Raw genomic sequence first — 144179 nt, 5'->3', positions numbered from 1 at the left:
TGCCTTGACTGCCTCCGAGGGCAGGTTAAGGCTCAGGACCTTGGCCGTCCTCCTCAGCAACATAGCAAATGAGGTTCCATCCTCCATAGCCATGCTAGGAGGAGACACCAAGCCAGTAACTGGGGAGCTGTCCAGTCCACTGGCTTCTGCCAATCCTTACACCAAGTGTCCTCATTCGGGTGTATGACTGGTCTTCATAAGGGTCCAATGGCCTTCCCAATCTTCTTCAAATCCCAGCCCATGAGAATAGGGCTTCTGCTCAGGCCTGGATGAAATGGCTCCAGTCGGCACCAGAATTGGCATCGGACGACGCCCTTTACTGCTCCGTGATGGGGATGAGATTGGGGAGGGTGCTGGGAGCATTAATGGCAGTGCGGGTTAAGGTCGAGGTGTCGAGATCAGCGCTAGTCCGAATCCATCAGTGAATCCATGGGGCCCGACTTGCACAGGTTCGAACCCACTGGCAGAAGACCAGTTGGGCCCCTTCCAAACCCACGGGGCCCAAAGGCGCTCCAGCAGGGACGGATCGCCCAGGTATGAGGTGTATGGCCTCTGAAAATTCTCAGAGCTGGTGGGGTCACTCCGTCTCCCGGAAGCTCAGGGAGGCACAGAGCCTTCCAAGGGGCAGGCGCAACTGTGGAGCCAGGCCTGGATTGTCGACGCTCCCTTGTCTCATCGGATGACCAAGGACGGGGGAAGTCCAAGACCTCTTCTTGTGGGACTTACTGGGGTAGGTCGATTTTGATGAAGATCAGTGCCTCCACAACTGATCCTGGAACCTTCCTCTCGACAGAGATCGAGACCATTGCAGAATCGCATGTCTCTAAGGCCTTGGGGTGCATGGGAACAACAAAAAGTTGGGGGGTGCCCAGGGCACAGAATGACTTTGCAACATAGCCCCCCCCCGTAAGGTGATGGATTACTAAACTACACCCTGGTAGTCCTAGTCGGCTAAGTGGAAAAACCTGGAAAGTCCATCTGCATTGGCATGGGCAACCCCAGGTCTGTGTTCCACTTTAAAGTCCATTCCCTGTAGGGAAATGGACAACCTTAACCGCTTGGGATTCTCCCCTCTCATCTGCATGAGCCGCCTGAGAGGCCTGTCTGTCGTCAGTTTGAACACTAAAGTGAGTCCCAAACAAATATGGTCTCAACTTTTTTAGTGACCACAGCAAAAGCCTCTATTTCAATTACACTCCGCCTCTGCTCTCTGGGAAGAAGCCTCCTGCTAATAAAGGCAACTGGCTGATCAAGGCCTCCTTCATTTAGCTGTGACAAAAGTGCCCCAATCCTTGCTCTGAAGCATCAGTCTGAACGACAAATTCTTTTGTGTAGTCGGGGGCCAGTAACCCTGGTGCTGAACACATAGCAGCTTTCAGAGTGTCAATAGCCTTCTGACACTCTGGGGTCCAAATCACCTTTTTGGGCCTCTTTTTTTTAGGTCAGCTCTGTTAGGGGCCCCACAATGGTCCCATAATTTTGAACACACCTTCTATAGTATCCTGTCAGCCCAAGGAATGCCCTGACCTGAGTCTGGGTAACAGGAGCTGTCCAATCCAAATTAGTGTGGATTTTAGCTTGGAGAGGCTGTACATGGCCCCCACATACCAGGTGGCCCATCTACACCACAGAACTCTACCCTATTTGGCACTTGCTTGCCTTAATAGTCAGGCCTGCTTTCTGCATGGCGTGAAGCACTTCCCTTCAGTGGTTTGTGATCCCCCCCCCCCCCCCCCCAGGTAGAACTGAATACAGCTATATCATCCAGGGAAGCTGCACTGATCTGTTCCAACCCAGACAAGACCCTGTTCACCAACCTTTGGAAGGTGGCAGGTGCATTGTTTAATCCAAAGGGCATTACTGTGAACTGATAATGTCCCTCTGTAGTGGAGAATGCTGACCTCTCCTTTGCTCCATCAGTGAACGTCTGTCTTTGTGACTGCATTCAAACCTCTGTAGTCCACACAGAACCTTAACTCCTTGGGTCCACCTGAGGGTTAGGTTTAGGTACCAGTACCACTGGACTGGCCCATGGACGGTTGAATTACCCCCAGATCCAGCATCTTAGCAACCTCCGGTTTAATGCTGGCTCTGACGTGGTCAGACGACCTGTACAGTTTATTTTTGACAGGTAGGCTGTCACCAGTGTCAATGTGGTGCACACACCACTCAGTGATGCCTGGGGTCAGAGAGAACAGGCCAGCAAACTGCTCCAGCACCTGCTTATAGTCTCTGTGCTGCTGATCTGTCAATTTGGGAGAGAGCACAACTCCCTCCACTGACCCATCTTGCAAATTAGTGGAGAGGTCGGGCACAGGCTCAGTTTCCTCCTCCACACCCTCATCAGTGACCAGTAACATGGTCATGTCTGTCCTGTCATGGTGTGATTTCAATCTATTCACATTCAGGACCCTGTGAGGGTTCCTGGGGGTCACTGTAGGCGATCTCTAATTCTAGGGATCAACCCTCTGTGCACAACGATAAATTTCGCTATGTTGCGATTAGGAAACTATTTGATCAATTATTCTTTCAAAAATTGTACCACGAAGTTTGACTTCAAGTTATGCTTTTTATTTCCCTCGTGGGTACATGAATTCATTCATTCATATTGCATTTTTATCCAACGTCGTTGCTTAATTAACATGTTCCAAATGACTCAAACTGATTTGAGATAAATATTCCCAATGCATTTCGTGCACATGAGTGCACTTCTTCAGGGGAATCTAGGGTTAACCAAAATAATTAAAATGAGTTCCACTCCATGTACATTATTTCATTATTATGCATTATGCCATCAATTTTCACATTGTCAACCAAATATACCAGCATGCCAATCTTAGGATATCTACCTCATTCAAAAAGAAAGCATTACGTAAATCAAATGTTAGAATAATATGTTTGTGTGTTGTGACTATATGTGTGACGGTTCAAAGAAAAACACATTGAGTATCTTATTTCGTATAACAAGCGTGCTGCTTATGTAAACTGTATCATGTGCTACAAAGTCAACGTGTCAATCTATGTTGTACATGGTGACTGTAAATAATAAAGTTTGTAGTGGCGTATTCCTGACTCCAATTGAATGACAGCTACATGATGATTCTTACAGAAACACATCATTTCATACTTCTATGCTTAAGCTACTAAATGACAGTGCGGTTTAACCGATCCGATTGCCAAGTATTATCGTTTCTATCGCATAGAATGACTTATTACTATTACGCTTTCAGTCAATATGGTTCTCGGCATTCTGGCTCTCATTGTCTTAAATCCTGATTAGATCTTGTTCAGACTTACCTCGCTCTCAGTTTGTCCTGATTTCAGCAGTGTTACTGACCATTCCTCATGTGTTATCGCGCATTCATCTAGCGTTTTAAAAGTAGTGTATAAACATAATGGGTGGACTAGCAGTCATGTGACTTCTTGAGTATGGGGGCCATCTTGGAAGTTGTTATTGTGTGATTTAGAACTGATGCGTGTATGTATCTAATATTCGAACCAAGTGCGATCAAATAATTACTTGTGTTTAAAACCTGGCTGAAGCTTACCTGACGCTCAGTTAGTTCTATTGTAATGATTTTTCAAACGATTAATCTGGTGTTATCCCGCGTTTATCAAATGGCTTAAAGCTGAATTCATGACATAGAAGACTGACTGAACATCATGTGATCGCCTGTTGGACCATCTTGAAATGAATGTTCTAAGTGTGTGAGCAGAGGAACTATTCCTCAAATATATCTGAAGATCATAAGAGATGTAACCAGTGTGTAACTTATGTCTGATTTGCGAGTAAAGTATAGCAATATCATGTATCACATCACAATAAATGTGATGGGTGCACCATAGGTAAATCAAGTGCACAGACAATCCACAATAAATGCGATAGGTGCATCATAGGTAAATCAAGTGCGCAGACAATCGACAAACCAAAATGATGTATCCCAATATAGTGGATTAAAATTAAAATAAGCGTCAACATAAATATGATCAATTATAAGTAGCATGTGAATTCTAAGCGGTCATTCAGTCCTTTTGGTTTCATCGAATCCATCCTGTATATCCAACTGTTCTCCCTCTGCAGAAGAATTTTATTATTGCCTTTATCTTCAGTTTTCTTTATAACCTCCGGAATAGTAAACTTGAGTTGTGCTATGTTGTGAGATCTTTCATTGAAATGGGTTGCAACAGTGGACTTGACGCTTTTGGTTCTTATATTGCTTTTATGTTTCAATATGCAAACTTTTATTTTTCTGCTGGTTTAACCCACATAAACTAAGCCACAAGGGCATTTGAGAAGGTAGATCATGTTTGAATTATCACAGGTGGCAGTTGCATGTAATTTGATTGGCGTGCATATTAACGGATGAGTGATGGTGTTTCCTTTGATTATGTTGTTGCAATTGCTGCAGATATGGCAGGGTATGGTTCCTTTATGTTGTATGTTCTCATATATGTCGGTTGGTTTGAGTATTTCTTGAATGTTTCTGCTCCTCGTGTGTGCGAATATTGGGGTGTTGATGAAAATCCCTTTAAAATCCGGCTCGTGTACTAATATTGGCCAGTGTTTATTGATGATCCGTTTGTATTGGTGGCTTAAAGTAGAGAATCTTGATATAACAACTGTTCTGGATTGTTCTGGTTTCCTTGTGTGTTGTAGTTAATCTGTACGGTTCTTTTGGGCACATTTGGTAACCGATTGTTCAAGTATCCTGTCCGGATATCCTCTTTCTTTGAATCGGGTCACCGTGGTTTCAATCTGAGTTTGTAGTTCGGTTTCATCTGATATTATTCTTTTAATTCTGTGAAGTTGAGATAGAGGTAAATGATTCTTCAATGGTAATTGCTGGAAGCTTTTGAAATGTAAAAGATTGTTGCGGTCTGTGGATTTTTTTAAAAAGTGTAGTTACAATCTTATCTTTTATTGAAATTAATACATCAAGATAGGAGATCGAGGTATTTCTTGTTTGGTTAGTGAATTGAATCCCATCATTGATGGTGTTTAAGGCTTCCAATGTTGTTTAGTTCTTCAAATTGACCTTGCCATAAAACGAAAATGTCGTCAATGAATCTGAGAAATAACAGGGCAGGTTTTTGGCAGCTTTCCAAGCTGAGGATATATTTGTTCTCAAATGCGTTCCTGATGGTGTTTGCATATACTGTGGCGGCACAATTGCCCATTGAAGTGCCAGTGAGTTGCAGATAATATTCCTCTTCCCAACGAAAATGATTTGATGATGTTAACATTTCTTCAACTGCTTCTATCCCTAAGTTGTGGGGAATGGAGGTATATAGTGATTTGATGTTGATGGTACATAGCCATACCTCTTTGTTATTAGGTAGCTCGATGTGTGTCAATTTGTTTAAGAAATCCGTGGTGTCTTTAACATAGGTTTTTGTAGATTGAACCAGTTCTTGCAAGTGTACATCAAGAAATATGCCTATTGATTTGTGGATGCTCCCTCTAGTTGTCACAATCGGTCTGAAGGGTGGATATTTAAGATCTTTATGGATTTTAGGAAGCATGTACAGGGTTGGTGTCCATGGATATGGTTGGGTTAAATATTTCTTGTTTTTTTCTGTGTTGATCCAGTCATTTAGTGCTTTGGTGAGAATGTTTTGAAGATCTTTTTGAAAGATTTCAGTTGGAATATAGCCTAAGGGGATATATGTCTCCCTATCGTTCACATGATCATTGACTTGAGTCTTATAGAAGTTGGTATCCATTAATACTAGTGCACCTCCTTTGTCGGCTATTTGACAAACTGTTGTGGTTGTTCGAGATTTTTTTTCAAGATATTGAGCTCTTGTTTAGATAGGTTTTGAAATTTTGGATCTTGATTTGAAGTTTAGTTTGTTGATATCATTCTTGATTACATTTTCAAAAGTTTCCAATGTTTTATGGCTTACTGGAGCTTGGTAGGAATTACTTGTTCTTAGGTTTTTAAGTTTGTTGTCTACTATTTTCTCCTGGGGTTGTATGACTTTAAAAAAAGAAAGTTGTAATCTCAAATTCCGCATTAATTTAAATGCGCTTACATCCAGCTCAAGCTTGTTTGTATGATGTGTCGGCACAAAGTATGTACCCTTTTGCAAGGTTTTGGTTTCCATTGGTGAACATTTATATGATGATATGTTGATGACCAACTGTTTTTCATTTAATTCTTCTTCCTGTTTTGTTTGGCTCACTGGGTAGGAACTTTCGAAGGAATGGTGGATTGTTCGGTGTCTTTTGCCCATCCTGGGTCTGCGCTGTCTTTTTGGCCTGATTCTAAAAAAGGCACTCTTGTTGTTTGGATGGAAGTTGAGACAGATGGTTCTTCCGTGGTGTTCTTTTGTTGAGATAGTCTTGATTCCCCTTCAGAGGAGAGAGTTTCTGTTTCTGTGTTGGTATTGTATGATTTGTTATATCTTCTTCTTGCATAGACCTCCGCCCATGTATAAACTTCCACCATCTTATAATCGATGGTGTCTCTTTTATATTTGCGGATCTTCCGTTCATTAATTTCTTTCGTGTATTTGTCAAGTTGTAGGTTTATTTCATCCAAGGTTTTCTTCCACTCCTCTTGTTCCATAATTCCTTGTAATTCCATTTTTGATTGCGCAATTTCTTCAAGTACTTTGGAAAGTTCTTCTATGATGAGAAGGATTAAATCCAGGGAGCACTTGTTTAGTACGGCATACCATCGTTCAACGGTTTCCTGGGGGTGCCAAGATCAACCAAATAGGTAACCTCGCCCATCTTTTCTAAGATTGGGTAGGGCCCACTCCACTTGTCATGGAGGGCCCTGGGAGCCACAGGCTCCAACACCCACACCAACGCCTGGAGTATACTCAGGCATAGTAGCCTTTTGATCATACCAGTGATTCATGAGCTCCTGGCTGGCCTCCAGTTTCCTGTTTGCCTTGTACATGTACTCCGTCATTCTAGATCTCGGGCCTAGCACGTAATCAAGCACATTGTCTTTAGCTTCTTTAAGAAGCTTCTCTAAAGACTCTTAGCAGGCTCAATGCCCCCCTCACAGAGTGTCCAAACACCAGCTCAAAAGGACTGAAACCAACACCTTTCTGTGGCACCTCTCTGTAGGCAAACAGTAAGCATGGGATGAGAACATCCCATCTTCTCCTGAGTTTCTCCGACAACCCATTTATCATGCCCTTCAGGGTTTTGTTGAATCTCTCAACAAGACCATTTCCTTATTGGTGATAAGGGGTGGTAAACTTGTATTTGACAGCACACTCATCCCACATAGCAGTCAGATAGCTGGACAGGAAGTTTGTGCCCCTATCTGACACCACCTCTTTTGGAAAACCCCCTCTGGTGAACACACCAAGCAGTGCTCTAGCCACTGCAGGAGCATCAATGGTTCTAAGAGGTATGGCTTCAGGGTGTCTAGTAGCATGGTCAACTATCACTAAGATATACCTATTCCCTTAAGCAATAGGTGGGTCCAGAGGACCAACAATGTCCATCCCCACCCTTTTAAAAGGAACCCCAACCACTGGCAGTGGTATTAGGGGAGCCTTTGTCTTGCCCCCTGCCTTGCCACTGGCCTGACGGGTGACACATGAGCTGCAAAACTAGTTTAACTTTTCAGACATAAGGGGCCAGTAGAAATGGTTCACCAACCGGTTCCATGTCTTTGTCCCAAATGTCCTGCCAAGGGGATATCGTGAGCCAAAGTCCGGATGAACTCTCTGTACTTCTGGGGCACCACCAACCTCCTGGTGGCCCCCTCTTTGAGGTTTCTGGCCTCAATATAAAGCAGTCCATCTTCCCAGTAGAGTGCGTGAAACCCACGGTCATCCCCCTCCTCTTGCTTAAAAGCAATCCGCCTGAAGCTCTCAAGGGTGGAACAGTCACGCTGTCCCTGACTGAACTCCTCTCTGGAGGGTCCACCTACTCCTGTCAGTTCTGCAAATCTGACAGCTCTGGCTGAGATGGAGTCCCTCCCTCAGAGGCCAGATCCTTCCCATCAGGGTTGGATTCTTCCTGCACCTCTGGAGTTCCCTGGGCTGGCTCACCAGGCCCAGTGCCATTGTCCTTGGATGCTTGGCCCCTTGTTCCAGGGTCCAAGTGTCCAGCCCCTCCCTTCTGGCTAGTCTGTGACCTAGTCACAGAACATACCCACTCGGGGAGCTCCAATATTTTCATATGGAGTCCTCTCGCCACCTCTAACCGCGCAGAGTCTTGAAGATCATTGCCCAGTAAACACTGGACTGGGAGCACCTTTGACACAGCTACCTTCATAGGGCCTGTCACACCTCCCCATTCCAAATCCACCACAGCCATGGGATGGAGTTTGGTAGTGCTGTCTGCATATGTCACCGGGTGAAACTCACCAGGTAACAACCTCTCTGGAGGCACCAGTTCATCCAGGACCATAGCTACACTAGCCCCAGTGTATCTGATAGCCTCAACCTCAGCCCCATTCACTTTAGGCCTCTGCCTGTACTTGTCCATGTTTGGAGGTAAGGCAGCAAGGGTGGCAATACTCATCCCATCCAGGGACACTAAGGTTGCTTCCACCACCTAAATGTTCTGTACACCACAGCCACCCCCTACACTGACACTGGCAATCCCTGTGGATGGCCCCTTAGAGGGGAGCTTCTTGGTGCAGACAGCATCTCCCTGCTTATGCCCTGGCTGATTACAGTCAATGCACTTACTCACCTTTGAGGGATCAAAGAACCTACAAGGCTTTCCCTGAAACCCCCTCCCTTTGAATTTGGGTTGGCTCGGGGCCAACCCAAATTCCCCTCCTTGTGCAGGTTTTTGTGGGTCTTTGGAGGACGACTTAGGTTTTTGATCTTCATTTCCCTGGACTTTCCACTGGGGAGGGACCTGTCCTCCTTTCTTCTGGTCACCCCCCTGGTGCTGAATGGAAACCCGTGTTCTCACACACTCATCAGCTGATTCCCCGTGCTCTCTGGGGTCTGTCAGCTTAGAGTCCACTAGATACTGGAGTAACTTCTTTTCTGCACAATGAGTCAAAATGTGTTCTTTCAAAAACAAATTATACATCCCTCATATGTGTCAACTTTGTTACCAACAATCCACCCTTCCAGTGCCTTTTCTGAAACGCCCACAAAGTCTACCCAAGACTTTGAACTCCATTTATGGGTGTCTCTAAACTTCACCCTGTACTGTTCTGGAGTCCGACCAAATCTCTTGACTAAGCATGCCTTCATCTGCTGGTATGATGCTGCATCCTCTCCCTTCAGGGTCAGGAGCCTATCCCTCCCAGCTACTGGAATCAACTCCCACAGGAGTGCACCTCAATACCTAGAGTGGACCCTACTAATTTTAAGGGCTAATTTTAAGGGCTGCTAGAAAGCTGCTAGAAACCGGTCAGTCATCCCCCTCCGTGTACTTGGGTACTATGCCCTTGGGAAGTTTAGGTTCAAATCTACCACCCCTGGACATCTCAGCATCTTCTTCACTTTTGCTGCCACCATTCCTTTTCTCCTCCTCCCTATCCCGTATCTCTTAGCCAATTCAAATTTCTCCTTCTTCAAGGCAATTATCTCTAATTGACCCTGAAGCCTGACGCGGTCTCTCTGCAAGGGACAGTAGTGGCACCTGAGTAAGGGACCCTTCCCCACTCCCACCACCACCTTGATTCATCAGGCTAACACTAGTCACAGTGGAAAAGGTCTCGTCTTCACCCCTCTCTCGGGTGAGGTTGGGGGGCGAACATCTTCCCACCCTCTTGGGTTCTCCTCTGCGTCCCTGGTTCAGGCCTTTAGGGACTCGGCCAACCCTGCCTTCCTCATCTTCTTGGCAGCACGCAGCCCCCTAAGCCTACACTGTTCCCTAAGATCAGCCATCTTAAACTGGGACAGTTTAGCCAGGTCCAGCTCCATAGTTCCCTAGTTTTAGGTCACAAAAAACTAGAACAATTTGGAAAGATCAAAACCGTGGATTAAAAACAGTTTAGTCCCAATTCCAAAAATCAAACTTAAAAGTTTTGTTCTAAGCCAATTTAGAGGATTTTCATAATCTTGAATAATTCACTGAAATGTGTACTTTTTAAACACTAGTCCTCATCCACACCGCTGTGCACCAGATGTTGCACAGTGGGTTATTGGTAGGGGCAAATGCAGGTCTGCCACTAGCAATAAGGCCACTAACCCATGATAGGAAGCAGCATAGGTCTTAGAAAATTATTCCTATGCTCAACCCTTGGAAACGTGGCTGTGAGCAGACAGGCTTAACTTCAAAGACAGGTATGTAAAGCATTTAAAAACCCCATTTCAGTAAATAATTAAGACACATCACAAAATAAAAATCCAACACCAATTTATAAAAATTAGTAATATTTTTATCTTTTAAAGGACACCAAAACGAAAAAATCCACTGTAGGGAACCAGAGATATGAATTTTTAAAGATTAGCCATTTTCTAGTGCTTAGAAACCAACAGTGCCCCTTTTAGTCATTTTATTTTCTCTGTCAGGGACACACCTTTATAAATTGTTCTGAAGAATTCTCACCACTGTGGTGGGCTGCCTTCATCAGCAAGCGGGGTCCAGTTAGAACACCTTCCTGGAGTTCGGCTTGCGGGTCCCAAAGTATCCAACACACAATCCAAGGTTCTGGAATCTCCAAGAGGGTCCTTGAAAGTGTGAAACTTCAATTTCGCAATCCACTTAAACAAAACCCTTACAAATCCACTGGTACTCCAGGCTTTGAATTCTTTGTGGGGCTGTCCAGGTGAGCTCTGTTAAAATGTAGATTGCAGGGAGTTCCACTTTTATCCGTTGGCAGCAAGGTAATCCACAGGGCTGCTGTTTCACTTGGTGCAGTCTTCAGAGGTCAGGCCTTAGAGTTCCTTGCACAGCAAAATCTGTTCAGCAGGGCACTTCTTTCTTCAGTAAGTTTCAAGCAGCAAATCGGGAGGGCTCTGCCCCTATCAGATACTTATTCAAAATTCTCTGGGTCAAGCACCTGGTCACTTCTGACCAATGAGAGCAGGGCAACTCCTCATAGTTCTGACCGCATCCTGTAGAGTGTGGCATTAGTTTGTCCCAGAGTGCATCATTCTTCCAAATCCATAATGGCTGATTTTCCAGCAAGGAGGTAAGAGCTGACTAAACACACTCCAAGGGATGGCTTATTTCCATGGACTCTCCCCCTACCATCTGCACATACCTTCCTTAAGCCTAGCCCGGTCTCTGGGTCCAGAGTGTCCGAGTGAAACTGAAACCCAGGCCTCCCCTCTGCCATTGAAGAGCATATCTTTAAAATACCAGCTAGAGTGGCTGATGGACAAAATATGTTGCTCAACTTCTCCACCCCACCAGTAGAAGACCTGATCAAAATTTGTAAAGTCAGGCTCCCCACGGGACACCAGCATCACCTAAACGGTTGGGGGACAGCTTGACGACACTAGAACCATACATTAGGCATCTGCTGGATGTCTCCTTTAGTTCCAGCAGTATGCCTATGGAATGGAAACAAGCTGTGGTGCTCCCCCTCCGTAAGAAGCCAAATATCAGCTTCGATAAGTTGGAGAATCTGCGTCACATCTCCCTTCTACCCTACTTCTCAAAAGTGGCGGAGAAGGTGGCCAATTTGCAGTTAATGCAATTTGTGGAGAATACGAGTCTTCTACACCCCACCCAGTTTGGATTCCAGCCTCGACACTCAACGGAGTCAGCTCTTCTCATGGCAACCGAAACCATCAGGCAGGGCGTCGACGAGGGCCATACTATGGCCCTGATCCTACTAGATCTGAGCGCTGCGTTCAACACTGTAGCTCATTCCATCTTGCTACAGCAGAGGTCTTCAATCTGTGGGGCGCGACCCACAGGGGGGTCGTGGAGTCCTTGAAAGGGGGTCGCAGATTCTGCAGAGTGCAGTTCAGGCGTTGGGCTGATCGAGGGTGCTCACGGCGGAGGCCTAATTCACACCGAGGTGTGAAAAACATCCAAGCCTCGTTAACTAATAAAAGGTCTTCTAAAGACCTGTCAAGTACTCGGGTGTGGCTGTGTGTGTGTCCCTGAAGCTGTTTCAGCCAGGCTCACATACACGAGCTGGGCAGGAGGGGGTGGGGGGCTGGGGGAGCAGGCTGTAGTGTGCATCCTGCAAAGCATTATCCTGATATTAAAGGTAAGCTTTAACCGTTTTGGATAATCTTTATTCTTCTGTGCTGAATTACTGAATTGTTCAATTAGTCACTCTTCCTCCACATAACCAGGGTTGGTCCCTCAATATAGCGGGGTAAGGCAGCAGACTACAGGCGCTATCTAATGATGGTGCCAAATAACCGCAAAAGTCCCCAAAAAATATGAACACATTTTCCTTGTATGAAAAGGTTTTCAGTGGCAAAACAGAATTTTTCCTCGATTGCTGAAAATTCTTGTATTGTAGCATATTTAAAGTTATAGTAATGTCAAAGGGTAACTAAAAAAAATCAATGAATGTTGGATCTGAAAAGGAACACGGATATTCTAAGTTAGTCTATTTTGCTGCACGTCTGGTAGATATTAGCAATAGTACGTAATTTCATAGAAAAAATGAATGGACTACACATTGAGAGGGGGGGGGCCTGGGGGAGCAGGCTGTAGTGTAGCCCTTTGAGTTCAATAGATGTTGCGCGCCTGGAGCTGCAGGTCCCGTGACACGTGACACCCGCCCAGCAGGGAGGCACAGAGATGCCCTCCCATGAGCGGTAAAGAAGGAAGAAGACGCAGAGAGATACTGACCCCCCCACCCCCCATGAGAGAGGCACAGAAAAGGTAGGTGGATGAATGATGGGTGGATGGATGTATGTAAGGATGAAGGATGGATGGATGTGTGAAAAGGTGGGTGGATGGATGAATGAAAGGGTGGATGGATGAAAGAGTGGATGGATGGATGAAAGGGTGAAAGGGTGGATGGATGGAAGGATGAAAGGGTAGATGGATGAAGGGTGTATGGATGGATAAAAGGTTGCATGGATGAATAATGGATGGATGTGTGAAAAGATGGGTGGATGAATGATGGGTGAAAGGATGGATGAAAGGGTGGATGGATGAAGGATGGATGGAAGGATGAAAGGGTGGATGGGAGATGGATAGATGGATGAAGGATAGATGTAAGGATGAAAGGGCGGACGGATGAAGGATGGATGAAAGGGTGGATGGATGGATGAAAGGGTGGATGGATGGAAGGATGAAGGGTAGATGGCTGAAGGATGTATGGATGGATAAAAGGTTGCATGGATTAATTATGGCTGGATGGATGTGTAAAAAGATTGGTGGATGAATGATGGATGGATGAATGGATGGATGAAAGGGTGGATGGATGAATGATGGATGTATGGGTGGAAGGATGAAAAGGTGGATGGATGAAGGATAGATGTATGGATGGAAGGATAGATGTATGGATGGAAGGATGGATGAAAGGGTGGACGGACGGACGTAAGGGTGGATGGATAAACGGTTGCATGGATGGATGGACGTAAGGGTGGATGGATAAACGGTTGCATGGATGGATGGACGTAAGGGTGGATGGATAAACGGTTGCATGGATGGATGGACGTAAGGGTGGATGGATGGACGTAAGGGTGGATGGATGGACGTAAGGGTGGATGGATGGATGGATAAACGGTTGCATGGATGGATGGACGTAAGGGTGGATGGATGGATAAACGGTTGCATGGATGGACGTAAGGGTGGATGGATGGATGGATAAACGGTTGCATGGATGGATGGACGTAAGGGTGGATGGATGGATAAACGGTTGCATGGATGGATGGACGTAAGGGTGGATGGATGGACGTAAGGGTGGATGGATGGATGGACGTAAGGGTGGATGGATAGATGGACGTACGGGTGGATGGATGGATGGACGTAAGGGTGGATGGATGGATGGATGGACGTAAGGGTGGATGGATGGATGGACGTAAGGGTGGATGGATGGATGGACGTAAGGGTGGATGGATGGATGGACGTAAGGGTGGGTGGATGGATGGATGGATGGACGTAAGGGTGGATGGATGGACGTAAGGGTGGATGGATGGACGTAAGGGTGGATGGATGGATAAACGGTTGCATGGATGGATGGATGGACGTAAGGGTGGATGGATGGATAAACGGTTGCATGGATGGATGGACGTAAGGGTGGATGGATGGACGTAAGGGTGGATGGATGGATGGACGTAAGGGTGGATGGATGGACGTAAGGGTGGATGGATGGACGTAAGGGTGGATGGATGGATGGATGGACGTAAGGGTGGATGGATGGATGGACGTAAGGGTGGATGGATGGATGGACGTAAGGGTGGATGGACGGATGGACGTAAGGGTGGATGGATGGATGGACGTAAGGGTGGATGGATGGATAAACGGTTGCATGGATGGATGGACGTAAGGGTGGATGGATGGATGGATAAACGGTTGCATGGATGAATGATGCATGGATGGATGTGTGAAAAGGTGGGGGATGAATGATGGGTGGATGGATGGATGAAAGGGTGGGTAGATGGATGTATGGATGAAAGGGTGTATGGATGAAGGATGGATGTATGGATGGGAGGATTAAAGGGTGGATGGATGTATGGATGGATAAAAGGTTGCATGGATGAAGGATGGATGGATGGATGCGTGAAAAGGTGGCTGGATGAAGGATGGGTGGATGGATGGAAAGGTGGATGGGTAAAGGATGGATGTATGGATGGAAGGATGAAAGGGTGGATGGATGGATGTGTGAAAGTGTGGGTGGATGAATGATGGACGGATGTGATGAGGTCTAACAGGCGCATTTATGGTTGTCAAAAGTTGATGATGAGGAGTACCAGTTTCTAGAAACTTTTGTTGGAAGGGGGTCCTTACGCCTAAAAAGGTTTTACAAGGGGGTCTCCGCATCACAAAGTTTGAAGACCTCTGTTCTACAGTGTCTGAACAAAGGAGGGGTGGGAGGTGCAGCCCTAAAATGGATCCAGTCGTTTCTATCTGGCCGTGGTTTCCAAGTCAGGCTAGGTGACTGCTACTCCGAGCGAGTTGCTCTAGACCAGGGGGTTCCGCAGGGCTCGTCCCTGAGCCCAACTCTTTTTAATCTTTATGTTGCCCCGGTTGCCACCATAGTGGAGAGTCACGGCTTGCGCATGGTATCGTACGCTGACGACACGCAGCTGGTCATCTCCCTATCACAAGCGCCCGGTCTTGCGGCAGACTTCTTCAGAGCATGCATGCAAGACCTAGCTGCCTGGATGTCTGCCAACTGTCTCAAGCTTAACGGAGGCAAGACTGAGGTGCTGGTGGTAGGGGGAGACCGAGCGGCCTGGACGTCAGAGTGGTGGCCACCCTGCCTAGGTCCCACAACAATCCCATGCCAGGAGGCGAGGAATCTCGGTGTTTGGTTCGACTCCAACCTTACTTTCGGACCTCAGGTCAACCGTGTGGTCGGCTCATGTTTTGGGACCCTCAAGACCCTCAGGAAGGTCTTGGAGTTCCTTCCCATCAAAGCCCGCCAAACACTCGTGCACGCACTAGTCACATCCAAAATGGACTACGGCAACCTGCTCTACTTGGGAACCCTCGAGAAGAACTTAAACCGCCTGCAGGTCTTACAAAACGCCGCAGCTCGGCTGGTCCTCAGACTGCCCAGAAGATCAGCATCAAAATCCGCCCAATAGTGGACCACCTTTCACCTTCTTCTGCTAGCACTAGTATCACAGAGCGGGGACACGCCGTCTGGCGTCACCATGCGCTCTACAAATCCCCCTATTATTATTATTATAGTTAACGACTCCACCTTCTGGCCTGGCATTCCTATAGACCAGCTAACTGCCCTCACAGCAGAGGGGTTCTTCATCACCTCTTCAAAGCCGCCTGGCTAAGCCACTTAACTCTGACCAATCAGGGCAGACCACTGGAAGGTTGAATTTGGACTTTCAAACAAGAAAGTCTTATAACTTCTTGTATGTACACTTTAGGAGAAATTCAACAATATCCTATTGTTGGATTTACTACTACCATTCTGGGAAGTCTTTGAATGCTCCGGCTAGTCCTCTCCTATCAATATTTATTAATCAAGAACTTCCTACCATGGTAACCTATGGGCCATGGGGTTTGCAATGGGGAAAATTACTTGTGCCACTTTTCTAGCACCAGGGCTTATAAAACCATATTTTATAAGTATTTCCCTAATTTCTACAGAACCCCCAGTGCAACTAGGGAGACTTCAGGGGGTCTGAATCTGCAGAAATATTGAAGATCCTCCATACCCACTCCTTGTAGCATCAAAGTCGAATTTGAGTAGCTCTTTAATACAATGTGGGGAGTGAAATGTAAAATTTAACTTTACCCAGGCATATAAAAAACTCATTTTATAAGGGCGTACCTTATAGATAACTGACCCCACACTCCTAGGTATCCCAGGGGTGACCCTGGTGGTCCCTAATATACAAAAACATGGTAGGTTTTTCATTTTTAAGGGCCCCTTCCCCCAAAGTCGAGTTTGGGCACAAATTAAGGTTTAAAAGCAGTCCTGGCACCCAGTGCTGCTTTTAAACTGACCTCGGGCTTCAGCACTGCACACATGCTGGTGCAGAAAATCTGCTGGCCTCCAAACTGCCATGTCCCGGGATACTGGAGACTTTTAGATAGTTTCAATCCCCTGCCCTATTACATACTATAGGCTTATGGGGTAGGTCATGCCAATTAAAGGTGTACCCCACCATACCATAGTGTACCCTAGTGTATGTTGGGTATCTTAACTGTATTCTAATGTGTTCTTTTTAGCTTGGCCAATGGCTCTGGGCCAGTTTAAACAGAGCCCAGGGTCAGTCAGTCAGTTACCACCCGTTCCAGTCAGCAAAAAGTTGGGGGGTGCCCAGGGCACATGATGACTTTGCAACAGTGTCAGATCCAGAATGTTGATCTGAGAGTAGAAATGAGTAGTCGTGATGTGCCAAGGGGTTTCAACTAGTTGGTGCAAGAATTGTTGGAATTGATTTTCTTCACCCTGCCAGATGCAGAGAATATCATCTATAAAACGCGCCCAGTATACAATGTGTGTGGTATAATCAGAAAAGCTTGGATCCCAGTTCCGGATGTTTTCCACGTGGCTCATAAAAATTAAAGCAATTGGATGTGCAACTTTAGCACCTATCGCAGTTCCTACGTTTTGTTTGTAGAACTTCTGATTAAAACAAAAAAATAATCCTACATTTCAAGAGGCCTACTTACGATCAGTTTGTAGGTAAGGACTGCACTCATGGCCTGCTCCCAGTAATTTTTTATCCTTGGGTAATCTGATATGCACATTTTGTAATATAACCTAGGCAGTCAAGAGAAAATACAATAAAATAAATTGGCACAAGAGAAGGAAGAAGCAAAAAAGTGGAGTTTTCAGTTGGTCAATTGTAGGTCTCTCTCCAGATATATAAACAAGCATTTAGAATGAAATGGTCTCGCCTTTGCAAAAGTTAGATCTATTGGCATTGTAAATTACAAACTTTTTATTTGTGTTGGTTTTGAAAACAGATAAATAAATGGCATTGTCATTTACAATGCCAATAGCTTAATCTGTCGCAAATGCGAGACCTATTGCATTTGCAATGCAATAGGTTGCAGCAGGCTGGCACACACACACTACACCTTTCACACATGCTGACTTGTGCTTACACACTGACACTCACACACTACTTGCACGCTGACACTCTCCCACACACAACATGCTGACATACACACACCATAACTTGCACACACACACTGACCCACATGAAAACACTCATAATTCCAAGCACACACAACTTGCACATTCGCACACACACCCACACCCCCCAAAACCTTTGCACACACTGACTCGTGCTTACACACACGCCAACACACACAACTTACGGACACATCACTAGGAGAGGGCAGAAGGCAATGGACCTTGGGCACGAGAGTGCGCCAACTATCAAGCGGCAGATGGCAGGCCCGATCCGGGCTCCCGCGCAGAGACGGTCCCAAGGGCAGTGAGACACCCCCGGGGCAGGCGCAGTGATACCTCTCGGGAGGGGGTGTCCGTCGGTTCCTCACCTCACACCTGTGAGGAGTCGAGGCTTTGGAGTGCCCTCCTGAGACAAGCTTAAAGCGGGAGCGGGCTCTTCAGAGACCTGCCGTTCTCAGACAAACCGTTTGCGCATATCGGAATATCTATGCGTGCATCAGAGTTGTTTGTGTGTTTATCTGTGTTTTTTGTGCAGCCGTATGTACCTGCATAGGTATGTCTGTCTTTTGGGAATGTATGTGTGCGTATCTATGAGGCTGTGGGTCTGTGTATATTGTGCATGTGTTTATGCAAGTCAGGGCTGCACTGAGCCCACTACTTAGCTCTGTACATAATACCACTTCTATTTATGGAGTCCTAATTTCAAGGGTGGGCGTTGGCTACGCAGTAGATATATAAAGCACAATGCACTATATAATTATCTTTTTACTAAACGTTCAGCCCCGATTGCTGTCATCCATGTTCACCCGAAGTCTGCCTCCTAAGCAGCAGGTACCGCTCTCCAAATCCCACTGAGAGCCCGCACAGCACGCGCCTGCCTGCCTAGCTGCCTTCACTGGTTCTGAGACACTTCATAGTTTAAGGGGCTGACCTACAGTGCTTTAATTTGAGCCCTTGTTTGCAGATATTCAGCATTGGCACTTTATTCTCTGACGGTGTGTGCAACACTGAGGTGGAAAGTTGCAGCATTTGGAGGACTCTTTTGATCTCCGGGAGAATGTTGTGAGTGAAGCACCTCGTAAGCAGTCGGAGGCGAGGGATCAAGGGGGAGGAAGAGGATCACAGGGGGTTAGAAGAGAAGGGGCATGGATCCGGACTGTTGCTGGCACCATTAGCCTCTGTTCCCCTGCCAGCTGCATGTGGCATCCAGAGGGGGCAGCAGCAGCAGCGGGAACTTGCAATGAGAGGCGCCCGCCCATGCCCAGCACAGCCTCGAAGCCTCGGTGGCGCAGCGGCGGCCTGCCACTGAGCTCCCCAGCCCCCTGGGGCACCTCCCGTCTAGGACCTCACCAGCTGAGCCCGGGAGACTCCCAAGTACCCCCTTTCTTGTATTTCTAACTCCCTGCCTTCCTGCATGAAAAGACCAGGGATTGAAGAGGTGCTGAGGAAACTCTCCTGGATGCCGCGGAGGAAGCAGCAGGCGCCTGGCGCGCTGCAGGTACGGTGCTGGCCTCTGCCCCCTGTACTATGCCCCCTCACCCCGAGTGACCCCTCGCATGTCACCTCTCAACTTCACACAGCGCTGCGATCAAACTTACCGAGGGGGAGCTGCCAGGGCCCCCCTTGGGTCTCGCACCTCATGCCAGCCTCCCCACGTGTGCGCCTGTGCCTTCCTCCGCCGCACCAAACCCCATCCCACACCCCTTTCCCTCCCCTTCCTTCCCGACCCGGAATCAGTCGCCCGCAGACGGTGCCAGCCTCAGAAAGTTCAGATGAGGGGCACAGGCGGGGCTGGAGCCTGGCACCTCACGTGAGGCTTGCGGCGGGGCTGGAGCCAGGCGCCTCGCGTAAGGCTTGCTGCTTCCTTTTGTGATGAAAGGCAGGCTCTTTAGACAGGCAGCAGGAGTCTGTAAGCCCCGTCCTTTTCAGACTGGGGGCGTGTTTTTCTTTCTCCCCTCTTCTCCATCGGCTGGAGGAGAGAAGAGAAAGAAACTAAAAAAACACGCCCCTCAATCCCAAAAGGACTGGGCTTACAGTGAAAGGAGAACGCCACAGAGACCTCTTCTCCAATGGCTGGCCATAGTTTAGGGGGCCAGGCAATGTAGAAGAGGGGCGGAGTTTACCCTCGCTGCTCTGAGACATTAAGTTTCGCTGTTGAGACTGCGCATGCGTGCAGCCTACGCCAGTCTCGACCTAAAAAGAGCTTTTCACTTTTCTTGAAGAGACCCAGCCACATTTGTTATTCTTTATGGAAACTTGACCTGACTTTATGGTTACGCTCCCACAAGACTACACGATTTTACAAGCTGATCGACAAAACAAAGTAGGCTATCGTCCTTGAAGACCTAAATGGTAAATGTTCCTCCATTCCCATCCTTGGGTGTGACAATCTCACATATGTATTTTCCCATACATTCATACTCTCAGGGGTAGTAATATATCGCCCCCAGGAGAACCTGCCCAGTTTTGTACAGGCACTGCCCGGTATAGTGGCAGAACAAAGTATGCATAAGGCAAACCACATAGTATTGGGACACCTCAATCTACACATTGAAGATAGTGCACCAATGCTGCCAACTTAATTTAGGACCTCAAGGCCTTTGAGCTCACCCAAAGAATGGCGCTGCCCACACAAAAAAGTACATCTTCTTGATAACATTTTTTCAAACTTGTCTGATTTAAGACTAGCAACTTCCTCTGTGCTGGTCGGCTCATTACATGATCCCTTTCCACCATGGTAAGGTAGAAACCAAACCAATGCATATTTGGCAACCCAGGCCCTATCAGAGTTGGGCGCAATTAGATGGAGATAACTGGGAATCCACCCTCTCTAGCTTTGTCCCCATCATTACAGAGAAATTGCTGAAATGCACTCCCCATTTGAAGAATGGATAGATAATTAGATATAGCAGTTAACCCCCAGAGGTTACAGAATAGCCGCATTCAAACGTATGCTCCATGGTTCGCAGATGAGCCTTTAGTTATAAAAAAGGAATGTAAAAGAAAAGCGAAAATGTGGAGAAAACATTGATACAGCCAGTAAAAAAAGTGTATAAGGATATTAAAAAATATCATTATGCTTTAGGGAAAGCTAGAGCCTCCTTCCTTAGCACGAAGATGGAAAATGCTTCCAACTAACGAAAAGAGATTTTTAAAATCGTCAACTCCAACATGAGACCCCTACATTTCAGCTTCATAATATGGCTGTATAGGAACTAATCCATATACTTTTCGAAGTGTATTTCAGATGTTTAAAACAGTGACCTATGTTTTTAACCTAAAGTAACATTGCAGGGATTCTACATCTCAGCTGACGTAGTAATTTTGCTGTGGACCTTCGATCAGCGTGTTTTTGGTTTTTTAAGAACTTTCGTGCTTAGTTATATGACAAGACCTAGCCATATACAAAAAAGCAATTGTATGGCCAAAGCGGAGTACTTTGCTTTTGTGATTTTGACCTCAGTCAATAGTACTAAAAGTATTTTCAAAATAGTAAAAGATATGGTCAACCCTGAATGTACTAAAAATTAGATCGAGCCCACACAAGAGTTACGTGATGACTTATCATCCTTCTTTCTGGAAAAGATCAGCAAGATCATTGTAGGGATAAGTGTTAAGGACTCATCCGGCACAGTGATGTGGGATGATAGACCAATACCAGTGACCACCGGGAGTAGGGATGGGGGCGGGGGGGACACTGCTACTGAAGAAGGAAGCTACCCTGGACCTCTTTGAATTGCCCTCGGAGGAGGAATTCACAAGGGTGGCCTTAGGAGTTTCATCTGGGTCGCCTCTGGATCCCCTCCCGCACAAAATATGGAGGGAACTAGGATCTGAATTCCTCCCTGTTCTCCGTAAGTGTGATCAATCCTTTGGTAGTGGGCTGGTTCCATCTAGTTGGAAGCAGGCGATAATCACTCCCCTCCTGAAAAGAAGTACTTTAGACCCTAAATGCCCCAAAAGCTACAGCCCCATATCTTTGCTCCCCAGCCAGTGAAGATAGTGGAGCACCTGGCGAGCAGGTCGCTTACCCAATTCCTCGAGGAAAACAACAAGTTGGAAGAAGAACAGTTTGGGTTCCGCCCAGGTCATGGGACGGAAACTGCATTGATAATCGCTCTGGATGATCTATGAATGCGTGCAGACGGGGGGCAATCGGCTATTCTAATCTTGCTGGACCGGTCTGCCGCATTCGATGCGGTTAACCATGCAAACCTCCTAGCAAGGCTTGGAGAATTGGGGGTGGGAGGGGTGGCTCTGTGATGGGTTCAGTCATATTTGACTAACAGACAACAGGCAGTGGCTCCCCCCCCCCCCCCTTTTCCAATCTGACTTTGCTGACATAGAGGACCCCTGCGGAACCCCATGCTCAATCAGCCCTATTTTATTTAATGCCTATATGAGACCGATGATAGGTATCATCAAGTCATTCAACATTAGGTTGGCAAACTATGCCGATGATACCCAGCTCATCCTGTCCCTGGAAGGTAAAAGTGTTGGTGTGCTGGATAATTTCCATGCCTGTATGCGGTAAATGGTCAATAGGTTGCGGGCTAGTTCTCTGCAATTTAACAATGATAAAACTGAAATCTTGCTTTGTGGGGTAGGTGGAGTATCATCAGTTCTTCCTACACATTTTTGGAGTGTGCCGACGGATGCCCCTTTGATACCAGTGAGGACTGTGTAAAAGCTGGGGGTCCGCTTTAATGACAAACTAAATCTTGAGTCTCATGTCAATAAGCTGGTGGGGAGCTGTTATACTCTTATCAGAGAACTGCGGAAGGTATTACCAGTGCTCCCAGCCCCGGCCAGAGCTTCAGTGGTCAATAGTGTCCTCATGTGCTGCTTGGACAATTGCAATGATCGGATGCTGGCGTCACCAAGATATTTGCTTGATAGGCTCCAGAGAATTCAGGCGGCAGTGGCAAAACTGGCACTCATGAAACCGCGTCGCTCATCTTCTTCTCTGGCTTTGGCTGAGTTGCACTGGCTTCCGGTGGCCCAAAGGGTAAAGTTTAAATCTCTGTGCATCGTGTTCAAGTCTTTACATGGAATGGGGCCCAAACCATTACAAAGCAGGTTTGGATGGTATGCTCCCCCATGCAGCCTCCGCTCCTCATCAGCCAATCTGGCAACTATACCCAAAATAAAGAAAGCAACCTTGGGGAAAAGAGCGTTTGGCGTAGCAGCTAAGCGCCTCTGGAACAGCCTTCCCTGTGAACTGCGTCAGGTCCAGGATCTGATGCTGTTTCGCACGAAAATCAAGACCTGGCTTTGCCCAAGAGTATACTCTTTCAGAATGACCTTTTAGCATTCACTGTTGTTAACATCTGTATATCACAGAGCCATGATGCCCGTTGGATTACAGCGCGCTTTATACATGTTCATACAATACATACATGCTCACAAACAGCAGCTGCATTCTCATGTTATATCTAGGTGCTAGTGTCCGACCAGAGGGAATAACCAGGAGCACAGTTGTTTGAACTTGTCTTTGGTATTCATGCTAAATCCCAGGAAAAGAACCGAACACTGAAACATTTGTAGGATTTGTGTGAAAATACGTGCTACAAAAGCAAGCTTGTTTCTTTCGTAACCTGTGCAAAAGAAATGCAGCCTACACACTCCCTTTTGTCAGGATAATAGCACGATAAAAATACTAAACTATATAAATGTAATCTGAAGATAATCAAACTCAAAACATAGCTTGTAAATAAGAGCTATTGAAAATTAATAATGGAATTGTCCATATGGAAAAATAATTAAATCATGGTGTTTCGGAGGAATCTATTGGGTCACTCGCCAATTCAAAGGCCAAGGATTCCATAAAGGAGTCTGACCCACACAAATGAAGATAAGTCAACAGCCCAAGTTACAAGCTCAAAAGAACATGCATGATTCTCAGTCTCTGCCGATGTCGAAAGTTACCAAGCAACCTGCATCCGTGTTAGTAAAGCCTGTATCCTGTGATACATGTGCAGATGCACGTTTTCTCGAAGGTTGGTAGTTTTAAAGTTTGCATTGTGGAGGAGTAGCAAACCTAAAGGACAGTCTTAAAAATAGGTCGCTAGGGGACTCCTTAGCAGTGGGTGTCTGCAGGTAAACCAGGGAGGCCAGAATGTTAAGTTCCAATCAAGGTTCAGCTCCTGCAGCAGAAATATGCCAAATATCGGAAGCATATGCTCATGGTAGTGTTAGAGCGGTTCCAATTCCAAAGGGTCTGTAAAAGGAACATCCATTGCAGAGAAGTAGAAACAGGATGAGACTGCCATAAATGAGGAATAACAGCAACAGGAATCCTCCGAATACACTGGAAAAAATTGAGTGAATAAAAGCCGGTATTACTCCAAAGATGGTTTGGAATGAACTAACAAGGCCGGAGCCAACAACCTTACAAAAATGTGAGCAAGGCTGGCCGTAATAGCGGCATTAAGAATTTGATGTACTAATTATCTGAGCTGCAGGGAAAGGTTTATATTTAACAATTACAGTATTTCACTAGAAGTTCTAAGTAACCACCTGCAATTCAAAGGTTTCCTTTTGGAATAATAAGGCTTTGAGTCTGCTCAGTTTGTTGCGATCTGCCTTCAAAGTTCGAATGGAAGGCCTTAACGAGCAATCTACAGTCTCAATGGGAGGGGGAAACAAGACATTGTTGCAACAAGTGACTAACTGGGAAACAGATAAAAAATGTACAGAACTCTAGCGCGCATTCAGCAACAATTTTGATCACTAAGCGTTAAATAGCTCCTGTTAGAAAGTACCATAATAAAGGAGAATGACAGGGACGGGAATTCCTTTTAAATAACAGGCCAACTTGGCAGCTTAAATATAATCGGCACCTTGAATTATAACATGTTTATAAGCAAGTGAATGTCCGACAGACTTGCATTCTTCCCCAGTAATAAAAACGTCCTTATTGGTACATTCACAATGATAGGTTAAAGGGGAGTAACCCTAATTCATGAATGAAGCTGCTTCCAAAGGATTCATATCTACCTACAGTAAAATGTTTCATGCAAGCTGTGAATTGAAATGTGAAACTAGCTGAGAAATAACACCATGTATTAACCACGCAGCCGAAGGAGTTTCAGTTGCAGTGAATGGAAGTTGTTCTAATTTCTCTAAATGCACCATTGTGTAGGTTGCGTCTTTCATGGCCATTTATTGTTTTCATGTTAAATTAAAAGGCAAAAATAAATTGCTGCAATTTAAGTAATGCCATGGAACTTGCCCATTTGTAAGTGTTTGAAGCGTCCATATAAACTGCCTACTAGATCTAAGCTGACTTTGCTCATGATACAGTACTGACATGTCACTATGCACAATATCAATAACAGACAATGTTGTTTAATTGTAAATACAAAATGACAACCTATTAATGCTATTATCCACAACAGCAAGCACTTTATCCAAATTATCTTGATCAATTTGTCTCAAATGTGCAGCAGCTTCCACCTGGGATACTTTCCAAATTTCTTTATATGTCGCATACGTAAATCTTTTAGAATGTAGGGATTTGGGACCTAAAAGAAAATGTTAAATGTATGTCTTCAGACAAGAGAGAAAGGTGTTGCTTCACTGTTGACCGTATGGAATGTTCGAACCATTGTTGACATAACCTTCCCACTGAATAGGTGATAATACCAGAATGTGTGGACTGACCATATCGGAGATCGGGTCTGTTTGATTTGAATCCGGGTGTGGAATTAAGAAAACGAGCGTTGCAACTATTAGTGTCTACTGGCCACAACAACCACCCGTCATAACTTAGAAATGAAGAATTAAATGTACAATTCTATACCATGCTATTTATCTATTCTTTCATGTAATTTATGAAACTTTGCCAGTTATCAAAGCAAGCAGTAGAGGGGATTGTCGGGTGTTCATTTCTTTAATTTTTGCCAATCCCAGACATGTAATCTGCTGGATCGTTTAATTCAAGAAAATCATTTGGGTAGAGATTGAACCGGCTCAAAATAATTTTTCAGTTCCCTGAACCTGCCAAGATTTAACTCCCCAAATCAACTTTAAAACAATGGTGTCTTTCCAGTAATGGTAGCCTTTAAGGGCTAACTGGTTGACAAATGAAGCTGTATATATGAGCTTAGTCTGGGTGAGCATATGTTTTTGATTGGGTAGGAACTAATTTGAAATAATATGAAGTAGGATCTGAAGTGTCATATCCTGTAAAATACTTAGATTTGTCTTTTTGCCTTTTGGAATTCCCTTGTGGGAGAGTTGGACAATGTACTTATTGTGTGTAATTAAACTGTGGATGCTGACCACTAACTCTGCGCAGAGAATGATGTCCATAATGGTAACAGAACCTATCTTCATAGGCAGCAGAACTTAAAATTAGGTTCTCTGATTCAAAAATAGTATATGTCGATATGAACTTTATCCCAAACAATTCCATCAGTCACTGGAAGAGCTGAAATGTTGACAAGGGACAAGTATCTTTTCAGTTTGTGAAGAACAATGAGGGGCCAACACCTGTCGACCAGTCTCATAGGAGAACGTTCTGGGAGGTAATGGCCATTGATTAACAGGAAACAAATTGGTACAAATCCAATCAACATGAACATAAAAACCAAGGAGCATATGATCCAGACATATATCCAAGACCGGACTAGATAAGTTTGTTTTAACCATGTGCAGTTAGTGGTTGCCAAACAGAAGAACTGTCTGAAGAAAAATCATCTTGATCTATGTACACCCTAGGGGTACTCAACTGGATAACTGTAGAGTGTGACTCTGCTGTAAGACCTCTAATTCGGAAGGACTCTTTAGCGGTGGACCCATCTAAACCACATCCGGCATAGATGTTATCGCAGAAGCAGGTACTGTCAAATTATCGATGGCAGATTGGCTGCTTCATCAGCCAGAAAATTCCCTACAGCATGTTTCCCACACGTTGATGACTCAATGTATGTATTACATGAGTTAGTGGCAACATATCCTTAAGATCTTCCAATTTAACCCAAAGCAGTTTGTGCTTGATTGTGCTACCCTTTGAATCTCTGAATCCATTTTGTCACCAAAAATGTAAATTATCATTAACGGTCTGTACACAGTAAAATGAATCACACACTTTGTGGTGAGTTCAATGCAATTTTAAGTGCAAGGAGCAAAGCCCTCAGTTCAGCTAACTACGCAGTACAGTCGCCTAAAGACTGTGTGTGAGTTGTTTGAGGGTGAAATACTAGCATAACACCAATAACGATGGCGTATGCGGCAGAATACTGCTGCTTAGAGCGTATAGCAGGTTGAGCTGAACCGTCAGTGTAAATAACATGCTTATACTGATGTAGATTATATTTTATAAAGAACATAGGTCCTTAGCATTTGAAAAATCAATAATAAATACTATATAGACCATAATGGGTAGCTATATTAGTCCTATGTCCAGCCGGACAAGGATTTTATTTTATAGTAGTTCATAGAAAATTTTTGGAATATCTCAACAGTGAATATAGTAGGGCACAATCCTGTACCATACTGGGGAAAAATAACGAGGGAACACATACAACATGAAAACAGTTTACAGGCAAAGAGCTGAGCAAACTTGGCCACTTTTAAATCAGTGTATCAAATTACAAGTATTGCCTAAGTGTTAAACACAACAAAATCATACACAATGGTAAGTTGTGAGAACACGAACAAAAGTCGACGTTTCGATCCCTTTCTCAGAATAAATTAGGATCCTCACCAGGACAGAAATATAACATTTGCCTGGTAATTGTCAATAAAGACCGCCCGTGATATGACCGTGCGCTCCGTTAAGTAGAGGATGGAGTATGCTGGGCATCCACTTGTCTGGGACCTTAGTGGTCTCAAGTGAAGTTAAGCCCAAACACTTTCGTGGCGTGCTGGGCGTTCCGGTCCAGCCGGAGAGTTTCCAAAATGAGGGGGGCGGTCTAGGAGGAGAACCGCTGCATGCGCTTCACTTGGAGACTGCAGGAATCCGCTTCCGTCTCTGTAGAGCATTAATTCCTGCGTGTGCCGTGCTGAATCGCGAGCGCACAGGACTAATATAGCTACCTATTATGGTCTATATAGTATTTCTTATTGATTTTTCAAATGCTAATTACCTTTGTTCTTTATAATATATGATTGACACCCGTGGTCCGTAGCCAATTAATCGGGTTCCCTTGTTTTTCTAAAAAATATACTGATGTAGTGGCACTACAGTAGAGGGCAATAGATAGACATGTTCATACTGAAAAAATGATTGTGCTTGCAAAGAAGGATCGAAGATAAAGTCTACATCTACCGCCGTTAAGGACTTGTATCCATCAAGGAAGGATGGCTTTATCTTTAGGAAAGCTAGCATTTGCGACAACCTCTAAGGCCGGCACAAGAGTAACAACAATAATGTGTTTCCCTGGTGCAAGGGGCCTTTCTCTAAGGATGGCCATCTACACAGCAGTTAGTATTTTTTCAGTGGAACAAAACTCATTTCTGCAGTGGAATATAAATGTGATTTATAAGCTATAAGAACTGTTTTACCCTCACTAAAGGTTACTTGTAAATCTGATTGCACCTAGTAACACTGGATGAATAGGTTTGTGGTATTAACACTTGTATGTATGCAAGTGCTGTGTTTCAAGAAAGTCTGATTGTTATGATCTCAGTCTTTCTGTGCGGTCTGATACCCCTGATGATATGGAAAAACCAGGATGTAATAATGCATAAAGGGATTTTATGTGTTGTGCATAATCAGTTATGTACGGCCTGCCAAAGATAAAAGTGTGTTGGGAGGTCGCAATTGGGCACATTTATTGAGAAAGCGAGGGGCAAAACTCTCTCTTTACTTCATGTGTAAGTTCCTACTATGAGGAAAGGACACTGAGACATTTTTGATTTTTTTTTAAAGTTCAGCAAATCTCAATATTATGCGATTCACTCTTGCCAAGTGGAGGTTTAATTCATCGTCCGTCAGGTAGAGATCATCCACATAGGACCGATCGTCAGGGTCTGTTTCATTAAGAATAAACACAATTTGTACTGAAAAAAGTCCTGGGCTATTTGTATAGACCATAGGAAGTCGAGCATAACACATTTGAAAGCCTAAAGCGCTAAATAAAGGCAGACCAGTCACGGCTCTCAGGAGCCAAATTGTGAATGAAAAAACCATTGGAAATATCCAAAGTGGTTTTCTATTTTTTAAGGACCAGGTTATTAATGAGGGACGTACTATGCGCATTTTGCACTTCAAATGTGCCTGCATGCCTTCAAATGTCTATAGTCTAAGACTGTGATAAGAATGGTCAGGTTTCGGAACAGGAAAAAGATTTATTTCAGAAACACAGGGTTCAAAAACTCCCTGATACTCCAGTTGGGAAAGAATTTCCTTAACAGGTGCCTTTGCATACCGTTTATTAGGATACTGTGGGCGCACTGGAGGTGTGGACCGTATAGGAATGACATGGTAAGGCATTTCTTCATCCAAACCAGTATGGTTACAATAAAGTGCAGGGGCCAATGCAAGGGCCCATTCAGATGTATAAGCTTGTTTGACTTTGTTTGGGACAAGGTGTGAATAAGAAAGGAGAATGTCATCGTCACCTTGGTGGAGAGGGGGGATGCAAGAACAAAAGTTGAGGGCCAGTTGACCTGCGCCAAAAGTACATCCTAAGACATCGTTAAGTTCTTCCAAAATATCTATTTAATGGTGCGTTTAACGTTCCCTTCAATTTGAATATCTAAATGATATAGCCTGTCTGGAGCGGCCACGCGAGTGTCTGCGGTTTCAACCGCAATAAATGTTTCAGTTGTTTTCGCTACCAGAAATTGGTGGAGTGTCTGGCATACTATGGTGACTTTTGCTGCGCTGTCGAGGAGTCAGTGCCAGAATCCTGTTCAGGAGGAGGGTTCTCACTGTCTGTGGCACATTTATCAGTTAAAGCTGCAACTTTCTTTATCTGAAACAGTAGTTTACATGGAGGACAAGCTTTGTCTCCCTTTTTGGTTTCATCTAATCTTCTTGTCTCCAGTCATATCGTCCTCCTCTCTCATACTTTTGATCAGACAATTCTTGCCCGATACTGGTCTGTGGTCTTTATTTTAGTGCAATAAAAAAAATCGTATCAGTTTTCAGAAGGCTTCCTGGGTGGAGAACCTCGACGTGGTCATCCTTTCTGTTGGCATTTAGATTTATCTCATGGGGTTTTTTTTTTAGCAAACTCGCGGGCTGGTCTGGCGTCCTTTTCAGAGTTAGACTTGCCAAGCGTCGGTACAGACGATCTGGTTCCCAAACTATTGCGTCCTGTAGACATATATACATTAGCAATGATAACTGGCAACTCACATTCGTGGTCGGCTACTGCCACCGTGGCAAGTCCCTGGTGGATAGCTAAAGACTCTGCTCCACCTTTAACATAAGAAAGAATAATTTTGTAGACAATGGGAAAATTACCCATAAGTTTTATACCCAAGTCGAGGGAAGGACCTGCCCCATGCCCATTCTGGTTCTGTTAAAGGATGTTCAATCGAATGGCAGTTGAAAGATTGCCATGACAAAGAGTGTACACTGTGGCAAAAATAGTCCCCCAGGTGTTTGTCAGCTAGATTGGGAACCAGTCCAGTGGGTAAGCACATAACTAAAATTCGGTGTTTGTCCTGTGGTCTCGTAAGGGAAAACGCAGCTTCAAGTTGATCGATTCTTTTTTGGAAAGGGGGGGGCGCAATCTAAAACTGAATTGCCTCACAATTAGTGGGCCCTCTGCCCTTAACTGAATTAACAATTACACGTCTTATTACAGGTGCTGCAGGCAGCTGGGCTTGTGCTTGCAGGCCAAGTCTAGCTGGACCAGCTAGTAATGTAGGGAATTAAATTGAGTTAGTCGTTGCTAAAAGACGGCAAGAACATTCTACAAAGCATGGGTTTATACTCGATTCAAATTACCTATGTCTGGAAATGGTGTATATCCAGCCAATGCCAGCCATGTGGCCCCCATCATTACTGAGAGGATCCATTCGAACTTGCCCAGGCACTTGGGGAAGGGTGCCATTAAACCAAGTCTGGTGTACCCAGACTTGCAAGAGGAATTTTAACAAGAGCTTATGGTAGATATGCTGCAGGTGCATGGGATGTTATCAATTCATGAAAAGTATGTGTTAGTGTCCACAACCGGAAATGCAGCCCACAAATAAAAATCTTCAAGTGGAATGTAGCATCCGCTTCACTACAAAAATTCCAAGAGTTCCCGCATTAGGGACTCCATATTGTTATAAATGGGCATATACTGCCAGTTGGCCACATTCGCAATAGGAAGCGCCATAAGTCATTTTATAACTGATTCAAAGTATAGCACAGACGGGATATAAAAGCTTTTAATATTCCAGCTTGAATAACCAACAGTACTAGGTGCTACCCGAAAACTGGAAAAACCCCAACACAGTTGTTTCCAATACAAAGGTACATGGGTATTGTGGACAAGCACAAGCACTACTTGGGGATCCTGCAAGTAAATACCTGACCAAAACGTTGGTGGTTCCATGTTGCAGGGATTCTGCTCCGGAACAGAACTGTGCTTGGAACCATAGAACATCGGCATGAAGGGACTGAGTCACCTTACTACCTCCGTATCCATGAGCCCGAGTCAGACTAGCTATAGTGTCTCATTTGCCCTCCTAACCTTTCCAGAGAAACAAGTGAGGTGACACCCCAGAACACAACACTCTCACTCTTCTCAGGGATCGTGGTAACGTGGCACACCCTTTTGCTCTGTCACTCTTACTTGCACACAGTAAGGTAAACGAAATATGAAGGAAGTTTTTAATATTTATTTAAACTGTCATGCTCTAAGATGCAGTATTTGTGGCATTACTAGAAAACAAATGGATAACAAAAATATTGCTAGCATGGTTAACAAACTGTATACAATAAAATGCCCTGTCATTTTATCAGACAGATAAGCCTAAATCCCCTCCTACCTACTGAAGCGATATGATTATAAATTGAAGATCTCTAGAATGAGTGGCGGACCCCGTACCTAAGCATACATCGATGGATGTTCTACCTCTAAGCTGACACAGTAATCTTGCCCCAGGACCTTCGCTCCGTGTGTGTATTTTAGAACCTGTGTCCATAGTTATGACAAGACGTGTAGAATGAGAACCTGTTTGGATCAATGAATGCTAATATATTAATGAATTACAGTTCTGTGGAACTAATGTAGATGGGGATTTTTATTCTTTTGTAATTACACTTCACCAATGTTTTATGCATGTACAGTATGAAATGTGTACTTTTATGGTTGAATCAAACCGAAATAAAGTCTCTTTAGAATTTGAATTTGACAAGAAGTGTGCTCACCTACAGGAGCTGCATTCTCATGTTCTGTCTAAGTGCTTATGTCCGACCAGAGAGACTGAGGGACAGTGCTAATTCAATCCATCAATCGGGGAATTGTGAAGCGCACTACTCACCTGTGAGGGTCTCAAGGCGTGGAGTTGGGCAGATCTGGGATAGTCGAAGAGCCAAGTCTTGAGGCTCTTCTTGAAGGTGTGCAGAGTGGGGGCGCGTCTGATGTTGATAGGGAGATCGTTCCAGGTCTTTGCTGTGATATAGGAGAAGGCTCTTCCATTCGTTCTTGCTCAGCAGATGCGTGGGGTTTCAACAATGTCGAGATCAGCAGATCGGAGGTTTCTTTTGGGTACGTTTGTTGAGATATTGGAGTCTGGAGTTGTAGAGGCATTTGTAGGCGTGGGTGAGTATCTTGAAGGTTACTCTCTTCTCGGCGGGGAGCCAGTGTAGATGTTGCAGGTATTGGGTGATGTGTTCATGTAGTGTTGCTGAGGACGAATCTGGCTTCTGTGATCTGTATGGTCTGAAGCTTTGCGAGCAGGCATTTGTTGATTCAGACGTAGAGGGTGTTTCCATAGTCCAGTCTGCTAGTTATGAGTGCGTTGGCTGAGGTCTTTCTGGATTCGGGGGGTGGGGGGGGAGGTCAGAGAATCCATTTGAAGGTCTTGTGAAGGATGCGGAGGGTGTTCAAACGGGTGGAGGCGACATCGTTGATCTGTCAGTTCATAGTGAGGGATGAGCCTAGTATGATGCCGAGGTTCTGGGTGTGGTCCGTAGGGTTGAAGGGGGCTGTCGAGGGCGATGGGCCACCAGGTGTTGTCCCATGCAGAGGGGAGGGGACGGGGACTGCACTTGGAGACTGCAGGAATCCCCTTCCGTCTTTGTAGGGCATTGATTCCTGCGTGTGCCGTGCGCTCGCGATTCAGCACGGCACATGCGGGAATTAATGCCCTACAGAGACGCAAGCGGATTCCTGCAGTCTCCAAGTGAAGTGCATGCAGCGGTTCTCATCGTAGACCGCCCCCCTCATTTTGGAAACTCCGGCTGGTCCGGAACGCCCAGCACGCCACGAAAGTGTTTGGGCTTAACTTCACTTGAGACCACTAAGGTCCCAGACAAGTGGATGCCCAGCGTACTCCATCCTCTACTTAACGGAGCGCACGGTCATATCACGGGCGGTCTTTATTGACAATTACCAGGCAAATGTTATTTCTGTCCTGATGATGATCCTAATTTATTCTGAGAAAGGGATCGAAACGTCAACTTTTTTTGTGTTCTCACAACTTACCATTGTGTATGATTTTGTTGTGTTTAACACTTTGACAATACTTGTAATTTGATACACTGATTTAAAAGTGGCCAAGGTTGCTCAGCTCTTTGCCTGTAAACTGTTTTCATGTTTTATGTGTTCCCTCGTTATTATTTTTCCCCAGTATGGTACAGGATTGTGCCCTACTATATTCACAGTTGTGATATTCCCAACATTTTCTATGAACTACTATAAAAGAAAATCCTTGTCCGGCTGGACATAGGACCAATATAGCTACCTATTATGGTCTATATAGTATTTATTATTGATTTTTCAAATGCTAAGGACCTTTGTTCTTTATAAAATATAATCAACATCAGTATAAGCATGTTATTTACACTGAGGAAACAGGATGGTAAAGTCTTGCAAGTAGTTCTGTAACTGAATATAGATAGTTATTATTTCTTTCCTAGGCCATATTTAGTGTTCTTCTGCAGCATTATTTCGCTCTTATGGCAGCTCAACAATCTGAGGTGGTCGCCCTGTAGAGTAGCCTCCAAAGACATTCATGCAAAAAAAAATTAAAGAAACGGCTCTTCCCCAAGTGGGGGACATTTGAAATACTAGCACGTGCGAGACATTCTTCATGTAAACGTGTTGTATTTCTGTTCTGGATAAGTCTTGATTTAATTGAGAGGAAATTTGTTGAAAATACTGATTGAGGTGTTGTTTGTTTTTCTGAATCACATTAAAGCTGACTTTATTTTCTTTTTTCTGTTTTCTTCTTATTTATAGATGGCGCCTGATGCAGCATAATGGGGCTATAGATAAACCACTTATGTACAATGACGCCTAGCAGAGGAATTTGCTCGTGAAGTGGCACTGAGGTTTCCCCCTGGCCGTCCCCCACCAATGGCCAGGGCTAGGTAAGTGAACGTTGAGAGGTAGATTTCGGGCGTGGTTAATCCAGCACATGAGTTGTCAATAAGTAAAGACTCCAGGAAGTGCATGCAACGTCTGCATGATTAGCTTCCTATACTGTTAAAGTTAAAACCTGGTCCAGCATATTTTCCTCATCAGGGTCATTGAACAGACCATTTAGACTTCTGAACATGACTGGAAAAAATGAAAACACTGGAGAAGGAGGAGCCAGTCTGATGTCTGTACACAGTTGCGGGGTATGAAGCGCTCACAGATCTCCTTACAAATTGAGCCACTGTTATATTATGAAACTGACTGTAAGGCTGGCCTCGAAGAGGGCATACTTACTATCTGGCTCTGTAGTGAGCATGTTACTAAAGCCCCTGCTAATATGTTGTTACCGATCATGGTTCTCCTAATGGGCTCTAGTAATATCCTTTTAATAACCTCTCTTATCAGGCGCTCTGATGGTGCCTCTCCTGATGTGCTTGGATAGTGACCTCCGAGACTGCTGAAAACCCCCAAGGTAGTAGGACTTTTTTTTAATCTATGTATGTCTTAATTAGTAAGAGAAAATGGGTTTACACATGATCCTCTACCTCCATCCCGTGCAACCACTTTCCAAGTCTTTTAAATTGGTCACTATAGGGCACGATCTGTTCGATTTTAATATGCTGATAGGCTTTGTAGTGGTAGCTATCAGTGACTCCTGTTTTCATAGATCCTTGATCTGTATTTTCTGAGATACGTGTGAAGAGGGGTCCATTACCAATTTAAAGTATGTCCCTTTAGTTCCTCAGTTCCTCAGTTCTTCAACAAAGTGATCGCAACGGCAGTGGAAGTGCACAACTGCTTCCACATAGAGATCCTTTTGGTCTGTGATTTCTCTCCTCAGGAAGTCTTGCACTCCATTCATTGAATTTTGTCCTCCATTAAGACCTGGGCATTTCCGTCAATGCGGGATGTCAGTGGTTCCAGCTTAAATGATTTCCTCCATTGGGGCTTCCTTTGACTTTTATCTGAGAACGTCCTCCCTGCTCTATCAGCCAGAGAACCGTCACTTCTTCCCCACCCTTTGGTGGGTAGAATTATGTGTCCGGCTTTGAAACCTTATTGTGCTGTCTGCCGGCCGTGGCTGGGGGTACTTGTCTCTGCTTCTATGCATATGTTTGATTAGGCAACACATGATTTCCATGTGGTATACAATTTGCTTTTGTTGCAGGCTGTTGGAAATGTCAAACATTTGTTTTCAAATCAGGCTAGGAAATCTATTGTGTTTATAGTAAACGAAGTCTGGATTTTACATCTTTAAAAAGAAACCGTATTGGCTTTTAGCTCGATCAGTCTGTGCTAGGGAACCTCATTTTTAGGAGTCTTGGCAGAGTGATGTCTTCATCACGTAGGTTCAGGGTAACTAATGCAAAAAAAGGCATGCATACATGTGTATTGCCGGGGCAGCTTTGTGAATACATCATCCCCTTGCTGTTCTCCACCAACCTATGTATTTGTTATTATTCCTGGATGTATGGAAAGTCATGGATCAGTCTCTTCACTCCGGTCCTTGGGGAGAGACTCACTGTTTTTATATTTATAAATTGTGTGCTGAGATGTTTTTTCTGTAGTAATGTTAATTTGGTGGATTGTTTACTGATCATTCTTTAGCAAAAAACCCTATGCATGGTAACCACGACAAATGCATGCTTTGTAGCTTACGGGGTCCCCCTTTCCTACTCTTACTAAGGTACAGACTAGCTCTACTGTTAATCTAGAAGCAAAACTTAGCTTACTGATACAACCATGAATGATGGGACTGTGTTCCAGTCAGTAGGTATCTGGGATACATTTGAGAGCATGGAAGCGTCCCGGGTAAATTGATGGCTCCACAGCTCAAAAGGAAAGACCTTCTATTTGAACCTATTCAAACCTGATGGTGGCTAGCAGCATGTCACACTGTCTGGAAACTACTTGGCTGGATTATGAAATGTTACTGTTTAGGTGGGATGTATGCTCATCTAAATTATTAACCATAAAGTTAGCAATGCTAAGTACCTATAACTCAATAATTGGGAAGCAGGTCTAGATTTATAAGAGAGCGATAATAAATTGGACCCAAAGGTGAGTATAGATATTTCTCTATTGTCTGGAAGTGATTCAGAAGCGGCAATATTTTGTTGATTCCCACCTGCATATGTATTGTGTTGTATTGCAATATATATAATATATATAATGCTTAATACCCCTACGTTGGGTGCTGAAACTCTCCTACGTGGGTAGTATGTTCATTGGAAGGGTTTGCCTTTGTTTTGATTCCGTGTGAGAGAGTTTCCATGTCATGTGTGAGGACCACCGATGTGTGGTTATCGTGTTATGGGTTGCAGTGCTTAGCAGTGTGATGGATGAGGAAGTGTGAGAGTCAGGTGTACAGTTTATGGATGTTAGAAAGCTTGCAACTTTGAGCAGGTCCGTGCATAGTATTTCTTATTTTCATTGACCTCTTTTACCTGGTTACTGTTATTGGTTGTCCATTCTGAGATAATAGTGTTAAATGTTTATGATCCTGAGTAGGCGTTGGTCGGAGGAAAACATGGATCAGAGATCTGCAGGAATGGACTTTGTTACTTTCATCCCATATCTAATTGTCGTCGTAACTAGTTGGGACCAGCAGTGGTGAACTAAAGTAAAGTCCTCCGTTGACCAGACAGATCTCTTCAGTTATACCATGCCTGTCCAGTTTGTGATGGATGCTTTATTGCTATGGACTGGCACGATACTGGGTGATGAACATCACCCATAGCAGTTGTGTTATGTGAGTGTTCATGTGTCATACACTGTAAAGGAATTATTATGCGGTCTGTATGAACTAAAATCGACCTTTGAGATGTATTGCATTAGTGTGTCCTGTATATTGTATTGTAATAGTATTCATATAGCACTTAATACATCTGGAGAAATGTAGGGCTTTACGTTGTGCTGCACACTGGGTTAGTAGTGTACGTTTTTTTGGAGCTTATTTTTGGATATGGGGTTAGGCTTGCACTCTTAAAGAAGCCATGCCACGTATTTACTCCAGTTTCTATGTGGTGATTACATTAATAGGAGTTAAGTGTGATCTTTAGTGGAAGAGGGCGATATGTGAATTCATGCATTGGTTAGCGGTGTTAATAAATGAGCTACAGGTATTGTTAGGTTGCAGAGGTAGGACTTTTAAAGGCGAAGTTGTAATCTTTGTAATGAGGTATGGGAAATTTGCAGAGATACAATAATGGGTATTAAGGTAACATGTATGTGACTTAGAGTATGCTGCGCTTGGAGAAAGGAGGCATACAGAGGGTGGAAAGGAAGTCAAAGAAAAAGGAGTGTCGCCAATTGGAAGTTTCAGGTCGAAGTGAGTTTTCATGCAGGGTTTATGGGAATATTACATAATAAAGTAATTATGGGTTTATTTCCCCATAAATCAGATGGAAGGAACGCAAAACAGGAATGTTGTATTTTAAATGTTTATACTTCAGATGCTCATTCCCCGTCCCTCTGATGATCAGGGTGAGATGAAAGATAAGAGTCTTTTTTAGTACATTTGTGTAAACTAATGCTTCTGTGGGTAGGCAACCCTAACCTGCCTCCAGTCTGAAGCATCCGCGACATAGGCACAAGGAAGTCTGAATCCAGGGTAAAATATTGATTTCATTTTAGAATTTCTAAGCCTAGAGATTTTGCGTGATAACTTTTCCCCCTCCAAACATGATGACTGTGACAAATTTTATGGTTCCTGGACTCCTAACAAACAGAGTTAAGCACTCTGGGGGCGGTAAAGGAAAAGTGTTTTTGTTTCAACTAGTCATTATGCAAAATGTGCAAAAATAGTAGCTAAAATGGTTTTCTGGAAAAGCTGTTTTGCAAGTCCTATTTCAGTCTGTTGCTGAGGCTTGTTAAAAGTTTAATAAGTAGTTTGCCTTCTCCAGATGACCATGGTCAGAGAGTCTCCACGGATGCTTTCTAAATTCCCATTTCACCATATCGAGTTCCTAAGGGATCCCACCTAATGCCATCTTTAAAATAATGTTCTTCTCTGGCATGAAATGTTAGAGCTATTGTGTCTCGCAGTTAGCAGATGACACTTAGTATTACTTCCATCATCTACATATTTAAACATTACTCTTTGATAAATATGCTAACTGCCTAACTTCAAAGACGAATAGAGCCAAACAAAGTATCTTCATTTGTAAAATTTAAAAAATAACAATAATATAAAATCTACAGGACACTCTACACCCAGAGTATGGAATATTTTGGATAGGTTACAGCATGATCGCTGCAGGTCAACGAACTGACAGAGGAATCTCGTTTATCCATGGAACATCAAATAAACAAAGAGGTAAACTATTCGATCACTGAGAACTGCTTTGCGACTACAACCCCCTACTGCAGGAAAATTGGAGGATGACCAGAGCTATGGTCACTGAAAGAATACACCTTTGTAACTTATTCTGTCTAAGAATACCTTAAAATAAGTGAACAGATTAAGGAAATATCAGAACTTGCAAAAACAGTGGACTTGACACCTAGACAAAATGATACAATGCCAGCCTGATTTTGTTTGCACTGGCCTTTTATTTTACAGTTGAGGTACAGTGCTTGGTCAACTTCCGGTGAATTTCTGTTGGATCTGAAATTCAAAAAATATCTGCAGATACTAATGGTCAGCCACATGCCCTGAAGGTTGTTTTCTTTTAGATAATATTGTTTCACATGACACGTTCAGGATTATATAGTCATGCTAGAAAAGAGGGTATATGTTTAACATGTATAAAATGAAGCCAGTAATGTACTAAGGCTTTTTAAAGTGCACTTCTGAGTAACATGAACATGCACTAAATGCTCCGTTTCGTGTCTTTTTTGCAACCTATACCATAAAGCCTTAGAAAACTGAATGATATAGGAATGACGTGTATAAAACGGTGAAGTATTAACATTTATTTTACACAATATTGACTTTGTATCCTTTTCTCTAAATAAAAAGTTGAATAAACATTGATGAACGTTTATCTCTGCAGGTTTCTACTTGAAACGAAACAGCTGCTTTTGGGGTTCAAGGATACAAAGTGTTGGAAGAGGAATGAATGTATTTGAAGAATATTACATTACATTTTAAAGGAGTAACTCCTCTTACTTTCAGGGCTGGCCACATGTGCTGAATTATGGGGAGCTGCTGTAGCTGTCGGGACAGCATTCCGGACCATCACCCCACCAAGTTCAAGGTAGCATGCACATCTTATTGTTTCTCCGACTCACTGTCCTCCCGTCACATGTGTATTAATTATCCAGTGTCATGTGTTCCTCACATAAACTATTCTATCCTCCTCAGTCCATTCATTCTACTGATGTGATGCTGCCCAATATCAAAGGACACCACTTCTGCCTTCTCCCTATCGACTTCCAGTCTTTCAGCTCAAGCTTATAGTTCTTTGTCTTTTTTGTGCCTTCCTTCCAGCACTGTGAGCAATGGCTACTTGTTTGAAGGCAGTATCTGCAGGTGCCCTCTTCTGAGTTCCACCATGAGCTTTGAGAGACACTCTCTTTCTGCTGAGATCTGTGTTGATGTCTTAAGCCTCATTTTGTCTTTTGAATTTGAAATGTTGCAGTCATGCTGAGCTGAGAGCTTTTATGTGGCTTTCTCCCATTTTTTAATTTGTGTCCCTTCTTTTTTTGTGTCTTTGGTTTCTTTAAAAATCACACTAACTGATTACTGGTTTTCCATAAACTCAGGCCTAATGTATGTTTTTTATGGCACTACAGGTTACGAACGTGGATGATGAAGGGACTGAACTGGGTTCAGGGGTCATGGAGCTCACCCAGACAGAGCTTGTCCTCCACACCCGCAAAAGGGACGCTGTTAGGTGGCCCTACCTCTGTTTGCGCCGCTATGGTTATGACTCAAACCTCTTCTCGTTCGAGAGTGGCCGCCGATGCCAAACTGGACAGGGTAAGTTGTAGGATGCTGCTGGTAAGCAGGACTAAGGGGAACATTTGTAAAACTCTGAAGGTATGTGTACAGGCTGAGCGCAATAATTAATCGGGTGCTGTGGTGCAGAAAGTAAATTAGATAACCAGATAGGATTTGAGTGGTTTGAGGATAGCGCCCAAAGCCAAGCTTTTTGGTTGCACATACATTATGACAGAATGTAGTGACATCCCAGTGAATGGACCTGGGTTGGATTGTAGTGGTTTAGGGACACAGTCTAGGGAGGGAGTCGAGTTGATGGTAAATAATACTATCGGTGTCTGAGTGCCGTTTGCCATAAGAAGTCTTCAGCACCTTTTGGAAGACATTGTGGACATCTACAGGGTTTCCTATCCTTGTTCATTGCCCTCATAGGGATGTAAAACCAAGGTCTAAGTTACAAATCCTAAAACAAAACTGTTGTTCTGGCTGAGGACCTTGCAAAAGACTGGCACTCAAAGGAAGAAAGTTCCTAATTAATATAAAGTCTGCACAACTCTGACGAGGGAAAGCGTGGAATTGCTACAGTTAATACTACAGGAAATCTTTGCTGTTTCCATCTGATCTGACACTGAGGACAGTTAACTGAAAAATACCAATATTGCTACTCTGTTGTCACAACAAATTGGTTTCCACAGTATGATGCCTTATTCTGCTACTTGAGCAAAACCTTCCCTAACAGCGTCACAATGCACGTTCCACTTGTGCGGCGTGTTCCCTAGATAACCACCTCATACCAGAAGCATAAGCCACAAACCCCAGTGAGGCCTTGTCCTTCAGCCCATCCTGACTACTACAGATCAGGCATACTGTTATTCTACCTCCCCTTTTTCCCTGCAACGGAAGAGTAGCTTATTGGGCCCATTTCCCAAAAACAACAAATTGTACTTCCCAAATATTACCATCCTATCGGTCTAGCAGATATCCCATAAGGACGTATCAATAAAATGTTGCTCTTTAAGAGGAAACGTGAACTGCAGAAACTCACATTATCCCAAACGTTAAGAACTTTTCCAAAAAGGTCCCTTCAAAATGAACCACTTAAACAGTCTGGCACGTTAATTTCTTCCAAACTCTTTACCATTGCTAGTGTCTTCTACTGCCTGTCTTTTTAAAGCTAAAGCCTTTGACACAGTGGACATATGATGATTTTGAGGTAAACTCCAATGAATGAACTCTGGTTTATTCTGGTTAATTGTCGCCTTTATAACTTTAGCACTTGTACCAACATCTGGCATGTTGACTTCTCCTGGCCCACATCCTGTTGAATATATTCATTTAATCATTTACAAATACACATGTTTGAATTATTCTCCATCATGAGGCTGTGAATCCTTGATAGGAGTTCCCACAAAAAAAGTAACAAAAGCCACTCATATAAAATTGTGTTACGTACAGCCTATCACTTATTGTATGATTAGGTCGAAAATAAACTAAGTGGAAATCTTTTCTACTTCACTCCTGCCTTGAGTGGCTCACATTTTGTTCTGCATGTACAGTAAAATAGGAGGAATACTTATCTGACAATCTACAAAACGGAAAACATAGAAGCGAAGATAAGGATCATTCTGTTGATTTTAATTCACCATGGGGGCTGTTCTTTCCTTTCCGATTCTCTCTCCACTTGTAGGTGCAGTATTCAGGGACGTGATCTCGGTCTCTGAGTGTTGGGCCAAGAGAAAGTGTATCCATATTTTTCCCTCTTGAACTACTTACACCATGTCTGACATTCCTGGTAAAATTAAGAAGTCCCTGTTTAATCCCTATCAAGCTATACAAGACTAAGAACGTGTTTGCTGATGGCCCCTATTCATGTACGGTGTATCTGCTGCATGAACCCAAATCACAATCCCAGGAATGTAACTATTTGCAAGTCCTCTGGGGAAACAAATAGCATCTTCAAACGGAATTGAACTCCATCCCCAGATGAGGGATGGTGCACGGTGCATCATCATAACCACCCTGCTAAGGCACCCAGTATAGGAAATGAATTAAGTTACTTATCTCAAGGGATACAAGGGTGAAAGCCCCAGAGCTCGGCAAGGTCTCCTCGTTGGCTTTTCTGCCGTCGCTGTTCACTAAACCTGCAGTCTAGGTGACAGTCAGCCTGTGTGACTGAAACTGTGCCAGCGGCCACATCGTCAACTGCCCCCCTACTAATGACCTATGCATCAGTTAAAACACCTGTCACTGATACTTTAATGATGCGTTCTCGTTAATGACCACATGCTATTCAACCAGCGACTCACCAGAGCAGTAATTATCCATGAAACACCTTGTTATCAGGAGGGTCGAAGAGATATGCTGTCAATAAGTGATGAACTGTCAAGATTCAGCTAATCACAGAATAGTCCTAAATGATTCTATCATTGATGGTGGAATCAGCTTTATTTATTTGAGCCTTATTTTACGAGTTTTCTGTTAACAATCCATGGGCCAGTAGTGACATGAACAGGTAATGTGCACTTAAGAAGGCTTACAGATTTACTGTTTATAGCATGTAAATAAAGTTCATGATTGACAGTTTGTTAAAAGTTAGCAGTACATTGTATAAGACAATTAAAACCAACAGACTATAGACACATTAGTTGAGACCAGCTGTGACCATAGTTTATTTGGCGCTACAAAATCAACCATTGCCTTCCGTCATTCCTAAATAGCTACAAATCCCTGTAAAAGGACAATGGGTTTTAACTTCGAAACAGCATACCTGCTTCATCCTAGTTTCTGGGCAAATCCTTTTTGACGTAATGATGAGTTAGGACAGAGTTGGTCCGGTGAGTCTGAACCTTAAATTTAAATTAGCATTTTATCTCCGAATACAAAGTTGTTCTACTAGCAAGGCTTTTATTTTGAGACTCTTTGAATGTGCACCTTGACTTCTGATGTCGTATGTACCTTTAGATTCCTGGATGCTTTGTAAACGGTTGATGCGTGACTTCTACTCTGCAAAATGGTTGATGGCCTTGGCTGCAAGGGGTAGTAGGTGGTATGTGTCAAATTAGGAATTCTGCATTTGTTGGTCTGGGATCTATGTATGAAATGAACCCAACAGTGAGGAACAAGTAACTCAAGTAGCCCAAGATCTTCATGTAGCTAGGGTGTAAGATTCAAGGCTTATAGAGGGAGGTGATGTGGACTAGAAACTCATGACTCTGTGTACAAATTCTAGGTTAATAAGTCGTTGGTCATCCAAAACTTTGTCTTTTGGAAAAATAAGTATTTTAATTCTAGTTGCTATCCTTCAGACATTCCTCGGGGACTCCACTTTCTACAATGATAGGTTTGTGATGAAAGCTTTTGTCACCCAATGTTATGTTGTGTGTTCTTGCATGTTACCACCCTGGAATCTTCATAAAGAAGTCTCACATTTGATTCTCTAGTTAACCCTGATGATGCACACTGTTAGGAGTTAACAGAGTTGTCTTGCAGCCTGCCTTATCTCCCCATGCGTGTTTGGCCCCTGAAATAATTTTGAGCTGGGTCGGCAGGTGAGTAAGTTAGAGGGGTGAACCTCTGGTTGGTACATGAAGTGGTGCACAGGGAGGGCACTGCTCATGCATGAGCTCCCATAGTCTTCTGAGCTCCCCTTGGGTGTAAATACCCTTCCACTTAAAGGGACCAAAGTGTGTGGCAGCAGAAATACTTGAGAAAGGAGAAGGTGGCGGGGAACATAAAGGGCATGAGGGCGGGAATCCCTTAGGGGACTAAATATGTGTCCAGTACCCATGCACGAGGATCCCTGAGCGCAATAGCAGCAATGTCTAGGGAATCTGTGGATACTGCTTTCATGACCACCACTTGCAGTAAGTTATTTCAGTGCCGGAGAGGTAGGAGCAGTGTCCTTAGGTTTCTCTACTCTGCTACCCCTTTCGGTAAACTTTCAGAACAGAAGGGAAGGCCAATCATAGCCAAGTCCTTGTTGGGTGTCAACCAGGGCATTCTTGGAGTCGGATACAAAGGGAACTCACCCGAAGTTATCAGGATGGACCTTCCCTGCTCTTTTCATGGTGAGGGTGAATGTTAGCTACTCGTCCGTTCTGCGCAGCTCCACTTCTCCAGGGCACTGGGCTGTGGATTCCTTTACTAGCTCGAGGTGTATTGTCTGGATACCTCCAGTACCCCTGTCCCAGTTCAGAAGGTAGGAACCTTTCTTCAGAGATGTGTCGAACATTAAGATTCAAAGTTTCATGTTTTTTCCCCTTATTTGGCAGCGAAGCTGGCTGTCAACGATATCAGACTTGGAACTCATTAAGACTTTCTCCTCTACACTGTTGTGCAGAGTCTGTAAACTGGTATGTAAAAATACCTGTATAATGACTTCCTATTTTGTATTTATCCTAAATGGCCTGTACAGTTGTGTTTCTTAGAACCGGTCTCTTTTTTGGGTAAGAGCAGATTTCAGGGAAGTGAGTGTCTTTCACGCAGGCTGCTCAGTTATGTCTCTTTTGACCTGTAGCTTTGGCAGGAAGGTGGATAAGACTGGGAGAGGGCTCCAACTGGTGGCCGGCCGACTTTGGACCCATACTCTCACCCAGAAACCGTGCCAGGAACCTTGGAATGATCATCAACCGCAAATTGGTCATGATTGGTCAACTCTGTGACTGCAACCCACTTCCATACTCTGAAGATGCTGAGGAAGATCATAAAATGACTCCCAAGCAACACTAGAAACTCACGCCCTAATCATGAAGCAAGTTGTACTACGGAAACACCTCTGCGCTGGACCACCACGCTACTCGCCAAAAGACCACAAACCATCCAGAACTCCACAATCGGACTAATCCTCAACCTCCCACATAGAACTTGCATCACACCACACAGACATGGTTGTGGTTTTTTGAAACTACTCATACACACATGCAAGGCACTTCACAATTTAGGCCCCTCCTGGCTGAACAGTCGCTTCTCCTTCAACCAACCACCCAGACACCTCCACTGCACAGGTCTCCAACTCACACACATCCCACGTATACACAGAACCAGACCAGGAGGACTGGCCTTCTCTTAAATTGCTCCAAAAGGACGGAACAGCCTGCCACTCCACATCCGAGTTTCCTCCTCTTTTCTTGAATTCTGCAAAAAGCTGAAGACCTGGTTTTTCAATTAACCAATGTGCCAGAGGCAGGGCTAAGCACACACACACCTGCTCAGTGCCAGGATACCCTCGTAGGTGATGGTGCACTTTACAAATACACGTAACCTAACAGGGCCAGCAGTCTGGCATTTTTTTCAAAAGTTCCATCAGGTTAAAAAGCCTGCTCCTTCTCAGCCCAGTATGTACTCTCTCTCAAAGGAGCAGTACACATCATGTGTTCTTCCAGCCTGGAGGGGTCCCTTGCCATTTAACAGAAACCGGCGGATTTGCAAGATCTCGTGTTTACAGTGACATGCTGCGAGTGAATCTCGGGGGCCGGGTTGCATGGTCTACCAAGCCATGCATATAGACCTCGCTGTCCCTTGTTATAACTTGTTTGTTCGAGACATGTGAGCTGTAGATCACATGCTTTGCATATTCCTGCCATCTAGTGTTGTGTCCGGATGTTTGAAAGGTGTTTTTCTTCGAAGTAGTCTTTCCAGTCACGAGGGAGGTGACTCCTCCTTTCAGTGATACTTCGCATGGGCATAGACTCCATTGTTAGATTGTTTGTTTTGCAATCGGGTTCTGACGTGTATTGCTGCGCTCTGATTCGAAGCTGTTCTTCTCGGTGCGCAGTCCACTCTACCTGCATCAGTATTGTTTGGAACGCTTATCCCACTTCTCTGCGTATGGTGTCCGTTGAGGAAAACCTCTATTTCGATTGAAGATCTTCTGAAAGGCTATCTGGCCTAACCGCGTCGGTCCACTTTGCTAATGATGGAACGGACTCTTTTATAATTCTGCCCTCGATGCCATGCCAAGTATCCGTGCACCGACTCGAACGAAGTGGGCAACTTGTGCTAGTCTCCGGAGCACAACGAACAGGACTGCAACACGTGTAGATCACTCCGATTGAAGAAAAGGCTCCGTGATAGACTGGCTCCACATCGCGAGATGCAGAGTTAAAACATCGGACATCTTCGGCGAAGGATCCGAGCACGAATTCGACGCACGAGGGGGGAAAAACAAGAGGAACTTCTTTCCATTTCAGAATTGGACTCCGAGTTGGAAGAAGACTTGCCACAAGGTCAACTTACTTTGAGTACCGAACGCACCTTAACCCAAATTCCAACTCCACCAAAACCGAACGCTTCGGTTCCACCTCCGCCTTTGGGCCAAGGTCGTCACCGTCAATAGTTTTCCGACGCTCCGGCTAGGCACAAAACATGTCTCAAAGCCTTACGGCTCGGGATCCCGTTGACCAAAATCTGGCACTGAGCTGAATCCTTCAGGCTCGTAGCCGAAAACCGCTTCAGAGCCGAAATTTTAGTCACTAAAAACAAATCCCTCCTTCAGCACCGAAACCTTCAGCACCGAAAAGGGATCTACCCTGGAACCGAATTCCTTGGCGGTGAAACCTAAAACTGTTCCTCTGAAGCTGCATGATCTGATTTTAGATGCCCCAACACCCAAATTGGACCCAAAACCAAAGGAACTTTATATAAATCCAGATACAGGACATGTTCTTACCAACGCACCTCAGAAACGCAAACCTGAGTCTGAGGACGTACCTTTCTTTATTCCTTTCAAGAGGAAGAGTGTGGGTACTAATCCTTCCCCTCCTCCTCTTTTACCAGGTTCCCTACACCAACCTCTCCACCTTTTGCGTCAGTTACTGATTACACCAACTAACTCTCCACCACCTGATGATGATGTTGGATGGGGGACAATAGTTTACCAGTAGACCCCTGGAAGGATTAACTCACCGATTTACCTAAAGATAGAGACCCAGATCTTTACCCTGCAAAGCCCCCCCCCCCCCCCCCCCCTCCTGACGACAATGTAGGATATCTAGAATTACTTGCTAGAGCTGCAGAATATCATGAAGTACAGTTACACAAGGAATCTTTAGAGGAAGATTTCCTATTTGAAATGCTCAGTACCACACACTCTACCTATGCCTTAAGGCATGATGAGACATGCCGACGACGTCTTTCGCATTGTCACCCCCAGGATTGATAAAAATATATACATCTGCTCCCTCAGATGCTGTCTTTATTTTATACAAGGAGTCCAGGCTATTAGACAACTCTGGTAAATGAGTAGCCGCCCAAGCAGCAAATCATTGGTGCATGGCCAACACCCAGGCCCTGCTAGACAGATATGATAAGGCAAAATGGAGCAGTTGATACAACACCTTCCAGATGAGCACAAAGCAAAAGCCCAGGATTTAGTCCAGGAATGGAAGCTCATATCCAATTCCTCAATAAGATGCGCTTTAGATGCTGCAGACACTGCAGCTAGAGAGATCAACACTAGTGTGTTACTAAGAAGACCTGTATGGTTGAGAATTTCTGGTTTCAAACCAGAAGTACAGCAGTCCATTTTAAATACTCCTTTTGACAAGGAACTTTGTTCGGGCCGGAAGTAGATAAATCATTAGAAAAAATGAAAATTGACACAGAGGTAGCTAAGTCAATGGGAGCTTTGCAGTCTTCCTCTAATCTGGGCTCCTTTTGCCGCTCCTTCCACCGTGGAGGGTTGAAAACCATATCCACAGGCCATACTGCCACCTCTTACAAGGCAGCACTCAATCTTCCTCTTCAAGGGGTTTCTTTAGAGGAGGATATAGAGGTAACAACAACAAAGGATGAGGCATGGCTTTCGCACCGCATAATTCCCCCTCCCCCTACACACAGTGACTTGACTACACTTCGCTCTGATCATTTAACATCTGTCGGGGGACGTCTTCTACGAATCCTCCACATTTGGAAATCTTTCACCACTGAAAAATGGGTGTTAGGAATTATCCAACATTGTTATTTCCTGGAGCTTGCCAACAATCCTCCAAACATCCCGCTACATTTTCACAAAATGTTACCAGAACGTTTACATCTACTTCATTAAGAAGTCCAGTCTCTCCTCTCCAAAGTAGTCATATAACCTGTACTGTTACATCAGGGGACAGACTTGTAATCCCTGTACTTTCTCAACCCCAAAAAGGATGTCTCCTTGAGACTTATTCTAGATCTCAGACAACTGTCATAGATCCATACTGTCAGAGAGCATTTCCACATGGTAACACTTCAGCAAGTGCTCCCTGTTCTACAACAGGGCGATTTTATGTCTACTCTAGACTTGAGACGCATTTATTTCCACATTCCAATATATCCCGCTCATTGCAAATACCTCTGATTCATCATAGCTGGTGATCATTACCAATTCAAAGTACTACAGTTTGGTATTTACCAAATGTCTAGCTGTAGTCGCAGCACATCTGTGAAGACAACAGATCTAGGTCTTTCCATACCTGGACGACTGGCTCATCAAAGCAAGTACTTACCAAATGTGTCACCAACACACTCAATCCACTATTCACTTACTTCACATACTAGTTTTTATAGTGAATGCATTCAAGTCTCATCTACAGCCTTCTAGCACACAAACTTATCTGGGAGCCCTTACAAAGCTTTAGCCTCTCCCAATACAGCCAGGATTCACAGTTTTCAGTCCCTTCTCACTCCATTTCAGTCCAACCAATCATTACCAGCAAGAGTCTTCATGAAACTGCTAGCACGATGGTTCCTGCATTATAATTATTCCCCACACAAGACTTCACAAGCGTCCCCTTCAAAAATGCTTAGCAAGTGAGTGGAACCAGTCGCAGGGTCAGTTAACCGATCTAGTGGTGAATGGCCGCACCCATCTCTCTCTGCAGTGGTGGAACCCACAAAATGTATCCAAAGGGCGGCCCTTTCTCGACCCTGCTCCACAGACAGTGCTAACAGCAGACACATAGCTCACTGGTTGGGGCGCTCACCTACAGAGTCACACAATCCAAGGATTATGGACTCTAAAGTACAGGAGCCTACAAATCAGTCACCTAGAGCTACTATTATTGTTTCTAGCGCTCAAAGACTTTCATACTCACCTTATTGGCAAAACGGTCTTAGTCTGCACAAACAACATGACCGCTATGCACTACATACAAAAACGGGACACACACTCTTTCCAACTGTCACGCCTCGCACAAGCCATTAGGAAATGGGCCTTACATCACAAAATGTATCTCCTAGCAGAACACCTTCCAGGAGCAAACAATCAAATTGCAGACCCTCTCTGCAGACAGACAGCAAATCCACAAGTGGGAACTTCATCCCCAAATTCTTCTTTCCTACTTTCAGAAATTGGGATTTCCTCACAGCTCAAAATGCCCAAGCTTCGCCTCCAGGTTCCCACACCCGCTCTCCAAAGGCAATACCCTATGAATGAACTGGTCAGGGATATTTGCCTATGCTTTTCTGCCTCTCCCACTCATTCCGCTGTAAGTTCGAAAGCTCAGGCAAACATCCCGCACACTGATTCTCATAGCTCCCACATGGGCACGTCAACACTGGTTCACCACTTTGCTGGAGCTGTCAGTAGTTCCACACCGAAAGCTGCATCCCCACTCCAGTCTCCTCGCTCAGAGCCTTGGAGAAATTGGGCATCCAAATCCCAAGGAACGCAACCTGGCGATTTGGCTCCTGAAGTCATAGTTTGGTTATTTACAATTGCCACCAACCTGTATGAATTTCCTAAAGGAGGCTGGGAGACCTACTACTAGGGCATGTTATGTAGCGAAGTGGAAACGTTTTGTTATGTATTGTAACAATAACAATCCCCTTGATGCTTCAGTACAAAACATAATCTGTTATCTCTTGCTCTTACAGCAATCTAGATTAGTTTATACATCCATTTGATTGCCTTAGCAGCAGTAGATGCATACTTACAAAACAGACAACACTTATCTCTATTCAGAGTACCAGTGATTCGCCAGTATTAGGGTGTCTTTCATAGATTCACATGCTTGAATATTCCCCGTCGTCGAAGTGGGAGTCCCACGGTAAATAAAATAGCAATAACATACCAATAACCTATGTATGTAAAAACATAACACATAAAATAGTAGTAGTAAATACATAATAAAGGCTCAAAACCAATTCCTACATAGGAATACATGATATAGAGAAACACTTGTAACATATTCCTTTCATTATGTTAGTCCAAACTACAGCCAATCAGGCGCCAGCACACTTCCAGAACCTTCTCCTCAGAGCTCAGACCCTCAGATTTTCTACCGCACGTCGTGTGAAGGGAGTCTCCCTGAGCTCTGCTCAGTTTTTCTCTATTTCTTCCAGTTTTTCCAGTCTTTTCAACATGTCAAGTAAGAAGTCTTTATTTAGACCTTGCTCTTCTTGTGGGAAACTGCGTCTTTACTCTGAGGACCCCTAGAAGAAGTGAATTTATTGCCTTTATCCCGACCATGAAGTTGGTAGCTGTAAATTTTGCAGGACTTTCTCAACAAAAACCCTTAAGGACAGAGAAGGCCGTCTCCTCATTTGGCTCCAACGTCTTAAGGACAAGGATTCGGCTTTGTCAGATGCAGAAAGTTTGCAGTCTGGACCTTCTCATGCAGCCTCCAAGCGTAGTAGTGTGCAGGATATGCCTTCTCCTTTTCTAAAAAGGAAAAAACTTTCCATGTCTGTGGCTCCCGCAGTGTCCTTACCACCTCCTACTACCGCTACGCCCACGAGACCTGGCTCTCAGGCGTCTTCTGCTTCCTCCCATCATGTTTCTGCTCCGAAACATGTTTCACCGGAAGGTTGTTTCGGAATCCGCAACAATGGCGGTTAATTTCGGATTTTGAGCTACAAAAAAGGATGGGGTCTGTTAGGTCAAAATTAACGGGACTAATGGGGTGAGAAGGGGTCTATCCAGGACGAGGGTTCCTCTTACCTCAAAGACAGTCTCTTGGCCGCTCCGACCGTTTCCTCGGGACAGCTTAATAGCTCGTGGTGCCTAGGACAGACGGGACTGGCATTGCGGATTCCGAAACAACCTTCCGAGGTCTGACTGAGGTACATCACGGAAGACAAAACGCCACACTGCTGGCTCTCACAACCATTATCTTGATTCCAAGGTTTGTGTTTGCAATTAACCCCGTTCATCGCCCCAACAGAGCGCTGCAATAAGCCATTTTTTTTTTTAAACCGTTTTTATTGGCATTTTCTCCAAACCGAACAGTGCAGTCATCTCTACAGTAAAGTGCATTATACATTTCCCCCCGCTCCCGTTGCCCTCCCCCAGTCTTTACCCATAGTAAGGCATACAATTCACATACAAAGGTGTGCTCCAGATGGGTTCTCCACAACATCATCAGCATTTCAATTATCATAAAGTCTCTTTGTCCTCCCGTATAGACCTCTCGTAATGAACCCTTACAGTCCGGCATCAAGTCCGTGGTAATTGCGCCATTTCCCCCACACTTTTCTGAACTTCCTGGGACATCCCCTTGCCTTATATGTAACCCTCTCAGCCGCCATATACATATCTAGGCCTCCCCTCCATTCCTCTAGACGTGGTATTACTGGTGCCCCCCAGTATTTCGCAATGTCCCACTTAGCCACTACTAACGCCAGTACAAGGAAGGTCAGCTGAGGGCGCGGAAGGTCCACATCAATTGTCATGCCCAAGAGAGCCAGCTTGGGGTCAACCTGTAATTGAATCTCTAGTACTGCAGACAGTTCTGTGAAAACATCCGACCAGTACCCCTGTATTTTAGGGCACGACCACAGGACATGAAAGAAATCCCCCCTGAGGTCCTGACATCGCATACATTTGGCTTCATCCGCCTTTCCCATCTTTTGAAGCCTCACCTTGTCGAAGTATGTTCTATGTAGCACGTTAAATTGGATAAGGCGGAGTCTAGATTTCACTGCCACCTCCCTAGGATGTGTTAAAACCAATTCCCAGTCAATGTCTTCCATGCCTCCCATGTCCGCCTCCCATTGTTGTCGTTGCCTGGCCAGATCCCCCAACATGTTATTCGTGAGGGTCTTATAGGTTAGAGATACCGCCTTCTGCTGGATATGTTCCTGTAGGAGCCTGCCTTCAAGCGGGGCAAATTCTGCCAGATCTACAGTGTAAATGTTCTGGGCTCCCCATGCATGTTGTAATCTAGTGTATTTGTATCGCTGTGTGGGGTGTAGGCCGAATTCTGTGGCCAGGGCCGTGAATGTTTTCAGTTGCCCTTTGGCAATGACATCTCCCAACGTAGAAATCCCTATGTCGTCCCACCCTCTGTATCCCGTCAGTTTGCGGAGCTCTGTCTGCCACGTGCAGTGCCAAATTGGTGTTTGTTTTGTTGGCTTCCCGTCCCACCCCATGCGTTTTGTGGACGCCCTCCAGGCATGGATGGTGATTTCAGTTGCTGGTAGAAGACGCTTCCGGCCATGTCCCCCATATAGATAGGAAAGGATGTGTCTGGGTGCTAATTTGTGGCGCTGTAGTGCACAGGAGGGGTGGTCCGCCTGCGCATGCAACCATTCGTTTATCGGGGCCAGGTGTTCCGCCCAGTAATATGCTTCTAGATTTGGGAGCGAGATCCCCCCGCTACATTGGTGCCTCTGCAGGGTGGTCAGAGCCAACCTAGGTTGTTTGCCCAGCCATATAAAGGCACGGAGGCGCTTCGCCACCAGTCTGACTAGCAACGGTGAGTGATCCGAGACCCCTCTAGCTTTATATTCAGCTACGTCTTGTATCGTCAGGTGTTGGCGGGCCATAAAGACATAGTCCTATCTCGAGAAGGCCTGGTGAGCGCCCGAGAAGAACGAGTAAGCCCGTACCTCAGGGTGCAGCCACCGCCACGTGTCCGTGAGTCCTAGGTTGGTCGCCCATTGTGACAAGGGTGTCTGCGTCCCTTTCCTCTGTGCCGTGCTTGATCTATCTTTAGAGACCTCCATTACGTCATTAAAGTCTCCCCCTACAATCTGTATAGTGTCGGCTGTTTCCAGCAGTATGTCTGCAACTTTAAGTGTGGGGGCCTGGAGTTTCGGTGGTGCATAGACTGAGACAATAGTGTAGGCGCATCTGTTCCAAATCCCCTTGATTGCCACACATGTTCCCTGGGGATCTGTCCATGTTTGTGTTATGAGAAATGGGGTGGTCTTTTTCAGAATAATGGCGACCCCTCTAGAGTCCGACGTATACCCTGCGTGTGCTAGGAGCTTGAAACTACCTCTAGCTAGGAAGCCGCACTTAGTACCTTTGAGATGTGTCTCTTGTAGGAGCGTGATATCTGGGGCTGCACGTTTCAGATACGAGTTGACCAGTCCCCTCTTGATCTTACTGCCCAATCCATTCACATTCCATGATAAGATACTAATCCCTCCCCGGCTTACCCGGTGTGTGTCTTGGTCAGCTAGCATGGCGTGGGCCTGAAGTGGTCAGGCTGGCAACCCCCTCATGGTAAGCGACCCGGGCATTCGTAAGGTATGTCGCGGTGTACCCAAGGGCATTTCTGGGCACGTGGGAATGACTTGCGTTGCGGCGGCGCGGCACAGCATACCAGTAAATTTGACTGCAGTTAACCAACTGTCCACCCCCTCCCCCCAACAGAGACCCCCCCCCCAAAAGAACTATTTCAACTGTTTCCCCCCATCCTTCCCCCTCCCTACCATTCCCCCCCCCCCTTCCAGCCCATTCGTGTAACCCTCAACTGGATGGACTTTCAGGCGGTGAAGGTCTGTCACCCACCCACAGGATCCCAGATCAAACTATGTTCAGGATTCAAACCAGGAGTATAGTCCTTACCGGCGCCCTGTGGAGCGTGTCCCGCCGCTCCGGAGACAAGCAAGACCACAGGGGCACCAGCAACACCCCATGTACAGTGTTTCAAGTCAATAGAAAAGGTAATGAAATATGAAAAAGGGTTATAACTTGCGCGGCACTAGCAGTAGCGTGCTGCTACTACGGATGTAAGGTCCAAGCTTCCTAACGATTGCGAGTCCTGCGTTTCAATGTCCTGTTCCTCTGTTGTGCCAGTTGCACCCAGCTCCATCTCGCGGATTACCTCGACCAGCGGGTGTGTAGAACGGTCAGTTGGGTCCTCTGCCTCCGATAAGAGTTTGTTGTCGAGGCCTCCGGTGTTTGCCTCTTGTGAATGAGCCAGTCCTCCAAATCTAGATTTCTGAACCCTGGGGTCAACGGGAATCGCGTCGCGGCCTCCTCTGCCTAGCCCTGCCGCATGCGGGTCCAGATAGGGCTACGGGTGTAATCCCCACTGCATTCTAGGGATTTGGGATCTTTGCGCCCTAGGCGAGTTCCTCCGAAAGTTCGCGGCCGCCATTTCTGTTTGGATTCTGCGGCCCTCCTCCTCTGCTTCTCGAAGCAACGATCTTTCCTCCAGCCAGTGCCAGGCTTCCTCCGGGCGGTTAAAGAAATGTGACTTCCCCTTGAACATTACTTTCAGTTTCGCCGGGAAAAGCAGCATATACGAGATATAGAGTTCTCGAAGTTTCGCCTTGACAGAGTCATATGATCTTCTCTGCTTTTGGACATCCTGACTGTAATCAGGGAAAATCAAGATGTTCACGTTTTCAATCCGGAGCTCTCCTTTCCGCCTAGCTTCTCTGAGGATAAGGTCTCTGTCGGCATAATTCAAAAAGCGCGCAATGATCGGCCGCGGCCTTACTCCCTCGGGCGGTTTCGCTAGTAGTGCCCTATGCGCCCTTTCAATGACAAAGCAGTTAGAGAACTGGGCCTGTGGGAAGGTTGAACGTAGCCAGTCTTGTAAGAAGGCCGCAACATCTGTCTTCTCAATGCCTTCCCTAAATCCTACAAATCTGAGGTTGTTTTGCCTTGCCCTGTTTTCGGCGTCGTCCACCCTCCATAGCAGTTGCCTGTGGGGAGCCTGCAACCCCGCCATTTCTTTACGGAGAGTAGTAATAGAGTCTTCCGTTCCGCTAATTCTGTTCTCCGCCGTCGTCACCCTTTCGGTGAGATTTCGGAAGTCCTGGCACAGAACCTCGGAGCCCACCTCTCCTATTTTGGTATCAAGTGCCGCTCTGGAGTCCTTGATATCAGTCCTGGAAGCCTGAATCGCCTCCAATAGCATGGCCGTGTCCGTGAGCATTTCCGGGGGGCTCTGGGGCATCTCCTTTTGCGCCCTTGTCGTGGCGTAGGTTTCAATGGTTTCCTGGCGGGCCGACCTTGCAGGCAGGTCTCTCTTCCCCATGTTGCTCCCCTTGGACGGCAAGGTGGTCCCGTGTGTACGGAGGGTGCCTGATTCGTATCGGGACGCTCGTCCCCCTCGAGTATATCGTGTTCTCACCCGGAATAGCGATGGAGTATTTCCGGAGGATTTGATGGGAGTTCCTCAGGGGCCCCGCAGGCCAGGGCAGGGTGTTTCCTCTCCAGGGACGGGGGTGTCCAGCCTGTCTTCTCGGTCATGCCGCCCGCCAGTTCCACTCAATTGGCTCGGGCTCCTCTTCCAGGGCGAGAGTCCTCGGGGGGTCTCCCCAGGCTGGCCGCAGCGCCAGTCTCACCCAGGCTCCAGCCGGGCACTCGCAAGATGTGTCCGTGCGATGCGGTGACCCCCTCTGTCAGTGTAGTTTCCTCTCTGGCTCCGATGTCATGAGAGGCCCTCAGCAAGTCTCTGGTGCTCGGGCGGAGTCAGAGCCGGGCCGCAGACTCTCGCCCGGTCACCATTTTGTTGCATCAGCACCGCTTCGGAAGTCTCCTTTCCCTGGCCGATTGCCGGTCGTATTCCGCCAAAGTACTCGAAGTTTCCGCGGCGAAAGTATCAGTGCCAGGCTGGGGCACGGATTTGGGCTGTTTTTGGAAGCTTTGGAGAGATATAATCGTCGGATTAACGCAGCACGCCGGGAGCCGAGCCGAGGCACGTCTTACTCCTCCATGCTGCTGGCCACGTGCAATAAGCCATTCTTGCTAAATTCACCCTTATTTTTGTAGGTATCTTTTGAACCCGCACCTCGTTGCCAACCAGCCCATTGCACAATCCGGACTCCTTCCGAGTCTGTTCAAGGTGAGCGCCTTTCACTTGTGGCGAATTGGACAAGCACGCCGGTTCATTAGCGCTTTTCCCATAATTGCTATCCTTGCTCCTCACAGGCACCAGGCCAATTCTGACCAGTCCGGCTCAGATCCCTTAAGATCCCCCACCTTTTCGGGACACATTAGGAACGCACATCTCCGGATCACTAATACCACTCTAGCATCTAGCAAGCTGCACTGCCTCTTCTCGCCACTATCACCAGCACTTTTCACAATCACTGCCAACACTGTGTAGCACGTATGCATCCAGGAATTAACTCCCATTGTCTTGATGCCACTGTTTGAGTCTTATCACACGGTTTGAATTCACTATTATTGTATCGAACAGCACTTCAATGTATCAACTTTACCACGTACCAATGTCTTAATATACTTCATTCACCAACTATGCTGCGTCTAAATAATTGAATATCAATCTAAATAAATATTCCATGCCCGGCTGGGTATGTGAATTATCTTTATAGTACTGACTGAAGTCTATAATTAATTCCTTAACCAACTCTCCTATGCTTAGGACCACTGTCTTTTGAAAAAACTTGTCTTCCACTGGGTCTGGTTCTTCCACCGCTGACCCCTTGCACCGTCGTCGTCAGCGGACAGTTGACCAACTATCTCTTCCAGATCCACAGCCTCCCTCGCCCATGTTCGCCACGGGCTCTGAGACGGACGGATTCTGAATCGGATAATGATGTGGATGATTCTTTCAGAGTGGCACGCAGTCCGTCAGACTTGATCATTAAGTGCCAGGATTATGGTGATGATGATGATGATGGCGATGGCCAGTACTCTCAGGCAGAAGAACGCTCTATGCAAGTTCCTTTTTTTTTTATAAGAATTTTTTTTAACATTTTTCCCAAGCAATGAACCAATAAATGTTACAGCACACTTATACATTTTAAATCATTACAATACTGACACCATTATTTGCGGGTAATTACAAATGAAATCTTGACATAACAAAGGATTAGAATCATAATAAGATCAGCAATTTGCGTACTTTTCAACCCGTGTCTTCAGCTGTATAGGCCCTACCATCAGTCTCCCCTTCCCGGTTTATCAGTCCGTTTTTCCAGTTTGCCACTGGATACCAAATCTTCTTACCCAGAGTTCTACCTCTTTTTCCCTTTCTATCATAGATTGCTTTTTCTAAGTTATAAGTTGACAATAACCGAGCAATCCACGTTTGAAAGGTTGGTGGGACCCTATCAAGCCATAATGTAGCTATGCATATACGGTAAACTGCGGTTACCATAAACATAAACTCCAAGGGAACATCCTCTGTTCCTACCAATACCCCCAAAAATAATAAGTCATCTGAGAGCTTAATTTTGAGACCCAGCGATATATCAATACATTTCTCAATCTCTTTTTTTTAAAGAATACAATTGTGGGCATTGAGAGAACATGTGAATAATGTCTGCATTCGCTGAATCACATCATGGACATGCTATTCCTGAGTTACCTACCCATTGTGCAGTTCTAGCTGGGGTGTGATAGAGCGAGTACAGGGTCTTATAGTGCTGTGACTGTAAGGTTGCAGAGCATAAGACTGTGCGGCCCAGATCTAGGGACCGCTGGAATCCTTCTGGCTTTAAACCCACTTTTTCCGCCCACTTCCTGGCGTATGTATAGTATGTATAGGCATTTATATAGCGCACTACTTACCCGTAGGGTCCCAAGGCGCTTCGACCGCTGCGAAACCCTTCCTGGCTTCCCTGAGAGATGGTCCCTTGATGGGTATCTCCAGGGTGAGACCAGGCATCCCCGGCGGTCTGGTGGGGCCGTTAGTGAAGATGAGGCAAGCTAATGCCCAGAGTTGCCGAGTGTGATCGCTGATCAGAGTGGGCACCGAGGCGAGAGAATTATCGAGTCCGCTGACCCTGGTCCAGAAACCTGCCGCGCCGGGAATCGAACCCTGGTCCCGGGCCGTCCTCTGCTCTCGGGTCTGCCGCCTCTAACCAGTGAGCCACGTACTTCTCCATATCATCGCTTTTGTATGTGCACAGTTCTGCGTATAAATATTGGATTGTACAATGATTACTGCGCTCTATATATTCCATTATACGACAAGAACCAAAGCCCAATACTCCTCCCTGTTTATTTGAAAGATAACTTCTGATCTGAAGATATTTAAGAAAGCTATTGTTTGCTACTTTGAATTTACTTTGAATCTCCTGGAACTGCAGTATTCCCCCCTGTTGGTCCATAAGGTTCCCAATCTTCTTAATCCCTTTATTGTCCCAGTCCCTCATCACCGAATCCCTAAAGATATCTCCAGGTAGCGATCTATTCGTATACAGACGTGTATAGCTATTATGTCTTCCTGAACCTATTTTCTTTGAGATCACCTTCTAGATGCTATAAGCAGATTGTAGAGTTTTAAACCTTGTATGTTTAAAATGGCTAAAGTCGATTGTGTTCAGAAAACCGTTTCCCGCCCCGTCTCCCAGCAGTGCAATATAAACGTTAGTGACTCCCTGTGTAGCTTCTCCCTGCTCTGTGCCACCACTCCCAATTAGTCCTTGGAAATACTGCATAGCTACGGCCCAATAGTAAAACCTAAAATCTGGTACCCCCATCCCCCTTTTTCCCTTGGTAGTGTAAGGTGTCGATATGCTCTCCTGGTCGTACCATGAGCCCAAATAAATTTGTTTAGTATTGCTTCTATTTTGTTAAACCAAAGATGATCAAAGATGAGTGGAATAGCTCTGAACAAGTACAAGAACTTTGGGAATGTAATCATTTTTATCCCATTTATACAACCCATCAAAGTCAGGTGTAGTTTATGTATCCTTTCTGTATTTTCCTTTACTTTATTTACTAGAGGTCTCATATTGATCTCCACTAGGTTGTCTAAATCCGCAGTGACTTTTATTCCTAGATATGTTGCTTCATCGACAACTCTGTTGTCTTGATATGTCATGTAACTATTCTGTACTATTTAGGTTTTCTCTCTATTGATTCGATATCCTGAGATTGCTCCAAAGCTTGATGCTTCCCTCTCTATCTCCGGGAGCGCTATATCTGGATTATTTGTGATGATGGCGACATCATCCGCATACGCGAACACTTTATACCTAATATCATGTAGCTTAATTGGAGAGATCATATAGTTTTTTCCCAGTCTGTGCAAAATAGGATCAATATACAGGGCGAAGAGCAGCGGGGATGCAGGGCATCCCTGCCTTGTCCCTCGCTTTATCTGCACTGCCTCAGTGTATCCTTTATTGATTCTTATTCTAGCAGTAGGTTCTGAGTACAGTGCCTGGATTGCTTCAATATATCCGTTACCAATCCCAAACCACTTCATTACCTCCCATAGGTATTTCCAGGAGACCCTGTCCGCTTCCAGAAATACAGCCGCGACAGGGTCCCCTGCACCCCCCCACGGCATCTAAAATAGTGATCATTTACCTCGTATGCTGTGTGGTCCCCTTCCCTGGGATAAACCTGTGCTGTGATATGCTAACCAAGTGCTCTATAACCCTACTTAGCCTTTGTGCAAGTGTTTTAGATTAAATTTTTGCATCCGCATTCATAAGCGTTATCGGGCGTTAAGACCCCTCCCCAAGATTGTGGGATTGAATTTCCTGTCTGTGCCTGAATAAGGGTTTCATGCATATCCTTCCCCAGTGTATCCCAAAAAAATTTGTAAAATTCTGCTGGAATTTGGTCTGGGCCTGTGGCTTTTCCGGAGGGGAGGTTGTTCACCGCTCCATGTACTTCCTGTGCTGTAAATATGAGGTCCAGTTTTTTCTTCTCCTCATCTTGTAGCCCTACATGTATTATATCTTTCAGGTATTCCTTAATCTCCAGTTTTGTATTACTTAGAGTCTGTACGTAAAGCGTGGTGTAAAATTTCCTGAAAACATCCTGTATATCCGCTACCTTATTTACTACGACTCCTGCCTCGTTCTTTATTTCCTTTTATTTCCCCTGCCGCTAAGTTCTGTCTAGTCCGAATCGCAAGGAGGTGCCCAATTCTCATTATACTCATAGCTTTTCTCCCTTTTAGCTAAGTAGTTAGCTGCTGTCCTCCTAACTATACTTTCGCTTGCATCTGCCTTATTCAGCTCTATATTTAGTAACAAATCTTCCAATGGTTCTCGCTTAATAATAGCTAGAAGTAGGCGATCCTCCAGGTCCGTTAAATCCCTTAGCTTTTTATCCATTTCCTCTTTCTCCTTCTTAGTCCTTTGTAGTGTGTAGCAAAGGGTTTCCCCCCTAACGCCAGCCTTAAAAGGCATCCCAGACCATACCAGATGAGGTTGAATCTCTGTTAACCTCCCAAAATTGACTAATCCAAGTTCTCATTCTCTTCACATCATTTTCGTCTTTTAGGAGCCCTCTCTCAAAAGTCCAGTTGTAGGGCTTTCTTTCCCCCCCAGTGACCTGTGGGAGAGTTAACACCAGCAGATTGTGGTCCGATAATATCCTAGGGAGCTTCTCCAGTTGACTGTCACCTACCAGAGAACTGGAAATCCAAAAATAGTCTAATCTAGCAACCAACCTATGTGGTGCAGAATAATATGTGCTCCCCGTCCCATGTGGATATTTCTGAGCCCACACATCAACTAATGCATTATGATACGCAAGATTACATACCGCTTTACAAACTTTCTTCTTCCTCCCCCCATATATCCCCCCTCCCGTCATACCTAAGCCCAATCCCTTCAAACCATTAACATTAAAATCCCCACAATAAATGCCACAGCGATAACTCCTGATCTAAAAATTCGAAAACCTCTGGATCATCATCTGTGGAGCCATAGACAGAAACAATAGTACAACATCCTGCCGTTGTTTCTCCCTCAATCATAACCTATCTTCCCCCCCTGATCCTCTTTTTTCCTCTTTGTTTTGAAGGCCCCTTTTTTTTTTTAGCTAATATGGCCACCCCCCTTGTCTTAGTTTTTTGTCTGGTATTGGCTAATACCTCAAAGCCCATTTGATCTAACACATATTTGTTATTTCCCTCTATATGTGTCTCCTGGAGACAAATTATGTCTAATTTCAACATTCTTAGCATAGCAGACACTTTCTGTCTTTTCCCCCCGCCATTTAATCCACAGATATTAATAGAAGCGATCCTTAATGTCATCTCAGATTATTATACCTTTCCTTCCTGTTCTTCCAGTCAGTCTTCCCATCACCCCCTGCGTGCAGTGCTCTCGCCCCAAAAACCTTGTATCTGTGTAATTCCTCTTTGCATGCTGTATTTTCCAAACATGCTTCCTTCCCCCCCTGGCCCCCCCTCTGTTCCCCCCTCCCTCTGAGTTCCCACCCCCCCTTTCTACAGGCAAATAGGTCAATTGTGACCTATGCGTAGCCTCAATAGGCTGTAGTGTCGCCTCTCCTACCCTTGCCTACTGTCTTATCCAGTCATTTTGATATGGTAGTCTATCTATATGTATCCTATGGTGTTTTAGGTGGGCTTCTCCTCTGTTATTCTTCCCCCTATGCTGCTCAGTAAGTTCTGCTAAAAATTCTCCTGCTTTAATTTCCGAGAAAAACATCCTGGTCTGCCCCCTATTGATGATCTTTAATCTCGCTGGATGCAATAAGTATGCCTCTGCACCTTGTTTCTGAAAGGGGGGAGATCAGTTGCCTTAGCTTCCATCTTCTCTCAACTGTAATGTGACAGAAGTCAGGCCTGGCAAAAAAAGTAACACCATCATATGTTTTCCTAGACTCTGGCCTGGCTCTATCCATGATCTCCTGTCTTGCAAGAAAATTCCCTAAGAACACAAGCATTGCCTTAGGTAGTGCATTCTGTTGACCCCCTCGGTTCTTCTTCAGGAGAAGGCAAGATGGCCGCTACAGCGCTGTAGAGTGAAGTCTCACTCCACTCTCTCCTGACTCGGCATTGAAATGCTGGTAGTCTGAATGCAGTTATGCTGATACTGGACGGGCGGATTCATATTATCACCGGTGGCACCACCGGCGAGGGACGGATCAAACAAGTGACTCTAGCGGCTCTGCAAGGTTGGAGAAAATACTGGAGGAGCATAGTCGGAGTCCTCACCATACCCGCCGCGATGTCGCAACGCAACAAGCAGGATAAAGAGAAGGAGAAGCCTCCGACCGCAGCCGGTACGACTAAAGGTCCGGCAGTGCGCGACGACCCACGTCAAGGAGCAATACCAAAGATACCAACTGGAAGCAAGAAACCGATATCTGCTGCCAGCCTACTCACAAAGGCACAACAAAAGAAAGCAGAGAAAATCGAAAAGAAACCGAAGACAAGACTCCACGGCTGGACTGGCCAAAACACAGAAAGAGATGCAGCTGGACGGCGATGCAAATACGAAGGAGACACATAGATCGCATCGGGTGAACCCCCCACAAAGATGCAACCATCATGAGGCAGCCTACCTTAACGGAATCCTTTTCTACGAAAATAGCCCCCGTCCCTCCGTCTTTAGACTAGGGAACAACCGGCAGCAGGAATCGCCCAGCCGCGCTGAACGCGGAAACGGAGGAAGCCGTCCTCGAGGACGCAAGCGTTGCAGTTGCCGGGCAACCGGCAGAGACATCCGAAGGTACCGCGCATCTCGCGGGGAGCGCCGGCTTCAAAGAAAAGGAGAGGTCTGTACCCACGGCGAGCGGGGGAGGAACAGGGATGGCTAAGGAAGGTCTGGGTGCACTCGAAAGGCTTGAAAGGCAGAACAATACGCAAATGTTAGATGCCTTACTGACAGTTGAAGCTGGGCTTAACACTGACATTAACCAAGCACAGAAACCAAAATGGGGGAGCTTGTTAAGCTTAGACTCTCAGCAGGAGCGGGCTGGGAGTAAAGGCACCAGAGGAGGCTCGCCAGAGTTTTTCTCCGTTAATAAAGGGACAGACTCCACCGACATAAGTGAACATGAGAGGGAAAGCTCGACGGATGTTACCACTGGCTCAGACACAAGTAGAGGCTCCAGGGACAAAAGCACGCAAAAGAGAAAGAAAGTAGGAGCAAGAAGAAACAGAGGAGGGTCTACGGGCAGTATGAACAAAAAACTATCATGGGACTATTCAGCCACATCAGGGACATATCAAGAAAGTGGGCAAGGAGATGGGGCTAACGGGGGACCAACATTAAGAACTACTCCCCAGAATGTAACAATGGAGATGATGTTTGGCACATTAAAACAGATGCAGTCTGAGGCCAGGGTGGAAAGTCGGAGAGAAAGGCGGGATACAAAAAAGATTCAGGCATCCCTCAGAAATTTAAACAGAAAGTATAAAGAGGTCGAGGAAAGGGTCTCACAGGTGGAGGAGCGAACGGGGAGGATGGAAGACGAGTTAACGGACTGGCAGGTCTTCAAAAACGAGCAAGGGAAGATAGTGGAAGATCTCCAATGGAAGATCGAAGATTTTGAAGACCGTCAAAGGCGGAACAATGTGAGACTCCTTGAACTAGAAGAAGGGGTGGAGTGGCAAGATCCGAGAGGGTATGTTATTAAACTTTTGAAGGGGGCCTTACCCGAATCCCAGTGGCAGTGGGAGACGGAAGTCCAAAGAGCCCATAGATTTCCACTCCATGCAAGTTCCTACTGCGATATTGCCATTGTCTCTCATCTCAAATCTCCAACATATGTTGGATGACTACAACCGGGGTTTTCCGCCTTCTCCGCAGGGTACGCCTATGCCTCATAAGCCTGCGACTGCTCCTGTCCCTGTTCCGCCACCTTTGCCACCAATGCCTTCACCACAGGTCCAGACGTCAGTGAAGATCAACACTACTGTGTACCCCGTTGATGATGATGTCACTCCTGAACGGAAAGATGGTGAGGTCCATGATGATGATGATGATGCGGCCACCCACATGGCTGAGTGGGACGACTACCAAATCCAGACGCCTTCCCCTCCCGCGGTAGAGCCCGGGGATTCGCCTCCGGTGGACATTGCGAGTTTCCATCAGCTGATGGATAGAGTGGCCCAATGTTTCAAATTGCCTAGAGTCCGGAGGGAGGAGGACTGTTTCCTCTATGATTTTAAAAATCAGCCATTCAAACAAGTCCACACTATACCCATCATAGACTTTATATGTGCTGAAGGGGTAAAGCTCATGCAAACTCCTAATTCACTGCCGGCTCAGCTGCCTCGCCTTGAAAAGAAATACAAGGCACCGGTAGGATCTCCAGCGTGCCTTGTCGCTCATCCAAAGCCCGACTCAGTGGTCACTCAAGCTGCACAACGTCGTTCCCGTAATCCAGCATCGCCAATTTCAGCTCCTCCAGATAGAGAGGGTCGGCGCCTGGACGCTATTGGACGCAAGTTCTCCACTATGGCATCCACTACGGTGAGGGCGGCTAATGCTTTAGCCATCTTAGGCCGCTACGACCGCAGATGTGGTCGGACTTGTCTGCCCTGGTGAACCTCATGCCTGACGATTCCAAGGCTGAAGCTTTGCAAATCCTGCAGGACAGAGAGAGGACATCGGAGGAAATTATTGATTGTGCAGTTGACATTGCGTGTACTGGCTTTCGTCAGCTTGCTGGTGCAGCGGTCTTACGAAGACAGTGCTGGTTACGGTCCACCTCTTTCCGCCAAGAAGTTCAATCCAAGATTCTGGATATGCCATACGAGGGTGAGTCGCTTTTTGGAGGACACATCGACGAGGCTTTGCAGGCTATTAAAAAAGACACTGACACTGCTTGCTCATTGGGGACATTATAGTTTCGCAAGCAGCCATTTTGGGGTGCTCGCGGATGCGGCCCCTCAACTTTTCGTGGAGGAAACTCTCAATACCGCTCCAACCATCAAGGTAACCAACGTTACTCTTCCAACCAACAGCAGTCCTCCCGACAGCAGTCGTCAAAATCCTACAGCAGAAAATCCTCGTATAGAGGATCCACTCCCAAACGTCAATGACTTGTGTATCCCCCCCAGCGTTGGAGGTCGAATCTGTTCTTTTCTCAGTGGTCCTCCATCACCTCGGACCGCTGGGTTCTGGACATTGTACAAAAGGGACATGCTCTAGAGTTCATCAAGATTCCTCCTCCCACTCCACCGTCTGGCCCGCCTCCTCCCCACCTCATGGAGCTTTTCCATCAAGTTCGTCTTCTAATTCAGAAAGGTGCTGTCAAAGTGGTTCCCAAGTCTCAGAGAGGAAAGGGTTTCTATTCCCGTTTTTTCCTAATACTCAATAAGACGGGAGATTGGCGACCAAATCTGGATTTGCGAGCGCTCAACCGGTACCTCAAGAGCCAATCCTTCCGCATGCTTACACTGGTAGAGATCCTGCGTCTACTCTCCAAGGGCCACTTCATGACCACCATCGACCTACAGGATGCTTACCTCCATGTTCCAATTCTTCAAAAGCATCGGAAGTACTTGCACTTCCAGGTGGGACGGAGAGATTTCCAGTTCAAGGTGTTGCCTTTCGGCCTCCGATCCGCCCCTCGTGTCTTCACGAAAGTATTGGCTCCAGTAGTGGCTTACCTGCGTCTCCGAGGCCTCCAAATCTTTCCATATCTGAATGGCTGCCTCCTCCAAGTCAGTCTCGCAAACAGCTGTTTCATCACACCCGTCTTTGTAAGGACGTGTTTCGATCTCTCGGCTTAACCATCAATGTCGACAAGTCTCAGGTCGATCTGGCTCAAAGTAGGAATTTTCTGGGAGCAACATTGGACACAGTGCTTTCAAAGGCATTCGTGTCCCAGGAGCGTCAACAAAAGATCCTTTGCTTGGTGTCTCTGATTTGAGCAAGACTGTCCATTTCTGTCCGGATTTTGAAGTCATTTCTGGGGATGGCATAGTCTTGTATTGCACTGATCCCAAATTGCAGACTTTGGACTCGCCCCATTCAGGAGGAATTGGACGTACAGTGGCGTCCGGTCTCTGGTTCGTTCAACGACCTCGTGAGTGTCACCGCTCACATCAGTTCAGCTCTCCAATGGTGGGCGCAACCGTCCAACCTGGCGTCCGGAACCTCTTTCCTCTCCACCACTCCAGAACTCATGCTCACAACAGACGCCTCATTAGAAGGCTGGGGTGCTCACCTTCAAGGCCTTTCCATCAAAGGCAAATGGTCTCTGCTTCATCGTTCCTGGCACATCAACAGACTGGAGTTGATGGCAATTTTTCTGGCACTCAAGTCGTTCCTTTCTGTGATTCAAGGGGAATCCGTGCTTATTCAGACGAACAATACCACCAGTATGCACTATGTCAACAAGCAGGGCGGAACCAGGTCTCCACTCTTGTCTTGACGGGCTCAGTCGATCTGGGATTGGGCAATCCGTCATCAAGTTACCCTGGCGGCGGTGCATCTGCCGGGCGTCTCCAACATCCTAGCGGATTCCCTCTGCAGGTCCACGTCATCGACCCACGAGTGGGAGTTATATCAACCGACTCTCGACCTCATTTTCCAACGATGGGGTCGTCCGTCTCTGGATCTCTTTGCAACACCGGAGAACCGGAAATGCCCATCTTACGCAAGTTGGCATCCCCACCACGGGTCATGCGGGAATGCCCTTTTGATGAATTGGTGCGATCTATTTGCCTACGCTTTTCCTCCGATCCCGTTGGTGCCTCGTGTGCTGTAGAAAATACGGAGGCAGCCCTGACACATTCTCCTGATCGCCCCCAGATGGCCCCGTCAGGTATGGTTCTCGGAGTTGCTCCTTCTGTCCCAGTGCGAGCCCATCCTCCTTCATCCTCGACCGGACCTCTTCACGATGGACAAGGGTCACATTTGCCATCCGAACTCCTCCTCTCTACAATTGTCGGCCTGGAACCTGAGCACCTTGAATTTGCGCATTTGAATATCTCGCCGGAATGCCGAGACATTCTCGCACAGGCCAGGGCTCCGTCTACCAAGAAGACTTACAAGCTCAAATGGAAGAGGTTCTGCCAGTGGTGTGTGGCTACGAATATCCATCCTATCCTTAAATTTTACATCAGCAGGACTGACCCTTTTCGCAGGTCCGATAAACTGTTCATTGCCTACGGACGCATGCGTAAGGGGCGCCCTGTTTCCAAGCCAACTATTGCACGTTGGATTTCTTCCGCCATTGTCTTTTGCCATCAGCAGGCCGGCAAGCCTCTACGATCTGCAGTGAGGGCTCATTCCACCAGGGCGATGTCATCCTCTACCGCCCTGTTTGCTGGTGTGCCGCTTCATCAAATCTGCCGAGCAGCCTCTTGGTCCAACTGGCACACGCTCACGAAGCATTACTGCTTGGATGCCATCAGCGAGGCGGATGCAACAGTGGGACAGGCGGTCCTTCGTCATCTTTTTAACTAAGGTGAGTCTCTGTCTTTCCTCCTCCGCTATGGTTTTTGTGATTGCGATCAGTATTTACATGACTGTATTATTACTGTCTCTTTGGTTTTCTCCATGCTGTTGCATAGCAATAGGACCTCTTCGGATGTTACTGCTCTCTATTCTATTCAAGCATGTGAATCTATGAAAGACACCCTAATACTGGAGAAGAACAATTGTTACTTACCTGTAAACAGGTGGTTCTCCAGTATTGGTGTCTTTCATAGATTCACATGCGATCCACCCTCCTCCCCTCAGAGGCTCGCTTCTCCTCATCGACTCTTTTGTCACTCTTGTGCTACAAAAATCTGAGGGTCTTAGCTCTGAGGAGAAGGTTCTGGAAGGGTGCTGGCGCCTGATTGGCTGTAGTCTAGACCAACATAATGACAGGAGTGTTTTTCTCTCTATCTTGTATTCCTGTGTAGGAATTGGCTTTGAGCCTTTATTATGTATTTACTACTACTATTTCATGTGTTATGTTTTTTACATACATATGTTATTGGTATGTTATTGCTATTTTATTTACCGTGGGACTCCCACTTCGACGACGGGGAATATTCAAGCATGTGAATCTATGAAAGACACCAATACTGGAGAACCACCTGTTTATAGGTAAGTAACAATTGTTCTTAAAGCCTTTATGGAAAGAACTAAAAAGAGTAGTACCACCAAGAGCTCCACCTGCACCAGTATGGAACTTTAATATAGTCCTTACAAGATTAATGGGGCCACCATTTGAAGCAAGTGTCAACAACAATTTTTCTCATGGAAGGTTGCTTTTCCTATTGCATTCACTTCGTTAAGGAGAGTTGGTGAGCTCTAGGCACTAACCATAGAATAGCCTTTTTTCAACTTCACAAAGACAAGGTGGTTCTTTGAACCAATCCTAAATTTCTTTCAAAAGTGGTTTCTGCTTTTCACGTCAATCAGTCAGTTGAGTTACCGGTGTTCTTTCCTCAACCTGATTTTGTAGCAGAACGAGCTCTACACACACTTTATTTTAGAAGAGCTTTACTATAGTTTGTAGAAAGAACAAAATATTTTTGTTAGACAAAGCAGCTCTTTGTTGCTTTTTCTCCACAACACAAAGCAATTCCATTTCTAAATGAGGTATTGCAAGATGGATTGTTAAATGTATCCAAACATGTTATACAAAAGCAAAAAGAACATTGCTAATAACACCCTAGAGCGCATACCACCAGTAAAATAGGAGCTACTATGGCTTTTTTGGGGAATATTCCCTTATGTGACATTTGTAAGGTAGTAAAAATGGTCTACACCGCACACATTCATGAAACACTATTGTGTAGATGTGTTAGCGAGGCAACCAGCTAATGTAGGCCAGGAAGTACTTAAAACACTTTTTCAAACAACTGCAACAACTACAGGTTTGCCACCGCTTTAGGAGAATACTGCTGTATAGTCTATGCAAAGCTTGTTATCTACAGCTCACATGTCTCGAACGGAAAATGTTACGTACCCAGTAAGTATCTGTTCATGGTATGTAGAACTGTATATTCACATGCTTCAACCCGCCTCCCTGGGTACCTATACCTGTTGCAGTTCTTTCTTATCTTACATACGCATGGATATCTCAATTCTACCTTTACTAACTCCATTCTCACTCTCTTTGGGAAAACAATCTAACAATGGAGTCTATGCCCATGCGCACTATCACCGAAAGGAGGAGTCTCCTACCTCGTGACTGGAAAGACTTCTTCGAAGAAAAACAACTTGCAAACATCCGGACCCAACACTAGATGGCAGAAGTATGCAAAGCATGTGAATCTTCAGCTCTGCATGCCAAGAGCAGATGCTTACTGGGTAAGTAACATTTTCCTTATGCAGCATTTCACACCGGATATTGGTACAAAGCATTCTGTATTTTCTTGGAGTTTTTGAACAGGAATCGTCCGGCTACAATAGGTCAAAGGCTGGTGTATTTATCTGTTAAATCCATGATTTAAAAAAAAAATACACTTATGTTATGTTATGGCGTTTTTGTAAAGCGCACAGCTACTCAAATAGAGTGTCCCGGGGCTAGCGGAGGAAAGACGTTTTAATGGAAAAGAAAGAAACCGGCTCACTAGGGGAGAGAGAAGTTACTGCTGAAACAGCCAAATTTTGAGTTGTTTCCTAAAAAGCCAGATGTCAGACAGTTTACTCATTGCGGTAGGGAGTTTGTTCCACATGTGTGCTACCTGAACTTGAAAGGAACGACCACCTCTACGGGAGCATGCAAATTTAGGCACACATCAAATACTGATTGGATGATCTTAAAACTTGCCGGGCGAGTAGAAACTAACTATTCTCCTGATGTAATGTGCACCGGAGCCATGTAAAGCTTTGAAAGCCAATATCAAGGTCTTGAACTGAATTATCTGGTGGATGGGAAGCTAGTGAAAGTTCTTAATGTGGGGGGAAATGTGGGCTCCAGGGCCCAACATAAAAATGGCTCTAGACGCAGCATTCTGCACCACCTGGAGTTTGCTTAGTAGACCTTCTGGGAGACCTAAATAGAGGACATTGGCGTAATCCAGCCTTGAGGTAATAAGAGCTTGGATTACCGTCCTTTAATGGGAGAGTGACGGAGGAGGTAAAAATTTACGACGCATTTTCAAAGTTCCGTAGCAGGTTCCTGCCACTGATTGAACTTGCTTCTTCATGTCCAGAGAGTCGTCCATTTTTTTTACCCCTAGATTTCTGGCTACTCCCGCAGTGGTCTGCGGGGGGACATATCATTCGGCCACCACTGCCTCCAAACATCCGAATCAAAAGCTCAGAAGAGATTCACTTCCGACTTTGCGGAATTACACCGTAGCTGGTTGTAGCTGAACCAGGAAAAGACCTTTCTCAGACAGTTATTGATTTTCTCACCGTCAAAAACCTCTCCCTTTTTATAGGTGAACAAAAGCTGGGTGTCATCAGCGTAAGATATAATTGTGGCTCCTGCCTCTTCAACCAAAGGGGCGAGGGAGCCATGTATAGATTAAACAGTAGAGGACTTAAAATAGATCCTTGTGGTACACCGACCTTCATCGGAGGCATAAGGGAGGAAAAAGGCGGATTCCAGATTTCGTGCTTTCTATCCCCCAAAAAGGAGGAGAATCATTTCACACCGAGGCCCCCACTCTGCAGTCTCTCAGTCTCTGTAGGAGTCGATCATGGGGCACGGTGTCAAAAGCGGCTGATAGGTCAACAGTATTAGAGCCGCTCTCCTGCCTGAATCAAGAGTCTTTGATGGATTTCGAGACCTCAAGGAGGGCCGTTTCCGTGCTAAAATTAGCACGGAATCCTGATTGACTTGTGTGGAGGAGGTGGTTCGATTCAATGAATTCAGTAGTGACAGAGTTCACATATTTTTCTATTGTTTTGGCAAAAAAAAGGCCGAAGCGAAATGGGTCTGTAATTAGATGCTGATAAAGGATCAGCCGGTGGCTTCTTCAGCAGCGGTAGGATTTTATCCCGTTTCCAGATAGATGGGACCTGGCCGCTGCTCAGAGACAGATTCAGCACTATATTGACCTCTGTATTGATGATATCGGCCACCTTTACCAGTGTTTTGGCATGGCAGGGGTCTGACGGGGAGCCAGATTTTAAATCCTTCATAATCGTGAGAGATTGCCCTGTAGTAAGTCTATTACCAGCCTACTTAGCTTAAAGTTATGAGTGTTTAGTTATGTTTTAAATTGGCATCCTGCTTCTTGGAAAAAATCACCCTTTTAGTGTATTGTAGATAACCTACCATTCTTTATAAAACTCAGTCATAGTGAGGATTCCACAGACAATTTGTTTTATATATTTCCCTTCTGAGTAGTGATTACATTTCTGTAACTACATTGTTTTTAATTGTTACATATGTGAATCACCAGCATCTTTCTTATTTTCTGATAAGGGGAACTTTTTCTTCAGTACTCCCAAACAGACATGTCCTTATTCTTAGTTGTGCCTGAGTTTTTGTCACCTCAGAGAATGGTGTCTCAACCTCAATGCTTTTTTTTCACCTGGTCACTAGTTTCCAGGTGTACCTCTCAACCTGCACTTTTCAAAGTTAGGAAGTTTGGCTCACTGAAATGCAGTGTATGGTCTCTGTGGTCCTCTCTTTGAGTAATCCTTCAAGAGAACCCTGTAGCCCTTTAAATTAAAGTGTATTAAAGGGCTACATGTGCAAATGCATCTGCAGGGTCACCAGCACATAACCGCAGGTCTCCACCCCTCATCTCTTCAACTCTGAACTCCCAAATGACAAGCAGTCATCTTAGCAAAAGCTCCAACATTGCACTGATGACCTCACAAGCGACTTCTGTTCTGGAACATTTTGCACAAGATTAAATATAAATGAACATCGTACAGATTGATAACATTCTTACTCCCTGTTAAAATATCCTCCCAATCAGTGAACAAAGCAACTGTCACTTTGAACTCTTCTCATAATAAGTCGCTAGCAACTATGCACATTGCACCAGCATCCTCTCTACTAAAAGTCATCCATTGGCAAGATTTTGACTTAACCCTTTTGGTGTTACGTGAAGATTAAGGGTTTTTTCTCTGACTGATCTCAGAGGTTGTTTGTCATCCTAGATCATCTTGTACAGGGCGGTTATCTTTGCATTACACACTCATCGCCTCTGTCTCCAAGACACTGAAGTGCAATTTTTTTTTTTAAGTATGTAATGTTTCTTACATGACAGTGGCATGCCTACTGCAGCAGAACAGTGTACTTTGGCATTGTACCCACTATGCAGAGATATTCAAGAAATCTGTGTACGACTTTCTCAGTTCCTCTGGACAACATAGGAAGATGATTACAATCTGAACGAGAGGAAACCAGTTTGACAACATTAGTTATAGCTGCTGTGAACATGACCATATTCCTAATTGCTATGAAAATCCGCTTTGACATGACAAGGCACCATTCAGAGGCATGCTACCAGAAAAACATGGTCCAAGAAAAGTTTTTCCTCAAAGGAGGATATCGGACTTATTCTCATCATGACTGCTGCTGTTGATATAGGCCCCTCATTTAGAATAATCTACCAATGCAGCCATCACAAAAGCTGGTTGTATAGTCCACTATTTTATCATATGATGCCGGCCAGTATTCTGGATATGCCACTTGTTGGAATCACCAACATGTACGTTCTCTGCAAGGAAGTTTTGAGAAGGTTGCTAAATAGTGGTTTTACTCAGGATACTGTCTTGCGATGGAGAAATAGTGTGACCGGTGACTACCTTGGCCCTTCACATTTTCAGTAAGTATTTGAGAAAATTAGATTTCAAAATTAGAAATTAAACTTCAAAACGGTCATCTCTGAAGGCATACTATCATTCCTGGAGAGCGGTAACTTACTTTCATCAGTCACCAGTATGGCTATTTTCACAGTCTACTGTACCTCAATCCTATGGGAAATCCACATATGGATTTCCGATGGAATTTACTAACATGCCGTTTGTTCACCTAGATTCAGATTTTGAACAGCAATTTTCCACTGTGAGGTGGTAGGTGGTGCCATCAGACTTCGCAAAACTGACAGTATGTAGTAGTCACAGGGGCCACGCTAGCACGCAGATTCCAATCCTTTTCTTTCCTTGCCCTTTCACCCAGATCTAGTGCTGTGCTCCCACTGTGTCTTTACTGACGCCAGCAGAGTGGCAAGGAAATTGTCTCCCTCCTCCCAACGTCACAGGCACTTTCTGTGACTGCAAGGAACAAAAGTCAGTCACAAATTCCCATGTTTGCTTGTGGTGCCTTGGTTCCAGACATAATTGGAAGGTTTGCATGGTGAATGCTCCTTGAAGCACAAGATGGTAATCATGGATCGTAATATGAAGTTCTGCATTTGTAGAACGAAAGAATCAGTTGTACTCCAAACATCAATCCCGGTCTCTAGGCCACTCCAGTACCAAGTCCCTATTTCATTCTAAGTCATCAGTTAAGTCAAAAAATTAAGGTTGTCATAGAAAAAAAAAATCCACGCTGGATTTGTCTCCCTCCTGCCACACCTGTACAAGAGTGAAGCTGTGCATTTGACAGTCTAAGGGTCCGACTCTGCAAGCATCACCTGACACTATTCTGAGGCGGGTCTTGCCACTGAATTGGTTTCACTGACCATCATCGAAACAGCAGCAGATAGACTTCTTCAAAAGAGGACATGCTGTAGATTTTCAAGGTGATGCCTGTTTTGGATGCACTGTGTGGGATGCTGCATGGGCACCAGTGTTGTGATCAGCAACATGCCTGGATGAATGCCATTAGTTTTTCTGGTGACATGCAGGCATCTATAATGGACTGCCATTTAACTCCATACTCTGAGAGAAAGGCTCAGTTGTCTCTAGAACATTTTGAATTTGTTTTATTGTTTTTTGCATTTCAAATAGAATTGGCTCTAGAACATTTTAAAGGCAGTCACTCTACAGTCCGCTTTCTAAATGTACACTTCCTAGTCCACCTTTTCCACCAGTGATAGAACATTTTGAGGATCTTCCTGTGGCCTACAGTATAGTCAATAGCAGCCCGTGCAGTAGCAAACCCATACATTTCATAGCTATGGGAGGAGGTACGAACATCTCAAAGGTCTTCCTGTTCTCCTCTAAGGAGCCACCCAACCATCTATGTTTGCCTCCATTTCTATTTCTATTTCTATTTTTATTTAGGGGGTTTTATAGAGCGCTTGGTGACGCACAGCGGCGTGTCTCCGCGCTAAGGAGCTGATACCTGCCAGAACTTACAAATGCAGAAAAACTACTGTGTGAATAAAGCAGTCTTCAGCTTGGCTCAAAAGATTGTTTCTGAAGGTTCTAATCGCAGCTCCATAGGTAGCTTGTTCCATCTGGATGCTGCGAGGTGCCTAAAAGATCTTCCACCCATCCAGGCTCTGGACACCTTAGGAATTGCCAGGAGTCCTGAGCCGGAAGATTTCAGAGAGCGAGACGGCTCATAGGGTGTCAGCAATCCTTTCAAAGGGAGCGGAGCTCTCCCGTTGATGATCCGGTGGCACGTGCACAGGGCTTTGAATTCCACCCTGCTACGGATCGGGAGCCAGTGCAGGGACCGGAGGGCCGCTGTGGAGCCTGCTCTTCTTGGTAGTCTAAGCACTAGTCTGGCTGCGGCATTCTGGAGAACCTGAAGACGGCTCAAATTCTTCTCCAGAGTTCCCAAGTAGAGAAGATTGCCGTAATCCATCTTAGACGTGACTAGTGCATGCACCAGGGTTTGGCGGGCTCTGATAGGTAAGAATTTTAATACCTTCCTGAGACTTTTGAGGGTCCCAAAGCAAGATCCAACCACCTGATTGATCTGGGGGACCAAAGGTAAGGTCAGAATCAAACCAAATGCCCAAGTTCTTTGCTTTCTGGCAAGGGGTGGGTGCTGGACCCAAGCACGACGGCCACCACGCCGACGTCCACGCTGATTGGCCTCCCCCTACCACCAGTACCTCGGTCTTACCTCCGTTGAGCTTGAGGCAATTGGCGGACATCCAGGCCGCGAGGTCTTGCATGCAAGCTCTGAAGATGTCCGCCGAGGGACCGCGCGCGCGTGATAGGGAGATGACCAACTGCGTGTCGTCGGCATATGACACCATTTGGAGGCCGTAACTCTCTACCAAGGAAGCGATCGGGGCAACATAAAGATTAAAAAGAGTTGGGCTCAGGGACGAGCCCTGCGGCACCCCTTGATCCAAAGAGATGCGCTCAGAGTAATGGTCGCCCTGCCTTACTATGAAGCCTCGGCCTGCAAGAAATGAGTAAATCCATTTCAGTGCTGCCCCTCTCACCCCGCCTTTGCTCAGACACTGTAGCAAGATGGAGTGTGCTACAGTGTCGAACGCCGCACTGAGGTCCAGGAGGATTAAGGCCATGGTTTGTCCCTCATCAGCACCTTGCCTGAGGGTTTCGGTAGCCCTGAGGAGGGCAGACTCCGTAGAGTGACGCGGCCGAAACCCGAATTGCGTAGGGTGAAGGAGGTTGCTTTCTTCCACAAATTTCATTAGCTGCTTATTTACCACCTTCTCCGCAACCTTAGAAAAGTAAGGCAGCAAGGAGATGGGGCGAAGATTATCTAACTTCTCAAAGCTAATGTTGGGCTTCTTACGTAGGGGGAGCACCACAGCCTGTTTCCAATCCTCTGGTATGGAGCTGGATAGGAAGGAGATATCTAGCAAGTGTCTGATATAGGGTTCTAGTGTTTCCAGACTGTCTCCCAGCCTTTTTGGGGAGGCGGGATCCCGAGGGGAGCCAGATTTAACAGATCTGCAAATTTTAACTAAATCCACCGGTGAAGGGGTGGTGAAATTAAGTAGCAGATTTTGATCGGCTTCATCCTTCAATAAGTCTGCTGACATTTCCGCTGCAGGAGGTATGTGGGGAAAAGCAGAGTAAATCTTAGACACTTTATCTCCAAAGTAGTTCGCAATGCGATTGCATGCTGCTACTGAGTGATCTTCCTCTAAAGTAGAGGTTTTTGGGGTAGCCAGAGTTTTATATATGCTGAACAGTTCCCTAGACGAGTTCTCTGCCTCGTGGATTCTGTCAGCATAGTATGTGGCCTTCTCTATCCTGATCTTGTTGTGATAGGCGCGTCTCTTCGCGAGATAGGCCTCTTTCATCGGTCGTCGTATGCCCCTCTCCACTGCCTTTCTGCACGTTTGCAGTCCCTTTTGGCGCAACGCAACGCCTCGCCAAACCAGGGAGCCGTTCTTTGTCTGAGCCCCTTTGGTAGGTCGTCCCAGCGGGGCTGTGCAGTCCAGAGCAGCAGTAATACGGTCATTGAGCAACCTATTCGCTGTATTCACATCATTGCCTCCTGGGGGACCTTCCGCAGTAAGGGCCGTATTAAACTTTTGCAGGGAGAATCTTGCCCACCTGCGCCGAGGATAATTGAGTGGGGTGGGGGCGTTGGCTTTATATTTAGGCAGGAAGATGGCAAATGGGACCAAAAAATGGTCTGTCCAAGGCAGGGGCACTGGGGGATCAACTGAGACATCCTCCCAGTTAGCAAATATTGGGTCAAGCAAGTGCCCACGATTGTGTGTAGGAAGCAGCCCCTTTAGTTCCAGCTGTAGGGTGTGAAGTTCATCCCGGAACTCCACCGCTCCTTTATCGGAGGAGTCGTCAAGGTGTGTGTTTAAGTCTCCTAACAGTAGGAACTTATCCCTCCTGATCGCTGATTCAGTAACACACTCTAAAAGGTTGCCTTTGAATCTGGACATAGGTCCTGGAGGGCGGTAAACTAGCAGACCCTTAATCGTCGTGCTCCCATCAATGTTTATGCTAAAGACACCTGCCTCGCAACCTGCCAAATTAACTCGTTCGAGTTTACAGACCCATTGCTGTTTATAGGCGATCGCAATTCCCCCTCCTCTGCCTACGGGTCTGTCCAGGCGCACCAATTGATAGTCGTCTGGTAAGGCCTTGGACAACATCAGGATCAGAATTGGCCTCTAGCCAAGTTTCAGTGATGAACAGCAGATCGGGATGTTTATCAGTGAGAAGGTCATATACATCGTGTTTATGGCAGCTAAGCGATCTGGCATTGATCAGGCCGCAGGACAACAAGGAGGCGCTAGCCCTGGAGTCAGCAAGCGTGGTACTAAAGTGGAATTGGCAATGTTTACATCCTTCGATCTCCCCAACCCTTATACTATGAAGGCCCGGGGTACAAGTATACGAGGTGAAACTTACTAAGTCGCTCCTGCTCCAGGTAATTCTGCCATCAGGGACAGGGGGTGTGGCCCTGGGCCGTGTCCGGTCGCTGACGGGCGCAGACGGGCTTGGCTTTGGCGGGCTTCGGCGCGCCCGCTGCGCCAGCCCGCTGCGCCGTCTGGCCGTGTGACACATTGTATAGGGTGTGAGGAGGCTGGGAGTCCGGCGCGACTAGAGCGCAGCCCCCAGCCACACCTAAGATGGCGCCCGCCGCCGCCAGCACCTAATCAAACAACACGGCTGGGCGAGGCAGGGAAAGAGAGTATAGGCGTGGGAAGAAGTGTCAGTGTGCCTCAGTAAATTCCCAATTAAGATTCTCTATTTAGAAGCCCCCCAGTAAAATTCATAAAAACGATCTTTTTAGCTTTTAAAATGCAGATTCACAAGTACAAATTCTAGCAAGTAAATTCTGGTAAAAAACGCTCGCAGCCCTAGTGTCTCTCGCTAGGGAGAGCTCGAAGAAAGGCAGCGAGGGCTTTACAGAGCAGCCCTAAATAGCCTGGGAGGGCGGGAGTCCGGCGCGACTAGAGCGCAGCCCCCAGCCACACCTAAGATGGCGCCCGCCGCCAGCACCTAATCAAACAACACGGCTGGGCGAGGCAGGGAAAGAGAGTATAGGCGTGGGAAGAAGTGTCAGTGTGCCTCAGTAAATTCCCAATTAAGATTCTCTATTTAGAAGCCCCCCAGTAAAATTCATAAAAACGATCTTTTTAGCTTTTAAAATGCAGATTCACAAGTACAAATTCTAGCAAGTAAATTCTGGTAAAAAACGCTCGCAGCCCTAGTGTCTCTCGCTAGGAAGAGCTCGAATAGGGATCCCTATTTGGGAAAAGGTATTTGCTTATGGGTGGTTCAATTTCACTTGTCATCCATTCCTGAGTAACCAGTAGGGCTTCCCTGCTCAGAGAAAAGCTTAATGGGTTGACTGAAAGAGAACTACAGTACTGAACAAAATGGTTCTACTTACCTTCAAAGCAAGCCGTGGTAGTTGGTGGGAGTGCTTCCTTCCTTCCTTCAGTGTTGCCATGCATTCGGTAGATCACTACAAGTATCCAGATTCTAAGGCTTCAGAAGTATGATTTGTGGAATGTGAATTTGGATAATATAGCAGTATGTGATGGCCAATACAGCAATGCAACTTGGCCTTGATATGACAGATTGTGTTGGTTGCGTTCTGGGAGCACCATGTGTGGACTGCCAAAATCACTGTAATTTTGGCTGGTGGCATCTTGTAAGGGACAGACAAAATGATTGGTAGAGGGAAAAAGCATACGTGAATGTGCCTGACCAATCGACCCAGCGTTATCTTTGTCGACCTCTAAATGTTTAGCCTGGGGCAGTTTGCGGTGAGTGTGTGCACAATGCCAAATTAGCTGAGTCCTGATCAGTAGGAGAGTGTGTGCACCTATTGTTTCTGTAAAACTTGATAGCCTGTGTTCTGTGCAAATTAAGACTTTTTTTGTTCAATAAATCTCGTTTGAACGCTTTTCGTGCCTAATGTAATGCTTGTCATTTCTAAGAGATTGATGTACTGGCATGCTTGCAGTGCCTGGTAGTACTTCTAGATATAAGACACCCATTCTGTTAGGGCAGAGGTCTTCAAACGTTTTTGCTCCGAGCCCCCCCTAAGCAAAATGTTTTGAGGTCGGGCCCCCCTACAAAACTTTAAGGCAATGATTGGTGGAGCGAGAGGGACATGGCTGTGTGCAAGGGACGGGCTTATGAGATGATTTCAGGAATACTTTTTCTATAGCTCATTAACCACACTAAGTATGATACTTATAAAACAGCAAATGCATCAAACAAAAACGTGTGGTCCCAAAAATACTGCTCCCCATTATTGGGGTGTTGTAGGCCCTCACACTCTTGGACCCAAATGAAACTACACCTGCTGTTTTATTGATACCAGCAGTCCTGAGTAGCAGGCTATCTCCTCTACATCTTTCACCTCTTCCCCCACCATGCCTGCCCATCTCTCCAATTTTGAATGAGGTTCTCTGTTCCTTTCAGAAAAAACATAAAGCTCCCACGCCAGGTCTCCCTTTTTCAGAAAGGTGCCCTCGGTCCTAATGCTAAAAAGGAAAATAAGCTCCCATGGCTCTTTTTTAAAGGTAAACCGTGATAACTGTGATGCAGTGGGCCCCTGAAACCCATAGGCCCCAGTCCTTCTGCATCTGCTTAATTATTGATAATCGGCAATGGCCACTTGCACACCTCGCAGCAGTACCTGCTTCACTAATGAATGGCCTTTTTTAAAGAAAAAAAAGGCCTCTTATATTACCACATTTGCTACGTTATCAATCATCTGCTGCATAGTACTGCATATCCAATTCTTTAGTGCTGTAAACTAGTACTTACAAACATTCTATTCTGGAGGACAGATTTATGTCTTTTCGAAAGTTCTGCTTTATTGTGCAGTACAGGAAGACAAATACATTTTGTTGCACACTTGTGTTTAAGTGAACCTAGTTCTATGTATGTTGCGGTTTATTTTGCTGCACAATTCACTTCTTTTGTGGTCTTCTGCCATGTTTTTTAAATATGTTGAGCGTGGATTCAGCAGCCATTTAATCTCCCAAACATACTATGGGATTGGATCACCACGTACACCTTGTTGCTGTTGTCATAAGGCCGTTTGAGCTCAGGTACAAAAAAAAAACATCTGCTTATTGCCGCTCAGATTAATATGTCCTCACAGCACTCAAACAAACATTAACAAATTCCCTTGGCCGTTAAACAATTCCCACCTCCTTTAACAATTTCTTCTTTAAGTTCATCTTGACAACTTCCGTTAGTGACGAACCCTTTTGCCTTTTCTCCTGACTCCAATATTTATTTGCACCAAATCAGCCTTTCTGCCCCTGAACCAAGCCTGCCTTCCTTTCGTTCCACCATTCTCCTCGTACTTTCCGTTGCTCTTTTCCCTGTTACCTCTAAACTCGTCCTTGGTGCCTTTTGATGAGCTTGACCTCTATAACTAATACCTCTTTCTCTGACTGCAGCTCTTTCCCAGTGCTCAACCTGCTGCTGAAGCCTATTGTCCCTGTACCAGAGTTGGCTAATAGGCTCAGTGCTTCCCTAGAGTAACTGCTTGGTTGTGAATTGAGTGCTGTGAAGCAATTACCAATCCCAAATCTCCCGGGGTGAAGAGGGCAGTACCTACCAATTCACCCAGTGCCCCTGCAAGTCCCTCCTTGTGTGGTGTGCATTTAAACCTAATAGGAAATAACAATTGAATTTACCAACACTGTTGTTCTGTAATTACCACATTTCTTATAATCATGATTCAAGCAGAAAAAAACTGCTACCACAAGATTTGGGACTAAGGAAATTTCTGTAATAAAGGCCTCCAGGCCGGCCTTAGTCCTGGGGGCACCCTGTGCGACAATGTTTGGTGACGCCCCCCCCCCCCCCCCAATAACCACCTCGCCACGGATTCCCTCACTACCACCTTTTGACAATGCCCCCCAAGTCTCCATTTCCACTGTCTTTTAGATTAATTTAGTTTTATAGCGCCACTCATTCCAGTTTAAGGTGTCAGAACACGTTACATCACACATACGTTGCGCTTAGACAATCATACAAGTGTTAATCCGTGTACGGGAAATGTTACATAAGACAGCGGCCTACGGGGGAGGAGCCTGGCCAGCAACCATGATGGCCGCCTGACTCCTCGGCTCCGCTCGCCTTCTTACTGCTCTCCCGGTTTCCGCGATATCCTGCACGCACTCCTCGGATTACATGGCTCTGGCGGAACCGGGAGGAGAGCCTGATCCTGCCGCTGTGCTTTGAAGCCTGCTCCCGGCAGTGGAAGCGCCGCGACGCCCTCACCTCCTCCGGACTCGGCGAGGCTGGCTCGGGGTCTTTGTCCTCAGTGTGAGCCCAGCCCCGTGTGAAACGACGATCGCCTGGGACTGCTGGACGGGGCTGGCTGCTGTGTCACCGAAGCTGCATCTCGATCCTGGAGCCCTGCCTGCCGCTCCCTCTGTCCTGTGAGCCGAAGCTGCAGAAGCTACACTGTAGCACTCCCTCGGACCCGAAGCGGCTCCGCCGCTACTTTGTTTCACTGCAGTACAGGGACGGGCGCCATCTTCTCGCCTGCCTTCATCCTCCGAAGGTGAACACCTGGGACTGGGTCTGGGAAAGCATTGCGGCGTGGGTGATAGAGACTGTTGCCCCTGCGCCCCCCGTCCGGGCTCGCTTTGCTATGAACCAGCTGGAGTTATTAGGGAATGCTGGCAATAAAGGCTATCGACCGACGGAGCGGCTCAGTGCACATCTGCCCCAACTGGAGGACAATGCTGCGCCCTCTCTCCCCATGGAGCCATTGCGGCTATGTGACATCCTGAGCGCCCTGTCTGCCTTGAGGGCTGACCTGCGTACCATCGCTGGGGAATTGGGGGATCGGATGGACGCGATACTGTCCGCGGCCCCCCTATCTGTCCGTGAAAGTCTGCAGCATCTGGCCGCTATGCCACACCCGGTGATGCATCCTCGTGGCTCCTCCGGCCCGGTCGCCGCTGAAGTGGGGGCGGCGCGGGACTCCAATCCTGCATGTGAACTGGCGGGAACACCCCTGGGTAGAACCGGAATGTCTGGGACTGTTTTACGGCTGGTGAGACGGCATCGGGCGCCATTTTTTGAAGATCCCTCAATGGCGGCTAGCGGAATGCACTTCCCTTTCTTGGAGCGGTGGCGAATGTTGGGACTGGCTGCACTCGTTGGACCATTACCTTGCGATGCCTCTTCCTGTATCCTTAACGTCTTCTCGGCAGCGGACTGGATGAACGTTTGTGACCATTCTCCTATCCTGACGAGGCCTTCCATCCCCTTATTTCATCTGCTCCGTTTTCGATCCAGTTGGACTGCGTCGCTGCATTTTACCGTAAGGGGCAAGGTTGAGGGTGTCCCCTTTCCCTTCGGAGCTGTCTTCCTTGTAATGCTGGGACACTGATGGACTGCCTGTGGATTTCATATGTTGGTACTGTATTGGTGGTGGGGTCGGGGTAAGGGTGGCCTGAATAACGTACTTTGGCGGTTTTGGACATGTTCTTAGGCCCTCCCCCGGTCTTATGTGATTCATGCTCCTTCTTTTTCTTTCCTAACGGAACTCTTTCTCCAAGTGAATTGTATTCTTTCTTCTCTCTCCTTTTTTCCTTTTCTTTTTCTCCTTCTCAATTTTCTCTTTTCTCGCTATATTTCGGGTTATGGGGTGACAAACACTCTGCTAGGGGGGGGGGGTAGGCCCTAGCCTCTGCATGTGTGTAGGGTGGGGGGGTAAATTTTAGTTTGTGTTTCTTTCTATGGTGCCTTTTTGCTATTATATAATTTCTTCTTTCTTGGCCCGTGTTAGGCATATTGGGGGACGGGTGATAGCGTGGTATTAGTTGGGGTGTTGCGCCCTCTCTAGGGGTGTGCATAATTTGTGGCCATCCTCTGGCTGGAACCTGCATGTTGCGAACTGTACTGATTGGTAAGGGTGTCTATTGTCGAGTCCCACCTACATGGACCTAGTTTCTTTTCTCTTATTTGTATAAGTACGGAGTAATACGACCTGCTCTTAATGGTTGCGATGAAAACTTTTAAAAATTAACCTTCACTGATTCTGGGACATGGTAATATGGTAATTACAGTGTAAACCTTTTTAATGCTTGTTTCAATGAGAGATATTACTGTGTCGCCGTAACGCTGCATTGGTGCTTCACTGTTTTCGTGGCCGGCCGGCAGGTTGTAGGCCCGTATTTGTTCTGATTCGATGCACAATAAAGGTTTTCAAAAAAAAAAAAAAAAGACAGCGGCCTACAAGTTGTAGGAGTCACATGTCATGCATACTGGTAAGCAGTATAGTTTAAGAATCCTTGGTCTGGAAAAGCACAAATTCCGAATTTAAAATGTAACACCATTGTGAGTGGTTTTCTTTAATAAGAAGACTTGATTTCTACCCAAATTAACACTTTTTGCAATACTAGGATAAGGAAAAACTGGTCAAAAAATATGTAGCTGTAATAATATTCCTTGCAGTTTGCATGCAGCTCTTTGGTGACAGTTAATAGCACTCAGCTATATATTAGTATTTTAACTTTCAAACTGCAAGTAACAAAAAGATCTCTCTGAGAAAAACCATAATCCATTGACCTATTTATAGTGTATGTACTTTGTGATCTGAATCGGACATGTTCTGTGCAGCAGGCATATTAACCTTCTGCGCTATGACGAGTCAAAAGAAACTTCCACTTACAGACAAAGCTCCGGTCTCTCCTCAGAAAGAACATTAATCACTGGAGTTATCCTGGCATTTTTATTGATACTTTGAAAATCGCTGGGGCAAGGAACATGGCATCAGGGGCTTTGAAAATTATTGATGTTTATGCATCATAATAAAAACAGCCAGTTGTTAAAAATACATAAATGTCTTGATTTTAGCAACCCTTTTGACCCTTCCAGCACACTTCCTGACCTCCGCCCCCATGGCATGCTGATCACTGTTGTTTGAAATAGAGGGGAGAAGGTAGATCGCTAGATCTAAGGGCACCAATTACCACTCAAGGGAGTGGAAGGTCCAGTCTCAGTGTGTGCCCGTGGCAATCGTTGCAACAAGGGGGGTACTGGACTGTTCCTGAGCGTGACTAGAGGGAAGATTGGTTGGCGTGACCAAAGGTGTGGATTTGACACCCAAGGGCATCCATTTTGTTGGATGGATTGGCCTCACACACCCCGAAGGATGTCATGCTTCATCATCGGCGGTTGCTCCTCGTCGGGGAGGCGGTGCAATCCCCGACGGGCTCACCTCAAAGAGGGGCTCTTTGGCGGAGATCTTTTTCCAACTGCCTTATGGTGAAGTGCGGGTGTGTGGGCAGGGTGATGTGTGGTAGTGAAAGAAGGGGATATTAAAATGTAGCTAAGGGTACCTGGAACGAATTTTATTCAGGGGGTCCCTCGCTGCAATTAAAAACAGGGGGCTAGCTCACTAGGAATCAACGAGTTAATTCAGGTGAACCTAGATGGGGCTAGTAGTGTACAACGGTCGACATGTTTCTCGCGGTGGGCTGTAGTAACCCGCGATTCATCAGGACCTAAAAAAGGTGATTAAACCACATGCTAGTGTCATGTGTGGGTTTGTGTTTGTGTTACCTCTGTGTTGGTTGTCCTATACCTAAGTATAGAAGGGAGATAAAACAACAATAGTTAAAACAATATGCGTTATTTATACAATATGGTCACGCCAATGGGAAAGAAAAGTGAGCAAGCGTGGCATGCTATAGGTGTACTTGTGTTCTGAATCACAGTCGACACATGCCTGAGTGGTTAAGTGTGCCACCTATCTATAGTATGGCGTTCTCAACAATCACAAAGTGAGTGAAGTGGGTATTTCTGTGAAGTATGAGGAAGAGGATTTAAAACAAGGGATTTGTAATATACAAATGAGTCACATGCAATAGCTAACCAGGCTCTATAGTGTAGCTGGGTTCATGCCCATGATGATTATAGCCTATGCAAGTGTGCTGCCCCTCCAACTTGAAGGGATTCAAAGTTCAACAAACATTCCCTTTATCTACTCACCTAATAGTTAAGAACTACCTGCCACATGAGGGGTCGGCGGGGTGAGGCATCAGGGATGAGTCAAATAGTCAAGACTGGGTAATGGATTAAGACAAAAACAGAACACCACATCCAGGAGAGCATTAGTTAACTAGCTAGCAGTGTACACTCCTGCGAGTGGTTCCCATTATCAGTGGAGCCTTTCGACACCTAAGAGCACTCACCTCTAGTCTCCTGCGCCCCGGCTGCTTGACCTACCCTTCACCGCCGAGCTCGAGTAGATGTGAGAGCTCGGCGGGGAGGGTTATTTACATTACATGCAGCGAATCACTACGGAGCGCGTGGCCCCGCCCAATTACGGGTCACGTGATACATGCCGTTCGGGGGTCGGCCATTTTAAGCTAGTCAATCAAAAGGCTTAAGGGGCACTGGAATATGTGTCCGTGCTTCTTGTGATTGTTCGTGTTGACCAACGCGGGCCCCTTATTACTGGTGTTTGGAGCGTGTGTGGTATTTTAACGTAAGATGGTGAAACTTAGTGGTTATTTAGGCAATATGAAGCGGAGGAATCGCGCTACTAGAGATGTTAAGGCGGCCATGATGAGTGGTGTCACAGCACATGAGCCCCTGGATAAATCACCTGTTTCACATGGTTTAACGGGGCGGACATCTTAGACTGGTGGAACTAACATATTAGCTGGATTTAATGTACAGGCATCTTTAATGAAGTGTGTCAGCCAGGTAAAAGGCACCTAAGATGCTGTGGCATATATTTTGTTCGTAATGTGGACGATGTAATCGGCGGTGGGAGCCTTTGTTAGAGTGCTGTAAATACAGTTGCACTGTGCCATATGTGCCCATTGGTTCTTACAGATAACATCCCAAAGCTGGATGTAGGGCTGCCTAGGATTGTTAGCTACAGTGTGTCAGATTCAGGTTGCAATGGCTCATAGCGATTGCCAAGGAATATCTTCATTGAGTCCCAGTCTGTCAGAGGATAGGCGGTGGACCCATCTCTGTTCCTTCCTGAAGAGGACATTCTTTGGGCAATTAGGGCTAGACTCAATTATTACCCACTTCACGGAGTCCTCATCGTGGCCTTGGTCTACATAATGTTTACACATCTTCGTGTGTGTCTTTTTGCAGCGGAAGTTACTCCGATGTTCAATGATCCTAGTTTTGATGGGGCGGGTTGTCATTCCGACATATTGCAAACCACATGGACACGTGAGAAGGTAAACGCAGTGTGAAGTGTTGCAATTAGTATGGTGCCTCAGCTCCCATGTAAAGGTCTCAGAGAGCTGTATAGTTTTAGCTGCCCGAGTGTATCGGCAGACACCACACATACCGCAGGGATAATGGCCCGTAACAGGGGGAAGCTGCCACAGTGTCTGTTGGGTTTCTTTGATTGCCTTCTTAGGTCGGGTGCTGATGAGAATATCTTTTATGTTTTTTGACCTCTTGAAGGCAAACCTAGGGTCTTCCATGGTCAACTCACCCGTGCTCAATATACCCCAGTGATGTTTTATAGTCTTCCTGACTTGGTTAGACCTAGGGGTGAATGTTGTCACACATGTGATGGGTTGGTTCTCTGTGAGGACCTTGTCCCGGTGTTCTAGCAGTGCCTCGCGATTGTTGTTCCGTGCTCGTTTTTTGGCTCTCAGAACATCGCTTTTGGGGTAGCCCCTGTCCAGAAGGTTCCTGGACAAGATTGCAGATTCCTTTTTATAATCACGCACATCGCTGCAATTGCGCCTTATCCGCAAGAATTGCCCGAATGGCAAATTAGAGCGCAAGGCTTTTGGATGGTGACTTTTATAGTGCAAGAGGCTGTTACGGTCAGTTGGCTTCCGATACATGGTAGTGCTTATTGACCCCTCGTCTAGTCTGATTGTGAGATCCAGGAAAGCGATCTCCTTTGGTGATGAGGTCATGGTGAATTTCAAATGCGGATTCAAAGCATTGATCCACTCAAAAAACGCCTCCTGGGAAGATGTCGGCCCTTTCCACAGGATCAGGATATCGTCAATAAAACGTTTCCACATTTTAATGTTACTGCGGAAAGGATTGGACTCATGCCTCACCCCGCCGACCCCTCATGTGGCAGGTAGTTCTTAACTATTAGGTGAGTAGATAAAGGGAATGTTTGTTGAACTTTGAATCCCTTCAAGTTGGAGGGGCAGCACACTTGCATAGGCTATAATCATCATGGGCATGAACCCAGCTACACTATAGAGCCTGGTTAGCTATTGCATGTGACTCATTTGTATATTACAAATCCCTTGTTTTAAATCCTCTTCCTCATACTTCACAGAAATACCCACTTCACTCACTTTGTGATTGTTGAGAACGCCATACTATAGATAGGTGGCACACTTAACCACTCAGGCATGTGTCGACTGTGATTCAGAACACAAGTACACCTATAGCATGCCACGCTTGCTCACTTTTCTTTCCCATTGGCGTGACCATATTGTATAAATAACGCATATTGTTTTAACTATTGTTGTTTTATCTCCCTTCTATACTTAGGTATAGGACAACCAACACAGAGGTAACACAAACACAAACCCACACATGACACTAGCATGTGGTTTAATCACCTTTTTTAGGTCCTGATGAATCGCGGGTTACTACAGCCCACCGCGAGAAACATGTCGACCGTTGTACACTACTAGCCCCATCTAGGTTCACCTGAATTAACTCGTTGATTCCTAGTGAGCTAGCCCCCTGTTTTTAATTGCAGCGAGGGACCCCCTGAATAAAATTCGTTCCAGGTACCCTTAGCTACATTTTAATATCCCCTTCTTTCACTACCACACATCACCCTGCCCACACACCCGCACTTCACCATAAGGCAGTTGGAAAAAGATCTCCGCCAAAGAGCCCCTCTTTGAGGTGAGCCCGTCGGGGATTGCACCGCCTCCCCGACGAGGAGCAACCGCCGATGATGAAGCATGACATCCTTCGGGGTGTGTGAGGCCAATCCATCCAACAAAATGGATGCCCTTGGGTGTCAAATCCACACCTTTGGTCACGCCAACCAATCTTCCCTCTAGTCACGCTCAGGAACATGCTGATCACTGTTCTCACAAGGGCTCGAAGTAAATGAAGACAGCCTGGAAATGCAGCAAATAAACAGCGCCGCACTTCCAGGCCATCTTCATTTACATGCAGTTAGAGGCATTCGCGCCCCCCTGGGAACCCATTCACGCCCCCCAAGGGGGGGGCGCGCCCCACAGTTTGAAGACCTCTGTGTTAGGGGATGCATTGTGGCTTGTGATTCTGAAACAACCTATCCAGTAAAACATTGTGGGTGTGTTCCACCTGTGGAGTTTGTACCTCACATTGAGCACTGTTCAATACTTGATACTGTGTCACTTGTAATCTTTGATTCAATAAGCATTCCCGGAAGGGCTGCTTATGCAGTCTGGCATTACGCACAATGCGAGATAACATGCCTAAAAGTTGCTTTACTTTCCTCACTTTCAGCCATTTTGATATCTGGCAAAGCAGATGCTGATGGATACTTCCATCCGCTGATTCTTCATGATTTGCAGGTGACAGATAGGTGGTGCCATCGGGCTCCGCAGCAGCCACAACCTGCCTCCACAACAGCTGCATATGTACACCATACCTATGCACTGACATCAATTCCTTTCTTTCCACGTCCTTCATCACCTCCAGCGAAGTTCTTCTGAACCGCGTCAGTGTGCGAAATTATATGCTTCCCTGGAACCTGTTCACTTACCCCAGTTTCTTTCTTTCAGAGCCTTTCCATGTGGATATGGCTGTTCGCTCCCAACTTTGTTGGTTATACCAACACTCTTAGGCAAACTACCTCTTAATCTCGATAGTGTTCCACGGGAAATGTCTCCTCTGCCAAGACGTTAGGCTTTAAGCTGTGCTGCAACACTTGGAAGCAGATGTGCGGCACTGACCAACACTACATTTGCTGTGCTATCTAGGTTCCAGTCACTATTCTTGAGTCAAACTACAAATGATCCCGGATTCACCCAAAGATGATCAAATAGGAGGTATTGAAGCTTTATGTTGCAGCATACAGAAAGCGGGGAAGATCACATTTGGCACAACAGTCAAATCACATAGCCTTTCTCGTGCCAAGCTGAAGGATCATTCTATGATGAATTCCTGACCCTTCTATGACTAATTCCTGACCCATTCCAAGTCCTTGGATAAGTCGAAGTCCAAATGTCTGAACTGTGGTGGTGGAGTGAGCTAAAGAATGGTGATGGATTAAACCCAGATCAGTTGACTGGGGGTGAGGGTTTGATTTGCTCAAACGCTCCGTCCATCATCCCCTTTGGTATCGCTTTGTTCGCCCTAAGTTGGCAGGTTATGCCCAGACCTGGGTCCCTTGCTCACTCTATCACTGGATTCAAGATAGCCTGGCTGATGAGGATTATGAATCCGAAACCGGTCCCAGGATGCTTGTTTCCGTTCCAGGGAAGAAATGGCTTGGCAGTTCGGGCTGGACTGTTCCCATGAGGCACAGGGTCAGACTGATTTGCATATGGCCATGTCTGAACTGGGGTGGCGGAGTGAGCTAAAGAATGGTAATGGAATAAACCCAGATCTGTTGACTGGAGGTGAGTGTTTATTTTGCTCGAATGCTCCGTCCATCACCTTAGGCATCCCGAAGTCCAAATCAAGCCATACATGCAAAAAGGTAGAGCCGGACTAATCTTCCCCTCTCCACTCAGGGGAGAAACTGCAACATTCCAAGGATGCGACTCTGAGGGTGTTGTCCGAGCCCGTCTCGAGGCTGGCACTAATGCGCTCTGTGTTTCTAATGCCATTGTTGACTATGCAGTAGACAGAGGCCATGCTACAGATTTTTAAGGAGAAGCTGACTCCATCTGGAGCTCCTTTGGGTCCTATGCAGCTGCTTGGGCTCCTGGTTACACTTCTGCCAGCAATCCCTACCTTGTTGCCAGCTGACCAAGTTAGGCTCTCTACTGGCTCATTTCTAGCACTGGCTCATTCCCCCAGTCCAGCCCCAGAAGCCACACTGGTATTGTGCGCTCTGGCCCGTACTAGAGTGCCTGCACCAGATTTGGCCCTGACCCTCTTTTCCAATCTAGAGCCAGTGGCTGGCTATCCAGGGCCCATGTCTTGCAGTGAGATGATTAAAGCACAGCCTCCAATCTTTGATGATCCCCAGCCTCTTATTCGACGCCAGTACTACTGGAGGCCCTCTTTTGCTCCAATTGGAATACAGTTCAAGGGCTCCAAAATGTTACATGTGGTGATGATGATGATGAAGCAGACAACTTTGTCCACAAATCATTATACTAACAATAGCTAATCTTGATTTCCAAAATGCTACTCACTTAGACACCTCTCCTGAGACTACATTATCTGAAAGGGCCACCAAGGAAGGCCTGCCACGGCCCGTACTATGAGTACCATGGAACTAGACACACCCTACCAGCAACTATATCTTTTAAGTTCACAGGGTAAAATGTGTGACTTGCTGTTGGGGACTTTTAGTTTTATCCTCACTGCTGTGGTGGTTTGCCTTCTGCTGGACTATATTACATTTTTGCTGCCAAGCAATTTGGCACTGTTGGCTGAAAGCATGATTACTTTGCATTGATTGTGAATCCAAGGCTCTGCAGTAGCACTGTTGGTTGGTGAATGTGGTTTTTGCATTTTTGCATTTGGCTTATTCATTGTCATTCGAGGGGTGTGAATATTGCATATCCCAACTAAAGAAGCCTTGGGTGAATGTGTGAAGTGACCAAGGTTTGGGTTAGACTGTTTCTATGAGAAGCAAGGTTAGTACTGATTTGCATTAGGTGGGGCTCTGGGGCTGGTTTAGAGTTTGATGGACACATACTCTGTTGGGACGGAGTACCCTGTCGGCCAAACTCAAGGTCTGCCTGCCCAATTTTGAGTCAGGCAGACCACAGTTTTTTTGCCGATGAAGTGGAATTTACTCTGTCAGCGTAAGACTTTCTTTGATGGCTCACCAGAGTAGATGCCATCAGAAGTAAGCCATCTTACTGTCTGGCCTATTTGGGGAAGACGATCAGATAATTTTTTTGTAAAATTGTTTTACCGGTCTGTCAAGTCATGTACATCCTAGCTTTTATTTTAAAGTCAACAAGGGCACCCTTACGAGTCAGCAAAGGACCTCGGGGGAACATATTTACGAAAACAGTGGTCCCATGCATTATCAAAATTCAGACAGTAATCAATATAGACACAATGGATACTATATTGGTTTTGGACATATCCAGCCGGACAGAGGTCTCAATCTTTTACTTATTCTCAAAAAATCCACAAGAATTTCCTTCAACGATTCTTCGTAGTGGGGCACAAGTCTGTGCCCTACCACATACAGATTGGCACAGTGAAGAATGTTACAAACCAAAAACACAAGGCTTTTAGGCAAAAACTTCAGATTCCTGTAGATAAAAATGCAACAGAAATTCCAGTCGGTCGTTGTGTCTTCCTAGTAATGATTACTAGGAAGACACAACGACCGACTGATCCGGACTATCTTCCCAAAAACGCGATCGAGCACATTACAGACGCGTTTTCATCAGACTCCCCGATTGTTGGATGCAGAGTCCACTCCACTCTTCGAATACTTGTTAGTGTCCTGCCCTGCAATTTTAGGGTGGGTGCTATTGGCTACAAAGGTGTATATTGTTTAGGCATTATCAATGTCCTGATGATGATCCCCATGATTAGATAGCGGGATCGAAACGCCGTCGACTTTTATGTACACCATATACCTATAATGTAAACCATGTGTTATATGTTTGTAATGGTGTGACTGGAATTTTTGTTGCATTTTTATCTACAGGAATCTGAAGTTTTTGCCTAAAAGCCTGGTGTTTTCTGTTTGTAACATTCTTCACTATGCCAGCAAGGGAGGGTGCATCGGTCGAGAAGTTAGAAAAATAGTTTGTCACCCCATTAATAAACAGGGAGAACAGGATAGGAGCTAACACACACCCCTGCCTAACCCCTTTAGAGACCTCAAACCTATCTGTCACCTCACCCGGCTTGCCCCATCGGACTTTGGCATAAGTATTCGCATGCATGTTGATAAGTAGAGCCACCTGCTCTTTGGGCATTCCCACAACTTAGTCCCAGGTACTAGGTCGAAAGCAGACCTAAGGTCAACAAAGGCCGCAAAAAGCAAACCCCCCTCCCTAAGAGTACCACTTTCCAATATAGGAGCATGAACCTAAATACCTGTTCGAGGGTACCCATGTGTGAACGAAAGCCTGCCTGTAACGGCGTTAAGATATCAAAATCCGACATCCAGCACTGTATACGACCCAAAAGAAGACTGGCCACAATTTTTTGAACCGCGTCAATAAGACTAATTGGGCGATAATTAGCCGGTGCGGAACGGTCGCCTTTCTTATAAATTGGCAGGATTTCGGCCCCCAACCACGAATCGGGAACCACTGCTCCTTTCGCAAGGGCATTAGCTAATAGAGTCAGATAAGGGACCCATAGATCGTAATCTTGTTTGAACATGTCTGCAGGAACACAATCAGGTCCCGGTGCCTTACCACTAGGAATTGCCTTTAGGACCGCCTTTACTTCACTAGTGGCAAATACCAAGGCTTCATCACACTTAATGCACGGATTTAAGGCAGTAGTATTAATCTTAACTTTGAATTGATTGCCAAAATTAAAGATCCACTGCTCTGGCTCCACAGAGTTAGAAGGAACCAAGTCTTGAGGACGGTTGTCCCATTTAAGGTAATGCCAGAATTTAGTCATATTACGCCCCTGACAAACCTGAAGCAACCCCCTCCAGCAATCCTCATCCCAATTCCTTTTTGCTGAATGCTGGGCAGCCTTATATGAAGCCCTGCAGCAACGAATAGCATCCGGGGCTCTGGATTTTATGGCTGAAAGTAAGGATCTTTGAGCCTGTCTACATACATTGTTAAACCATGTGCAGGGTCTCAGCTCCCTGTTCCTAAAATTGGGTGGAAGGCCCTTAACAAATATTAATTTGAGCTTTGAGAAAAAGTCGCTATGTATATTAGAAATGTTGTCAATAAGCTCAGCCTGCGACCCGAAACTATTGATTTTGTCAAGTGTGGTAGTAAGCAAACTCCTGATCCGAGACAATGCACCCGCATTAATGGCTATTTACGGCCATCTTACCCTTCTTTCACTTCAGCCTGGACTATAGGGCTGTCAACCATATTAGGCTCAGAAAAACTATTATCTTTTATAGAAAGGACTAGGGGGTTGTGGTCGCTTTCAGCTCTACACATGACCTCCATGTCTATCAAACCAGACCACATCTCTAAGTTTACCATAATATAATCTATACGGGACCCAGATCTTCCATTATCGTATGTCACTGCCCCTAACCTATCTGACTTCAATCTACCATTGGCTGCCCTCATGCCCTTATCCAGGCACAACCCCTTCATGAACAGAGCAGCTTGTGTCCATTTCTTGATGGGTAATAGCTCCAGCCGAGGGATACCCCACAATGAATCCTCAGCCTCTTAGAGCTTCCCATCATCCGTACCTAGGGGCTCGAAGCAAGTGTTAAAATCCCCCATCACCACCCTATTTACACTGTTTGGTAGAGAGCGTAAAAAACTCTCCAGTAAGTGAGCGACCGGGGAACATTTCCTCCCTGGAAGACCCCTCAAATAAATGTTAATAAAAATAGCATCAAGCCCCTTCGTAGAGCTTACCCGAATTGCCATGATGTCTGGACTATCAATCGGGATCTCCACCACTGTCACTCCCTCACGTTGGCGTACCCAGATTGTCAAGCCTCCTACCGGTCTACCCCTTGCACCTTTCACTGCTGGTCTTGAGAAATTCAGAAAGCCTGAACGATAAACAGGGTTTAAAGCCCAAGTTTCCTCAAAAAACCAAATGTCAGATTTATCAATATAGCTAGCCCAGTCAGGTAGCCTTAGTTTGGTTTCCAAGCCAGCTATATTCCAAGAGGAAGCCTTCGCATTGGAATAACCGGGTTAAGAACCTCCACCCGGCAACCCTCGGCATCGACAGGAATGAAACTGTTTATATTGGGAATAGAATTTAGACACGGGGTGATGTGGAGAAGGGCCGAGTCCGGCATCTGCATTGCAAGACTACATTCGGAGCCCCCAGAGGCAAAGGGCAGACACCCAGGTAGTAAAGGCTTATTCCGAACCTTCCCTTCCCCAAGTAAGTCAATTTCATCTAGAGTCGATAGCGGGACAAATCGATTATGTGTGGAAATAGAGTGACTGAACTGGGTATTAAATTGGTTAAGCCTGAGACGGTGACGCTCGCTCCTGGATACCGGGTTCCAAGTGCTAAGATGAGGGTCAAACCACTTCATCGAGAGCAAAGGTATACCCATATTTGATCTCGGATAGAAGTGGCATAAGCTGTGCGATTGTATCCCTCCCTCCCTACCACTCTCCCATCCTTCGCAAATATACGGTACGGCTCTGGGATCTCTAAAATTTACAATCTCGCAATCCCCTACTCGGTCCTTACGTCTACTACCCAGCCAGCTGACCTTCCTTACAAGTAAAATCTTCCCATTGATATGGGCTGGGAGAGGCCTAAAATTGCTGAGCCAAAAGATGACTTTATTCTTCAGCTCCCTATGATTTTCCAGTTTACCCTGTGACCACTCTGGTACTCCTGACAGGATTACAGTATGTGGGGCTGAGTCAGGTGGAAGATCAATAGTGAGCATTTTTGCCTTCCTACCTGCATTTTCGACAGCTGCCCTCTCATTATGGGTAACTACTTCTGCCACTAAGGGTGGTTCTTGCTCCTGCCTTCCCACACACCGTAGCACTTCGACTCTCTTGTTGTCAGAAGTGCTAGAGTTGTCTACCCCTAAATTGCCCTTCCTATCAAACTGGCTTTGGCTGGTGGGCGCTGTAGGAAGGAGGTTTATGGAGCCAGTTACTGTATCAGTACCTGAGTCCAAGATTTTATCTCCCACAGCTGGACACTTGGAGACCTTGTCTCGACTCACAACCTTTTCTAGGGCCGTAGTATTGGTCTTAACAATTTTTTCCAAGTTCCCCAAGTTTATGTGAATCCGTTTAATCCTCTCGAAAAGAAGGAGCATCAGAGACTTCATGAGGTGCTCTATTTGACCCAATAGTTTATCAAGAGCCTGAACTGACAAATCGTCGGGAATCCTATTAACTGAGGCTAAGGGAGAATTTGTCATAATGGCAGCTCCCTCAAGAGGCGTAGTAGCAGAAGCACTACCCGGGATAGTAGTTTTAAAAACTTTAGGACACCTACCCCTCTGTGCGACTCCCCCTCACTTTCTTTTCCCGTGTTTGGCCGGTGTAGCAGCAGCTCTGGTGTGGTCTTTAGTATAATGGGAGCTACGGTAGAACAATCAGTAGATACAGCGGATACATCCACAGCAGTGCTAATGTTCAATCGAGTTACTTCCTTGGAAGAGTGTGAGGAAGAAAGGTCCGGCGTAACTGCATCCCTTATGGTACCCATTGAACAGCGCTTATTAAAAATAGGTTCAAGTGAGAGTCTCTTCTCTGTAAGAGCTATCTCTCGTTCCAGCACGACAGCTGCCCGAGTTATAAACGGGTCCATAGTTCTGGAAATAGACCCACCCGTATTGCTAGCAGCATTGACTTTCCCCCTACCTTTCCCAGAAGTAGATGACATTATGGGACCTCCACATAGATAGTAATCGAGGAATACCCAAGTAAGGAGTAGTACAGGGCGATGGCACAACCTAAAAAGCCTAGACACTTAGTACGCTAAACAAAAAACAGAATAACCTAGATATCAGGGATAACCAATACAAAGCCACAATACTGAGTATAGGGGGCAAACCTTAGTGAGTAGAATGGACAAGGAACAAATATTAAGAAAAATACAATAAATAAAAGAGGGGTGGCCAAGCCCAGCCTCATCCAGCCCCGGACGGCCACAGGCGGCCCGCCCTTTGCCCGGCGCAACCCGCGCGCGATCCCGCAACGCGGGGGCTGCCCGAAGTTTAAAGCGTCTCCGGGCGCAGGTATGAAGGCGTCAAACAGCGCCGCAAAGGATCCAGGGTAGTTGAGTCCCCCACTCGGCGGCCGCAGGTGTAGGTAAAGCGGCAGTGGGGGGACTCACAGGGCAGGGGAGAGCGTCCAGCTCCAACAACACAAGCAGGTACGAAGAGTGAAAGGTCCCAAATGAAAGAGTAGCAACATATCACATTTAGCGGAAAATAAAAATAAACTATGGAAATGTTTTACAGCCAGCTGTAATGTTTCAAGGAGCCTTACAACAGTTTCTGTCAGTGTATAAAGATGTACCCAGGGCTGGAGGACATTTCTAAATTTGGCAGTGAGTGTTAACCGCATCGCTGCTGCGGTGATTTTTGCGCTGTGCGGCATTTTTTAAAATTACCGCGATACATGACGAGCTCAGCTCGTCATCCGCACACGTCACCCATGGCTGATGACGAGCTGAGCTCGTCATCAGCATCGAAGGGGTTAAAGCTACCACCATTCCTGCATGTACTCCTGTCATTTAAATCCGAGAACAGACGCTTTGTCTAGAGTGGCACAGTGGGTGAAAAACGGTAGTTTGAAATGCTACTCCGATGGATTGCCTGTGGTTAGACTATTTGGAGGCATTTTTCCCTTCACCTTTTGAATGTTTGGTTGACAGGAGTATTTATGGAGAGTGGAGTAGCTTTACTAGCCTACTTCTGCCAATGTTTTTGAATTCTTAAAAGTAGGACATTTGCATCCATTCAAAGAGCACTTCAGTGGGAGCAGGTTTTCTAGTTTTTTGGTAAATTAGGCACTAAAGGGCACATTTAGAAAGAAGTGGTGCAGTGCATCGCAGCAAGTTATGTTACTGTGTTGCGTCACCTGAAGAGAGCAGAACTGTGCCATATCTTCAAAGAAATGGTACAGTTCTGCTCTCTTGATGCACTGGTGCACTTTAGGCTGCCTAGCAGCAACACAGGCACTTTTGCGCCATAGCACAAGGGTGTCTGTGTTATGTTCTGGATATTTTTAGGCAGGAAGGGGTACTTTCCTGCACAAAAACTATCCTTGGAGTTTTTTCCTCTTTGTATGTGTGCTACGTAATTCAGTACACATGGTGAAAGGAAATAAAGCAGAGAAATAGATATTTCTCCTCATTACGACAGCCTCAGGCAGGCATGCCATTTTGGCACAAACACATTCCAACATTGTGTTTGGATTAAAATCCATTAGTAGCTGCACGGGGACGCCCATGGAACGCCTACCTGACACAAAGTAACACAAGGCAGCGAGCGCAGAGCAGGGTTGCGCACTCTTATAAAGCCATGCAAATCAACATTTACTTGTCTTTGTAAATACCAAAAAGTATTTTGTGTTGTGGCTGCGTCAGTAAAGTGACGCGACCACGACACAAAATTGTTATAAATCTGGGCATGAGTATTTGTAATTTATTGATCCAAAAATGAGGAGTTAAAACCTCTGAAATTAGGATGACAAGAAAAATTGACAGACATAGCACACCTGACTCGAGGCCTTAATACCTCACAACCTCACTTTCAGTGACTTACAGGTCTTCTTCAAAAGCCCCTGGTGAAGATTAAGTAAATGGGGTTGCATTCCATGTGGGTGTAATGTTATACTTGTGGGGTTCGTCTCCATGTATAATGTGGAAACTCAGTGAGTGGGGAATTAAATGATCAGCAAAGTTTAAAGGGTCTGCACTGTATACTCCAATTCCTCCCCTCCCCTTCCTCAGCCTACTCAGACCCCCCTTCCATCCCAGTTCATTATCCTATGAACTGCTTACGTGGTCCTGCTAATGAAACCTCAAAGTTGTTTTGAGAGTTTTTGGTGTCTGGATCCTGGTCTCTGGTTGGATTTGAGTGCCATTGGTGATGAACTCCAGAAGAGCTGCCTGAACCTGTAATCTATACGACTACATTTTGGATTTCAGGAATGTGAGCGATCGTGAGTCACAGCTCAGAGATGCAGACAGGCGATGCAGACAGGCGATGCAGACAGGCGATGCAGACAGGCGATGCAGACAGGCAGACAGGCAGGCAGGCGAGACAGGCAGGCAGGCGAGACAGACAGGCAGGCGAGACAGACAGGCAGGCGAGACAGACAGACAGGCGAGACAGACAGGCGAGCGATAACCCTACATACACACACACACACACACCTACCTACATACACGCACACACACACCTACCTACATACACGCACACACACACCTACCTACATACACGCACACACACACCTACCTACATACACGCACACACACACCTACCTACATACACGCACACACACACCTACCTACATACACGCACACACACCTACCTACATACACGCACACACCTACCTACATACACGCACACACACACCTACCTACATGCACACACACCTACCTACATGCACACACCTACCTGCACACACACACACCTACCTACACGCACACACACCTACCTACCTACATACACGCACACACCTACCTACATACACGCACACACACCTACCTACATACACGCACACACACACCTACCTACATGCACACACACCTACCTACATGCACACACCTACCTGCACACACACACACCTACCTACACGCACACACACACCTACCTACCTACATACACGCACGCACACACACACACCTACCTACATACACGCACACACACCCACCTACCTACCTACATGCACACACACACCCACCTACCTACCTACATGCACACACACACCCACCTACCTACCTACATGCACGCACACACACACCCACCTACCTACCTACATGCACGCACACACACACACACCTACCTACATGCACGCACACACACACCTACCTACATGCACGCACACACACACCTACCTACCTACATGCACACACACACACCTACCTACATACACGCACACACACCTACCTACATACACGCACGCACACACACCTACCTACACGCACGCACACACACCTACCTACATACACGCACGCACACCTACCTACATACACGCACACACACCTACCTACATACACGCACACACACACACCTACCTACATACAAGCACACACACACCTACCTACATACACGCACACACACCTACCTACCTACACGCACACACACCTACCTACACGCACACACACCTACCTACACGCACACACACCTACCTACACGCACACACACCTACCTACACGCACACACACCTACCTACACGCACACACACCTACCTACACGCACACACACACACCTACCTACACGCACACACACACCTACCTACATACACGCACACACACCTACCTACATACACGCACACACCTACCTACATGCACACACCCACCTACATGCACACACCCACCCACCTACCTACATGCACACACACACCTACCTACACGCACACACACACCTACCTACACGCACACACACCTACCTACATACACGCACACACACACCTACCTACATACACGCACACACCTACCTACATGCACGCACACACCCACCTACCTACCTACATGCACGCACACACACACACCTACCTACCTACATGCACACACACACCTACCTACACGCACACACCCACCTACCTACCTACATACACGCACACACACACCTACCTACATACACACACACACACCTACCTACACGCACACACACCTACCTACATACACGCACGCACACACCTACCTACCTACATGCACACACACACCTACCTACACGCACACACCCACCTACCTACCTACATACACGCACACACACACCTACCTACATACACGCACGCACACCTACCTACACGCACACACACACCTACCTACACGCACGCACACACACACCTACCTACATACACGCACACACCTACCTACATGCACACACCCACCTACCTACCTACATGCACGCACACACACCTACCTACATACACGCACCTACCTACATACACACCTACCTACATGCACGCACACACACACCTACCTACATGCACGCACACACACCTACCTACATACACGCACACACACCTACCTACATGCACACACACACCTACCTACATACACACACACCTACCTACATACACACCTACCTACATGCACGCACACACACACACACCTACCTACATACACGCACACACACCTACCTACATGCACGCACACACACCTACCTACATACACGCACACACACCTACCTACATACACGCACACACACCTACCTACATACACACCTACATACACGCACACACACACACCTACCTACATACACGCACACACACGTACCTACACGCACACACACACCTACCTACATACATGCACACACACACCTACCTACATACACGCACACACACACCTACCTACATACACGCACACACCTACCTACATGCACGCACACACCTACCTACATACACGCACACACACCTACCTACATACACGCACACACACCTACCTACATACACGCACACACACACCTACCTACATACACGCACACACACACCTACCTACATACACGCACACACACACCTAAACACACACCTAAACACACACCTAAACACACACCTAAACACACACCTAAACACACACCTAAACACACACCTAAACACACACCTAAACACACACCTAAACACACACCTAAACACACACCTAAACACACACCTAAACACACACCTAAACACACACCTAAACACACACCTAAACACACACCTAAACACACACCTAAACACACACCTAAACACACACCTAAACACACACCTAAACACACACCTAAACACACACCTAAACACACACCTAAACACACACCTAAACACACACCTAAACACACACCTAAACACACACCTAAACACACACACTTACACACCTACACACAGCTCCCCCTTAATGGCTAGTAAATCACATGTTTAAAACCATATGCTCCAATACCTATACACAGCTCTTATTTGTCAGTTACCTTGCTAAAGGGTATGTGGCAGGCTTCCAGTTATCAACTACGAATTCAGCAGAGAAAATATTCATGCAGCCACCACTCCTGACATTTTGTCATTAAGTTTTAGTGTATGTGCTTTTGATAGTCTTTGAAAGTTCCATGTTTACCACTATAGATTATGCCATAATAATTGCATCTTTAATGGCACTATTTTTATGGATGTATGTATTAACTTTATAAAGTGATCGTAACTACAAAGAAATGTAGCACAGTAATTTAGAAAGTCCAATGAGGCCGAATCATGAGGGAAGAATGGAAATGGGAAAATGTCATGCCAGTAGCTGGGTTAGAAGTTCCTTAATCAACCCCTTCGGTTGTTTGATTTTATTTTTTATAAAATAATGTTTCTAAAGAACTGTGGTAGGGAGAAACTTATTACCAGTCAGGAATGAAGGTTGTGATTTCCTGCAAGTTGTTCCATGGCATGTACCCACGAAATGCCTCACGAGACCTAAAAAGTGCTGTAAGATATTTTTGTTAAAGAACTACTGAGCATCTCTGTAGTTTTCTCCAACTGAAGTCTGTGCAATAGCATCCGAGATTGAGGTTTAACTGTCCAGAGTTGAGGCTAAACACAGCACCTAGAGAGCACTACATCTATGACTGGGGGTTAGCGGTCCCTATTCAAGACCATAGTGTTTGCGATCGAAAAGACTCCAGCAAGAGCTTTAACATCTGCCTTTCCCTACCATTGGTATGACGGTGCAGTGTGTGGTTGAGATGTACGGACCCTACTTGCACTATAGTATCTGTGATGGAGGTGTAACGAGAGCACAGTTGGAGCTGGAGCATCTGTGTGACTGAGGTGGAATTAATTCCAGCTGAGGTTGTGGAATGGACATGAACGAGGCTAGAATGCATAAATGGGTACCTCGAGATAGAAGAGAAACGTTCTCTAAATTTACTGTTTCATCTCTACAGGTATCTTCGCGTTCAAGTGCTCTCGAGCTGAGGAGATCTTCAATTTACTGCAGGAGCTTATGCAATGTAACAGTATCAATGTGGTGGAGGAGCCGGTCATCATTACCAGGAATACTCACCCGGGAGATCTCGATATGCCGCGTACACCACAGACACCAAGCAGTAAGTAAAGTATTTAGAGTAGTGCGTATGCAATACTGCCCTCGTTCTCGCAGGTGACAAACAGGAGCGTGTACAGGGACATGGTGGAGGAATGTTAGACTTCAGCTGGATCAAAAGAGTTTGCTGTGCAGCAGCTGACCGGCAGGAACATTTAGGAAGTACCTGCATAGCCCCTCGTTCTCTTTTGGGTTGTATTGGCGTCAGTTGTTGATTGGTCCTAATATGTTAAGAAAAGATGTTCTGAAATCTAAATACCAGTTTTGGAGAATATACTGTAGCCTTGCAGTGCCTATGCCAGAAAGGGATCATTTTCAACATGGTTAGGTTTTTGTACAAATAATTATTCAGAAACAGCAGTGATTTAGTGTGAGATTAATTTTCTTGCATTTTATTTTTATGAAAGTTATTTATATCTTCTTACAGGGGATTAGATTTTTGGTAGTCTTAGTTGGTGCTGGTGAAAGCTTTACAATTGCAATAGAGTTTAAAGTGTTTGCCCGGCCAGCACAGCACATCATTTATTTGAAGCCTTTTTATCGATTTTGGTGTAGTGTTCCCTGCTAGGTATCAGGTGAGAATATGTTCCGCTGTGTGGGTGGCCTCTTGAAGACTGCATATGGAAGCTCGAGTCATTGATGGCGGACTGGCGCTGGCTCGGGATCCCCCAAAAAAGATGCACAATCATCCCGACTACCCATTGGCCTACTACTTTCTCTACTCTTTCCCATGGCCACTGAAATGTCACTTCCTATTACTGCAAAGCTGTACGTAGACCTATCTCACATTTATTGGCTTTATTAGTAAGCACTTCTGGTTTTTTTTTCACAACCAATTTTATTGAGCAAATGAGTATCAAGAATGTGGTATCTCCACACACCAAGATCACCACAACAATATCAATGTAGCAATTACATAGACAGCAAAGGATGGAGTAGACTCGAAATAGGCTCAGTATAAAAACTCCCCAGCAACCTACCCTAACCCACAACTCTGCCCCCCCCGCTCCAAACACCCCCCCAACCCCCCCTACCGCACGTGTATAGAAAGCAACAGATAAGGAAATGTAAAAAGAATAAGCAGGTGTAATGCCACCAGGGCTTTGCCGCTTCAGGCCAAAATCGTCACTGTGATCAAATGTCCTCTTCCTGCTCCGCCGGGGGGTCCAAGGACAGGCCACGGTAGTCGGCCCAACGCTTCCAGACCTTGTAGTGTTTGCGCGCGCAGCCCCTCGCCTCATATATCGGCCTCTCCAGACCCATAAAATAATCCAGCCCAGCCTTCCATGCAGACAGGGGGGGGGCCCTCACTGACTTCCATGCCCGGGCCAGGTCCCGCTTAGCCACCACCAGCCCCAAGAGCAACAGGTGACGCTTATATATGTTGCCCCCAACCCCTTCCATAATATGCAGTAGGCCCAGCCGGTGGGTACGAGGAAGGTCCCAGCCCAGGACCTCAGCCAGGCAACTCCACACACCCCTCCAGAACCCAGTCGGCCACACGACCACACCGTGTGCAGCAGGGAACCGGGCACCACCCCACAACGCAGGCACTCCGGGGATGCAATTAAACCAGCCTTCCACAAACGTTCACGCGTATAATAAGCGCGGTGCAAGTATTTAAATTGAATCAGCCGGAGCCGGACTGCTATAGCGGTTCCGCGTGGGGATTCCAGCGCCTCCCTCCAATCGTCCTCATCGAGGGGGCCCACGTCTACCTCCCACACCTCCCGAAGGGAGTGCAGGGTGGAGGAGCAATGAATAACAAGTGTCTGATAGATCCTAGAGACCTTCCTGTCCCCCAGGTCCCCCATAAACACTTTGGCCTCAACCGGGCTAAACTCCGGCAGGGAGTCGAGGCCGGCGATGCTCGGGGCGAGGGCAGTAAGCACTTCTGTTTTGATACAGTGTTTTTGTTGAAAACACAATTTCCCCGTTTTCCCTCTACTTCTGCTTTGTTGTCATCCTATTTATTTCCAGGTTTCTCTGAACCTTTTATCAGTTAAAATCAAAATTTTAAATTCTTAGTAGACTCGTGTGATTGGATAGGGAACATAGCGCAGTTTAAAAATATTTATTTTTGTTTTTTAAAACGTTTTATTTTCAGGGGAGAAAACGGTCATTAAGGCAAAAAAGAAGTTGCGGGGATCTATTGGCTGAATCGAAACACAGATGACGTTATTTATAAAGACTGAGGCTTTTGATAGTTCTGTGATCTAGAATAATGGACGTTGCTGTGTGCTTGTAGTGTATTGATTGGTTATTGCTGTCCGACATAGATGAAGGCTGTATAGGTAAATGTTCTAAAATGAATCCACTAGATGGCGCTAAAGACTGAAGAGACGCTTGAATTTTGGAGGTTTTGCTCTTTTGGAGTTGGTTAAAATAATTGTATTGCATTATAGGTACTTTTTTTTAGCGATATGACGTTTAAAGCGAGCTAATAAGAATGACTAGACTAAATATTTAATAAATTAGTACATTTGGATTCTAGATGTTGATCGGGCTGTTTAAGAATAATAATGAATAACAACTTTAGAAGCAATTTTTCAAAAGCCGAGGAGAGACAAGCCGAACCACAACTGTCTGCTGGAGGATGTTATTTATTTAAGATTTGGCTTGGTGCATGTGTTACAAAATGCTACTTTCAAATGTTTAACATTTGGAATAAAGTTTTAAGTATTTATCGAGTTATTATGACTCTGGAGCAGGCGCGCAACACCCATTGGTCTCACGGGGCTTCAGCGAACCCCCCCCCCCCCCCCGTCGTGTGTGTCAACCTGGGCTGGCACGTCTTCGCGGGCTGCCTAGCATCTTAATTTCTATTATACAAAACGAGAGCCAATACTGGAGTATCAATTCATCAACTAATCAATTTCAAAGAAAGCTGCTTTGATTTAAGCAAAAACAACCTGTTTTTCTTTTACACCATACAAGTTTATTCTATTTTAGTAAACGTTCTTTTTTCTTTTTTGGCACACTATTCGTCGTGCATGGAAAATACAAAATACAAAATGCAATAAGTTTTATATACAATATATACATACAAATGAATACACAATTTCAAACACACTTGGCCATACATTCACACACAGACCATTCAAAACAACTGACAATAAGAAAACAGTGCGTCCAGGCATCGGTCAATAAATCAGTGGAAAATATTTCTTTTCATATTTTTGCGATCAATTGTAGTTGTAGTTGTCACAAGATCTCTCATGAACCCAAATAAATGCAACGACTGTTCCAAAGTGATAATAGTGGTAATAGTGGTTCACACGGCTGGAGCCCTCGAGGGCTCCAGCCGTGTGAACCATGCACACCACCTAAGGAGAAGGACTGACGCCTTGCTCCCACATCGCAAAGGAGCGGTCGCCCACAAAACTAATGACAGAGCAGCGAGTTTGAAGCTGTTCGCCAGCGGCTGCTGTGATTACATCTATTGGGAAATACAATTTCACTTTGGAAACTCACCTGCCCGCCATTGATTGTGTTTTTGACTATTGGATTAAGAACCAATCCAGTCCTGAGGAGAACCCCACAAAAATTAAAGGGGTTTGAAACGCGTCGACCAGTTTTTTGTCCCGCATCTGGTCACTATTATCACTTTGGAACAGTCGTTGCATTTATTTGGGTTCATGAGAGATCTTGTGACATTGTAGCACTGTCCTGAGCCAGCAAAGCATAAGGTAGAACAGACGTCCCAGAAGATCTTGCTTGCTAAGAGAAGGACTGCATTCGGCAACCTGACCAAAGCAGAACCAGAGAATCAGTATACAGTTCAGTGGAATGTACTGGCACACCCTACTGGGCCAGAATTCAAAGCCAACCTGGACAAGAACCTACATGATGAGAAACATTTCAGCCATCTTACGATTGTCAGTGGAGCAAATGAATGCATGATTCAGATTTAAAAAATCTTTATTTCGATTCAGTTAGAACCATAAAAGATAAAAATAAAATCACTTTTCAATTGTTCAAATACAGTTGATGGTAATTACAATTGCTATACATCATGGTACGGACATTTTTTTTTTAAAGAGAGAATGTCAACAATACAACATACCCCCACTATCGCTAATAAAACCATATACTATACAATAAATACATAAAATATAGTCATTAAGTAATTATAAAATCATTTACGTCCAATCCAATAGCCTCTTTTTCCGTTATTTTGTTAATGTACATATATGAGCCTCAAAACTCAATGTGCAAAATCATAAAGTGCTGTGTGCCAGGTCAAATGGTGTGTATGCAAGTTTTATTGGGATTAAAACCTTTTGACAACCATAATATCCGCTATCAAAGCTGTAGCCCAACTTTAGCTCTTATAAGGCTTACATTAAATAAGTATCTCCTTACGCTAAAGACAATTGGTTACGATGTATCCTTTTTCAAAATTCTTTCTGCCTCTTTGCAGAACCTGGTATTCATATTTTTACAAATGGGTTTTATCCATTTCTTCCTGCGTTTATCATACAATGGGCAGAAAAATAGTACATGCAAATCATCTTCTTTAATCTCACTTTGACATGATGCACACCATTCATTATTTTCCCTATCGCGGTTGCTACTCCCATCTAGCTTTATTAGCGTTTGTTTGTAGCACACCATAGCTAAACTTCATATATATAGATTGGATTTAGCTAATTGCTGGCGCACCACGTCCATGAAAGGCTCAACATTAGCAACATCTTTAAAAAGAAGGAACCAAGCTGTTAGTATCTATACAGTGGAACTGTGTAAGACACTATTTTGTATGTAGGCCCAAAAAGTTGATTTTAGCAGTTTCCTTGAGGGTGATACTAGCTGGGTCGGATCTTCCCAAAAATGAGCTAGGCCCAGCTTGGTAAACCAGGAAGAAATATGCTTGAGCCACGGGTTTTGTCCTGCAGAGATCATTCTTCAGAATCTCCTCCAGGCCTTCCCTATAATGTTTCAACTCTGTAGTTGTCCAGAGTCTTACCCAGATTAAGAGAGGTCTTAGTATAGCATAATAATCAGTGTGTTTGACATACAAATCCATAATAATCGAATTAGATGTGTTTGTGTTGGGAGGGTTAGTAGTTTTCTACATTTGTTTTCCCCCAATTCAAAGCTCTTTAGGTCTCGCCTATTAATCCCGCAAGGGTTAATAGACGAGAGTATAGAGGCTCATTCAAGGTCTGAAACCATCGCACGGATTACGTCGAGTGCATGTGCACATGCACACACGTTTTTAACATTTGCTCCCAAGCCGCCTGCCTCCGAGAGCTTCACTTCAAAGGCATCCAGTCCCCCGGCCCCTGCTTCAAACTTCACGGCCGTCAGGCCGTGTCTCGCATTTCTCCTCCCCCTCCCCACAGCAATGCCAAGAGCTTGTTTTTTTCAGCTCGCCTCTGTCCTGTCGTCTCCCAGCGCTGCTGGAAGTTACCTCTCTGTGCTGACAAACATCAGTCCCACACTTTCGTTTGCTACACCTCCCCGATACTCAATTGTCACCTTTGCCTCATATAATGTAACGTTTGCTTTTAGAACATGCCCACTTGTAATTTTCCCCTCATGTAACGCTACCGTTTCTATGGTGAAGTGCTCTGACGCCTTCGGATAAAGTCCGCGCTATATAAAAACGCATAAATAAGTAAATAAAATAACCGCGGGACTCCCCGCCTCGCTCCACTTTCGATGCGATCTTCACACCTCTCGGGAACATTCCTCTTGTCACCCCAACCCCGCAGCTCCACTCCCGACAGCCAAGGCGCTAGCATTGGCGCTGCTTACTGGTATTATTATGCTGCTGCAGTCTCCACCGAAGCTACATTTCCAAACAATTGGGACTTTTCACACCGCTTCAGACTTCTTGGCGCTCAGAAAAGGAGCACTTCTTCCTATCTCAAATCTACATTTTTCGTACTGTTTAGAACAGTTACCAGTTGCTTACTACCTTCACACTCCCACACATTCACACATCTTTTGTAAGTAAACAAACAATGACTTCACTTACAATTCTCCATTGGCTTTGTTTCTGGACGGAGCGCCGCAGGGAGATGCAGGCTGCGGTGGAAACGATGCCGCCCCCCCCCCCCCCACCACCACCATATCCAGCACAACTTGTGCTTGTTACAAATAGAATCCGAACATGCATTTTTACCTTTGTGTTCTCACAAGTCCACATAACATTTAAAACATTACTATAGTGCTGTATTGGTTTTGTTTCTGTGCCCTTACTGTACACACAAATGCATTATGTTGCATTTAAATGCATTGACTTTCTTGTTTTCATTGCCATGGTGGCCTGTGAAACTTCTCAGATAGTGCACTTGAATAACTGCTCGTTGCTTACTGAATTGTCTCCTCAACCGATACTTAAGTTTTCTACTCCTCTCTCCTTCACAGTTTGTTTTTCTCTCACAATCTCGCTCTGCCCCTTTCATCTATCCTCTCATTTTCACTCTGTCTCTCTCTTGCACTTTCGCCTCCTTCTTGGCCGTTTTCACCCTCTGTCTTCATCTTGTCTTATTTGGTTTCTGTATGTTTAGTCAGTGGGCACTCGACCCGAAGGTGTCAGAGCGCTTGACATAATACCCTGAGGGTGCAAGGAAGTAGGTGTCTCCAATGATTCACTGCAAGATGTGATATTGTAGGAGTTGAGAGCTCTTACTTATTGTGGTTGTACACGGATAGGAAGAAACAGTGCAGGTTTTCATGGACAGTGCTGTGGTGTATTTTTATCATGCATTCATATCACCCAAGCGACAGAGATTGCTGTGTGATGATGCTCCAATTAATAGGGGACGTGGCCGAAGTCTGTCCAGCAGGCCTCTCTCCACAGCACAGTTTAAAGAAAACAGTGATCCAAATATTGAAAACGAGCATTTGCAAAGCAATAGGTCTTGTTGTGCCTTTCTGCCCTCTGCATCACCACATCATCACTCAGCGCTACCCCAGCATCACTCAGCACCACCACATTATCACTCAGCACCACCACATTATCACTCAGCACCACCACATTATCACTCAGCACCACCACAGTTTCACTCAGCACCACCACATTATCACTCTGCACCACCACATTATCACTCTGCACCACCACATTTTCACTCTGCACCACCACATTATCACTCTGCACCACCACATTATCACTCTGCACCACCACATTATCACTCTGCACCACCACATTATCACTCTGCACCACCACATTATCACTCTGCACCACCACATTATCACTCTGCACCACCACATTATCACTCTGCACCACCACATTATCACTCTGCACCACCACATTATCACTCTGCACCACCACATTATCACTCTGCACCACCACATTATCACTCTGCACCACCACATTATCACTCTGCACCACCACATTATCACTCTGCACCACCACATTATCACTCTGCACCACCACATCATCACTCTGCACCACCACATCATCACTCTGCACCACCACATTATCACTCTGCACCACCACATTATCACTCTGCACCACCACATTATCACTCTGCACCACCACATTATCACTCTGCACCACCACATTATCACTCTGCACCACCACATTATCACTCTGCACCACCACATTATCACTCTGCACCACCACATTATCACTCTGCACCACCACATTATCACTCTGCACCACCACATTATCCCTCTGCACCACCACATTATCCCTCTGCACCACCACATTATCCCTCTGCACCACCACATTATCACTCTGCACCACCACATTATCACTCTGCACCACCACATTATCACTCTGCACCACCACATCACCACTCAGCGCCACCACAGCACCACTCAGCGCCACCACAGCATCACTCAGCAGCATCACTCGGCGCTACCCTAGCACCACTCAGCACCACCCTAGCACCACTCAGCACCACTTGGCGCCACCCCAGCAACACTCAGCGTCACCACAGCACCACTCAGCATCACATCATCGCACAGTGCTACCCCAGCATCAATCAGCACCACCACATTATCACTCAGCACCACTCAGCAGCACCACCACAGCACCACCACAGCACCACCACAGCACCACCTCAGCACCACTACAGCACCACCACAGCACAAATCAGCACCACCACAGCATCACTCAGCATCACCACATCATCGCACAGTGCTACCCCAGCATCAATCAGCACCACCACATTATCAATCAGCACCACCACATTACCACTCAGCACCACTCAGCAGCACCACCACAGCACCACCACAGCACCACCACAGCACCACCTCAGCACCACTACAGCACCACCACAGCACAAATCAGCACCACCACAGCATCACTCAGCATCACCACATCATCGCACAGTGCTACCCCAGCATCAATCAGCACCACCACATTATCAATCAGCACCACCACATTACCACTCAGCACCACTCAGCACCACCACAGCACCACCACAGCACCACTCAGCGCCACTCAGCACCACCACAGCGCCACTCAGCACCACCACAGCGCCACTCAGCACCACCACAGCACCACTCAGCACCACCACAGCACCACTCAGCACCACTACAGCACCACTACAGCACCACCACAGCACCAATCAGCACCACCACAGCACCAATCAGCACCACCACAGCACCAATCCGCACCACCACAGCATCACTCAGCACCACCACAGCATCACTCAGCACCACCACAGCATCACTCAGCACCACCACAGCATCACTCAGCACCACCACAGCATCACTCAGCACCACCACAGCATCACTCAGCACCACCACAGCATCACTCAGCACCACCACAGCATCACTCAGCACCACCACAGCATCACTCAGCACCACCACAGCATCACTCAGCACCACCACAGCATCACTCAGCACCACCACAGCATCACTCAGCACCACCACAGCATCACTACAGCATCACTCAGCACCACCACCGCATCACTCAGCACCACCACCGCATCACTCAGCACCACCACCGCATCACTCAGCACCACCACCGCATCACTCAGCACCACCACCGCATCACTCAGCACCACCACCGCATCACTCAGCACCACCACCGCATCACTCAGCACCACCACAGCATCACTCAGCACCACCACAGCATCACTCAGCACCACCACAGCATCACTCAGCACCACCACAGCATCACTCAGCACCACCACAGCATCACTCAGCACCACCACAGCATCACTCAGCACCACCACAGCATCACTCAGCACCACCACAGCATCACTCGGCACCACCACAGCATCACTCGGCACCACCACAGCATCACTCAGCACCACCACAGCATCACTCAGCACCACCACAGCATCACTCTGCAGCACCACCACAGCATCACTCTGCAGCACCACCACAGCATCACTCTGCAGCACCACCACAGCATTAATCTGTGCAACCATTCAACAACAACTGGTTCAAATATGTTCTCTCAATGTTTCAAGCTTTATTACAAATGTCACAAAAAGATGTTAATAGTTCACTTCTGTTCTTGGATTTTCATCACAATAAAATAAACTAAACATAATCTTCACAAAAGTTATTTACAAAAGTTAAAGCTATTGCCATTATAAATTACAATCACTTTTATTTAAGTATTAATTATTTAAAAAAATTAAAAGCCATTGTTATTTGTAATATCAATACATCCAAGTCACATAAATACAAAACATGTTGCATTACAAATGCTATTAGTGTCACATTAGCGAAAGTTATAACTATTGGCATTGTAAATGACAAAGCTATTAATTTAGCTATTTTTAAAACAACACATAAATAAAAAAAATTGTCATTTACAAGACCAATAGCTCAAATTTTCATAATGCGAGACCCATTGCATTGCAAATGCTTGTTTTACAGTGGGATCCCAAATTTTGGCCCCATAGAGAGGGGCTGATTGTACTTAATGTTTAAATACCTCCAAGGTGGGAGAAACCTGTTTCGAGATACTACTCCCGTGTTTTTTAGTTATCGGCAATTAATTTTTTATCTGTGGCTTCCAAGACAATTTTGTGTCTAGGGTTATGCCCAAGTAGTTAAAACTCTGCACATACTCTCGTTTTTTGATTATTTAGTACTAAACTCTTTTTAAAAGATCTATGTGGGTTTATTGCCATATACTTAGTTTTGCTTGAGTTTATTTCAAGGCCCTTCATAGTACAATATATGTAAAAAGAGTCCATTAAGCATAGTAGTCCTTTGGGGGTTTGTGATATTATAGTGTCATCAGCAAATAATGCTGGCACCAAATCCCCCCCCCCCCCCCCCCCCAACTTAGCCGCATCATTTGGGCAACCATGCAGAAACTTTGGGATATCGTTTACATATAAAGAAAATAAAGTGGGCGCTAGTACGCACCCCTGGCGTACGCCCCTTCTTACAGAGATTTGCTTAGTAAGTTCGCCCCGTGGGCCCCATCCTACTTTTGCAAAATTATTCTAATGCAACCTCATTATTTGCACGAGCAATTTGCCGGGCACCCCTTGACATTTCAGCGAATCCCAGAGTAAATTCCGGGGTATCGAGTCAAATGCTGCTTTTAGGTCTACAAAAGCAATGTACAAGTGGCCATTTCTTAAATTTATATATTTCCAGCATAGGCATATAGACCTGAAGACCTGATAAATTGTGCTTGGTTTTAATTCTGAATCCTGCCTGGAATTTTGAAAGCACATTATTCTCCTCTATCCAATCATTTAATCTTGTTAAAATATGACTAGCAAAAATCTTTTGTAAAATATGTATTAAACTTTTTGGGTGATAGTTTACAGGGTCGTAGCGGTTGCCCTTTTTAAAAATAGTTACGATTTCTGCCCCTTTCCATGACTCTGGTATTCATGTACCCGAGGCTATTGCGTTGCATAAGCAATTTATATATGGTCCCCAGACACTAATATCATGTTTCAGAAGTCTCCTGGGATTTTATCAGGGCCGGGAGCTTTCCCTGGTTTGACTGCCTCACTTTTGCCTAATTGTTTCCTTCAAGCTAAAATGTAGATAGATAGTCTTTAGATTAAAAACCCAAGTCATCAGTAATATAAGACTGGTTAGTTTCACCTACTGCATAAAGTCGAGTAAATGGTCAACCCAGGTATTGGCATCGAGGAAAAGATCCTTAGTATCCCTACCTGTCCTATTCCCTTTTGCTATTAATCTCCAGAAGCCTAGCTGATCCTTAGATTTCGCGGCACTGATCAAGTCTGTCCAAATATCGTCATCCCAAGTTGTTTTTGTGTTAGCTAGAATTCTTTTGTACTTAATCTTATTCTCCCTTACAGAAGTTATATTGTTGTTTTTTTATTGCCAGTATTAGTTCAGCCTTTGCTTCGCGGCACTCCTTATTATACCAGGGATTAATTCCTTTATTTGCGTCTTTCTTTCCTCCATTGCCCTCTTTTGGTATATTACTCACAATCTGAGTTAATTTATTTACACAGGCTTTATGTAACTCTAACATTGGAATTAAATTTGGTTATTTATCAATATAGGGCGAGATGGTGTCCGCAAAGATATTATAATTATATTCCAATGAAATGTAAAAAATGTAAATCCAGTATTTGTAAAGCGCACAGATACCCATGGGTGTCCCGGCGCTGGGGGCCGTTGAGAAGATTAAGCGAGCTATTGCCCAGAGTCACTTGGTGCTGGGCAGACTCCTGGTGCCGGGGATCGAACCGTGAACGCCAGCGTCCAGCGTCAGTCGCCCTGGCCGGTGCGCCACACCTCTTCCCCAGTGTGACTATTCCCTAGAATATGAGGCCATTTAAGGGCTCGGCGATTATTATTAACTAGGGTGTCATCCATAACGGTATTATTAACCTCACTTCACAAGGTAGTAAGGAGGAATGGCTGTGCTAATATGTCAATTGTAAGGGTCTATGGTCGCTCTCAGTTCTGGGCTCTATTTTAAAATTGAGGACATTTGGCCAGAACTCCATCGATACCATTATGTGATCTATGTTACTCCTGGAGTTACCTCTACAAAATGTGTATGCACTAGGTCTGTCCGAAGGTAAGCGACCATTACAAGCTCTAAAGCCATGCCCTGCGGTTAGTTTCATAATTTTTGCAACTGCCACAGTACACGGCATTATCTTATGGCTTTCTATACTAGGGATATTATTTGCTATATCTTCGTCCTCAAAGAGGTTTTCAAAACCCGCTACCGGTTCAAAACTGCAATTTAGGTCTCCCCGACAATTACCCTTGCCTTTGGATCTAATGTATTTAGGAAAGAATCAAGTTGTTATATCACTAGCGATTCCTTTGTTGCTGGGCTTGGTCTATTATAAATATTAATTAAGTATATTTCTTTTCCATCCCTAGTGGTTATTTTAACCCCAATCATGTCCTGTGATGGTATACATATTTGGGTTAGGGCAACTTCAATGCTGATTCTTACCCATATAACTAGGCCATCAGATGGCCTGCCTCTAGCGGTGGGGATGGCATCCACATTGAATGTCTTGTATCCTATTCTATGCGGAGTTTCTAATACCCAAGTCTCTTGGAGGAGACCGATATGGAATATTCTGTGACTCTACTAAATTCTTAGCATTTGTAAGACATGTTTCAACTATATTGCAGTTTGACTGAATGATCACAGGTGTGATATTCCCCTGATGTGGTTGCTTTTATTGTCAATCTAAGGAGTCCAGGACTGATAATTCCCAAAACCTATTTGAAAGTATAACTGGGATGCCATCATCATTAACAGAATTCTCCGTTGGTGGTCTATAAAAATATCCTAGGGGGAGAGCAGTAATGCAACTACTTTGGGGGTAAATCTCCTCATGCGTATTTAATATCTTTTTAACCATCTGTGGTCGTCGGAAATGTATTACTATGCAGTCACCTGGTATGTTCTTTGGGGATTCCCCAACCCACCCTACCCTATGATCCATAAGAATATCTTTCTTACTTAAGGGGTGACATTTTTTAGATTTAGTTAACCAGTCAACCGTCTTGTTTCGTAAGTTATGCCATGATTATTTTTGCTCTCTTTTAAGAGAGGGGACCCTAGCTAGAATTAACGCATAAGGGCACAAAGCAGGTGGCAGACTTAGAACATCATTATCGGGTATAAGATCAGTACTTTTGGGACAATATATTTGACCTGGACCGGAATAAATTCCATGTGGATTGGAGCTTACATGTGTGATGTGGCTATTTTTATAATCCTCCTAAGTTATCGTGTACCTCCTGTAATCCACCCCATGTACTTCTGCCCTTATTAATCAGCGTTTGCATGTGATTTACTGTTATTGTATCCTTACTCGCGTTACTCATTCTAGCTTTATATTTTGGGGACTTCTCTGGTTGTGATAATGGACATACCCCTGTGGTGGTCTCAGGATAGATGGTTTCACTACTGCTTTTCAGTTGTCCTATTGCGGTGTTCAGCTGCTCTATCTTTGTGTCCATTATACTAAATGTCCTATCCATGATGTCATTAATCTGCATTAACATTGACCCAAGTTCGGATTCTAGTATTGGTACTATAGAGCATTCTAAATTCCTCTTACCCTCTTTTAATAAAAGTGGGTGTATACCAAAATCTGCTTCTGTCTGAGTACTAGCTGTTTTTTTTCTGGATTACAATTTGTTCATCGATTTGTTCGTCAGTGTGGTGCATTGGATTTGCCATGGGCCCAGACCCCCCTGTTTTTTTTGTTTTTTATTTCCTAAGACCAGTTATTTGTCTGAACTTTGTCAGTAGTCCCTTCTCCTTTGACTCCTCAGTTATTCTTGGTGCACGCAACCTAGTTGCTATGCCGGTTTTGTTTGAGCCATCTACCACATCACCAAAATGACCAAGGCATGGTGCTAGCAAGGCCGGAGACCTTCGCTCATTGTGGACAATTACTGTTGGGCTTAGTCAGAGCGGCTCAGGTACAACAATAGGAGAGGGTGAACATGCTTGTCTATATGTGGCTAATTTTGCAGGGTCGAGCGACAAACGCCTCTCTGCTATCTATATTTCATATGTTAGGAGAGACTCCGCTCTAATAAAATCATCTAGAGTGCCAGCAGGCCCATTACGCCTGCTCACACTCATGCTGTTATGATTTTTTGGGTTGTGTAGGCTGGCAGCAAAAATTAACACTTTATAGTTTTCACCTGGACCCGGTAGTCCTCGTGCTAGTGTCTGGCTGATGACTGGTAACACTTTGCGCGATGACTGACGCAATGGCATCCTTTAAGCGCCGGCTGGCGCAAAAGTGATGCGCGCCTCCAGCCGCGGTGCCCCCTGGACCCGGTAGTCCTCGTGCTAGTTTCTGGCTGATGACTGGCAACACGTCATGATTGATACAGCTGTTCGAGGCATATAAGCTGCAGATCGTACACTATGCATTAGATCGGTGTTGGGCTTGGATGATTGCAGGTTGTTGTCTTCTTGGAGAAGTCTTTGTAGTCTCGATATAGGTGACCCCTCCCTTGGACAATACTGCTTATGGGCATCGGCTCCATCCTTCGATTGTTTTTTACTGCCACCAGGTTCGGATGAAAGTTCCGCTCCGGCTAGAAAAACTTTTTCAACAACTTCGAAGCGCAAAAACTTCCTACAACTAATATCAACATCGAATATACAACTTTGAACGCCATCGACTCTATTCCGGTTCATTGACACGGGCCGCTGGGCCTATCTACGCCGTGCAGCCTACACCACATGGAAAGAACTCCGTTCAAAAGATGCCCGATATGTTGAGCAAAATTTCCACATAGCGATCATCACGAGGTCTGCAACCTCTGTCTATCGCCAGATCACGACGAGTCGACCTGCACAGCTTGTGCATCCTTCCGATTGAAAAAGACCGTCCGGATCGGAGGGCCCGTCGACACGAGATGAGGAGATCAGCCCCAGCACCGGAGGATATCTTCAATGACGAGGTTCCGATCGTTCCAGAAGAGGATTCGCCAGATCATATCAGGGGCAGAAGACTCTGACGACTTGATTCCATCACGTCAACCCATGAGTACTCCTGCCCCTGCACCACATACACTGCCCAAGCGAAAGGCAAAGGTCAGCACTCCGCCCAAGGGGCCCAGTCAAGACCAAGTACGTCCTCCTAAAGCCCAGCCTTCGAGCTCGGCTCCGAGGAAAACAACTATGCCTCTTAAGTGCTTAGGCACCGAGCAAACCACACGTGCCGATTTCACCACCTCCATCTGCACCGAGGCCAAAAGACCCTTCGGCACCAAAAGCGAAATTTATCCTTCGACATCGAAGCCTAAAGAGGTACAGGCACCGAAAGAAGCTCCGGCTCCGAAGCAGTCGACTTCCAAAACTAGAGACGGAAAGCCAGCGTCGACGCCACAAAGTCGACAAAACCAGCTTCCACTCCGAAGACTCCTGCTTCAGTGCCACAACCCACAAAGCCCGATTCCGAGGTTCCTAAGTCCTCGGACATGTCTGCCAAGCCGAAAACAACACCTTCAGCACCGAGAACTTTGCCACACGACGCTGTAACACCTCCCAAGGCGAAACACCCAAAACAACCTCTGACGGAACCGAAAAAATCGACGCCGAAGAAGGTTGTAGAAGAAGAACTGTTTAAACCAGATCCTAAACAAAACAAATCTACATAAACCCAAAGACTGGACATGTAGGTGCTATACCTCATAAAAAAAGACCAGCAGAAACCCCACCTCCACCTGTGGTGCCTGCCAAAAGGAAGGACTGTGCAACTTCTCCTATGCACCCTCCATCTCCTGTATCTCCTATCCCTCCTTACATATCGCCTCAAATCTCTCCTGTCCACTCTCCTGCATCATCACATTCACCACAAACTGATGAGGAGTATGACTTAGGTGGTGGAGAGGATCCACATACAGACCCAAATACATATCCTTTAGATGAGGATATCTATACTTTTCCACCATATAATGTGCCTGATGTCCCTGATCCACAGTTATACCCGTCAAAACCTTCTCCTCCAGAAGACTGCATTGGTTTTAATCACATCTTACTCAGAGCTGCTCTCTACCACAATGTCATAATGCACTCTGATGACATTGAGGAAGATTTTCTGTTAGATACATTTGAGCCATCACACAGATCTACTCAAATTCTTCCCATGATCAAAGGAGTCATTAAACATGCTTCAGAGATATTCAAAGATCTTGTACTCACTAGGGTACTAAATCCAAGAATAGAAAAGAAATATAGGCCTACACCCTCTGATCCAACCTATATTAAAGGACATCCTCCACTAGACTCTTAGTAGTGTCCAATGAAAGAAAAAGGGCGAATTCACAGACTTCTGGTGAAACGCCCCCACCTGCCAAAGAATCCAAAGTTATTGATGCGTCGGGTAAAAGAATAGCTGCACAAGTTACAAATATATGGAGCATAGCAAATACACAAGCCCTTCTCTCACATTATGACAGAGCTCATTACGACCAATTAGAGACACTACTACAACACCCCCAGATTAATATAAAGATCCCACTACAGAGCTCATACAAGAAGGCAAATTAATTTCAAATGCCTCAATAAAATGTGCACTAGATGTCGCAGACACAGCAGCTAGAGCCGTAAATACTAGTGTCCTACTCAGAAGACATGCGTTGTTGCGCATTTCAGGGTTCAAACAAGAGGTGCAAACCACAATTTTAAACCAGCCTTTTAATCAAAACCAATTATTTGGCCCAGAAGTAGACACTACACTGGAGAAAATGAAAAAAGACAGACACTGCAAAGTCTATGGGAGCTCTACTGTCCACACAGACTAGAGGTTCTTTTCGTCGCTCCTTTTATAGAGGAGGCTCCAAACAAACTGGAGCAGATACCACAGCATCTTTCAAGACTCAAACACAAACCTCCTCCTACAAAGCGTATTTTAGAGGAGGATACAGAGGCAATAATAGCAAGGGAAGAGGTCGCTGTAACAACAACAATCGCTCCTCTTCCGCAACCAAACAGTGACTTCCCTCTGCACCCCCAACAGCATTCCACTCCTGTGGGGGGCAGATTAACAAGTTCCTGCCTGTCTGGAACTCCATCACAACAGACCGGTGGGTGAGACAGATTATCCAACATGGCTACTGCTTAGAACTTACAGCAACCCCCCCAAACATACCACCCAGGCAGCGTCCTATGTCTACAGATCACCTAACTGTGCTTCAACAAGAGGTTCTAGCACTTCTACAAAAGGATGCTATTCAACTAGTCCCATTAGAGGAACAAGGAACAGGGGTTTACTCGCTGTATTTTCTAATTCCCAATAAAGACGGGACACTAAGACCAATTCTGGACCTCAGGCCCCTCAACTATTACATACAATCAGATCATTTTCATATGATCACTCTGCAACAAGTGCTCCCACTACTGCAACAAGGCGATTTCCTTTCAGCGCTAGACCTGAAGGACGTCTATTTCCACATTCCAATACATCCTGCTCACAGGAAGTACCTAAGGTTTGTAATACAAGGACAACACTATCAGTTCAAAGTCCTTTCGTTTGGTGTCACAACAGCACCACAGGTGTTTACAAAGTGCTAAGCAGTAGTAGCAGCACATCTCAGAAGACAACAGATACATGTCTTCCCTTATCTGGACGACTGGCTCATAAAAGTCAAACCATTCCACCAATGTGTACCACACACACAGCAGACAATTCAACTGTTGCACAACTTAGGGTTCACGACCAACTACACAAAGTCGCACCTAGAGCCTTCGCACGTGCATCAGTATCTAGGAGCTACCATAAACACATCTACAGCTCTAGCGTATTCCAGTCCAGCCAGAATACAGAGCATTCAAGCCTTAGTCTCCACTTTTCAACACCAACAGTCTCTCCAAGCAAGGGTGTTCATGAGATTAATAGGCATGATGGCATCTTGCATCTTCATAGTACCACAAGCAAGACTGCAAATGTGTCCATTACGAGAATGTCTGGCATAACAGTGGAATCAGGCTCAAGGTCAGCTCACAGACCTGGTGTTGGTAGACAGCCATACACATCGCTCTGCAATGGTGGAACACCAAAACCTTGACAAGAGGACGGCCGTTCCTCGAGCCTGTTCCACAAATAGTGCTCACAACAGATTCATCCCTCACAGGATGGGGAGCCCATCTCTTACACCATACTACTCAAGGTCAATGGAACAACCAACAAATTTTTTTCCATATCAACCATCTGGAGCTGCTAGCGATATTCTTAGCACTCACAACTTTTCAACTTCAAGTACAGAATAAAGCTGTCTTATTCCAGACGGACAATATGACAGCAATGTACTATATACAAAAACACGAGGGGCACACTCTCTGCAACTGTCCCAGCTCGCACAGAACATTTGGAGATGGGCCATTCCTCAAAACATATATCTGTTAGCGGAACACCTTCCAGGAGTTCACAATCAGATAGCGGATCTGTTAAGTCGGCAGTCACAACAGATTCACGAATGGGACCAACATCCACAAGTTCTTCAGCCATTCTTCCAACGGTGGGGGCACCAACACTTAGACCTGTTTGCCACCCACGAAATTGCAAAATACCCAACCTTTGCCGCCAGGTTCCCACACCCACACCCACGGTCCGAGGGCAATGCACTATGGATGAACTGGTAAGGCAGATTTGCGCACGCTTTTCCGCCTCTCCCCCTCATTCCACTAGTAGTGTGCAAGCTCAAACAGTCTCTCAAGCTCATACTAGTAGCTCCCACATGGGCACGCCAACCGTGGTTCACCACACTACTAGATCTCTCTCTGGTTCCACATCAAAAGTTACAGCTCACACCCTCGCTGTTAACACAGAACCATGGAGAAGTCGGACACCCAGACCCAAACCAACTAAATTTTGCGATCTGGCTCCTGAAGTCTTAGTTTGGTTATCTTAACCTACCACCAGACTGTATGAATATCATTAAAGAGGCTAGGAGACCCACTACTAGAGTGTGTTATGCCTCCAAATGGAAAAGATTTGCAATATATTGCAAAAATAATCACATTGATCCACTGGATGCTTCCTTCCAATATACCATTTGTTACCATTTACATCTACAGAGGTCTAATTTGGCATACTCATCCATACGCTTACATCTTGCAGCAATTTCAGCCTATTTACAAAACAGGCAACACCTGTCTCTGTTTAGGGTACCTGCAATCAAAGCATTTATGGAAGGATTAAAAAGAATAATCCCTCCCAGGTTACCACCTTCTCCAGTATGGAACCTGAATCTTGTCCTTACGAGACTCATGAGCCTTTTGAGCCTCTACATAAATGTGAACTGCAATTCCTGACATGGAAAACTGCTTTCCTTGTTGCCATCACCTCTCTTAGAAGAGTAAGTGAAATACAAGCGTTCACTATACAAGAACCATTTTTTCAAATACATCCTAATAAAGTAGCACTTAGGTCCAATCCTAAATTTCTTCCAAAGGTTATCACACCTTTTCACCTAAACCAATCTGTAGAGTTACCTGTGTTTTTCCAAAACCCAGACTCTGTAGCAGAAAGGGCCTTACACACATTAGATGTTAAAAGAGCTCTGCTATACTACATAGATAGAACTAAATCCTTTAGAAAGACAAAACAATTGTTTATATCTTTCTCTCCTCCACACAAAGGCAAACCTATCTCTAAAGGTGGTATTGCCAGGTGGATTGTAAAGTGTATACAAATATGCTATCAAAAAGCTAAACGTACACTAACAGTTCCTTCTTGAGCACACTCCACTCGCAAACTAGGAGCCTCTATGGCTTTCTTAGGAAATATACCATTAAAGGACATATGCAAGGCAGCAACATGGTCTACACCACACACCTTCACTAAACACTATTGTGTTGATGTGCAAGCCCAGCAGCAAGCTGTTCTTAGGACACTATTTCAGACTACGGCAATGGATACAAGCGACCACCGCTAGGGGAGACACTGCTGCACAATCGATGCATAGTGTACGATCTGCAGCTCATATGCCTCGAACGGAAAATGCTACTTACCAGTATGCATCTGTTCTTGGCATGTAGAGCTGCAGATTCGTACACGCCCTCCCGCCTCCCTGGACTTGTATCCATTCCAGTTCTCATCTTAGATGCACACGCATGGACATCCCTTTTTTTTCTCTTCACTTATACTAACTCCATCAATTTCCCATCATGGCGAAAAACAATCTAAGGATGGAGCCGATGCCGATGCCCATGCACAGTATTGTCCAAGGGAGGGGTCACCTATATCACGACTACAAAGACTTCTCCAAGAAGAAAACAACCTGCAATCATCCGAGCCCAACACCAGGTGGCGATCTAATGCATATTATACGAATCTGCAGCTCTACATGCCAAGAAAAGATGCATACTGGTAAGTAGCATTTTCCTTCTCTTGGAGTCCAGTGGACCAAACGTAGTGCCAAACCAATGTTGAAGAAGGGCAGCTTTGATCTAAATTAAATTCCCTTTCCAAGGACCAAATATCTCCTTTCCTTTTGTGCAGTCTGTAAAAGTACCTAACATGTCACACCCTGTTCCTTGCCACTGCCCTTGCATTTATCTTATTTTATCTGAGAAAACATACATTTCGTTTTAATCTTTCCTTACCCCAGTGCTAAATGTGTAAAATAATAAGAGCAAGTGCTCACAATTTTTCTTAAGAGGCCACACCCACTTCCCCCGGCTAACCCATTTCCTCCAGTGGCGCTGCCCACATCCATGGCTGAATAACAGCTGCAATACCTGATCTGAATTTCTGTGAGCGAGCCTTCCTAAAGTAAAGGAGGTTCTCGCCCTGATTACATTTTGGAGACAAAAAAAGCAAAAAGTGCATTTTTGGCACAATTTTGGCAAAAATATAGTTTGGTGAAATAAAGCTCTTGTCTATGATAACATGATTGGGCGAGCAGGGTAGCTGTGTTTGTTCTAGTTTCACACTGTGCCATTAAGTCAAATTAATTAGATGAGTATCTCTTTCTGACACAGTCTTAATACTTTTTCCTTAGTTCATATCAGATGAGATTATAGCAGAGGTTACGAGCAGAACGTGCATAATTTCTGGTAGTTTTACATGGTGCAATCCCTGACTGAGTACAGACAAGCACTTCTCAACACATGAGACTACATTATATTTGTTTTCATGTAAAGGGAGATTTGTCTGATTCACAATGTGTTGAGCCCAAATAGTCAAACGGGTTTCCTGTGTTTCATGGTGGGCTGCTGCAGTCAGTAGGTCACATGGTCCCCTCTCGTGAAAGCTCACCTTGTTTTGTGTGGGCATGTGACTCAAGATTTGAATAAATGGCAGAAAAAACACCCATGCACAGTTTAGCAGAAAAAGTACTCGGACCCCTTTGCCATAACACAAGTAAGAGAAAGTTTCATTTTTTCGGAAATCAACCGGTTGTGGCTCACATAGATTTTTATATTTTAAACAAAAATTGAATCTGCGTAGATAATGCAGCAACTATGTGGAATTCATATGCAGAATAATGTGCTCCACCTACCTGATCCATGAGGGGTGATTGCTGGTCACAGTGGGTTACTGTTGTGCTGATCGGATGGGTGCGCCAATTAACTTGTGCAGCCCAGGCGGTGTCTACAGTTCAGAATGCCCTGCAGTTCCTGTTGCTCCCCATAATGCAGCCACCCTCGTGCAGCATGACCATTAGTTTGCTGGCAGTTTTTAAAGTGTGCAGAACAACAAGTGCACACCTGCATCCGACAATGAGTGTAGTTAGTAGTGGGCTACAAGCAAGTCAAATGTAGAATTTCAGTTTGGTACAAGGCTCCAAGCTGATTAGAAAAAGCATGCTGCACACTTTTAATCTGCACTACGGCGTTGTGGAAAGTATGGTTAGAACTTTCCCAGCAAGCCTCAACCCAGCTCAGCCATGAGCCCGCCATCAGCCACGATTATTCAATGGTATTGACACGTGAAGGGCAGACGTGCACTGCTATCATCACGAACGTGATGATGCACATTCAAGATGCCTGGACCAGGGTGGGCTAGCATGCGAAGACATACCGGGCAGACATCAAGGTGGACAGGTACATTTATTGTTAATAATTACCGGGCCTAATAATAAACTTTATTCGATCTATCAAAATAGACCATAAAATTACAAAGAAAGGAAAAATATTACAATAAAATAAATAGATACCATAATTTCCAGTGTGTTAAAAAAATGTTTCATAAAATCCTAATTAAATCTTTCATCGCACCCCGTTCCAAGACATCCTAGTAATAGTTTTACTTTTGGAGCGAAGATCTGAAGGGAGGGAGAAAAAACAAAAACCTCAGGTACGGGTCCACTATTTAGTCCTACCTACCTACCTACCTACATTTCTCTTAAGATCATCAGTATTCATTTGAAGCTATGTACAATGTTTACGCAAAAAAGGAAAACAATAATACGTTATGTTAAAACCACTCCGCATACAGCATATTAAAGACTTGTTGTGGTACAGGTCATTTACCATACCCCATAATTTACAAAAATAATGTGCCAGGCTATGTCCAAGAGACTAGAGCCGAGGATGGGTCAAGATCTAAATGCCTTTAGCGATACAGTTCATAGACGCCGGCCCCCTAAATTACAGGAATAATAGAGCGGGCTATGACACCTACTAAAAGAAACATACATAACTATCACCACAGTTCCTTAGTAGCCACAGCCATATACGTTGGTCACAACTAGATCTAAGCCTGACTGCCGACCTCAAGAAGCTAAGGACATATAGCAAAGAATTACTGGAGAGCATTTGTAACAAAATAAAAGCAGGTCCAGCCTGTTTAAAGTTTGCTTTCTTTAAAATAGGAATGGGGTAAGACTTTCTTGAGGCATCATAAAAACTACAAAACATTAAAAAATGCATCATTTCCTGTTGAGACTTCCCGTCGCAGCCACAGGGAGGGAGACTCTGGTCCCTATGTGCCCCGCCTAGGTGGGCCAAAAGATAATGAAAAAGGTCCAAGCAGAACCTTGTCAGTAAAAATTGGTTGTGAGTACTTTTAAGCCATAGAAGATGGGGCTCAGTCGATGGCCAAGATTTCAATAAGAACCTACGCACACTGGGCTTCCACAGCTCCCAGTCTTCCCTGTCCAGCGGACGTTTTTTTAAAGAAGTCTTCTTCACCCAGTACTTGTCTCTTCTGCACATACTCTCTGGGTTGGTAAATAGTTCGACCCTTCCCAAATCCTTGAAACAATCCCTGACATACTTGAGCTGGGGAATACAGTAATAATGATCCAGAGAAAGGCAGTCCGTTAAAAATATCCTTGCTAGAGTGATTCCCTCCCTAAGTCACAAGTTCATCCACAATGATGGGGGCGGTAAGACAGCTGGTCAGAAAGCAGAAAGAAAGACCATCCCCAGTTCTTCGTGGACCACAATAGAGGGGATACACTGCAGTGAGCATAAAAGACATTTTAAAAAGATGTTTTAGACAGTTTGAAATTCCTCGTGCTCCATATAACCCCAGATCTCACTACCTTAGGCTACCTTAGTGATATACTTGACCTTCTAGATCTGCAGGAGGGCCCCAATGGGTCTATTGCCCAGTTGTGATGCAGTCATGGGTCCCCTTCCGATGTCCACCAAGAGAGTTTAGGAACTAGTGAAACCCATCAGCAGGCTGACGAACTGGGTGATGTTTGGGAGATCTTTATTTGGGATATTGTGTGGTGATGCCTCATGCACCATGTCTGAGCTTGTGCAACCGTTAAATTCCAGTGCCTGTTCTGCCTGCTGTAGTGAGGCTGTAGTTGGACACAATAGAGTAATTATTTGTGGATACTTAATGCAGGTTTTTTTTCCCTTCCCACCAGCTATGGGGTACACCCTGGGAGGGTACCCAAATGGATTCCACAGCTTTCCCCGGGAAGGGCCCAACTATGCTTCGTCGCGGCATCCCTCGATGGGCAGCTTGAGGCACCCCTCTGTTGGAGAGGATTCTACCCACGGACTCATCACTCCTGAGGAGCAGGTGCGTACTCCTCATTGTGCAACGTATACCAGGGCTCTGGGTTAATGCGTACCCATGATTGGGGTTAGTGTACTCCAGTGCTGGAGGAATGGTACTGTTGCATTTACATAGTGCCTCATATTCCCGACGAGACACCAGCGTATGTTAGCAGACAGGTGACATGCTACTCCGTGGGATTGCTACGGTTTCATGAGAGCGTGCAAGTTGTGTGACTGAAATGGATAGTGTTTACTTGTTGTAATGAGGATCAGAGTTCTCATCTCACTATGAATTATAATATGACTGAATTTAGCTGAGGCTGAAACAAAAAAGAAATTAGCAACAGAGTGCTTCAGCATTAAATCCAGTGAATGGTTAGGCAAAGTGTGTGAGTATATTTTCTGCTATGTGAGAAATGTTTTCATTGTGTGCTTGTGTGGATAAGAAATGCTGCTGCAACAAATGATTTAAGGAACGCTAAATGACTAAAACATTCACCCCAGTCAAGAGATCTGGGATAAATCCATTGGTTTTTTTGGTCACTTCACCACCCTAGTTAGGACCCAGCCATTTTTTTTTTTAGACCAACGGTCCCAGATTTTATTTAATTTCACAAGTAACAAGCCAATAGATCATACAATGTCATATAAACGACAATCATTACCCAGTCAGTAACATTTTCGACATTTCGGTCGTATATAGGTGAAAATAAACAGTAGCCAGGGAAGATGCATTAGTCCGCAATTCTCAGTTCCAGGAGAAATCTTGGGTTGCAGTGCCTGCAGCGTATGTCACTGCAGAAGGGCCAAAGTGGTCATGATAGTCAACAGCGGTTATTCTAGGCTGCGTTCCCTGGTTGGCACGGATGATGTTAAAGACAGGAATCCCACATCCCACATTACCATATGGGACACAGGGCTATAGTCGTGTGATCGTGGCAGTATTTAATAAACATTGGGGAGAGGGTAAATGGGGCGGGGGAGATCAACATCATCGTGAGCACAGCAGAAACAAGCCAACTGCCAATCAAGAGAAATAATAGGGAAATAACGGAAATAGGAGGAAAAACACATCAACAACAATCGGACTAGTGTTAGCGTGTACAGCAGTGTATCAGTGACACTAATGGTGTATGTGACGCTGTATATGGACTGTGTGGGGGCGGGAATGGCCGTGGATTGAGGATTGCTGCGGCCATGTGGCGGTAGGAGGGAATAATAGCAAGCAGACTTTGTTGGGCGTTACCCCAGCGGCAGGGGGGGAGGGGGTGGGGGGAGCGGCATGTCGGGTGGGGGATGACGGGTCTGTCACCGCTCCGTGACGAAGCGGTCATGTGATACCAGCCTGGGTACAAGCCTGATGGTATGCAGTCAGGGTAGTGTCCCACTCTTGGGCAATCGGGTACATTTGGAGTCCCGCCGTCTCTTCTCTGTGTAAAGTCACGCTCTCTGTGCTAGCCCAGTTGGTAAATGAGCGACGCCAGTCCACAGGTCGCGGGGGGGCATTATTCTTCCAGCGTTTCGTGATGAGCCGCTTAGCCGTAATGAGCCACAGGTCCCAGAAACGTGCCTGTAGTTTGGTCTGCTTGGTCCTCTTGTAGAGTCCCAGTAGGCATACCTCCCACGTCTTGGGAAGGGCGTCGCCCGTGGCTGCCGCTAATGTGTCAGTGACCGCCGACCAGTACATGGTAAGGTGAGGGCAACTCCAGAGTGGGTGTAGCAGATCAGAGTTCAGGAGTCCGCACCTGGGACATGCTGAAGAGGCGAGGCCAAAGTAGCGATTTAGTTTGTCCGGGGACAAATACGCGCGGTGTATTATGTAATATTGGATGATCTTAAATCTCGCATTACGAGGAATGTTCCTTGCGCCAGCCAGTACTGCGGCCCATTGTTTATCCGACCATTCTCTACCCCGGTCGGCCGTCCATTTCTCTCTGTCGTTGGGAGGAGAACTGAGTGTGATAGTGCAGCGCCTGTGCCAGCCAGTGCACCAGATGGGAACCATTGCCCATCACATGTAGGTACTGTATGAGCATATGTGTGGTCGGCTCTTGAGTCAGATCTTCCCACGTCCCCGTCAGCACTCGGAGAAGCCTCGCGTGTGTCAGAAACTGTCCCGCCGGCAGATCTGTGTCGGCGGTCAGAGTCTCGAAGGACAGTAGCTCCCCGTCACTATACAAGTCACCTAGACTGTCCAGGTCCGCCACGGTCCAACTGCGTAGCACGGATGAGGACATCACGCCACTCCCCCAGGGGGTCCCCAGCAGCGGCAGGTTCGGGGCATATGGCACCGTGCTTTTAGTAAGTCTGAGGCTTCGCATAAAGCACTGTCTTGTGACAGCTAAATGGATCTGGTCGGGAGGCCGGCCCCGCGTCAGGGGGTGGAAGAGCGTTAGCACCTGAGTTGGGGTCAGGGTAGTGTCTTCCGTGGCCATCAGGTTCCTGCCACTAAGCCAATAGGCAACCCACTGCAGCTGGGCCGCTAGGTAATATAGTTCCTGATTGGGAACCGCCAGGCCTCCAGATTCCGTAGCCGCATAGAGGGTCCTCAATGCCACCCGGGGGCGTCCTTTATTGCAGATCAGGCGTCTGGTGAGGGCTTCCAACCCCTTGAATATGCGCGTCGGTACATACACCGGAAGGTTAGCATAAAAGTAGAGGAGCCTGGGGAGCATTATCATCTTTGTCAGCGCCACTCGAGCCGGCACATTCAGTGGGAGGGAGTTCCAGAACGTGACCTGGGCCGACAGCGAGGAGATGGCTCTCACGAGGTTGCCCTCTAGGAGATCAACGGGGTCTCGATATATGAGGATCCCCAAGTACCGGAATACCGTCGGGTGCCATCGAAGCTCCTCGCCCATCATTCGCACTTCACATTGTGGCATAGTGTCACTGAACGCATAGACCCCTGATTTTGACTAGTTGACGCGGAGCCCTGACATATCCCCGAACACCCGAAAGATGTCCGTGAGTGTCGCAGGTATGCGGGTGAGGTCCCTGACATATAACAGCAAGTCGTCGGCATACAGAGATACCGAGTGTGTTCCATCTGCCAGTGGGATGCCCCAGGCGCCTCCGGAGGTCCGGAGCAGTTCTGCCAACGGCTCCATCACGAGCGCGAATATCAGGGGAGAGAGGGGACATCCCTGTCTGGTGCCTCTCCCGATCCTTATTCTGTCAGAGAATAGCCGCCCAGTCCGGACTCGCACCTCGGGCGCTTGGTAGAGGAGCCCCACCATCTGAATATAGGCATCGCCCAGCTCATACTTTTCGAGCACCTGGAGCAGAAAGGGCCACTCCACCGAGTCAAACGCCTTTTCTAGATCAAGTATTATACACCCTGAGCATGGCCATAGTTAGGACCCAGCCATATGCAAATCAGCCTTGACCCTGCTCCTCATGAAAGCAGTGTAGCCCGAACTGCCAAGCCGTGTCTACCCTGGACCGGAAACAAGCATCCTGGGACCGGTTGGGGGATAACACCCCTCATCAGCCAGGCTAGTGACACAGTGAGCACGGGACCCACGTCTGGGCATACCCATCCCACTTAGGGCGAATAGTACTGCGGCAACAAATGATGGATGGAATACTGAAGAAATTAAAAATTCACAATTTTCCATCAATTGTTGTTCTTGCATTTTTTCACCCCGAGTGGGGCGGGTATGCTCAGGCGTAGGTCCGTGCTCTCCATGCCACAGCGGTCAAGCTACGAGCATAAACCTAGGCACACATAAATTAGATGTGATAATCTGTAGACATATTTAGTACATTACGCAAGCCAACGAATACAGAGATGATCTCTTGATGAGTTTTGAATTTGTTCAGTCTTTAATTTTCGAGAAAAACCAGCCGACACGTGTTTAGTCGCATTTGGAACAGTCTTTCTGTGACTTCCTCAGGGCGCTCAGCGGATGATAATTTCCGGCTGGGCCTGAGACAAACTCGCCAGCTTCAATACTAAGCAAGGGAGTCGGAGGATCCGTATCGAATTATGTAAGATGCTCTTAAGCTCTCTGATATCTAAAATAACCCAATGGTGTTGATGGGGTGAACCGGAAAAAAGGCTGTGGTATGGCCGAAAACAGAGTATGGCACTTTGTCTCAGTGGACGCCGTGGGGGAAAGTAATGCTAGAGGAACCAGCAACCAGGAACACAGTGGCCCGTGGGCGAGACACCGAGGCTCACTTACTGGAAGATTACAGACTGATGAGGCGTTATCCATTCCTCTTGCATTACTTTACCCCACGGCGTCCACCGAGACCACTGCTATACTCAGTTTTCGGCCATACCACAGCCTTTTTTCCAGTTCACCCCATCAACACCATTGGGTTATTTTAGATATCGGAGCGCTTAAGAGCATCTTACATAATTCGATATGGATCCTCCTATTCCCTTGCTTAGTGTTGAAGCTGACCAGTTTGTCTCTGGCCTGGCCGGGTCAGAATTATCACCGGCTGAGCGCCTTGAGGAAGTTGCGGAAAGATTTTTCCAAATGCGACGAAACGCGTGTCTGCTGGTTTTTCTCCAAAATTAAAGACTGAACAAATTCAAAACTCATCTAAAGATCATCTCTGTATTTGTTGGCTTGCGTAATGTACTATATATGTCTACACTAACAGATTGTCACATCTAATTTATGTGTGCCTAGGTTTATGCTAGAATTTTGTATTGAGGGTTGTTTCCCGCACTCAATTGGCGTGTTACAGGGCTTATCCCCTCACCTAGTTGCACCATACAGCGACATCTTTCCCATTTGAACTATTGCGTCCACTGTAGCAGAGCGCCTTGAAAATCCCTGGTTACTCAAAAACCCTTTTTTCTGGACTAGTATTACTGGGGTCAAGCTAGCCTGGCTGGTGAGGTGGGAGACCTCAAAAACGGTCCCAGGATGCTGGTTTCTGGTCCAGGGAGGGCCTGGCCTGACAGCTCGGGCTGTACTGAACAAGGTCAAGACTGATTTGCATATGGCTGAGTTTAAACTGGAATGGCATGGGGAGGAAAACAACGATGGATTTAGGCCTAGATCTCTGTACTGCGGTGAATATTGACATTGTTCAACATTCTGTCCATCAATAATTCTTTTTGCATGTGTGGATAAAAAATATCAAGACATGTTGCAGCCAGCGTGAAGCGGAGCATGTGCATGTGGAAATGTATGGGAATAGATGCAGTTTTGTTGAAACCTGCACCAAGGAGTTTTTATTGGAGTGCAGGGTTGGACTACTGGGGGGAAAAAGAGGTTATAGCGTGATGGTGCCAATGAATGGGTATGTATTTGGGTTGAAGTTTAGGGCTTTGAGTAAAAGCACTCTTTTAACTTAATTCTATCACCCAAACCTTTGCCAGAGAAGTTTCCTTGCGGTTGAATACATTTTCCATTGGTTCGCTGGGAGCCTCTTATTTGGCCAACTGCATTTAATTGCTTCATTCATGCCATAAATGTGCTGAGGGTCTCACACACACACACCAGGAGCCGCTTGCTTATTCATTTAAGGAGGGCAAAGGGTAGTCTTTCACAGAACCTGGAAACTCTCTGCGGAGGATTGGAGTGATCTTTGGAACCACTGTAACATGTATCTAGATTTCTGCTTTGTCCCCCCTGCTGATTCTGGACTGGAAACTACTCAAGCAGGGTTCCCATAGATCGTGCATTACCTTTGTTTAATTGTGTGTCCATGAATGCCATCTGGCCAGTCGTTCTAACCCCATCTTCTCTTTCCTTCTAGTCCCACACATATGTGAATACAGCCACCGTGGAAGATGACCTCCGAGGTCGGCACTACATGCACTCTTTGCCCGAGGTCCACCCATCGTTCTCCGAGCAGGCCCGGCATCACGGCAGCTCCGGCTGCTCCCTGGAAGAGCGGAACCCGCAGGTGTACATGCAGCCCGGCCAGGTGAAGTTTGTGCTGGGCCCCGCGCCCGTGTACAGGCGCGTGCCCGTCAAAGCGGACAGCTTCTGCAGGCACCACCGGGAGTGCAGCGGCCACACGTGCGGGCCAGAGCGCGAGCCCCCCCACAACAACAACAACGAGTGCAAGGAGGAGTGCCGAGGGCCCAAGTACGCCTACGAGAACATCAATGGCATCCCGGCCCCGGGCAGCATGGCCCTGAGGCGCGGGGTCGGGGGCCGCTTAAAGCTGACTGGGGATGGCCTTGGCTTCAACAGCTGTGCCCACAGGCGCATGGCCCTGCTCCACTACGAAAACCTGCCCTCTCTGCCGCCTGTCTGGGAGTGCCACGCCCTGCGAGACGAGGAGGACGAGGAAGACGACGAGGAGGAGGACTCTGTGGACGTGATGACGCCCTCGCTTAACGGCTATCCCGACGACCCCCTCCAAAACTACATGAACGCCGAGAGCGGGGGACACCACGCGGGCCTCCGCCAAGGGGACATGACGTCACACAGGAACTGCACTCCCAATGTGTTCAGTTTCGACTTCCGCCGGCCCTGCCCCGAGTCCCGCCAACTGAACTACATTCAGGTGGAGCTGGAGAAGAACGACCCCCACGGACGACACACTCCACAAATCCCCTGCACCCCCGTCCCTGCCCACTCTGCACGGCGAGCAGACTCTTATGCGATCATTGACCTGAAAAAGACAGCTGCCATGTCGAGCCTGCAGCGGGCGCTACCACGCGATGATGGCACCTCCAGAAAGACCCGGCACAACAGCACAGATCTGCCGCTGTGAGTGCAGTGCCGCTGCCAGCTCCTCCAAGGCCCAGCCACTATTCCTCATAACTTGTGGTGTGGCACTCACAAGCATGTCAGAACCCCCTCGCCCCCCAAACAGTAACACGTTTACCTGTGCCAAGCCTACAGTAGAAGGAGCACACCATTGTCTGCAGCCTGGCTCCATCATGGGAAGAGAGGGCTGCTCACATTGGGATTGTTCCATCTGTTCACGCGCTGCAGACACTTGTAGGGTAAGGGGACAGCAGGCGTCAGTGAGGGGGTGGAAGGGCTTTTTAGCTGTGAAAGACTGAAAATCGGGCATGTTTGCTCTGTGTACGTCTGCTCCCTACATTCCGCCTTGCTGTCATTTTTTTATTTTTCTAGACATTTCAGAAATGGATTTCAAGTTGCTAATTTAATTTATTAATTTATTTTTCTATTTATTATTTTTTTATTTTTGTAACACATCTTAAGAAAAAAATTCTTTAGTTTTTTTTCTAAAATTCGTAGCCAGTCATGGGGTGGAACAGTGCATCATTGGAGGGAGAATGGATTCCTGGATCTGAATTATTTGCCTCTTCCATACCTCTCTGCCTTTGCGCGGGTTTGCTCCTACCCGTTAGTCTTGCAGTTAGGGTAATGCGAGTGGCTCGTTGCAGGTAGTCTGTATGTGGCGGGGTTACTCTCGAATGCGTGATGGTTGTGTGTTGAGAAGGTTCTGAACCTAAAGCTCAGGTGGGTTGACAGAAACCAATGAGCCAGTCGAAAGTTCCCTTGCTGGATTGGGACATAGTCTTATGCTCTACTGCATGTACTGAGTCCATTGCAAATACACCATGGGTGTGTGCTTGTTCCTCTAAAGGTCAGGGCGTTTGGCAAGTTGTGCGACCTGTGGCATACTTCAATGCATGCTTACCAGGCTAGTCATGCAGTTTTCCTAAACTTCCGAATGTTTCAGGTTTCTTTTTTCTTCTAATTCTCTAAATCACTGAAGTAGACATCTTGGCACTATCCATTTCCTTTTTTAAAAACTGCTGCACTGTAGGAAGATGTTATTGAGTTATCTTCGTTTGTCTTTAGAGTCTGTTCATTTGGGTTCTTTTCTAGAGGCCTCTGCTTTGATGTTCCACCAATAAGTCACTCCCAGGAAGGAAGCAGAGTATCGTAGCAGTGCCCAAGTAACAAAATTGCTTCTAGCAAGAGGAGGAATTTAGGTGCTGAATCCTTGCAACATTAACCTATTTGTGTACATGCTCAGGACGAGTCTAGGCATTGAATATGTTAAACAGTCTGTTCATCTGAGCCTCCCACAGACTACGCAGGGCGTGGAATCCTTCCTTCACTGGCTCTAACTGGATTTCAACTTAAGGGGGCAGTGCATGGACTGCACACACCAGTGCTCTTACCTGTAGCTCTTACCTGTATCACAGGTATAGAGATCCCAAGTCCTGTTTGAATTTCGCAATAATAGCCCTAAATGTCTTTGTATATAAGGTATATCCAGACTAATTTCCCCTCAGACTCAAAGGAATCTGCAGTGTTAACATTCAACCATGCTCCATTATTCTGGTGTCCAGCTTAAACCCATTGTGGTAATTGCATTAACCATCTTTTGAACATGATGCAGATCGGAGCACTGCACCATTTCCACCTGGAGTGTTAATAGTACGGCTTGCCTACTTAAAAACTGCATTGTTGGGTGATGTCGGACAGTGCCCGAAGATGAACTCCATACATAAATGCCCCCAGGAAGTTGTTGCCTCGCAAAAGTGAAAGTGCAATTCCAATGACTAGTACAAATATTTCTGTTAAGCAGTGAGGTCTTTGTACATCAGATTACTTGGCAGCATGTTTTCACATAAAAAAGTCAATATTTTTATGGTTCTATAAAATAGGACTAGTTGGTTTGTGGAAATATGGGGGAGGGCATTATGTTGCTTTTAGGTATTAGACTTGCTTTTTTTAATCTCCATCACAGGATCCTCTGACATTCATTGGCACTGAACATCTGTTGTGCTTGGTATCTGGGAGCACATTTTTTTAGAGAGAACATGTTTTCCTATTTAAAAATATGAATAGTAGTGCTGCTGCAGGGCAGTCTGGTCCAACTGGATGGCATAATGCACTCACTTTGCAGCTAACACAGCACTTCATATTTTCCGTTCTGTGGAGAAGAATGCAGAATTTCATAGCTAGCGTGCAGGAAAGTTTTAATACTATTGAGGACGCAGAGGCGAAGATTAGGCTGAATCTTTCTCCATTTATTACGCACTCCAGCTTACAAAAGCACCACAATGTATATTGAAACTACATTTCCCATGAACACAGGGAAAATGAAAACAGAAAAAAGTCCAAACCGCAGCAGACAATTCTGTGCAAGGACACCTAATAACTTCCCCTGCGGACACTCTATCTTCCTCTATCTTCCTGCGACCCCATCCAGGCAGTCTTCGGATTACTCTTGCTTGCCAGCATCCGATCCTAAGGTAAAAGAAAGCTAGATAAGTTTAAGGGAGTAAGAGCCCTATGCAAAAACCGTGAACAACGTTACCTGCCAACCGGCAATGAGCCACAGTAACATCATCAACATTTCATATGAAACAAACAGTACCACAAACATTTTACTCACCATTCATACGCAGATATTCTGGGCAGGTTCGAATGAACACCGGGTGGGCCAATCTTCGACTCCGCTTCCTTAATAGAATTATAACTTTCCTGCACGTTAGCTAGGAAATTTTGCATTCTATGGCAGGACCGGAGGCTTCAGATTAGGCTAATTTAAAGCTTGTCCGCCACCAAACTCCCTAGTGACAATACTGGTTTAAAGTAAAATATTTTAAAGGTGGAGTCCGAAGACCAGTCTGCGGCATTCAGAATAACCTCAAGCCGTGCTCCCAGGGAAAATGCCTTGGATGCCATTGTACCCCTTAATGAATGAGCTCCAAAATGGGAAGTATCTACACCTGCTTCCTGCATTACCCAGCGGACTCATCTCGCAATAGTAGGGGGCGAAATCGCCATGCGTGGTTTAGTAAGAGCAATAAACCATTTTTGACGCCCTGTGGGCGTATATCCACTGTCGCCACTTCGTAGGCTTTAAGCGCTCAGACCACACACAACTTTGGGACGCCAGGAAAAGCAGGATAGGACACAGAACGTGAATTGCATGTAGTTCGCCTAGAAATGTGAAAGGTAACATCATATGGAGTGAAGACCCGGCCCGTGAGATCTAAGGCCCTCACATCCGAAACCCTACGACATGAAATCAAACACAGCAACATTGCAAGTTTAGCGGACATCTGCTTCCTCGACAAATACTTGTTGGATGGCCAGGATTGAAACAGGTTTAGAACCTTGTTCACATCCCATAACACAGAGTAACGTGGTTCTGGAGGCACTGAAAATCTGACACCTCTAAATAATTTACAAACTAAAGGATGTTAGCCAATTGGGCGATTATCCAATGGAACATGGCCCGCCGAGATCGCTGAACGAAAGGTGTTAATTGACCTACCTGTAGGCCATTCTCTCCTTCGCCAACAAGGCAATAAAGTTAAGGACGTACACAATGTCTGCCCCCATCGTATCCACTTGTTGTCGCAGACACAAACTTCCCTACCTTGACCAAGCGGATCGGTATCTCTTATTGGTGCTCTTGGCCCATGACTTAGAGAGCAACATGGCAGCTTCTTCCGAAAGGCCAAGAACTTTCTAGCGTTGCCTGAAACCCGCCACGCCATCAAGCGCAGGCCACCTGTGACCAGAAAACGTTGAGGATTCCCTGAGGATCCTTGAGGAGATCGAGACAGAGGGGTAGAGGGATTGGAAAATCCCAGGAAAGTTCCATCAGAACCGGAAACCAAGCTTGCGACCTCCATATTATAGTCACCACTAGGTCCGCCTGCTGTCTCCTCACCTGGGTTGATAACCTCATGATCATTGCAAAGGGAGGGAAACTCGTAACCCCGCTCCTTGCTCCAATACTGAAGGAAAGCATCCACTGCCAACGCCTCCGGATCCAGGCGCCAACTGAAGTAACGTTCCAGCTGGGCGTCCAGACTGGAGGAAAAGAGGTCTTCTGAGAATGGGCCCCACCAAACCTGGATTGCCCTGAAAACACTGGGATGTAGCTGCCACAAGCTGGTGTCCTTCCAGTGACGAGAGCACCAGTCTGCCACCTGGTTGGACGAACCGGAAAGATGCTCCGCAGACAGGGATATCTGGTTGGATAAGCAATACTCCCAGAGATTGCGGGCTAGATTGGATAACGCCTTGGACCCTGCCCCTCCGAGATGGTTGATGTAGCGCACCACTGCCACATTCTCCATCTTGAGCAGAACACAATTTTGGATCCTGTCCTTTGTCCAGCACTTCACCGCGAACAAGCCCGCCATCAACTCCAGGCAATTGATGTGAAGGGCCTGCTTGGAAGAGAACCATCTTCCGCTGGTAGATACTTCTCTGCACTGGGCACCCCAACCAGATCCGCTGGTGTCGGACTCTATTATCAGATCCAGTTTTGAACTGAAATTCGCTCGGCCGTTCCAGGCCTCCATATGTTCGACCCACCATTGTAATTCTGTTTTGGCCTCCTCTGTGAGGGGCACGGCCTCTGAGTAAGTGAGGCCTCTGCGCAAGTGAAAAGCTTTGAAGCGCTGAAGAGCCCTGTAGTACAGGGGACCTGGAAAAATATTGAGGACAAGAGAAGGCCCACCACTCTGACCAAGTGACATAGCAAGATTGTGGGCCTTGCCAGAGTACGCTCCAGTTCGTGCCTGATTTTGGATAACTTCCGAGAGGGTAGGGACAAGGTAGCCGCTGCAAAGTCTATCTTGTAGCCCAGAAACTGTATCCTCTGGGAGGGGAGAAGGGCCGACTTGGTCTCGTTGATTACAAATCCCAGCGACTCCAGGAGGGGCACCGCTTGTAACTGGGTCACGAGATGTTGCGGACACTGACTCATGATGAGTATGTCGTCCAGATAAATTATCAGTCGGACGCCCTCCGATCTGAGACGCTCCACCACGGCTTCATCACCTTGGTGAATCACCACGGAGCCGAAGACAGTCCAAAAGGAAGGGAGGTGAACTCTAAAGTCTGCAAATCCCACCGGAACTGAAGAAAACATCTGTGAGGGGGAAAACCGGGATCGTAAGGTAAGCGTCCTTGAGATCCAGACGGACCATCCAGTCCCGTTCCTGTAACAGATCCGTCAGGAGTTGAATGCCCTCCATTTCGATATGGCAGTAAATGAGCCACCCGTTGAACTCTTTGAGATTTATTACGGGGCAGTTAGCCTCCGTCCTGTTTCTCCACCAAGAATATGTTGCTTAGGAACCCCTGGGGGTGCAGAGTGGAGGGAGTAATTGCGCCCTTCCGCAATAACTCTGAGATCTCTGTCTATTAGTTCCCTTTGCTCCTGAGTGAAGACTATAGGTTTGGGACAAAAGGTCTGAGTACTCTATTTGAAACCCTCTGACGGTTTGCAAAACCCAAGCGTCGGAGGTAAGCAAAGACCAGTTGTGAAGGAAAAACTGCAGCCTGCTCCCCAGCTTCACCTCCACCAAACTCCGCACTCTAACCTCGTTGGATGTTGTATGCACCATCTCCTCGGCCTCTGCCACCCCTGCGGCGGGGATAACTCCTGGTCGGGTAAAAGTTCCTGAATTTTTCTGGGTCCTGGTACAGTCCTCTATGGGACTCGCCCTGTTTGTAGGAAGCTCTTTTGTAGGGGCGGCCGGCCGAGCGCTCCCTGCCATGTCCGGCTGCGCCAAAAACACGTGGGGTAAAGATGCGTTTAATCGACGTTTGGGCTTTGTCCAAAGAGTTAAACGTATTAACAAATTTACCCAGTTCCTTCACAAAGGTATCCCCAAAGATATTGCCTTCTGCAATTGGACCCACTTTGGAAGTAGCCAGCTCCCCTAGCTTAGGATCCTTTTTTTATGAGTAGGGATCTGCCACGCTCTTTCGATTTGCCGCATTAACATTTCTTAAGAATTATGCAGTTTCAGGTACTGTCCATCAGTGTAGAAAATATTTTATCACAGGAATCCAAAAGATTCAAATTGGCTCATTCTCCTCGATGCCAAAATTCTTTGGCTGGAATATTCAACAGGTTTCGGCCCGGTTTCCGCTATGCTTTAGTCTTTATCAGAACCCTCTTGCTTCTATCCCGAAAGAGCTTAATGTCATACCATATTTATATGCTAAAGACACACAACTAATTATTACATTTGAGGACAGTCCAACCAGTCTCTTGCCAAACGGTGTACCTGCTTTTGAAACATTTTTTCATTGATGAATTCCAATTACTTAATTTTAAACTCCTCTAAATCAGAAATAATGTCAATCCAAAGTAAACTAAATCAATGGGACGCTTCAGGATGTCTGACCACAGTGGGCATTTGCCTTGAACAAGTTCCCACTGTGAGGAATCTAGGAATGCTGTTAGACACTGCATTTTTGGAACATCAAATCTCACTGGTAACAAAAAGTTGTTTTTATCCCTCACGCATGTGATGCTGAATGTTTCCATTTTTTCTTTTCCTCATAGAGCAATAGTATCCAAAGCATTTATTCAATGTCCTATTGATTATGGAAACTTCATTTCTTCGTTTACTCAAGGAGAGTATTCAGAGATTTAAAAATTCAGAACCCACAGATTGTCTCTCAATAACTCCGAAAAAATGTGACCATGTAGCTGATCATATTTACCAGCTGCATTGGCTCTCAGTGCACAACAGAATTACCTCATATAGGTGTGTATAATGCAAAACATTTCTGTGATCCAGGCCCCAATTTCTTAATGGAAATTAAATTCACCACAAAGCCTCCAACTCTAAATTTGAGCTGTAGCTCCCAGCAGAGTTCGCCCTTACCAGGTACAAACATTAGGGTTGGGATTGCCTTTTGTGTCTAGGGTATGCAAGACTGAAACAGCTTACCATTCAATCTGTCTTTCAAGATTTCTTTGCTGAAATTTAGCAAATCTTTAAGAGTCTGACTCTTTAATAAGCAAACTTTCCACTTTTTGTCTTGACGGTTATATCTGTCTGCATAGTTGGGTGTTCTTGTTAGCTCCAAAAGACTCCTAATACGGGTATATAATGCTCAGAAAAATAACCTAAAAATATTATTCTATGGATAAGAGTAAGACGAGTAGCTCATCTGGGTGATAAAATTGCCTTAAAGACCAAACCTCATCTCTTACAAAATCACACATACCAGAGAAATGTGTCCAAATACACAGGTCTTCACTTTCTCTGGAATCATTATAGTCAAAGGCTTTTAGTTTTGATGTCTGGATGTTTTTTTTACAGATGTGACCGCGTAGCCTCAAAACTAAAAACAAATCTCAACCCCACTGCAAGTTATGAAACATGAGTGATCTTGATTCTCTGGAGTCTTGAGACTCTTGGGCGTAACAGAGCTCTGGAGTCTTTAACTCAATTTGTTTTCTGCAGTATAATTCTTCTCATGGTGCCACTATTGTGCCTGCAGTCCAGAAGAAGAACTTCCGGGGCTTGTTACTCCCTTGATACAGATTAAACTACACTTTTTGACTCCCAATGGAATGTTTCCTATTCGATGACCATCTGTCTTATGCTGAAGATGGAGTGTACTTACAAACATTTTGCAGCTTGAGCCAGCGTCATCTGAGCCCTTTCTATTCCTCAATGAAGCCACTATGGATAGCTAATGGGCACTTGGTTTAAGTCCTGTTCTTGCCCTTTGTTGAATTGGCAAGTGACCAAGTGCCATAGACCGGTGCCTGGTGACCCAGATTTCCTTACAAAACATCCTAATGTAGAGAGTCTGGTAGTCCAGGCATCCACCATCAAGTTGAACCCCAATTAATTCCCTGCCACCCTCAGTGAACAAGGCGTCATACAGGATTGAGGCAAGTAGAAAACAAACGTTCTCTTCCGATAACCTAGCACTGAGGTCAGTCAGTGCTGTTTGTTTATTGGGCTGACATGCGCAAGCCCTTGAGGACATGGCCAGCGAGATCTCCCTTGCAGTCCTGGAAGTACTTAGGTTTTTCTTGGCTCAAACCATTCAAGATGATCAGGTTGCAGCTAAATATGTGATCCATATTGTCCTTGATAACACTGATTGGTGCAGACAGTGTAGTGCTACATTTCCATGTATGGGTGTATTCCACAGGTTTCTCAGGAGATGTACATACCTCCCTGATAGATATGCCTGTTGATGGCTCATTCCTATTTGGTGAGAAAGAGGGTTTCTGCCTTGGAGGCCACTGAACGTTCCCTTGGCCTTTCGGCTCCTACTTAACAGTATCTTCACCAGTTTAGAATATCCAAGGATATTCCGGGGGGAGATCAGGGCGGTTGGCATACAGGTGATGCCAGTCACCCCAGTCTTTTTAAGGCCGGGCATGTGGTTCTGGCAGGCTATACACAGGTAATCCTGGGCATCAGTCCCCCACGCCTGCGGCAACAGCCTCTAGGCCATTTTAACTTGCCACTTGCAGTGCATGATCCAATACTTTCTCCCAGGGTGGTGATCCATCACATCTGATAGGTGGGCTCTCCGGATTGTTCAGCATTGCTATACCTAACCCTTTGTTCTTGCCTTGCTGCACCTTCTTCCCATATCGGTACAGCTCTGAGAGCACATTTTCATTTTAATGCAGGAGATGTGAGCTTTTACTCTTCAAAGAAGCCAGCAAGAAGGTTCCGACTTGGGGAAAAGGGCCAGGTTATTACTCTCTCCATTTCCTTGTGCCAAAAAAGGATGCAGGCTACAGCGTACCTTTGCCCTCAGAATGCCTTCCTACAGAAGGGCAAATTAAAAATGCTCACACTGGCCGAGGTTCTTTCTGCCCTGGATCCGACCAACTGGATGGAGGCCTTGGACCTATACCTGTCCTACAGTCCCACAGATGATACCTGCTGTTCAAGTAAGCCAAGAGCATTTTCAATTTGCTGTGCCGCCTGTTCGGCCTCATCAGAGCCCCTCAGGTGTTCATGAAAGTGATGGCAGTGGTCGCTGCCCATCTTCGGTGCTCAGGGGATACCAGTTTTCTCCTACCTTGACTGGTAGCTGTTGGAGGTGGACTCGTCACAGTTGGCCGTGGGACACCTCCAGACAACGCCGATCTCCTAAACCGTTGGGGTTCGCAATCAACAAGCCTAAGCCGTACCAGACTCCTTTGCAGAGGCTTCATGTCTTGGACAATGGAACGTTCAGGACCTCATCTCTGCCTCACCCTTTCACCCTCCAATCACCCCACTGCAATGACTTCAGCATATTCGGGCTATGATAAAATGTTTCAGCCTCAATTCTGGATCAACTAAGAAGCTCTGTCGGGTGCCATTCACATTTTGGAGGAGAATGCAGACCATCTGCAGTGGTGGCTTATCGACAGCAATTAGACTAGCAGCAGACCCCTCTGCCTTCCCCTCCCAGAATGGGCAGTCGTGACGGATGTCTTGGGTGAGGAGGCTACCTGTGGGAAGTGGCAATCTGAGGACTATGGTCTCTTGCTTGTAACCACTTCCATATCAATGTGTTGGAGTTACAGTACTGTTGTCTGTTGTTGAAGGCCTTTGGTTTGTCTTTCTAAGGGAGACTGGTACAGGTTCTCACTGACACAACCACGTAGTACTGCAACAAGCAGGGCGGAGGGGGTCCCGTGCCAAGAGGCCATTAGCCTCTGGATTTGGCTGGAGTGTCAGGGCTATTCCCTGATCAGGAATCATTTGGGAAAGCTCTCTGAAGGGTGGAAGAGCTAAGCCACAGTAATCTAGTGGATCATGAATGACGTTGGTATCCAGGCGTGATGCATGGCATCTTCTAGCAATGGGGAGACACCTATAAAAAAAACTTTCAGCACAGTCAAGAACGCATAGTGTCAATAGTTTTGTGCTTTGGAGGTTCTGGGGAGAGACTCGCCCGGAATGCATTCAATCTGGACTAGGTCATGAGACTCCTCTACACCTTCTTGCCCCTGCCTTTCTTGTCCCAAGTTCTGAAAATGACCAGGGTCGACCAGGCTCAAGTTAACCTAGTGGTCGAGTCGGTCATTTTCAGACCTTGGGACCTTTAACTGAGCATGATGAAAATTAGCTAAATGTGATGTTGGAGGCATATGAGCTGCAGATTGTACACTATGCATAGATCGTTGGGCCCGGATTGAATTGAATTGAATTGAAAATAATTTATATTGCGCAGAACAATAACCCGAAGGTATCAAGGCGCCTAGCAGAAGGTCAGGAAGGACCAGGAGGGGAAACATAGATCTTAAACATAAGCTTGCTTGAAGAGAAAGGTCTTTAAGGCAGTGCGGAAAATCTGTAGGGATGGAAGGGATCTCAGATCCAAAGGAAGTTCATTCCACCACTTAGGAGCCAGAGTGGAAAAGGCTCTACCGCCCCACCTGGCTTTCCGTACACTGGGAGTTGCAAGAAGCAGCTTCCCGGAGGAACGCAGGTTTCTGCGGGGAACATAGTGGGAGATAATGGATCCAATTCCAGTGTCGCTCTTTTTAGCAATGGCTCTGTAGGTCATACACAGGACGGATGTTTGCAGTTTGTTGTTGTCCTGAAAAGTTCTTTGGAAGTCACGAGATAGGTGACTCCTCCTGGTGCGCATGGGCATCGGCTCCATCCCCAGATTGTTTTTTTCCGCCATTGGGCTCGGATGTGTTTCCTGCGCTCCGGTTTGGAACCAAATTTCCTTCGGCGCGCAATCCTCACCCAGTTCGACGGTATTGTCTCGATCGCGATCTACAACGCGATTATCCACCAACTTCGAAGTCTTCGATTCCGGTCATCGATGAAGGCCTTCGGGCCTACCTAGGCCTCACTTTCTGGCTCATGGATAGGACACCATTCAAGAAGTGTCCTCATTGTGGGTCGAAGTTTCCCCACACCGACCTACATGAGGTGTGCAACCTGTGCCTTTCACTAAAGCACAAGGCCAAAGACTGTTCGGCGTGTGCCTCATTCCGCTCCAAGAAGACGATCCGGGACCGACTAGCTCGAAGAACTTTGGCTCGCTCGTCAGCTCCGATTCCCGACGACCTCTTCAAAGAGGGCGTTGACGTGCCAGAACACCAGCACGCTGAAGAGAGTATCGGATCATCAGATGCTGAAGACTCCGACGTCGAGTAAGTCACTCCAGCTCAACGGGTCGTAAGTAAGACTGTCGACCCCACCCCTTCCTTGACCCAATCAAAAAAGGCTTCGGTCACACCCTCACCTTTGGGCTCGGGTGCACACTGAGACACTGCTTCTAACGCCCCGCCTTCGGACCCGACTAAGAAGAACACAAAGCCTTCAGGCGGCTCAGGCTCGAGCCAGCCTGCTTCCGGTGCCGACCCAGTAACGACACCGAAGAAAAAGCCATCTTCCTCTTCCACGTCGACCGTTGCTTCGACACCCAAGCACACGGCTCCGAAGACTGGTAGCGGTTTATCAACACCTAAACCGCACTCTGAGACACTTTGAAAGGGCACACTCCTAAGCCAACTGCCGACTCTGTGCCTAAAAAACCTATGGAGACGGAAATTTCTACGCCAAAGGATCTACCTGGCTCACAAGAGCTTTTTACACCGGATCCACAACAAAAAACTCTGGTAAAGGATCTCAAAACTTGACAATTGACTCCGCTCCAAGAAGGGACCACTTGAGGCACCAGCACCTCCTCCCCTGCAAAGAAGAGACATTGCAACCTCTCCATTATGGGTTCCTTCTCCTCCACCTCCCCATACTGTTCCTACTCATACACCTCCTCCACCATAGCATTCACCTACACCATCTCCTAATCCAGACGATGATGTACACACAGATTCTGATTATGAAGGTGGGGGTGCACATTACCCACCACAGGCTAATAGTCCCCCTCAGTCACCTAATCCATGGGATGATTGCAACACCCCTGATGTGCCTTATGTCCCACAGGATGATGTCTATCCTTCCAGACCTTCCCCACCAGAGGACACCATAGGGTTTAACCTGCTAGTCCAGAGAGCTGCACAATATCATGGGGTGGACTTACACACTGATG

General features: G+C 45.9%; 1 protein-coding gene across 1 annotated transcript; it reads left to right on the top strand.

The window, feature by feature from the left end:
• The first annotated feature begins 34031 nt into the window (after nt 1–34031).
• On the top strand, nt 34032–133263 carry FRS3 (fibroblast growth factor receptor substrate 3). Its single transcript, XM_086920389.1, has 6 exons — nt 34032–34131; nt 39300–39381; nt 39920–40106; nt 101467–101628; nt 125325–125482; nt 131188–133263. The coding sequence occupies exons 2-6, from the start codon at nt 39322–39324 to the stop codon at nt 132154–132156; spliced, it is 1536 nt and encodes a 511-aa protein (XP_086776515.1). The 5' UTR covers nt 34032–34131; nt 39300–39321; the 3' UTR covers nt 132157–133263.
• The last annotated feature ends 10916 nt before the right edge of the window (nt 133264–144179 follow it).

This window comes from Lissotriton vulgaris, chromosome 5, assembly GCF_964263255.1.
Source record: "Lissotriton vulgaris chromosome 5, aLisVul1.2, whole genome shotgun sequence".
NCBI classification, from domain to species: Eukaryota; Metazoa; Chordata; class Amphibia; order Caudata; family Salamandridae; genus Lissotriton; species Lissotriton vulgaris.
This window is presented reverse-complemented; position numbering and strand designations above follow the sequence as displayed.

What these genes read in the sequence shown, in the direction of transcription:
- FRS3 (XM_086920389.1), top strand. Translation starts at nt 39,322, where the DNA reads ATGGGGAGCTGCTGTAGCTGTCGGGACAGCATTCCGGACCATCACCCC. An exon ending in CCGATGCCAAACTGGACAGG is followed by an intron (nt 40,107 to 101,466) that starts GTAAGTTGTAGG and finishes TCATCTCTACAG; the next exon opens with GTATCTTCGCGTTCAAGTGC. An exon ending in TACACCACAGACACCAAGCA is followed by an intron (nt 101,629 to 125,324) that starts GTAAGTAAAGTA and finishes CCTTCCCACCAG; the next exon opens with CTATGGGGTACACCCTGGGA.